This window comes from Tauraco erythrolophus, chromosome 3, assembly GCF_009769465.1.
Source record: "Tauraco erythrolophus isolate bTauEry1 chromosome 3, bTauEry1.pri, whole genome shotgun sequence".
NCBI lineage: Eukaryota > Metazoa > Chordata > Aves > Musophagiformes > Musophagidae > Tauraco > Tauraco erythrolophus.
Window position 1 is genome coordinate 97,067,792 of NC_141467.1, and position 144,179 is coordinate 97,211,970.

The 144,179-nt window shown below is 44.0% G+C and overlaps 1 protein-coding gene across 1 annotated transcript; it reads right to left on the reverse strand.

The window, feature by feature from the left end:
- Positions 1 to 7,689: 7,689 nt before the first annotated feature.
- On the reverse strand, positions 7,690 to 88,537 carry ST3GAL1 (ST3 beta-galactoside alpha-2,3-sialyltransferase 1). The gene is made up of 7 exons (XM_086608865.1): positions 88,504 to 88,537; positions 35,617 to 36,448; positions 24,672 to 24,868; positions 19,030 to 19,209; positions 14,525 to 14,570; positions 11,856 to 11,975; positions 7,690 to 10,160 (listed from the first exon to the last, which is right to left on the reverse strand). Exons 2-7 carry the CDS (start codon positions 35,926 to 35,928, stop codon positions 9,987 to 9,989), a joined length of 1,029 nt encoding a protein of 342 aa, XP_086464991.1. The 5' UTR covers positions 35,929 to 36,448; positions 88,504 to 88,537; the 3' UTR covers positions 7,690 to 9,986.
- Between the last annotated feature and the right edge of the window lie 55,642 nt (positions 88,538 to 144,179).

Sequence of the window (144,179 nt, forward strand, 5' to 3'; positions counted from 1 at the left end):
ATCCACTTTCAAAGCAGGAAAGGAAAACTGCATGGATAACAGCACTGATGCAAACCCTCAGGGTGCGAAGCTTTGCAGGATTTTTCCTATCTCGTGCTCCCCTGTCCCTTTCAGCTCTCATCCAGAGGCCAAAATACATACATTTAGCAAATAAATCCCAAGTGTTACAGCTGTGAAGATAGTGGCATCAGGAAGGAATGAGCTCTGAGCCCACGATGTGACACACAGTGGTATGAGAGAGTTGTGTGCCCCAGAAGCCATGGAATAACTCATGGGAACAGGAAAACAGCACGCTCTAGTGGGGAAACTATTAAAATCTATTAGAAAACAAATTACTGCACTGAGTGCTCTGTGTGAAAGCAGCTGTTGCTTAGTATCTCTGTCCAGTGTTTCTTCTCTCTTCTCTTTGCATCTCCAGTCACTTGTTGCCCCTCATACCCACTATCCCAGGGATGGGGATGGTACCTCCAAGGCTGTCCCACCTACAGTCACCCAGCTTGGGCTGAGTTCTTTTTCAGGAGTCAGAACTGGGTCCTCTCCCTCTGGCTTGCTGAGTGCGCTTGGCACATCACACATGTGCCCATGCCAACGTGGTAGGGCCAGTTACAAGGGTGCAGGGAGGAGAGTTGGGTCAGTGACAGTGATGGCAAGGTGCCCCGTTAGCACAGTAATTAGAAGGCTCCTTTCCTCCCTTTCTTTCACTGTCATCTAGTGGAAAACTCTGTCTCCATTAAGAAGAACTCATTACTGGCAAAACAGAGACACTAATCAGATATTAGTTGTAACCATTAATGAAAAAGCTAATGAGGTGCTGAGACCCTCAGCGCTGACTGAAATGAGTTAATCACATCTCACTGCTCGGAGACCCATTAATCTGCATGCCTGCTGATGTTTCCCATTCCTTTGCTTATTATGGGAAATAAAAACATTCTTCCAGCTTCATTTACTCACGTCTGCTGGATCTCTGTGCTAAGCTGTAAAGCCATGCAGCTGCCGGCCAGATTTGCAACTGGTGACAAGCAGCAAAGTTCCCTTGGCCCCTCAAGAAGCCACCACAGAGAGGACCATTACTGGTGGAATGGCACGTACCTTCGGGGAAGGAAGCATTGTGACGACCCGGGGAGGGAAGTAAACACTGTGCACACAGCCACATAAAACAGTGATTTCTCATTGCCCCTGGCTGTTGGTTTAAAATATTATTCCAGCTCCCGCAGTAACAAGAATTGAGCTGCCACCAGTGCCCCTGGCTGCGCTCTTCAAGAAGCAGCTAGCTCCTAGTTTTTTCAGTTTGGATCATGTCATTCCTGCTAGTGGTGAGTAGTCTTCCCTGATTCCAGTGGGTTATCTGTGGGATGGGTGAGTAATTGGGAACAACTTGTAACTGAGGTAGTTTGGTGTAAATTTGACCTAAAGTTTTATCTGAGATGTTGTTGGCATTACCTGCTCTCAGAGTTCAGGAAAGGTCTTAGCACTCCTTGAATCCAGGGACTTTTTAAAATATCTGGTTTATTTTAGTCTGGCTGGAATGGAGTTAACTTTCTTCACAGCAGCCCATACAGTGCTGTGTTTGGATTGGTGGCTAAAACACTGTTGATAACACACCAGAGTTTTGGCTGTCGCTCAGCAGTGTTTGCACAGTGTCAAGGCCACCTCTGTTTTTCACTCTGCGTGCCCCCAGCAACTCAGCTGGGGTGAGCAAGAGGTTGGGAGGGGACACAGCCAGGACAGCTCACCCAAAATGCCCAGAGGGTTATTCCATCCCATGTAATGTCAACCTTGGCAATAAACTGGGATGGAGGGAGAAGGAGATAGGGGGTTGTCTTCCAAGGTGGCAGTTGCTCAAATCCTGGCTGGGCATTGGTCTGCTGGTGGGAGTTGCTGAGTGATTGATTGCCTTTACATAGCTCGGTTTTTCTTCTTGCTTTACTGATTAAACTGTATCTCAACTCACCAGTTTTCTTGCTTTTGCTCTTCCTCTTCTCTTCCCATCCCACGGCGGGGTGGTGGGGGCTGGAAGTGAGCGAGCTGTTGTGTGGGTGCTTGGCTGCTGGCTGAGATCAAGTCACAACAGTGTGTGTTGTCCGAAAACATCACCAGCCTAATTCACTCCTGGCCCACTTCCTTTGACAGACTAAACAAATGGTTAAACCACTACTTTGTTTCCAAAGATTTTCTAGGTTATTTAGCCTGTCTTGACCTTTACTTCTGTTTATTTCTATTTCATTACCTACCTATTCAAATCAAACCTTCAAATGACAGAGCCTGTCAGCTTGCAGAACTTCCCAAAGCCAACTCTTTGATGTCCCCAGTGATGAACCAATGGTCATCAGTTGCTTCCATGACTCTGCCTGTGACTCACGACTCCACCTCTACAGGCAGAAGCTCTGGGCCTCATCAGCGTCTTGGGGAACTTGCTCACACACACACCTACCCTCTGATAATCTGAACATGAGGATACGTTGTACAAAATCCTCCAACACTCAAAGGAGAAATAGGAGTGGAAATTGCTCTTTCCATTATTTTCTACCATATGAAATCCACTCAGGCATGTTCTGAGGCCGAATGCATGATGTGGCTGCAAACTGGACATGCCTCAACACACAGCTCAAGTACAGCCAGTCCGTTCAAACATCCAGCCCTACAGTGCGGGTTTCCGCTGGGGCTGGGGAGCAATGTGCAGGTCCCCGGGATGGTGACAGCTCTTGGGGACCAGCCCCAGGAAAGCAGAGAGGGGAATACAAAAATCCACATAGGGAGAAACTTCTGTAAGGGGCTCCTTGATGTAACACTTGGTTTGAAGACTTGATTGGGGCATCCTTGGAAGAACATCATGTTGCCGCAGGATGCAGCATTAGTGGAATGGGCCAGGGTGCTTTTCTTACTGATTGAGTGTCTGGGTGGACAGGGAGGCAGCTGGTAGTTGCTGCGTAACTCTGGAATCTCTGATTATGTGGAAAAAGTAACTATTCTGGGAAATGTCCTATCTTAGTAGGAGCCTTAATGTCCCAGGTCTGGATAAATTCCCATATGAATATATTTATATTCTGCCAGCCAAAGTTTACCTCAGAAACTAAGGAGTAAAGCAAGATGGTGAATATCCTGCAGGAGAAAATTAAACTGAAAACACAGAGATTTACCTCTGCATAAAAGTACCTAACTTTGGAGAGTTTTTCACTGTGAACCACGTTTTATTTCACATTGCTTGAAGATAACACAATGTAATAAGATCCGCTACCTGAAAGTCTGTAGGAAAGACAAGTGAAAAGGGAGATTTTTAAAGGTGGCAAGGGACTCCCTTGCCTTTTCATTTGTTTGGTTTAATTGCTATGCTGAATGTGAGCCATCAAAGGAACCCATGCCATGAACTGAAGCCATATCGTTCCCCTGAGGGTACTTTCTTTCTTCATTTGATGGTATAAGCAAAGTCCTTTGTCCAATTCCTGTGGTCAGTCCATCTGTCTGGATGTTGCTGTTGTCGCTGCTGCATGTCTTACTGGTCTCAGGGGCTCTTCAGATTGTAATTTTATGCAAATTACTTTCCTGACAAAATCATTTCAGACCTGGAAGCTGCATTTCACTGCCTTTCTTGTGAGTGGACGTGAAGCGAAATGTAAAATGATTTTCAAGAGCAAGCTGTTCCTCAGTGTTATTTGGGTTTGCTGAGGATGACAGAGGAGCAAATGCTTTGCATCTCCTCTGCACAGTGGCAAGTATGAAGATACAGAGCCACTGTGAAGGACAGTCCAGTTTAATAGCTATCCCAGGCTAAGACTCCTACTTTCTCTGTTTGGAATAACAGTATGACCAGACTGGTTATAGAAACTCTGGGCAGAAATCAGACTTCAGGACCTGAAGTGACTCAGACTTCTGTGCCTCTACTTCCCTCTCATTTTCAACAAGCATGAAGCTGGCTGCGCTCTATCCATTAATGGTGGTTAATAACTCTCTGATGCAGCATGTCTAGAGCCTGGATTGAAAAGCAAAGTGTAAAGCAGCTCCTAAGGATTTGGTCCTCTGAGAGTCCCACTGGAAAGCAGTTCTTACTGTGACCATGAGACCATTGCCTATATCTGAATAGGAGCTTCCGGAGCTGCCCTGTGATGACTTCTTGAGCTTCTACCACTAAGTAACCAGGTTGGTTGCATTTCAATGGGCAACTTGCATCACTGCTAGGCTGTCTACCCTTCTCACTCCCTTGAACAATGAATGGAAATGGCACACAAGGAAACTGAGCAGCTTATGAGGTCCACAAGACATAGTTAAGGTGGAGTCTCCCCATGCAAAGTAATGATCATGAAGATGACGTCATATGGCATGCTGAAGTGATACCTGATCAAAGATGTCCATCTCCTAGATTAGATTCTTCTAATGGACTACCCTGGACTTCAGGAGAGCAGACTTCAGCCTGTTCAGAGATCTGCTTGGTAGAGTACCATGGGATCAAGCTCTGGAGTGAAGAGGGCCCCAAGAAAGCTGGTTAATATTCAAGGATCACCTCCTCCAGGCTCAGGAGTGATGCATCCCAACAAAGAAGTCAAGCAAAAACACCAGGAGGCCTACATGGATGAACAAGGCGCTCCTGGACAAACTAAGACAGAAAAAGGAAGCCTACAGAGGGTGGAAACAAGGACAGGCAGCCTGGGAAAAATATAGAAAAATTGTCTGAGCAGCCAGAGATCAGGAAAGCTAAACTCTGATAGAATTCAATGTGGCCATCAACAAGAAAAACTTCTGTAAGTACATCAATGATAAAAGGAGGACTAAGGAAAATGTGGGCCCTCTCCGGAAGGAAACGGGAAACCTGTTTACCCAGGATATGGAGAAGGCTGAGGTACTCAATGACTTTTTTTGCTTCAGTCTTCACTGGCAAGTGCTCTAGCCATACCGCCTCAGTCACAGAAGGCAAAGGCAGGGACTGGGAGAATGAAGAACCGCCCACTGTAGGAGAAGATCAGGTCTGAGACTATTCAAGGAACCTGAAAGTGCGTAAGTCCATGGGACTTGATGAGATGCATCTACTGGTCCTGAGGGAACTGATGGATGAAGTTGCTAAACCATTATCCATCATATTTGAGAAGTTGTGGCAGTGCGGTGAAGATCCCACCAACTGGAAAAGGAGAAACATAGCCCCCATCTTTAAAAAGGGAAAAAAGGAAGACCCAGGGAACTACAGGCCAGTCAGTCTCAACTCTGTGTCTGGCAAGATCATGGAGCAGATCCTCCTGGTGACTATGCTAAGGCACATGGAATAAAAAGAGGTGATTGGTGACAGCCAACATGGCTTCACTAAGGGCAAATCCTGCCTGACAAATCTGGTGGCCTTCTATGATGAGGTTACAGCATTGGTGGATAAGGGAAGAGCAACTGACATCATCTACCTGGTCTTGTCCAAAGCATTTGACTCTGTCCCACGTGACATCCTTGTCTCTAAACTGGAGAGACACGGATTTGATGGATGGACCACTCGGTGGATAAGGAATTGGCTGGATTGTCACACTCAGAGTTGCGGTCAATGGTTCGATGTCCAAGAGTAGGCCAGTGACAAGTGGTGTTCCTCAGGGGTCAGTACTGGGGCCAGTGCTATGTAACATCTTTGTTGGTGACATGGACAGCGGGATGATGAGAAGCTCAACACAATCTGGCAATGTGCACTTGCAGTGCAGAAAGCCAACTGCATCCTGGGCTGCATCCAAAGAAGCATAGCCAGCAGGTCGAGGGAGGTGGTTCTGCCCCTCTACTCCGCTCTCATGAGACCCCACCTGGAATACTGCATTCAGCTCTGGAGTCCCCAACATAAGAAGGACATGGAGCTGCTGGAATGAGGCCAGAGGAGGGCCATGAAGATGATCCGAGGACTGGAGCACCTCTCCTATGAAGACAGGCTGTGAGAGTTGGGGCTGTTCAGCCTGGAGAAGAGAAGGCTCCGGGGTGATCTTATAGCAGCCTTCCAGTACTTAAAGGGGGCCTACAGGAAAGCTGAAGAGGGACTATTTACAAGGGTGTGTAGTGATAGGACAAGGGGCAATGGCTTTAAAATGAAAGAGGGCAGATTTCAATTGGATATAAGGAAGAAATCGTTTACATTGAGGGTGGTGAGGCACTGGAACAGGTTGTCCAGAGAAGTTGTGGCTTCCCCATCCCCGGAAGTGTTCAAGGCCAGGTTGCATGAGGCTTTGGGCAACCTTGTCTAGTGGAAAATGTCCCTACCTTTGGCAGGGGGTTTAAATTTTTAAGGTCCCTTCCAACTCAAACCATTCCTGACTAAAGTGCTTGTGTGACCATAGCAGCTAAATTAGGCACTTAAAATAGGGGCCTGGGGTGGATCCTCAGCATCTCTCCTACGGAGGGAACCAAGTCTGTCAGTCTCAGAGAATAGGTGAGTTGAATTTCTTTTCGAGTCACTGATTTCTGAGTCTACCTTTTTTTCCCTTATATAGAACCTAAATACAGCATAGATTCACTGGAAGACAACAGTTTGAGTTTTTTCTCCAGAGACGTCTAGAGTTGCCATAAGCTGAGCAGTGTGATGTGTACAACCGCAAGCTTTCTGGCAGCTTGAAGAATGCATTCCTCTGCCAATGTCATCCAAGGGATGGGTGGGAGGGAAGTGGAATAAGGTTTCATTAAACTGCTATGCAACAGAGGAGATTCTAGGAACTAATGGAAATCTTATGAGAAGAAGTGTGCACAGAGAGAAACACCTTTAATTTGATTACAATAAAAAATTTATTTTCATTCATATCATACTGAAAAATTAAATAAATAAAATGTTAAAGAATGATTGAGTGAGACTCCCCACCATCAGAGCAAAAAAAAAAAAAAAAAAGTAACATAATTGATTGTGTATCCAAAGGAAAACAGGAAGAAAATCTGGTCATGGGAGAAAAAAGTGCTCAAGAGATTTGGCTTTGGTAAAAAAACATAACACACATTTAAGGAGGGCTTCAGAGACTTTACAGTGGTGGCAAAAAAATCCAAAAGTTTGAAGCCTTGATATGTTGCTAAATGTTTTCCTTTGTTGTTCTTTTAAACAAAATAAACCCAGAAAATTTCTAGCAGGAACACAGTCTTCAACATTGGCAGTGGAAATTAATTCTTCCGGCATCATCACCTGTTGATATCTCCTTATTCTGAAGGCATCCGAAAGAGCAGCAAAATTGTGGAGAAACTGAGATGAAGATCTAACACAACAGTCAGTCAGATGCCAGAAAAAGTTCCTCTGGAATAGAAATGCGATGGCACAAACTATCTCTCATCCTACAGCTAGAAAGGTCCACTCTCTGCTCTCCTCACACTCTGAAAAATGGACATCAGTGGTACACAGTTACTGCTTGCTGTCGGCAAGAAAATTAAATGGGAATTGCAGCTTGTTCCATGATGAAGACACTAAATCTATCCATGATAGTATGACCCATGATGTTTCATATGTGCTACCAGAGGCACAATATTCAGGGGAAAATTGGAAATTTAATTTGGACAGCAAAAGGAAACTTTGAGAACAACACAGACTGGAAGATAGCTGATTTTTTTTTACCACTTTCTTTGATCTCAGACTGCCATCTGTGTTAAAAAGAAACCAAACCACCATGAGTTTTCTTCCAAGTCCCTCTAAAAATGACTGAAACGGCGATGAAGTGTTTCTGAGTTGCTGACATCTGTCCATGAGAGAAAAAAGTAAAAATATTCTAAGTTCATAATGAAAAAAGAGACTCCAAAATCCCGCCGCGGAGTAAAGATATCATTGGGGTCTTCCATGGGAGTCTTTTTCCTCTGAAAGTTGCTTTGCTTGTATTACTGTGACACCTCACCAGAAGCATGTTGTTTAACAACAATTTAAACAGCGGGAACACTTAAAACAAACAAACAGGGTTCATGTAGAAATGTTTCATACTTTTACAAAGCACATGGAGTAAGCCCATTGAATGTGCTGCACCTGTGACATGCAGGTGAGTTCTACTGGCCACCATGCTAGGAAAGGACTTCTTGACATAAGGATCACGAACAGGTCTCAGCATGAGGATTTGAAAATCCTGCCTTTTCCATATTGCTGAACTGAAGGGTCACATGTACAGCAAAGGGAGCTCAGTTCCCTGCACAGACTTGTGGCATCCTCATCTCTTTATACGCTGTGAGTCCAGTAATACTCATGAGGGTAAAGCAGTTCCTGTTGACGCGTGGTGCTGTGGCCCAAAATACATATATTCCAGCTGACTGTGCCACTGTGCTGTGAATTGCTGCCTTGGAGGTGAGATCACTGATAACAACTGGCACAGAAAGACAAGGGGATAAATCTTGGACTAAAGCACATCACTAGTCAAAGGGCTAGGCCTTCACCGAGCTCAAACACTCATCCGCTCGGACCCCAACCTTCGTAATCCATTAAAAATGAAATATGCCACTTTTTCTCAGCCTGACCGAAAGTCCCTTGAAGTCTGTGGCAAGAACTCCATTGGCTTCACCAGACCTGAAAACAGGTCAATAATCCGCGAATCTTATTTTCATGATATCAGGAAGAAAAAACCACTGTTCCCCACTCTTCACTAGGTGAACTTTGTTCTTGGATTCATACTTTATCTGTCCTTGAGGATTAAACGCATTGATTCCAGCAAAACTCTGTGGATATAGAATCTCCACGGTCACTCCTCTCCTCTCACTGCCTCAAGGTACTGACATTAATACACTTATTCCTCCAGAGATGCACATCATTTTGAAGTCTGGCTTACACCATAGGATCAACTTGAGTAGATTGTGTCCTTGTAGATGCTTCTACAGGGCAAAAGATTCCTCTTGTACTACTACCTGACATCCCAATCCACAATATTTCTTCCATTTCAAATAGAGACCTTGCAAAGAGATTTGTAAAAAAATAAGAGGAAAAGTTTTCTTGGAGCTTTTGAATATTTTCCCATAAAAAAAGGTAAAAGCTACCTTTAAAAATTAGCCTTGCTTCTCTTTGCTGAAATACAATATAGGAGCTGTTATTATTGTTTCTGACTACAAAAGTATACCACATGGAGGCTAGACTTTGGTTAATTTTTCCCCCTTTTATAAAAAAGTTTAATTTAGGGTTTGTCATCTTAAAAAAAAAAAATCACATCTGCACAATTATAAAAGGCACATATAAAAGACTGAAAGAAAAAAGTCCACTTTCCAACGTTAAACTGATTAAATAAAAATGAGCATTCCAGAGTATTTTCCACCAAAAAAATAAGGAAATAAAGATTATATATAACCAAAGAAGACAAACATACAAATGACTAAAAAGGCCTTTTTTTTTTTTTTTTGCTGGAGTTTTCAGTATTGTTTTCTCTCTCATTATGGCTGTATAGGAAGCAATATTAAATAATATATGATCAGAGATGATTCGATCCATATTTTCTAGATGCTATCAATGCAGAATGAGGCAATGGCTGAAAAATTTACTACTCCAGGCAACTTCATCATGTTTCTGCTTAATACAGCATGAAACCAGAAGTAACAAAGGAAACTGAAGAGACAGTTCAAAAGAAGATCAACAGCAGAAGTGAATTCATTTCTTTGAGGTAATCCTTACTATGATGTTCACAGCTGCCCTAGTGGGTCTCAAGTCCCAGAAGTAATTTTCAACTCTTCTTCAAGGATCTCCTGCCTTCCTCGAGGAAAGAATGGACACACAAACAGCAGTCCCTGTGCCCAGGTTTCCCCTAATTGCAACAGGCAGATCTTTCATCAGTAATTCAAGAATCAAGCTGTAGAGCCTAAGCAAAGATTCATTTATTCCCACAACTGATTGGTAGTTCCCAGCTATCTGTAGATAAGAAATCATGTGCAGCGTGGAAGCTGGTCCTTGGCCGAGCTCCCTGCGATGAGCATTGCAGCAGTGAGACACTCCGAATCCACCGCAGATTCGCGCATTCAAACCTGGCTGGCGCCCAGGCCGTCTTCACTGAGCTTTGTTCTGCTGCATGTTGGAAATCGCAGCCTCCAACTTCTCCCCGTGGCCAGGGTCATCTGCCCTTGAAAAAATTTATTTTTTCAATGGAGGCAAGAGTCAAAGTTACATTGAACTCAAAATCCCCATCGTGGACACCTGTCTTCCGGAAAGCCCCAGCTGAAGCGTTGTTTTCCCAGTAGTGGTGCCAGTGTCCTTTGCTGTCTGCTCCAAAACCGTACACGTTCACCTAGGAAGTAAGAGAGAACTAGTGTTATGGCCTGGGAAGCACTGAAATGTTGAAGAAACTCTGATTCTCAGCTTATCTATAGGCAGCAGCACCTGAGGACCTTAGTGGTGTGCCAAGCTATTCTACTGCATGAGATGATGCAATCACAGAAAAACAGCTCAAGGCCCGTTCAAGGGACATTACATCCTAAGCTATGCTGAGACTACCACCATACCTGAACCCAGACAGAAGGGAAATTTGATACTGACCCCCACTTATATGCTTAATTATATGACATTTCCAGTCACTTTAGAGGCAATGGACATCACGTTCCTGGTGTGTGTATCCGCCTATGGCCTCTCCTCTCCCAACAGCTCATTCATTGATGGCTATACCTGTCTCCTGTGGTGATGAAAGTCTAAACAACACAGTTGAATTTTATTTAAACTGAGAACAGCTAAATGGCCGAGTTTGAATGGGTCATAGCCCATAAAACAAGTGCCCTAACCCACCCACAACTGGACCACCCAAATACAAGCTGATTTTAAGTTATTTTTGGTAATTTCAGAGCCTTGCTCATTGCCTGCTTACTAGAAAACAGGCTCCACCCAAGCCACCCATCCTATCTGTTTTGACTATGGTACAGTTTCTGTCAGCATCATGAGGAGCATTTCCATCACCTCTCCAAGAAACACAGGCCTAGGTGACAAAAGCTCTCTTTCATCAGCAGGTTTGTGTCCAGGTCAGGGATATTGCCAGCATAGTGATTTTTATCTCCCATGCTGACAAGCTCATGCTTGCAGGATTCTACAAGCTGACCTGGCCTTACACTAGCTAGTTAAGTCTCCAGTCACCTCGGAGTACCTCACATCACTCAAGCCAGGGAATTTCCTCAAGTAACTGCTGGAGCACAGGCATTTACCATAACCCACTGTGTAAACCCACAAGCTTGGGTTTGAAAATAGACCATCTGCATTCCCCATATCGGCTTATGTAAGAGCTGGTCATCGAAGATCTTCAGGTGGGATTATGTTTAAGATTTAGACATCCAAATGGAGGTGCCTGAGCATCCATCACAGTCAGTGATGATTCAGGCAGTACAGTCACTGGAAAACAGGGAGTGATCCTGCTCCCCTAATGTCTTACCAAGGGGTTGGTTTGCTGAATCAGCCTCTTGGCTCCACTGATTAGACAGATGAGACCTCAATGCAGTTGCCCAAACATAGGTGCCATTTGAGATGCCCTTGGGTACTAAATACATCTGCTTGAGGCAGGCAGATGTCACATAAGGCCAAGAGACTTGTAATTTTCTGGCCTGGCAGCTGGAGGCAGAAGGCATGCCCAAGGCAGCATGAATGGCTCTCCGTGTCTAAACAGCGAGACAAAATATGATTTGGGCTCCCACTAACAAAATGGGCACAGACACCATCCATATTTAGATGTCTTTTAATACCCAATGGAATCCCACTATTTATGTTTAATTATATTCCCCTGGAATGCATCTTAAATCCTACCACTTGCTGACATTAAAAAAATCAGTCACTGTCAGTTGAGCATATCTGTATGTTACTGAGGACTTTGCATCTGCTTGAAGAAGCAAATGGCACAGAAGATGGAGAGAGGGAAATAAAGGCTGAGTGAGTGGCCAGGGCATATTCCTAGCATTTCGGTGTGAAATGTCCTGATTTTTATCCATATATCCAAACATAGCCAGACCTCATCGCATACGTGGAGTGCAAATATCAAAGACAGAAGGCCTGTGGAGGGGTATCTCCCATGATGCTGGAGCCAGTTTTCATAGACGTATTTCATGAAATCAGGATTATAAACCAGGATCTAGGCAAAATTGGAAAGAAAGACTCATTAGTAAAATACCCTGGGAAAAAAAAAACAGTAGCACGTCATTCCTACAGGACACTGGGGTAGGGGAGTGGAGGAGAAAGGAATAATAGTTACTCCATGAGGGCAGGTGAAAGGGAAAAATAAAGTCCCACAGTTAAGTGCATTCAAGAATATTTCCCATGTGCAAATACACAGGAATATGCCTTTCTTGTTTTGATACCCCGCTTGCTTACAGTAATGTAAATCCTGGGTGATTCCTACTGAACCCAACGGGTACGAAGTGGCTCAAGTGAGAAGAAAATTAGGCATTTAACTCTCCCTGCAGTGTCCTGCTGTAACGCATGTGAACTGGGGAGTTGGAGTCCTGAGCAAGGCAAGGGTAAGATGCCATGCCAGATTTCATAGAATCGTAGAATTAATTAGGTTGGAAAAGACCCTTAAGATCATTCAATCATAATTTGGGTGGGAATGTAGGAGCAATTGCATCTTCTGCACAATATGCCAACCATGTCTTGGTATCTCTACAGGTACAGATCTAAGGAAACCAGGAGTCAGGTGTAAACTGTCATGAAGCCTATCAGGTTGTGTCAGCTGCATTTCTCCTATTTCCCAAACATGCTATTTTTGTACGCTTTTGTTGATTTTTGTTTTTGTTTTTGTTTTTTTTTTTAAAGACATAACTTGCACTTGGTTATCTCCTGGGACAATTATGAGGCCATCTAATGGAGACAGAGAACTTCAGATCAGACCTGAGTGGTGTACAGTAAATCCAAGGACTGGTGGAAGCCTTTGGTTTCAACCCCCTTCCCTGAATCAGGGAAAGTGAGGCTTTTCCCTCCATGCTGTGTCTGTAATTAGGATGACAGTGTTTCAGTGCTATCTGGTGAGCTGCAGGGCTTTTCCTTTTACAAAGTCAGAAGTTAATTGCTGATATTGTATCTGTGTGTAATCGCTTCTCACAGGGTGTTTTGCATTGCACGGTGTGGGAAGAAATACAAGGTTCTCATCTCCCTGCTCCTTGGGAAGCTGCTGCATATCGCCAGCTGTACCCTGGTGCTACTCAGCTGTGATATGAGTTTAACGACCTGCTGCAGTGCATCTCCCAAGGGTTTTGCAGAGGTTATTGTGTTCCTCACAACAGGTAGGGATGAGCTAAGTGATTATTTAATACCCTCAGAGGTCCACGGTTTGAAGCACAGGGATATAAACTCATTTTGGTTAAAAGTCTCATCTGAAGCCTTTGGCAAAACCTGGCCTCTTGAATGAAGGATATGTGTTTTAATCTGTAATTTTAGTGCTCTGGGGCTAACGTCATACTTTACCAGCCCTTGAGACATTAGGAGCCTGAGCTCCTCTGAAAATCAGCCTCTCTGCAGTCTGAGATATGAGACTTTCATTTTGCTGGAAGGTCTGTGGAAGAGGGAACATCTTTTACCTCTCCCTACATAGCCTGTCTTGGCTATTTCCTCAAACCATGCAGCTACAACAAACGTTTTTGCACGGTGGCTAAAGGTGCACCATGGGAATGACCATCTTGCCCCATGGGAAATTCTGTCTCCAGCAGCAGGAGATGTCTATTAAACCACAGCACACTTGGGCAATGAGTCAGTAGGGCATAGGATAGACTCTCTTCTGACTGCTGTAGAGTGGGCACCAAGTTCGTCTATCTTTCTTCAACCTTCTCAGAGAAGTGAGGTCCCCTGACTGATTGCCTTCTACACATCCATACTACGAAATAAAATGGATCAGAGGTATTTTGTTAGCCTTGAGGGAAGTGGCATGGCACAGATCACATCCACATTGCTCAATTCTGTCCCTGTGCAAAACAAGGAATGTTCCCTGGTCTGTGCTATCTTCCAAACCTTGCTTGAACGTTGCCTGGGAGAGTATTAATACACTTGGGACAAAAACAGCACAGACTTGGCCTGAGCCCAGTCTCATTTAACTGGGTACAGGCAGTTATTACAGCTGTGGGCTAAGAGCCTTCCCCAAGAGCCATTGATACCATCTTGAATTCTCCACTGACTTGAAAACACACAGCTTTATTTGTGAAGAGTTCACTGAGCTCTTTATTACAAGGAACTGACCCGGAAGCAAGAAACATCCTTGGCATTCAAATAGTCAAATTGTTTTCAAAAAACTCCAAAGGCTCTTCACAGCTCAAAGTGCCATTACAGCTAAATGACTGCAATGGGTGGGAACAGAGAAACTGCTGTGGAGGGTGAGCACCGTTGGCCAACAGTGCACCTTAAATCTCCCTGAGCAGGACCAGAGGAAGCAACGCAACCTTTGGAACTGCGGTAATGCAATGGCATAGTCACAACAGCAGTTTCTTTCCAACCTCAGTTATTTCGTGGTTGATCTATGGCCTGAATGGCACACAGGAGCTAAACCTTTAGTTTAGCTGAGCCTTGAAAGTTTGTATATTCTCATTGCGGTTTTTAGGATTGTTAAGGGGCTCCTTGGGTTCTTGCACTCTCCCAAAGAGGCAAAAGACCTATGAGTAGATTAGCAGGACAAATTCACAAATCAACATTGCTCACCTTTTCTTTTTTGACTTTGATTTTCCGTGGAACTGGAACATATGTGCTGTTAGAAGGAAAAAAATAACACTAAGATTAGTAAAAGCTCAACATATTAATATTTTCCTGTATTTCCAAAGAAAGAAAGCATATTCTTCATGTACAGCAATAAATTGAAAATATTTGAAAGCACTAAATTCAAGAAATTTTTGGAAAATGAGTCTGCAACTAAGTAATACAGCATGAAAAGAACTGAGGTGTCACTGAAGCAAGTTTATAGGAAGCCATTACATTTTTAAATTTTCCAGTTAATCATTGACAGTAGGACACCAAGATTTAGTTGTCATATCGTGAAGTCAATATTATGTGGAGCCCACGACTTCTAATTCTTGGCTCATGACTGTCGCAGTCTTTGCACTCTGATGGTGGGAAGGGCTTTCCATTTAATTTCATGGCAGAAAAACCTCTTACCACCAGGGGGAGACTTTTCCCCTCCTAATACTTGTAGCTACTGTACGATTTTCAGAGAAGGTGGCAGTAGAGTTCATAATTTCTGTGGTTCTGTGCAACTCCGGCATTCTCAGTACAGTCCCTGACCAGCAAGCTATTCCTCTCCTCCCTAGGCGGATGCTGAAGGCTTCCTGCAGTTCCCAGCATAAAATTTCCAAGTTACACCTTATGACTGGGTTGAAATCATGAGTCACGTCTTGAAAACAACAAAAAAATCTTTTCTTCCCCATATCTCATGCACAGTGCCTGCACAGCTCATCATGGGTGCTGTAAAAAAAAAATCTCCCTGAGTTTGTTTCAAGTGAGAAAATTCTGAATTGGCTTTGTAACTGGAATATATCCCAAAATATACCCTACAGACTTTTTATATGGGTTGTGATGAATGACCGAAGCTTTCCATTAGTTCAATCTAAATGTTTTTGCTTCATTTCTGGTAAGAACAAGGTTCCTGTGATTAATGTTTTATTCTCTTTGAACCATGGATCATAAGCACTTTGAGACACTAGACTAAGTCTTCCCAAACCCGTGGTGACCTGGCAACATCCTCATCTCCTCAGACCCCCCTGACCTTAGATCCCTGTCCCAGGCTGGATGCAGTAGAAGATGTGACAGGTGGGTTCCAGCCCCCTAGGATGTGACACAAGATGCTAATGGGGAAAGGGACACCCATGCAGACTTCTTAATCTGCCCTCAGCAAATCCACCCTTTCATCTGCTTTCCACGCCTGACCTTGGTTAGCAAAGTCCTTAGAAGTAGACTTGGTGATCCCACGTCCTTTTTGTGATTATGAAGACATAAAGGGCTTCTTTGCTGGCAAAATCTCATCGTTATATAAACAAACAGCCAGCCTTTTCTGAAAAGGTGATATGAAGGAAACAAGAGGACCGTATTTCATGGACATCTGCCCAGGTACAGTAGAAGATCAAAGTGAAAGGTATGCAATGTTCAAGACATTATTTGCAGATAGCTCTAATCCAATCAGGAGACTACTGTAGCTCGTCAGATGATATGTTAGTCATTTTAATCATGGGATATTTTGGTTTTTCAGAAGCAATACCCAAGTCTTGCTGTCACTTGGCCATGGAATTTCATACAACTGCACGGGAAGTACTGGCAGGCTGATTAAGATCAAATGGAGACCTATACCATTATGATCATGTGGAAACTAGGCTGCATAGCAGCCAGGGAGTTAGTGACTCAGTAAGTACCACACAGGAGTGGGACAAAGAGTGAAGCCTATGATCATAGAATCATAGAATCATGGAATGGTTAGGGCTGGAAGGGACCTTCAAAGGTCATCTAGTCCAACCCCCCTGCAAGGAACAGGGATATGATGAACGTGACTACAAGTGAAATTTATACAATCTGAAAAACATCTTCTATAAACCAGTCTGCAGGGCTCTAGTGATGTCTGCCAGCATCACTGGCCACCTCGCATAGGACATTTACTGTACCCTTGACCCAAGTGGAAGATGTGGAACATTTTAAGGAATACAAAAATTGCTCTTTGTCAAACCAAGTGGAGACACATGGAACTTTTTTCATTGTGGTGATTCCTAGAAGGCTTGCAGAAAGTCAATTAAAGCAACTAGGATAAATACATGATTGCTGAGGGCCTGAAGGTTTTCTGTCCCAGAAGGCTTTTCTTGGTCTTTCCTGGGATTGTGCTCAGTCTTAGAGAGCCACTTTGAAATGAGACATCCATCAGTAAATTGGACATGTCTGAGAGAATCATTCAGTTATCAATTCAATCTAATTAATATTAAGGCCACCTGCAGTTTGGCTTTTCTTTTGAATCATTAAAAAACCTTTTATAAATGTACATTCGACAATTTCCTTCTACACTGCATCTAATGATGTGTGCTTGCTAAAGGTTTATACATTATGCTAAATATATTGTTATTATTTGTATGCTTATGATGTTCTGGTTTTATTACTCCAACATGTGCCAGCTTATTAATTATGCAATTTCCCTGCTTTGAGTATCACAAAAATCTTAAAATACTGGTATTTCTTCCATGTGGTTAAATACTCACACACTAATTTATAACAGATGCTTACCAAGTCCATGTATACAATCTAAGTATAAATATATAATATATCCTGTCATTTATTAAGCAAAGATGTTTTTCCCTTCATGTGCTGTGACTGCCTTGTAGTCAACCAGTTATATCTTCCCGACAGGCTAAGGACTCCCTCAACTCTACAGCTGCAACCTGCTTGCTGCCACTTCTGAAGGTAAATGCTCCACAAAAAACAGTGAATGGCTTTGCAATCTGGGCACAGAGCAGTGACAGTGATGGAAACACGGGTGGGTGATGGTGGCAGCAACTGGCCCTCCGCGGACCCTCTTCCTAGCACAGGCATGGATTTGACAGAGATGCAGCCAGAGGTTTCATTCAAAGGCCGCTGAAGGCAGCTGGGAGCTTGCCATCCTTGTGATAGGATTTGGATCCAGGCTTAAGGGCAGAGGTTCTCAACCTTTTTTATCAATATAGCTTCCAAAAAAATCCACAAACCTAAGCCTTGCAAAAAAAGCTCACTGGTATTTTTTAGCCGATTCTCTAAGTGGGCTGATTTTTCTGAGTTACGAGTGTGTTCTGAAGATGGACTTTTCAAGACAGCTTATCATTATATATACTAAGCTCTGGTGGGGAAAAAAGGTAAAAAGAGACTAAACCACATTTGTTGCAAGTTAAGAGAATCTTAATAAAAAGTGAAATGAACCTAAAACGCATTTGCAAAGAGATAAAAGAAAAAAAATAAAAAACAGAGAAAACTCCATTTATTGTCCCATGAAAAAGTTTTCCTTGAAAATGTGAAGCAGGTCTTATCCCAGTCAACAGGGACATACTTTTCCCAGTTTTTAATCTTCTGAGACTCTGAAATTGGGGAAAAAAAATGAAATGTCTTGAAATACTTCTCTCTGGAATAAAGTAATCTGATCTGCTCTTGCTGTCTATATGTAGCAGGGTAGCGCTGAGTAATCTCACCAGGCTGTGGCTTTACATCCAGCAGATAACCTCACATACAGAACAAATGTCACGTATTTCATTCCTCTGGATTAGGAAAAGCCAGCTTATAGGAAGGGAGAGAATCTGCTAGCAGGCGTCTGGAAGAAACCTGCATTTTGCTCACACGTCTAATTCTAGCGCTGCCATCAATGTATTAAGCAGGACAACATGTACTTCTGAAAGCACTCTTAAAGAAAAAATGGAGAATAAATACCAGCGTGGCAGATTATTGCCAGGTGGAACATGTCAATTTAAAGCTAAGGCACGCAGGCGACACATAAAACAATGGTGTCTCCTCTGCATGGCTCTCAATCACCTTCCACCAGGAAAGACGTCTGAGCTCCTGATTGACCTGTCCAGGGCAGGATGCTGTGGATGGAGAACTAGGCGCCCTGGTCTGCTTCTGCTCTCACTGCCTGTGTGAGCAACCTGCACATGCCTGTCTCCTTGTCCTCGTCTGAAAGTGGGATAATATATGTTGGAGGACCACTTGGTCACCTAAGTGTCACAGGTGGGGTAATGCAGGTGTCTAGGACCACCGATGAATGAATAACTCACCAAATCCTTGATTCTGCAGATGGCTTTCTGATGGGTACGTCTGGGTACTGGCATGCTAGCTGCACTTGCTGTAAGCCCAAGGGACCGGAGAGGAGGAAGGATGAGCAGAAGCCCAAAATGAGAAACCGAATCTCAAAGCCCAAGAAGCATTTGCTCAAACTGTTCACCTCCAGCAGCAAAAAATGCCCCTTTCATTTCTCTGAGACCACTGTGTGGAGCTGTGAAGAGCTGAGGCTGGGTCTTTGCCTCAAAGACAACATCATAGCATTAAGCTTTTCCTAGAAAGCAGGTGTTCAGGACTGATCTCTGACCTGAGAGAGTCTGTAAAGCTCTCCCCATTAGAAGTGGGGATTTTCCCAGCATGGACTTTTCTGTCCTACAGCAACATGAAGTTTAGGTGCTCCCACCCCTTCAGCCTGCCCATGCAGAGCTGCCCGTACTCACAAGTTGATGGTGCCTGTGGTGAGAGCGGTGACAATCCAGCGCAGGTCCAGGGTTTTGAAGGGGATCAGGATCATGCTCACGTTTTCTGCCAGCTCTTTGTAGCTCTCAGGGTAAACAAACTGGTGAGTGGTCTTGCTCCCAACATCTGATTCATAGCCAGCAGTGGGGGCACGGTTCATTCTGCAGCCCAAAAGTAAGAAGTGAGAGAGTAAGGAAGGAAGAGAGGAATTAGGTGGGTACAAATATGTGTGATTCTTCCCCAGATAATTTGCTTGAGGTGTCAGTAAAACCCTCCCACGGCTAAGGAGAGTGCTGTATGCAGGCTTTTCAGACAACCTTGACAGGGTGCAGGGGTCCTCAAGCAGGCTGAAATGACCATCACTTATGTGGCTAAATTAAAAATAAATGAAAGCTCAGCTTCAGTGTGTGATTCCTTGGACTAAATGGGAATGCCTACTAAGCAGGCATATCTCTGAGCACATCCCTGCATTTCCCTTACATTGAGCAGAGAGCTGGTCAAGAATGATGAGTCCATGAGGATAAATCTCCTTTCATTCTAAAGCTGCAGGCTCCAGTGGGTGAGAAAATCATTGCTTGAAGTCCATCAGCTTGACTTCTTGCAATTTCATTTCCCTCCATCTACACAGGTGTATTTGGATGTCTAGGGTCAAGGTAACAAACCGTGTTACGTGTGATGAGAAGCAGCAAATATTTCTTATGGTCCTCCCATGAAAAGGCACCAAATCCAGTGACAAATCCAGGACCCACTGCTGACACTTCATTTACTCAAACCTTACTTTGTAGTATGTCCCCCAACATTGATACATCTACTTGGGGTCACTCCACATACACATGGTGAGCTTTCAGCAAACCTGGGGTCATCGCGTGGAGATCTGCCCAGGGTCCACCAGGTCTCAGTCAAAACGTGTTGGTCAGACGGGGCTACCTTGTGTTGGATGTATCAGGGAACAGGGAACAGAGGGGGTTCTGGACTCAGGACTGCAGAAACACCTCTATGCATGTGTTCACTTCTGAAAGCAAATCTGGGGACCCGTCAGCAGTTCCCTGCTTGATGCATGAGCTCACTGCTGACAGAGACTTGCCTGTTTCTGTGGAGCAGTGTAGCGCACATCAGAGATTCCCAAAGTGGCCCTGGCTGACCTTACATGAATCCATGGTGCTGTGCAACACCGTGGAGGAACTTCCAAGCTGGCTCTGAGCAGAATGGGGTTTCTCTGCAGCCCAGTGGAGCCTTCTGAAGGGACATTAGCTCAGCTCCTGGCAGAAGTGCAGGGAGGACAGGAAGGATGTAGCTGATGAGGTGCATTGTACATTGCCAGACAACACACTGCCCTGGTCACTGATGGACCACTTGGTGGATAAGGAATTGGCTGGATGGTTGCTCTCAAAGAGTTGTGATCAACGGTTCAATGTCCACGTGGAGGCCAGTGACGAGTGGTGTTCCCCAGGGATCGGTACTGGGACCAGTGCTATTTAACATCTTTGTTGGAGACATGGACAGTGGGATTGAGTGCACCCTCAGCAAGTTTGCAGATGACACCAAGTTGTGTGGTGTTGTGGACACAATGGAGGGAAGGGATGCCATCCAGAGGGACCTTGACAGGCTGGAGAGGTGGGCCTGTGAGAACCTCATGAAGTTCAACAAGGCCAAGTGCAAGGTCCTGCACGTGGGTCGGGGCAATCCCATGCACAAGTACAGGCTGGGCGGAGAATGGATCGAGAGCAGCCCTGAGGAAAAGGACTTGGGAGTGCTGGTGGATGAGAAGCTCAACATGAGCCAGCAATGTGCGCTGGCAGCCCAGAAAGCCAACCGTGTCCTGGGCTGTATCAAAAGAGGTGTGGCCAGCAGGTCGAGGGAAGTGATTCTGCCCCTCTACTCAGCTCTCATGAGACCCCACCTGGAATACTGTGTTCAGCTCTGGAGTCCCCAGCACAAGAAGGACATGGAACTACTAGAGCGAGTCCAGAGGAGGCCACGAAGATGATCAGAGGGCTGGAGCACCTCTGCTATCAAGATAGGCTGAGAGAGTTGGGGCTGTTCAGCCTGGAGAAGAGGAGGCTCCGGGGTGATCTTATAGCAGCTTTCCAGTACTTAAAGGGGGCCTACAGGAAAGCTGGAGAGGGACTTTTTACAAGGGCGTGTAGTGATAGGACAAGGGGCAATGGATTTAAACTGAAAGAGGGGAGATTTAGGTTAGATATAAGGAAGAAATTTTTTACATTGAGGGTGGTGAGGCACTGGAACAGGTTGCCCAGAGAAGTTGTGGATGCCCCATCCCTGGAAGTGTTCAAGGTCAGGTTGGATGAGGCTTTGGGCAACCTGGTGTAGCGGAGGATTTCTCTGCCCATGGCAGGGGGGTTGGAACTAGATGATCTTTGAGGTCCCTTCCAACCCAAACCATTCTATGATTCTACGATTCTGCGATAACGGGGGAGGTAAAATCTGTTTATCAAGTCTATGCCAGGCTGTGTTATTGCAGTGCTCCCCGAGGTGAATTAGTTAAGTTTAACTCCCTCAAAGAGAGATATTAGCGTAGGCAGACTGTCCTGCCACCCTGTGAGGACTTGTTATTGAGTTAGCCCCTTCCCTGCCCATGGCTCATATTGTGCTGTGTAGAAATACTCAGTAAAGCATGAGACTTACTATGTTTCATCTTTACATTAGTCAGTCTGAGGTATAAAATATGGGATTTTCTTCCCATCAGAACAAAGCCAAGGGGGCATTTTAGTTGTCTTACTCACACCCTGCCCTCGGATCTATGCACCTTCCCCACCATTCGTCTTAGGGCTGCCTGTGTGGCAGGGCAGAGGACAGCATTCACACTCAGTCTCAGCAGGAAGAACCAAGCATGAAAGTAGATAGTTAAACAAATAAAAGTGGGCTGGAACATGGTGTTTGGAAGGAAAGGTGTCCCCTCAGACTTCCTGGCTCTTGGCTGTATTGACAGAGCATGTACAAGTGAACATCAAGTCACCAGAGATTTTTTTTGTTGGATTAGCACACAGAGGGACCACCTTCTCTGCACAAATTTCCATAGTGAATCCTAAAACCTTGTTGCCATCCCTTCAGATCTGGCTTGAGATTGCTAAAGTATAAATCCGAGACTGGAAGGTTCAATCCCAAGTCACAGAGTGTGATGCCAGGGATGCACAGCTCAGGAAGAGCAAGGTCTCAGAGCAGAAATATGCATCTGAGTGCGTTACTTTTTAGTTACTACTCCATAAAATAGCTTTTTCTGCATGAATCTGTAAACATAGGCCATGTAAGATAAGAAAGTCCACACGGGAATGGGGATATCTCCATAGCAAGGGATACGGAGTTAAGCATAAATACACCTCAGCTGCGTCACGTTTGCATCCTGCAGGATGAATCTTGAGGGCTCTTCACTTCCCTTTGTGGATCTGAAGACCAGGTTGACTGCTGCTGGCTTTGGGGAGTTACTTTGGCAGAGGGCAAGGCATGCAACCAAAGCAAGCAACTCCTGAAATGATTTGTCGTAAATATTTAGATGTCATCTGAAGGCTCTACAGCATGCCCAAGCCACATCGGAAGCCAAGTGGCCTAAGGTGGATTAACAGTCCAAACAGTGTTGATGTTCTGCTGATTCACTCGCCTTCAGTGCACAGCTTCCTGCTAAACTTCATGTTATTTCTGAGAGTGTAATCCTGCTTATGGTATTTTCGATAGCAATCCCTCCTTTCCAGGCCCTCCAACCTGCCCTGCATTGCTCCCCAAATTGTGCGGTGCTGTGCTGTACTGGCAGCTGTGGTGTGAAAGCCGGACAATGCGCTGGAGATGAACTTAGTCAGCCCAGTGTGCTGGGTTTATGTGATGGGGTTTTGGTAGCACAGGAGGGGCTGCAGAGGTAGCCCCTGTAAGAAGCTGCAAGAAGTTTCCCTGGCTCCAAAATCGGTCAGATCAGCCTTTGGCCAGGTCAGACCTCCCCTCCCCTCTGGCCAGGGCTGAGATAATCAGCGTCTCTGTGAATGCCATATTTAAGAAGGGGACAAAGGAGCTCGAACCAGGCTGGACCGATAGTGAAGAGCAGAGAGAGGCAGGGGACCGACCCCCCCCAGCCTCCCAGGCGAGCGGCTGCCCATGCTGGGCAGTGCCACCCGACTGGAGATGGCTGCAGTGGTACAGCTTGGAGAGCTCCAAAGCTCCCTGCTCCCAGGGCACCTGCTGGGCAGAGCTCATTCTGTCGGGGCTACTGCAGTTCGTCAGGTCTGGCATGGCTGCAGCAGAGAAAGGATCGAGATCTGAGAGAAATGGCTACACAGACACCAGGTCAGTGAAAATGGAGCAGGAGGAGGTGTGCCGGAGCTGAGATTCCCCTGCAGCCTGTGGAGATTAATGGTGGAGCAGAGATCCACCCGCAGCCTGTGGAGAACCCCATGCTGGAGCAGAAATGCCTGTGCCTAAGGGAGGTCTTCAACAGTCTCTGTGGGATAGACCCTCTACGCTGTTGGAGACTGATGACAAGGCAGAGATGAATCTGAAGTCCGTGGAGGACCCCACACCAGAGCGAGTGGCTGCGTCCTGAGAAGCCGTGACTGTGGGAAAAGCCCACACTGGAGCAATTTGATGGGTAAGGATTGCATCCTGCGGGAAGGGCCTACGTTGGAGAAGTCTGTGGACTGTCCCATGAGTAGAGGATCCATTGGAGCAGGAGAAAAGAGTGTAAGGAGTCCTTTAAGAAAGGAGCAGCAGAAACAACGTGTGATGAATTGACCTGCAACCTCCCATTCCCCATACCCCCACGCTGCTGGAGGAGGAGGTAGAGCCAGGAAGAAGGGAGGGGTGGGGGGAAGGTATTTTTAAGATCTGGCTTTGTTTCTCATTGTCCTCTCTGAATGAATTAACGAATTAAATTGATTTATCCCCAAAAGAAGTCTGTTTTTCCTGGGACTATGTTTGGTGGGTGATCCCTCCTGGTGCTTATCTCAACCCTCAGCCCTTTTGTTACATTTTTCTTCTCTTCACCCTGAGGAGTGGGAAGAGTGAGCAAGCGACCATGTAGTGGCTTAGCTGCCAGCTGGGCTGAACCATGACATCCAGCTATCTTGGCTGCCCTCTGGGTGATTAGCTCTGCTTCCCTAGTTCCCACTTGCATTTCAGTGGGACAAAATAGCCAACCTTCATGGCCTCAAAGAGAAGAGGCAATGAGACCCTTTTCAAAACAGCTGCAGCCAACCAGTTGTCTCCTGTCCATTGCAAAGTGACACTGGCTTCCCCACCCCACCGCTGCTTAAAAACAAACCAGTGCAAGAAAGTCGAATCTGATACAGTTGAGTGTGTATAAGATCACTTGCGAGTTCTAGCTGCAGAAATAACTTTTACTCAAAACTGAAGCTTTTTTCAGCTATATTTTTTAACACAGGCAATTACGGATAGTGCAGAATAAGCTAGAGTATCAACACCTATTTATGGTTGTTTTCCAAGCTAAAACATGAGGTCATATCTCCAACGCACATAGTTTACATCCCTGGAACTTAGATTTGACCTAAGTATCAGATTTCACTAGATAGCCCTTGAAATCTCATTTGCTTACTTGTCCCCGAAAAATACCAGTGAATCATAAGCAACACAGACAACTGAAGTTGAGGTGGTGCCTACTCACCTGAGCACAAAGTCATGGGAGTCAATATCTTGGCCATACCGAGACTGCCGAAGGTTCCCGGAGTTGCCCACGACAGCACATCGTCTGCACGTGGAAGTGCCTCGCTCCTGCAGCGGATCTCCATCCCCAGGAATGATCTCAAACAATTCCTTGAGAGTAGCATTAATATTCTTCGGAGTTTTCTCCCCTTGCAATTTCTGGTAGAGAGAAAAATCACTCCAGGTTACCAATATAGCTAGCTTTTCTGTGACCAAGACATAGCTTCAAATGTCTTCTCAAAGATCATTCTTGCATCTGTCTACCTGCAGACACTGTCTCCAGCAGTATGTGTTACAAGGCTTTGAGAAGTGTGAAATAAAAAAGTGGAAAACCTTGGGCTTCTATTAGGCCATGTATAAGATTTCTTTTAACCCTCCAAGGAAGGATGGAAGATTCTTAGGGAACCTGATGGATCACAGAAGTGGCTGACACCCCTTCCACAAATTTCGGCATATGCCAGAAGTGGGAGTGGGAGATTTTATTGCTGCTGTTATGGACTGTGGAAGAACCAGCTGCTAGTGCAATCGAAAACTATGATGAAATGCAGTTAGCCCTGAGGGTTGGAGATGTAAAATTATCTAAAAAATTCTCCAGGATGAAGAAAACCACCCGGAACTTGGTCATTGTGTCTGTTGCCATGGAGGGAAACTCTTTTGTAGCAGCTCTATGGTGCATGGCGGAAACAATGGCTGGATCAGGAAGGTACAGGCAAGGTGCAGGGCAGGTGATGGTCGGACACTCCCTTTCTGGGGCTCTGCTCTCTGAGGGCTCCTAAAGAGCTTGGAAGTGTTGGCAGGCTCACAACAAGCATTGCCCACCCTCGTGGTGCCGCTTGCTTGCAAGTTCACAAAGGGAGACCAGCTCCTAAAACAAAATCTGCCAAAAGGGCTCTGCCCTTGTTCTGCCAGCCCAGGGCAAGGAGACACAAGGAGGCAGAGAGGAATAACACCTTTTCCCACGGCTTTCAGCAATGGCCTGGGATAATTTGGCTTTTGCCAAACCCCAATTCCGATGCGTTTCCCTCACCTGCACCAGGAACTGTTAATTTGTCCTGCTCTCTCTCACACACACAAACACAAACAGATGTATCACTGCAATTTTTGTTTAAATTTCGTGCTGTCGCTTTGCAGACCTATGGAAAGCAACATTATTTGTGCTGAATTGAACAAGAGGTCTGCGGAGCTCAGAGCTACAAGACAACATTGGGGCCAAGAACTTGAAGCAAAAAGACAAAGAAATGTTGCATACACAGATTTAATCTTCCTGCTAATCCTTGCTAGCCTATATACTCATATATGAAGTGCACAAGGTGATCAGGATGCAAGGTAATTAGGATGTCCAGACAAGCACTGTCACTATTACCACGTATGTCACTATTCAGTGGATAGCTCAATTATTTAAGCGAAAAAAGTTATCTTCTTCTAAATTTGTGTGTGGTGCTACAAACACATGTCACATAGCTAAACTCTTGTGTATTCTTTATGAATCCAATCTAACCTGCTTTTACTCTGAATATATGAAAAACACTTAACATTAGAAAGCCTGCAGCCTTCAAAACAAAGAGAGACTTCGTAGATGTCTTAGAGTGTAGTATCAGGTCCACAATGTAGAAAAATCCAACCTTTTTTAAAAAAGGAACTTATTTTGAGCTATCTGGACATGTATGTGCATACACCCATGTATACTCTCTCTATAAAGAGGAGCTGACTTTAACTGTCTTTAAGAAATGAAAGGGAAAACCACTAAACATACACTGAAACATTTCTAAGAACAGTTATTCTGGGGAAAAAAAAAAAACAACCAAACTTATTCTTGAACTGATTCTTCCTGAGAAAATTCAGACGAGGAAGGTAATTTTTAGAAAATTCTAAGTACCTGGGCCCCTTTTTTAAGTTAAATTGCCTTTTCAGCCAGAATGATAGCATCAGGAAAGGAAAGGACCTGGAGTATTGACTTCTGTTTGATGCATTAAAATGGTTAAGAAACGTTATCATGGATAGGCACCTCCACTTACAGAGAACACCTTTTCTTTCTGTCATGCTGCTGTTGATCTAGAGTAACTATTGAAACCAAGTTAAAACCTGGGCACCAACACCCGCCTGAAAGCAGGACACCATCATCCTACAATCCCTCAGTTGTACATAACTTCCACAGCAGAGATTATTCCTTATGTTAGAGATTCCCTCAAAGACCCTAAATAGGATGATGACCTTATTGCACTGTGTGCTAAGCATCCATACAATAAGATACCTGTTCTTAACTCATTAAAAGTGCTCTGTTTAATTTCCTCAGTGATTATCTGATTGGACTACACCTTTCAGGCCTAATCTTCAATCAGCACTGGCTGGTCTTTGACATTTCTGCAAAACAGAGCAGAGCAGGCAATGAAGCTGGTTAAGTCCAAGGCAGATAGAGCTTTTAAAAGTTCAAACTTAATGTGCAGCCAGTTCTTTATTGTGCAATGTTTACTTGACTTCTTGAAAAAGACCATTTTAATAGCATAACAATTACAAGCCAATTACAGTTCATGTCCCCACATCATATTTTTGTCTTTTTTTTGAGTAATGTTGTCTCTCCTTTTTTTTTTTTTCTAACAAGCTCCCACCAGTCTGGCCTTTCCCATAAATTAACAAAAGCACTGGGTGAAAGTCTATCCACGCCGTGCAAGGCAGAACCATGGCAGTGCCATGTGGCTCTGCCAGGACAGCATCACCCCTCCAGGTGCCGTAAATGTGTACCAGGAATATGTGCATGGATATAGCTGCTAGAAGTGGGCTTAAATACACTGAAATACCTGACCCTTGTGTCCTAAGTGAAGTGTCTGCTTTTCTCAGAAGTCTGTGCAAGCAATAGCCGTGTCTAATGATGCAGCTTAACCTCTTGCCCAACTCCAAAAAGCATTTTAACCCACCTTGTGTCCACATATAAAATATCCCTAGATCACTTAACGCTCCAGTTCCCCTCCATAAAATATTTGTCCGGCACTCGAGAGTCAACTCTTCACCTTAGGTTGTTAAAAACTATAACTGGGAGTCCAGATTTGAGAAATTTCCTAATCATCTTCACAGGGAAGACAAACTACCCTGTCCTCCCAGCCTTAGAAACTCCCTACTTCGCATACAGAAGTTTTGCTAGCTGTTTTTACATCTTATTTAAAAAAGAAAAAAAAAAAAGGAAAAAAAAGGCAAGGAAAAAAACCCTTGAAGTTTATGCAGTTCCTCTCTAGCCACGAACAGCTTTCTGAGGAAGAGCCTGTTATTCCTTCTTGCACCACAGAACCTTCATTAAGAATGACAAGGGACTTTGCTGCTTTTCTAAACTTCTTGGAAGACTTCCCTTGGTTCTCCGGTACCATCACATCACCACTGATAGCCAGGAAGCAATACTCAAAACTCATCTAAGGGGATGCAAGGTGAGAATATGAATTCAGGCAAAACCACTCAGAGCTAATAGCTTGGAGTGGTAAGAATGTAGCTACGGTCAGGAGAACCTCAGAGGAAAGCTAACCTAGTGCCTCTGCATGTCGCATCCACCAGCAAGTTTGGCACGGTACTAAATACACCTCCAAAATCCCAACTTCTTAGCAGGCAGAAAATATCCTGCTTAACCTGTAATCATCAGTGTGATGTGGATGCAGATGCAGCATGGATTGAGACACAACCCTCATGGTGGACAGACAAGTATAGGTGTAGGTCTGGCAGCAGCCAGCACTGCTGGGGCAGCCCTCCTGCAAGCACACGGCCACAGAGCCTGGGGAAGCTGGTGTAGCAATACTCTTTTTCACAGCTTTTCTATTTTTTTAACTGTTTTTAAAAGATAAAGAGGTAATAAAGTCCCATGAGTATCTCTTTTGCACAGCTACTAATTGCATCGCTGCAGCAGTTCGGAGGCATTAATACGCAGCGCTTCCCAGCTACAACACATTGTACAAAGGTTAATCCTAGCAACAGCCTGGTGGGGCAAATCCAGGTAATCTCCATTTTGCAGACTGAAGGGGAGGTTAAAAGGAAACCATCAATTTTAAAAATGCCTCCTTGGTCTGGAAAATATGGCAGTATTATTGTTATATTTAATGTCCTGCAATTGCTATGCATCAAAGAGATTAAGGGGAAGAATATAAGGTCTTTTAAGAGTTCAGGCTTTGTTTAATGATTTGTGTCTGTCAAAAAATATGCAGTCTTGAATATTAATGTAATGTGCATATATTATATAAATTACACACAATAATATGCATATGCCAAATTGTAAGATTTCTGACTTCCATGGCTAGAACCGGTCACCTCCATGCCACCCTGAGGAGTAAAGACCCTGCCTGCACCAGCTCTGCGTGCCCTCGTTTCTGGCTGCAGGATGCTTGCAGCTTGGCAGAGCGCACCACAGTGCTTAGAGGGACTCATGAGCTTGGGCCACCTTCAGATCTGTCCTCGCTGTAGGACACCCTGGAGCTGCAGCCCATGTGGACGTACACAGGGGCTGCCAGCAGGGATAAGAGGTAGCCCAGGGTCTGGTTCTCTCTCCCAGGTATGTCCAAGGCAGGTCCAAATGTCATGCTTGCTCCCAAGCAGTAGGACACCAGCTGGGACCAGGAAGGTAGTAGGCACTACAATTAGAGCCTGAGACCTGGGCTGGATCTGGTACCACCTTTTGCAGCTATCTGATAGCTACACGCTACCTTCAGAGCGCTGAGCCTTTCGTATTGCTTTCAAAGTATCACAGTGTCCCACTTCTAAAGATGACTTCTTGTGATCAAAGTATTCGAGTAAATTTTCTACAAAGAGCATTCAAAATGCGTGACTCAGGTGCCAAGTAGCTCTGCTGCTGTCTTAAAAATAAGTGCAGCTTCCATGACTTCCCCAGTACATGTTTTGGGGATGCCCTTTTGTTTGCCATCTGGTTAGCAAAACTTTAAGCCATATATTACATTTTTTCCTACAAACATAAGGACTAAAAGTTAACATTTTCTTTTAGATACACTAATTACATGGCCTGACGAGCTGAGCTTTCTTCAAAAAAAAAAAAAAAAAAAAGAAAGCAAAACCCTCATCGGATTTAGATGAGATATAAGGAAGAAATTTTTCACTGTGTGAGGGTGGTGAGGCAGAGGAACAGGTTGCCCAGAGAAGTCATGGCTTCCCCATCCCTGGAAGTGTTCAAGGCCAGGTTGGATGAGGCTTTGGGCAACCTGGTGTAGGGGGGTTGGAACTATATGATCTTTGAGGTCCCTTCCAACCCTAACCATGCTATGATTCTATGAAATACCATAAGACTCAGAATAAAAATTGTTATAACGTAGTAGTTATGAACAATGTGCTACAGATAAGATTGCCAAGGAACTCTTGAGCCTGGTTTTACTTATCACTGCTTTAAACCATCAACCTCAACAGGGTTATTTTGGATTTACAACAGCAGGTTCTGATCTTGTATTTTTTATACTTTCTGACCACCAAAACCAATGCCAAAAAACCCTGAGAATAAACAAGAAAGCTATAAATAAATGCTATCCTGCATCACAGCATGTAATTCTTGCCCTGTTTCCTTCTATACAGGATACTGAATTTAATGGAAATACCCACAGCATTTGTGTCATGGAACAAGAATGAAAAACTTGCAGGTGAACCACTTCAGGGAGATGGGAAAGAAAATATAAACAGAAAGAAATGCATCAGGTCACACAGAGTGCCAACTTCCGAAACACTGAGACTCTCAGTCCCTGAGCTTAAGATGCGGGAAGGCAGAAGGACGGACAGAGAGAGACACACGGGTAAAGGAGGAGAGAAAGAGAGAGAGATGAGGGAGGAGGAGGAGAGGAGGGAAGGAAGGAAGGAAGGAAGGAAGGAAGGAAGGAAGGAAGGAAGGAAGGAAGGAAGGAAGGAAGGAAGGAAGGAAGGAAGGAAGGAAGGAAGGAAGGAAGGAAGGAAGGAAGGAAGGAAGGAAGGAAGGAAGGAAGGAAGGAAGGAATTTCTAACAAGCTGGTTACAGGGTATTATTAATGCCCAGATCATCTCCAGGAGGAGGACCCCAATCCACCCTGAAGCCCCACAAAGCACAGGGGTGTACCCAGGAGGATAATTTGGGCCATTGTTTGTTACCCCACTAAAGTAACCATGGGTAGATTTAAGCACATGAAAAGCAAGTAACAGCCCTTACAAGAGCCCTCTTGCTCCTGTGAACATAGAAAGAGTCAGGTACATGTTCAGATGCCTTCTCCTGAAGCAGCCCTGCTGTGTGCAGCAGGACAAGCTGCCGCAGGGATGGTGGAACTGCTCTTCTCTTCCTTGCTCCTTCTCATCCCCACAGCCAGTACCACTAACTCCAGTATGGACAACATGGTTTTATTTACAGCAGCCAGGAATATTTCCTTCCAAAAGGCCACATCCTATCAAGCTGGAAGAGTTTAAACCATATATTCTCCAAATAAACCACGAAGCAGCCTGGCAGCTATGTGAAGAGCTGTGTACTGGTTTTGGCTGGGATAGAGTTAATTTTCTTCACATCAGCTAGTACGGGGCTATGTTTTGGATTTGTGCTGAAAACAGTGTTGATAACACAGGGATGTTTTTGTTACTGCTGAGCAGTGCTGACACAGAGTCAAGGCCTTTTCTGCTTCTCACCCCACCCCACCAGCGAGTAGGCTGGGGGTGCACAAGGAGTTGGGAGGGGACACAGCTGGGACAGCTGACCCCAACTGACCAAAGGGATGCTCCATACCATACAATGTCATGCTCAGTATATAAAGCTGGGGGAAGAAGAAAGAAGGAGGGGACATTCAGAGTGATGGTGTTTGTTTTCCCAAGTAACCGTTATGCATGATGGAGCCCTGCTTTCCTGGGGATGGCTGAACACCTGCCTGCCTGTGGGAAGTGGTGAATGAATTCCTTGTCTTGCTTTGCTTGTGTGTGTTGTTTTTGCTTTACCTATTAAATTGTCTTTTGTCTCAGCTTACGAGTTGTCTCACTTCTGCTCTTCTGATTCTCTCCCCATTGCACTGTGGGGGAGTGAGCAGGCGGCTGCGTGGGGCTGAGTTGCTGGCTGATGTTAAACCACGACAAGCTGTAAGCAAGTGAAACCACTCCATCCTTTGGCCCCCAAATGTCACTTCATCTCAAATACTTGTCATTAGGCTCTGAAATCAGTCCTCGCTCTCCTAGAAGTAGAGGGATACAAACACTACAGGACTATTTGGATGAATAATCCTTATTCACATATCCAGCAATAGGTTAATGGGAAGAGAGGGCAAACTGAGCTTGGTAGTCAGACAGCTCTCCGGCAAGGGCTATGCCTGTGTTTAGTCCAAGCACATCACATGGGTCTCCCCGTGACAGGAAAGTCACAACCTATTAATAAATAGCTCCAGTGCAGTCATCATCTCGGTTACAGCATAATGAAACCACCACGCTGTCTGAAGCCAGCTCCTGAGAGCAAACATACAGTCATTTCTCCCCTGAAATGAAGTTTAAGCAACCTCAGGTCTCCTCATGCCTCATCTTTTAACTACAATTTTAATAAAAAGTCACAAATCATTGAGTTGGCAAAGCAGCGAGAGTAAAACATGGCCACGAGCAATGTTTCCTTTAAGACTGGCAGAAATCTCAGAATCGCTTTAAAGATGAGCCTAAAAATGAATAGCGAAAAGGGAGTGGAGTCAGGATGCACCTGGAATTGCTTACTGTAGAAATGACGTCGACTGTCTCGGAAAGGCTTACCCAAAGCAACATGTATATAGGAGATAGGTTGCAATGAGGATCTGAGGCCACATCATACCTGAGTTTACCCAGAAGCACCTCTCAGACCAGTCAGGGCACCTTCTCCATCTGCTATAGATTAGGGTAAATATTTTTGGTAAACAACTGATTTCCAATAAACAATGCCGTTTTGATGGACATCAAAATATATCACATGTTTTAGCTGAAGATAAGTTCCGGCTGAAAAACAATATGGTGGAAAAAGTGTAGACATCTTAGAAGATTTATTTTTACCATCTAAGAAAAAAATGCTTTGATTTTGTGTTCTGAAGTGGTGTATTCCCTTTGAACTTGACCTGAATTCAAAAAAATGAATGAAAACACTAAAAACAGGGTTAGACAGCCCTGAAAATTAATGGACAGCTTTTATTTGGGCTGGGGAGGGGGGGAGTGGCAGAGAAAAAAAAGACTTTTGGCTGTCCTGAAAGTCACTGGTTTTTAATTTAGCTGAAACAACCTTCCTCCGAAAAAATCTGTTTCAGGTTGAGTTGAAGTGATATATTAGTATGTTGGTTGGTTTTATTTTCAGTTTCACTACAAGGAGAGTCAGATATTCAGACTTTAGTCCTGACAGTCACAAGCTTTTTCTTTTAAAAAATTTCTTAAAAGAAGAACACATTCGAACCGCATGTTTGAATCAGAGTGGGGGCTGAGTGCGGAACGCAGCACGACTTTGCTCCAGGTGATGTGCAAGCCCTTGGGGGCAGAGCCCCCTTAGCAGAGGCACCCTGTCCATCCAGCCCTGTCTCACAGGACTCCTCCTCAGCCCCAGTGCTGCAGGAGCACAGCCCCTGCACCAATGACAGCATACAGGCTGGGCAGAGAATGGATTGAGAGCAGCCTTGAGGAGAAGGACTTGAGGGTGTTGGTTGATGAGAAGCTCAACATGAGCCAGCAATGTGTGCATGCAGCCCAGAAAGCCAACCATGTCCTGGGCTGCATAAAAAAAAGCGTGGCCAGCAGGTCGAGGGAGGTGATTCTGCCTCTCTACTCTGCTCTCATGAGACCCTACCTGGAACATTGCATTCAGCTCTGGAGTCCCCCAACATAAGACGGAGGACATGGAGCTGTTGGAGTGGGTCCAGAGGAGGGCCATGAAGATGATGAGAGGGCTGGAGCACCTCTCCTATGAAGACAGGCTGAGAGAGTTGAGGTCGTTCAGCCTGGAGAAGAGAAGGCTCTGGGGAGACCTTCTAGCAGCCTTACAGTACTTAAAGGGGGCCTATAAGAAACACGGGGACAAACTTTTTAGCAGAACCTGTTGTGATAGGACAAGGGGCAATGGCTTTAAACTGAAAGAGGGTAGATTTAGAGTAGATAGAAGGAAGAAATTTTTTACATTGAGGGTGGTGAGGCACTGGAACAGGTTGCCCAGAGAAGTTGTGGATGCCCTATCCCTGGAAGTGTTCAAGACCAGGTTGGATGAAGCTTTGAGCAACCTGATCTAGAGGAAGGTGTCTCTGCCCACGACAAGGGGGCTGGAACTAGACGATCTTCAAGGTCCCTTCCAACCAAACCATCCTATGATGCTGTGATTTCATGATTCTATGATTTAGGATTGATCATCCCACTTGCCCCTTGGGAGGTGCGGAGTGCTCCTGGTTTTTGTATTCAGAGGCAATTGGGATGTGGGAGGCACATCACAACCAATCTCATCACTCATGATGTCCATGAAAACTTCATTCTCCTATCTACTGAGCTTGATTTGGGGTATCCCTCATCCTCTGAAAGTTGCCGGTTGTTACATCAGCTCATCTCCCTGGGGAAGCCTTGCCTTGAGACAAGGGGAGCAAGGACGGGAGCTCATCATCTTCTTTTCTCATGGCTCCAGCAAGGCCCAGTTAGGAAATGTGGGCACCAGAAGGAAATGTGTCTAGGGGCTGGAAGAAGAAACACAGTGATGGGAAATCTGAGTCATGGCCAAGGGGCAGGGGAAAGGATTCAACACCTGCAGGATGTGAGACTCGTAGCAAAAAGGAGGGTTTCATCCTAAAATGAGGATATCATTTATGCAACAGTTAAAGACACTGGAGCTCAGTGGCATCTATTTTTCACCAGTAAATGCAACAGCCAGCGCCGTGAGAAGTGATAAATCTGATACAGCCTCATTCCCACAGCACTCAACACCTCCTCTGAAACCTGAATGTCCCCACTGCAAAAGTGGGTGCCCATTGGAAGGGCCTTCCCAGGGCATCAGGGAAGGGCTGAAAGCCCCAAATTCAACATCAAGGGTTGTGCTCGCTGCAGGACACTGAGTTACAGGCAGTTACAGGCAGTTACAGGCAGTTGTGTGTTCAAAGAAAGGCACAGGGAGACTATTTTTTCTGAAGAGGAGGAAAGCAAGTCATAATGAAACTGCAATTTGACCAGCGTCACTGCAGCTGGAACCGGCACTTTGGCACCTTGGCAGCATGGGCCATGAGCAATTCATTTAATTGTTTCAAGAGAACATAATATCTTGTTTCAAGAGAACATAAAAGGGACTTTGATTAGGCAAAACGTCAGTACACAACTTCTTCCTTTCTGTCCTTTTCGAACGAGGTACCTGCTAGCTTTCATAACACTTGGATCGGGCTCTTTGGACCACCCTGCTCAAGGGTACACAGGGACTGCTCCTTCCCAGTGACCTGTGGCTGCCCATGCACTTTATAGATCCGTTTTACATCACTGGCCACAACGGAAGCTGTTCTCATACACATGGAATTAATCATTCTCCATTTAATCCTGCTAATTATTTACATGTCTTACAGTAGGGAGAGCCCTGGGGGAATTACACACTTCACGAGTTTGCTTTGCTGCCTCAATGGACAGCAAAAGCCCTTTATACCATCTGAGGTGAAACAATCTGGTTTACAAAGTCTAGTCTTTCGAAAAGAAGGGGAAAAAAGGCAATATTGACATTTGCAAATTCTGGATTCGCTGCCTAACTCTGCCAGGAACTTTTCTAGCTCAGAGTAAGTCAATGTGCTCTCCGAGTGCCTGTGAGCTAAAACAGCAGCACGAACGCCCACTTTCTTCCACCTCTGCCTGCCTTGGCAGCTGAGGTGGCAAATGCTGCTGTTGGCAGGAGCCATCTCTTGGTATCTGCTCGGCACTGCTCAACGCCTGACACTGCAACCTTCACCCGAACACCAGGCCATATCCAATCCACACCTCCCACTTACCAGCCACCACCTGTAGCTGTCTTCTGGGATCAAGGCATTTTGTGAGGTCAGGAAAGGTTGCATAGTTGAATTAAACCTCTGATCGAACCAGAGGGAATGTCCCAGCTCAGAAATGCATGTCTGACAGCTGCACGGTCTCCTGGGGTACTTGAAGAGTTTTTGAACTTGCTCGGAAAACTGCATGATGAGATGTCTCGGATCCAAGGTGGTCGTGGTCACCTGGTGCGTGTAGTTCAGCAGAAATGACGTTACTGTGATGAGCAAAAAGGCAAAGGTAAACATTTTCACGTTCCTCCTTCTTACGACAACCATCTTTTCCACTCAGGCTCTGCCGTCGCTGCTGACCTAGTACGATGTAGGGTTCAAAGTAAGGCAAAAAGGAAAGGGTGCTGCAGGTGCCTGCCAGTTACCACCTTGGGCTTAGGATGAACATATCAACTCCACTACCTCCATCCATAAGGGAAGCTTTGTTTCCATCAAATGGGCTTACAAAGGCAAAGCTGGGTATTTCCTTTCACCTTCTCGCAGTGCTTCCAAGTCTCTTCCACCCTTCTGTGACCTGCTGCTAAGCTCTCCCACCAAGGATTCAAGGATGGACCCTTGCCCTTCTGTGTGCTGGAAGATTTAGAGGGAAGCAATATCAGCATTAAAATTTAGGTTTTCTGTGAGGGAGCAAGCCATAAATCCAAGCAAGCAAATTGTAGAAAGAAAGAGGGTGGATTTTTTTTATTTTCTTGAAAGTTAGTTCAAGAAGGATCAGATCATCCAGGGATGTACATTTCAGCAGAGATGTTCTTGATGTCCATTTAAGCCGTGGAGAGCAGTTTGCAGCCTGGAGACACAAACATGCAAAAAAAGAAAGATAAATTAGTGTCAGAAAGTTTTTTGCATTCCTCCCAACCTCATTTCTCTGCTTTTCTCTACCCATCCCAAAACTTCTGACCAGCTCAGGCTCCAATTTCTGCTGCCTTATTTGCGTATCGAGAAGTTTCAGGGTGAAATTTCTGAAAAGGGCAGAGCATCGACCTGTGGACATTGAGTCCCTTTGTATTGAAAAAGCCTCGTCACTCTGGCCTGATTTGAATGACAGTTTGTAGCCATTTGAATGGCAATGACTCACCTCCTTCCCTTAGGCTGACCTTGATAACTGCAAGATGCGCAGCAAAGTATTCATAACTCAAAGCAGCTGAACGAAAAGCACCCGGCAACAGAGGGAGGAGCAGGACAGGGAGGAAGAGGAATCGGTTATTTTCTCTTCCTCCCCCCAAACTGGCTTAATTTCTTAAGAATCGGAGTTGGACTCGTGATTCAGAGAAAGCCAAGCAAGAATAGCTCATACGTCCTGCGACAGACAGGGGAAATCGAAGTATAAACAGCCTTTGTTTCACGTGGATTATTGCTATTTTCCTGCCAAGGAAGGGTAGGTGAGGGCAGCCCGTGATCTCCGAGAGCTCCTGCGAGATCCTGAGCCAGGCAGAGAGGCAGGGAGCTGCTTCGTCTCAGTGAGTCCAGGGATATAGAGGGACCTGGAGCCGCTCTCCGCTCCCCTCCTGGTATCCCCTGCCTGGCAGCAGTGATTTAAATGAGTTTTTAAAAGCCAGAAAAATGGATCCCTTCCTCCCACTATGCCATTGTTTTGTGGAAGGAAAAAAGTTGTGGTTTTTAAAGCTTTGGATGTTTGCAAAAAGCCCCAAAAGCGTCATTGCTTAAATAACACTCTTTTAATTAAAAAAAAAAAGAAAAAAAGAAAAAAAGAAAAAAAGAAAAAAGAAAAAAGAAAAAATCAGAGAAGCATCTATGGCAGAATATGTGCAATTTATGAACACGCGAAAGCCCAGCAAGAGAAGTCTCGCTCGCTACTCAGCTGCAGGCTTCAGGCCAGCAAATAAAGAGCAAAACTGCAACTTTTACCTGTCAAAACCCCTTGATTTAACCTATTCTGTGCACCACATGCAGGACCCCCCCATTTCATCCCCCAAAGCCAAGAAGAACACGGGGGAAATGCATCTGGCGGCCACAGGTCTGAGCTGGGTGCAGCGTCCCCAGCTTTGCTGCTGGCTTTTCTCCTGGGGATCCATGAGGAGCTGCCCAAGGCCAAACCGTTTTTCCAATGGATTTGACACGATGTCTTGGAGCCGACACAGGTCTGGTTTTTAGACGCAGCATGTAAATATTTACTGAGTCCCACAAAGCCAAATCCGAAGCTTCAAATCTGGAGCCTCAGACTGTGGTCTTAAGCCTTTACTCTGCTTCAGGTTTCTCATCTGCGGCACGCGATGGGTGGCCACGTGATGGGTGGCCACGTGATGGGTAGCGTGTGCCATTCAATTAGCTGCTGTTTGCCAAATGCCTCGAGATTTATTTAGTCCCTACACATACATCTATAAGAGCTCAAGGGCTGACAAGTGGGTCAGGCTGGATAACAAAAGGCTTTATTAACCCCGGCTGCTTGGGCTCACCTGCACTGGTGGATTAAATGGCACCAGGGAACAACCCTGTGCTCACTTTAACTTTTTAGAGGGAAGTTTTGGAGCTAGTCGGAAATCTTCCAAACTATTCCCAGGTATGATTCAGGAATTGCAACCCAAAAGACAGCGGGGACATTCCCGCTGTGCCTTGGAGAGTTAGAAAGGGAACTGAAGAGCACGGCCCCGTCCACGCCAGCTGGCCTCTGCGCCGGAGAGCGGCACCAAACATATTTGCCTTAGTAGCCTGGATGTAGTTGTTAGTCTAAACAAAAACCCATCCTCCAACCCCCCAAAAATATGCCAAATCCCAGAAGCAGATTGATTCTCCATTTATGGAGCGAATAATTCAAGAGCTGCGATGCTGGCAGGTCGAACCCCTACCACTGTTAACGCTGGGCCAATTCAGTATTTGTAAACACAGCTCTTACTCTTCTGTTATTTTTTTAAGTGGAGGAGGGAAGAGGATTATCCAGCCTTTCTTGGAAAAAGAAGCCTATTAAACGGAGTATTGTTCATAAAAGAAATAGTTCTGGCATCCAAAACAAACACTCATTTCATCAGCTGTTTTGGGTTTTTTTGTGCTGTGTTTTTTTTTTTTTTTTGTAACTGAGCTAAGGTTAAACTTATATTTAGAATTTGGAAAAAAAACAACAATCTCGAACCAGTGTTTATGCAGTGAACTGCAGTGTCTCCAAACTCCTAATCATCCGGTCTTTTATAGCATGTGATAGGAAGGTGAGAAACCAGAAGAACTTCCGAGACCCTTTTCCTGTGTGGAAATAAATACCAGATACTGCATTTTAATTCTTGCTACTTACAGTTTCCTATGAATGCTCATGTTTCCTACGGATACTCAGGATAGAAAAAAAATATGTATATAACCTAACAGAAAGGCTCTGGGGACTATAAATGTGATTTAGGACCTGAGGAAAAGGAAGGTTGAAAAGAAAGGAAAATCCTTTCAGTAAGTTCACTGTGACTTGCATCGGGACCATTTTTTTCCTTTCTTGAAACATTCATTAGATCCAACCCAGACATCAGTATTTTCACTCTTCCCACCACCTTGCACTGCATCTCAGACCGTCCTTGCATCTCCCTCTGCTCACATATATTCATAAATCTTTGCAAAAGGGTTTCTGTAGGATTTGCCAAGGTGCCAGGAAGCGGGAAGAACAGGGACGATGCCGAAGCAGCAGCTGGTGTGAGAAACCACGTAGGGCTGCCAACCCCAGCTGTTGGGAATGTTCTACCTCCTGATACTATTTGCCATAGTTAATTTAAGCCATTACAAGTAAATAACACGATACCAGCCATGGTCCTTATCAAGGTACCTCAATGCGTGACCTTGGCATGAGTACGTCTGTGAACAGGCTGTTTTGGCCTCAGACCCAGAAACAATTTCTGGAGACTTGAGGTACGGAGATTTGAATTACGTGCCCAGCCCTCGTTCCAGCTACGGTCCCCCAAGAGTTAAACAGGGTTTAAGGACAGGGTGCCAGTGGCTGGGTTTGTGGGCAGCGATCCCAGCTCAGCTCAAGCAAGCAGCAGGTTAAGCTACCTTAAGTGATTGGGTGCTTAAGGTCTTATTTGTGGTCTGTATTTCTCCTGCTACCTTCCCACCTCCTCCTCCTCCTTCCTACATACACCCATGTAAGACACTCCTGTGCACCCCGGGATAACTTATTTATCCTGCCAACACCCAGTGATACACAACGCAGGGAGAATGTGAAATGATGTGTCCCAGGCACGAGCAGAGAGGGGCAGCTTCCGAAGAAGGAGCAGGTTCCTCCAAGCTCTGTCTGAGCGTTGGAGTGGGTCCAGTGTGATTAAATGGTCATGAAAGAGAGCACAGCTTAATCTTTTGTCTACATTTTATATTATAAAATATACTAGGCTCAATTCATTGCAATTGTTTGCCTTCACAGTCTTCTCACATTTTAGAAGGAAGGAACAGAAAGAGCCTTTTCTTTCTTCTTTTTTTTTCTTTCTTCTTTTTTTTTTCTTTCTTCTTTTTTTTTTCTTTCTTCTTTTTTTTTTTTTTTTTTTTTTCCTCCCAGGGTAGATCTTTTTTGTATTGTAAACTCACAATCTGAAGAATGTCCCTTGCCAATTTGGCAATTAACAGACACGGATAAAACCACTTCAGTTCAGTAAACTAATAAAAAGCAGCTCTTAACACCTTCAGGAAATATTTTTTTGACAAATCCACCCACAAATGAAATGTATTCTCACTGCACTTGTTAGGTTATGCAATAAAAGCTCATCTGCACACCCACAAAGAAGCACAGAGAGACAATGGCAGGAGAGAGAGCTCAAATAATACCTTGTCCCAGCTGCTCCCAGGCCCATGCCAGGAGCCATCAGCCCATCAAAGGTGGGTCTACACCAGCCCCAAAAAAGTGCAGGGGCACAAAGGCAGGTGAGAACCTGAAATAAAGACTCAGAAGAAGAGACATCCTCTCTGGGTCCCTCCCAGGGCTGGCCCAGGACAGCCTCAGCCACAGGCATGAAACTCATCCAGATGAGTCAACATCAGGGCATCTTTGGGACTGAGGTGGATAGTTGCCTGGGGGCTTGGGACAAGTTATGCGGTGCAGGGGAAGAGAATTTGGGGATTGCACAAGGCCTGTGTGGTCAGACACAAAATATTAGCAGAATCCTTTGTTTCCTGATTTATTTTTTTAAAGATGAGTCTTAAACAAAAAGCATGTAGAAAATAATAATGAAAAAACATTGAGAAAAATAAAAATCACTCCACTTCTTCTCATTGCCTCAAGTTGTAAATGTCCCACTACGCTAAGGTAGAGTTTGATCCCGTTTTGATATCTGCTCTGCTAGCGAAGAAGTACTTAGTACCAGCACCACCGTGTTAGCTCACGTTAGATGCTGATGGTTCAGGATCCAGCTTTTGCCTTCTGCTCTGTAAGTCCTATTAAAGCCCTTCACACTTCTCTAGTTTGAAGTTGCCAGCATGTTCCAAACACACTGTGTCAGGCAGAACAGCACAAAGGCAACAGGGAACAGTATTCCCGTACAGAGATATTTCCAAATTTCCATTCCCTGCCTGAATAGCTCAGAGGTCCCAAAGTCCTTTAGACTTGAAATCCATATACCCACCTACCCCAGCTGAAGCTTAAGGAGGACACCGACCTGTTGGAGCAGGTCCAGAGGAGACCCATTAAGATGATGAGAGAGCTGGAGCGCCTCTCCTATGAAGACAGGCTGAGAGAGTTGAGATTGTTAGGCCGGAGAAAAGAAGGCTCCAGGGACACCTTCTAGCAGTCTTCCAGTACCCAAAGGGTGCCTACCAGAAAGCTGGAGAGGGACTTTCTGCAAGAGCGTGTAGGACAAGGAGTAACAACTTTGAACTGAAAAAGGGTAGATTTTAATTAGATCTAAGGAAGCCATTTTTTACAATGAGGGTGGTGAAACACTGGAACAAGTTGACCAGAGAAGTTGTAGACGCCCCATCCCTGGAAGTGTTCAAGGCCAGGTTGGACGACGCTTTGAGCAACCTGGTGTAGTGGAAGGTGTCCCTGCCCATGGCAGGGAGGTTGGAACTACGTCATCTTCAAAGTCCCTTCCAACCCAAACCATTCTATGATTCTATAAGCTGGGGAAGAACAAAACAACCTGCTGCAGCTCTCTCATGACTGATGGTGGCCATCGTACAACGCTTCTATGACTCACAGTATTTTACAGCTGGAAACTGTATATTTCAAGGAGTAGAGACTTGCTGTAATTTGACTTCAAGAGACTGTGCTGTGCTAGAAAGGTCTCGGCAGAACTGAAAATGCCCATTTTCAGAAGCACAGGTCAGCTCTTCCCCTGCAAAACCTCCAAAAATGAATTAGTTTCCCAGCTAAGCCAGTGACAGCTATATTGTTATAAAGACTTTTGGCAACACGAACAGTATGTCCTCAAGCATCTTCCTGCTGTTTTGGGACTTTCTTCCCATCCACCCTCCCCATGAGTAACTACTGGAGCAACCCTTGGTCTCAAAGCCCTGGCCTGGGAGAGGAATGGAAGGTTAAATCTTGCTTTACTGCACTCACAAAGGCCCAGAGCAGTCTCAGAAGGAGTCATCCTGGGGCAGCAAAAAGTCTGTCGCTGGAAAAATACACATAAATTTCCACCCCAGGTCTATGCTGAGGCCTGGAGAGGAACAACGGAGGTGACTGTTTCACTCCAAACTACAGGCTTGTCTGCCCTGCCCAGGCTCATCGCTGGCTACCTCCCACTGCCTGGAGCTGGCTGACATTTAGAAAGAAACTCTTCATGGGTCTGACACCTTGCCAGAGACCTCAGAGCATGAGGCTTTTGCTACATGAGATAGATTGTGCAATTATGAGACAGCCTGGACGTCTGTCAGAGTTAAACGCAGGGCAGAAACCTGAATCTCCTTTAACCAGTTGATGCTGGCAGCCTACGCAAGACCCATAGTCCATCTCCTCCAGCTCCAGGAGATCAGCCTCACCAAGCATTGAAGGCCACAGGAGGGCTGGAGACACAAGGGCGTGCTGCCCATGCCCCAGCACAGCCTCTGCGACTTCAGCCCATCTGTGGTGTGACCTCCCGCATGCCGCTGGCCCCATGGCACTGGCAGGCAAAGGTGACCTCTGTGTTTCTCAGACACCAAAAGCCACCACAGGATACAATTTTGAAAAAGCACCAGCTGCCACATGACTTTCCCCTTTTCCATTCATAACTGAACTAAAATCAGACTGTTTTGTTTCTCAGAGCTAGCTGGCTCCTCTCTCCTGCCCATCGTTATGTCCTCACAAGGATGACATAGATGCTGCTCTCCTGTGTGCCCACAGCCAAGGGAAAAGCAGCCTCAAGTCCCACCTGTCATTTAATCAGGGAGAAAATGATCTGTAACTCTTCTGCCCTATCCCTGACCATGCTGTGAAGTGTAAATCGGTTTGACTGTCACCATCAAACGGGGTCACAGCATCGAAGTTGGGAGGGCTGCTGGTATATCAGTCTCAGATTTATTGAAATGCACATCCCAAGCAACTTCAACTAATCATATCAACGCTGCCTAGAAAACAAAACCATTCTGGAACATTTAAGCCCTAAGAAAAAGCAGCTTTCGACAAATTTGAAGGCAGCAAGTCCTCCATACTTCTTGAATTTTGAGCCAGCTATTGGGCAGCGTTTCGTCCATCACAGTGAACAGAAGAAAAACTAGAGGTGGTTTATGGAGCATAACGAACCGCATGGCATTTCAGGTGCCAGCAATCTGAAAAAAAAATCATTACTTACTCACGTTGTATCAGTGAGCAGGTCTGCTGGCAGGCTTGGTCTGGCCAGGTTGATAGGAGATCTCCCTGGTACTCTAACACAGCCTGCCCTGCCTATGTGCATAACAGGTATGTGCAGTCAGGGTAAGCAAACAGCTTTTTGTGCGAGATGTACGTCAGATTAACAGAAAGTGGGGCGGGGAATTTGCATTCTGTTGCCTCAAAATAAATCTTTATCTTGGCAGACTTTATCAGGCATGTCGCTGAGTGGTCTGGAAAACTCGCTTGCAATGCTTGAGGAAAGAGCTGGAGGCTATGGCTCGGAAAAGGTCACAATCCTGCCCTGCCCGTACCCTTGGGTGCAGAGAGCTGCCATCCCTGCCTCCTCCCACCTGGGTGAAGATGTTTTCTCCTACACTGCTACAGAGGGATTTGCAGCAGCAAAAGCTTCCTCCTCCCTCACATACCAAGAGCCGAATCCTGCAAGGGGTGTTTGATCTAGAGAAATTGCAGTGTTAATATCCAGGATTAACCGTGCTGTCCTCCATGGACTACAGTTCTTACTCATGTCTTCAGGTCAAGTGGGAACTCTTGCTTTCAATGGGGCTGGAATTGCCATGAAAGATGGTCTGGCTCCAAAATCTCTGTCCTCACCTTGCCACCTTGTCTATGGCAGAAGTCATCTTAGGAGCTGAGCATGGAAAAGGATGGATGCTCCAAACACCTTTCCTGTGCGGCTATAGGTCAACATCACTCCATTCCTGGGGAGCTGATGCAGCCAGAAATGGGTCTGAAACAAAGTTTGCTCTGACCAACGGAGCTTGCATCACACTCTAAATGAAGAACCGGCTAGGAAAAAGTGACAATCTGGGCATAAGTCTTTGCATTCCTGGTTGATCCCAAAGACCTCCTTGATGGAGATCAGTGACAAGTGGTGACCCTCAGGGGTCCGTACTGGGACCAGTACTGTTTAGTACCTTCATCAATGACATAGCAGGATCGAGTACACCCTCAGGAAGTCTGCAGATGCCGCCAAGCTCAGTAGTGCATTTGACATTCCTGAGGGATGGGATTCCATCCAGAGGGACCTTGACAGGCTTGAAAAGTGGACCCATGTGAACCTCATGAAGTTCAACAAGGCCAAGTGCAAGGTCCTCCACGTGGGTCAGGGCAACCCTCGGTATCATTACAGGCTGAGGGATGAAATGATTGAGAGCAGCCCTGTGGAGAAGGACTTGGGGGTACTGGTGGATGAAAAGCTGGACATGAGCTGACAATGTGCACTGGAAGCCCAGAAAGCCAACCATATCCTGGGCTGCATAAAAAGAAGTGTGGCCAGCAGGTTGAGGGAGGTGATTCTGCCCCTCTACTCTGCTCTTGTGAGACCCCACCTGGAATACTGCATTCAGCTCTGGAGTCCCCAACACAAGGACATGGAGCTGTTGGAACGGGTCAGGAGGGCCACAAAAATGATGAGAAGGCTGGAGCACCTCTCCTGTGAAGACAGGCTGAGAGAGTTGGGGTTGTTCAGCCTGGAGAAGAGAAGGCTCTGGAGAGACCTTCTAGCAGTCTTCCAGAGCCTGAAGGGTGCCTATAAGAAACCTGGGGACAAACTTTTTAGCAGGACCTGTTGTGACAGGACAAGGGGTAATGGTTTTAAACTGAAAGAGGATAGATTTCGATTAGATCTAAGATAGAAATTTTTTATAATGAGCATGGTGAAACACTGGAACAAGTTGCCCAGAGAAGTTATGAATGCCCCATCCTTGGAAATATTCAGTCAGGTTGGACAGGGGTCTGAGCAACCTGATTGAGTTGAATATGTTCCTGCTTATTGCAGGGGAGTTGGACTAGATGGCTTTTAAAGGTCTCTTCCAACTCAAACTCTTCTATGAATAAAAAATGCTGATATTGCAAATTCATTCCAGGATCTCAATCAAACTTCTACCTTTTTGATAAATGCTGTGTCCCCTCCTGCCATCTCTTCATACAGCATTTGAGAGTGGAGAGAAACTGGGTTTGGGGTGGAGGGCAAGGCCATGGGAGCCCGGTTCCCTCCCCTGGTGGCACCAGGTATCCAAAGACATTCACCTGGATACCACTTCTCACTGGGAAACACATGGATGATTGTGACTGTGGAGATAAACCCATGGTTAATTTATTTCTGGTGGGAGCTGTAACATAAGTAAATGACTGTTTATATAATATTCCTTTGTTACTGTGGCCAGGCTCAGTATCTCGCCAGGTTCAGTGAAAAAGTCCACTGATAATGTATCAAAATTTGCCAATTTATGCCTCATCTTAACTTTTCCAGGTTTTTACGGTGTCAAGGGAGCACTCAGTCACATCTGCAGATCATGAACCAGCCACCCTTTGCAAACAGGCCCCTGGTTGTCTTCTTCATGGGATGAACTGGGAGAGACTAGTGAAAAGTGCAATTAATTCAAATTTAACAGGAAGCTTCACTGCTGACCTGTTTATGGTCTATTGCTTTGGCTCAACACTCAGCTCAAGTATTTTCAGGACAAAATAGAAGCGCCAGAAAAAGAGCACTGTCTAGCCAAGCCGTGAACTATAGTGATTACGGCCGAGAGGCTGGAGACTGCCAGGTCTCACCAGGGATGTGCTGAAAACCAACAGCAGAAAAATAAACAGCTGGTAGTAATGTCTTCTCCAGCCTCTGACTTGCTAGAAAGTGATTTTTGGAGGAGCCCTACCCCTTTGCACACATTCTATTAATCAAGAAATGGCACCTCTGCTTCCCTGGTGGTACTTCATTTTCTTTCATATATTCCAAATCCCCTTCCCCATAGACACCTTGATGTTTTAAATATCAAACATATCACTACAAGCTCTTAAAAAGTAGTCTTTTCCTTCCTCATCCTGGACAGACACACAGATTCAATGTGCTGGATATGAGAGCTTTCCTGTGGTGAGTCAATACCCACCAATGGGCTGGGATGGGACTTTTGTGTTGTCTTTATATAAGCCAGCATGTCAAGAACCCAAAGGTGGTGCAATGAAAACAGTAACTCTATGGTGAAAATCCTAACTTAAAATTCACTTACTCACATCAAAAGAAGCGTGGCCAGCAGGTCGAGGGAGGGGTTTCTGCCCCTCTACTCTGCTCTCATGAGACCCCACCTGGAGTACTGCATTCAGCTCTGGAGTCCCCAACACAAGAAGGACATGGAGCTGTCAGAGCGGGTCCAGAGGAGGGCCACGAAGATGATCCGAGGGCTGGAGCACCTCTCCTGTGAAGACAGGCTGAGAGAGTTGGGGCTGTTCAGCCTGGAGAAGAGAAGGCTCCGGGGTGATCTTATTGCAGCCTTCCAGTACCTAAAGGGGGCCTACAGGAAAGCTGGGGACGGACTTTTTACAAGGGCATGTAGTGATAGGACAAGGGGCAATGGATTTAAATTGAAAGAGGGCAGATTTAGATTAGAGATAAGGAAGAAATTTTTCACTCAGAGGGTGGTGAGGCACTGGAACAGATTGCCCAGAGAAGTTGTGGCTGCCCCATCCCTGGAAGTGTTGAAGCCAGGTTGGATGAGGGCAACCTGGTGTAGTGGAGGGTTTCCCTGCCCATGGCAGGGGGGTTGGAACTCGATGATTTTTGAGGTCCCTTCCAACCCAAACCATTCTATGATTCTATGATTCATTCTATTTCTGTCAATTGCTCTGCTTTGAAGAGTTCTTTAAAAACATTCAAGCAGACAACTGGACACATAAAAATTGCTATTTGATTCCTGTTGACAGCCTTTGCTAGCAGATGGTGGACAGAGTGGACAGAGTGCCCTTGTACTCTCAAATCCTTTCTGTGCTAGTAGGTGATTTGTAGGCTGGGATCAAAACTTTGTTCTCCTTTGCTTGGGAAAAAGGAGCTGTCAAAGGGATTTCCAGGACATCCGCATGTGTTTGCACCTAATATAATTCTTTCATGGTTCATCATAGGACAACTGTAGAGCTGGAAAGGAGTTTTTCAAGTACAGCTTCAGTTTTTGGTTTTTGTTTTTTTGATCAGTTTGTCAAAATTGAATCTTTCTGTGGATAAAATTATTTTCCATCTTGATTTTCTGTTTCAAGAAACCTTAAAAAAAGAAGAATCTTTGACATTTTAAATGGAAAATTCTAGTTTTCATTTTGAAAAAAAAAATTTTTAGAAAATGTGTAAGTTATGGTAATTAAAGGAAAGTAAAACATTTAGGATTTCAAAATGAAAAAAAAAAAACCCAGCTCTATTTTCACTCTTGCTAGGAGAAGGGTGAAAAAAATTATCACCTTTTCTTTTTTCTTTTTGGTTTTACTTCATATTGGGCTGACTAGGTATTTTTTTTAGAGTCTAGCTAATTCCCAGTAAGAATGTAACTTTCAGGTAATCCAAAACCAGAAAGACAAATTAATGGTGGCAATAGCAGTAGTAGAAATAGAGGTAAGTTAAAAGTATTGCAGAAGCGAGTTCCTGTACATGCATTAGTTTCAGTTTTATAGGATTACAGGTGAGGATATAGGATTATTTCAGATTACAGGACACTCTAAGCTAAAGGTGGAGCTCAACCACCTTAACAGCAGGTGATTTGCTAGCCTGTCTATGAGTATCCAGCTCAAAAATATTCACCAGTCTATTTCTTGGTTAAAATTGTAGGGAAATGTGATTTTGTTCACATGAATACAGTTGTTCACATGGAACAGATTTCAAAGAATACATTGTGAGGAACCCTGATTTCTGATGTCAAGAGAACGATTAACAGACCGCAGGGATCCTCATGGCATTATAATTCTAAATGCAGGGAAAGCTTAGGTGATAATGATAATATTGATGGTATTGCAAACAATCCCCAAAATCTAGGAAATATGTGTCTGTGCCCATCTCTGCCTCTTTTTGCCGGGATTCCTGCCTTGAAGCAATATCAAGCAGTTGTTGGCGCTGCGAGGTTGTTAACTTGCGTTCACACTGATGGGCTTCTCGTTAAACCAACAGCGTTTCTCATACAATAGATGACACCAACTGATCCGACTCTGCATTAAACATTCATTCATCAGACAGGCTGAATTCACTGGAGAAGGTTTAATGACACCACAGGGAATTTCTCCTTCATTAACCTGGGATTTACGTTTAGTCTGTCTTGTGCTAGGAAGGCATAGGTGTCAAGCTGCCCACAATTAAATTCACAGGTCTTTTAGCATCTGTGCCTACTCTGGGCCTGGCAGTCAGTGCAAACTATGGCAAGTACAAAATAAATACTTGGAGTTTTCCACTTACTGTGCGTGCTTCTGAGAGTTTGGCAGCCACAGTAAGTTTATAAAGAGTCAATAAATAATACATTAAAATATATCACAGATATAAGTAACACATTTGATAATTTATATACTGTGTTACAAGCCAGAATTACAAAGCCATTAGGCAGCTACGTTAATTGATTGATCATTTATACATCCCTAATAGGAGTACTTGACCTATTTGGATCCAAATGCACTGTGTGCTCTTGCTCCCAGCCCGGGCATCATCCAGCCTCTGTGCATATGGTGTCATTCCTATTCCAGCTTTTGTCCTACATCTACAACGGTGTTGACAGTCAAGAAAGAAATGAATGATTCAGACTGCCTTTTATCCAGAGGGCTGCTGGATTTTAGGTTGTCTCTAATATCTGATGGATAGAAATAGCTGCCCAGAGCAGACGATATGAATATGGCCCTTTGGTGCTCCATCAGTGGAAGCTTTGTTTTGGACTATGTGGTAGGCTGGGTACAGAAAACCCACAGGATTTCAGTGAAGAAGAAATTTTGTCTTTTTGTCTGGACTTTTAAAGTGTTTTTAGAGAAACAAAGATTAGCATACATCAGAGTGGCACAGAAAAGGATTCCCATAATCCTGAATATGAAAACATGTCAAGAGCTGCATGCAAAATGGATTTGCATACATCAGAGCTGCACACACAGCCGCTCAACTGGGCATCTTGAAGTGCGTTAAAAATGTTAATACTGAATTACGTGGATGTTGATAATTGAATGCTGGAGAAACATACACAGATATGCACAAAACTATGGCATCTTTTCCACTTGTCTTGTCTTACTTAGATGGTTAAAACATAAAAAGGGAGACTGCTAAGGTAGCCAGTAATCTTTGAATACTTAAGGGCTTTCTGGTTCAAAGAGAAATTCAAAGTATCACTTATCCATACAAAAATAATTAGCAGAGGAAGATTTAATTTATTTAGTATTAAAATTTTCAATTCTAAAAAGGCATCATATTATCATCCATCAATTTTGTAAAACCGGAAATCTTAACACAAGAAAGTGGTGATCAATTCAATATGGCTTTGTTCTTGCCCTCTGTAGTGCTGCCAACCACATCCAACCTTGAAATCAAGCCATAGCAGGCCAGATGCTAGAAACATCAACCTGGATTTACTCTTTTACCTATGACAAAGAGTAAAGGAGGCAAAATCTCTGCCCTTGGGCTGTGATTATGGAACCACGATGGGAAAGCCCCTGCTGCTTACTTTTCCCCAACAATAATTTCCAACATCTGCCCAGTTGATGGTGCATTAGATAACCGAAAACTTTTTCTCCTACATCAATGAAAGATAAACACCAGTCCTACATGGGCTGGTTTGGTGCTGGTCAGAAACGTCAACTTCAGCCTTGGGGTCACTATCCTCAAATGACCATAACTGTATCAGCACTATGTCAGCACAAATCCCACAAAGGAGCAACATATAAAGCTAAATCCTGTCTTCAGGTTCAAGATCATGTCTTCCAGTCAAGCATCGAGAACGGGAATCCACGTTCATTGCCATATCCTTACCCCAACTAAAACATCCCACCATTTTCAGTGGAACATGGAAGATATTTCTTTCTGTTACAAGCTTTTGCAATGAATGTGGGATCCCGTTCTCTCTCCGATTATAAGTTTAATGGTAACTTTTAATATGGGGCTTATAAAAATGTCACCGCTTCCTCAAGCAATAAAGCTCCTGGCAAGTTTTAATGGGCACAGTGTTAAAACTACCAGTCCCCAATGACCATAGGTACCAGAGCCCTGGGGCTTTGGGTTTTCTTCTAAATAAGCCACCAATTTGTGTCAAAAAGTTTGCTTTGCAAGTGGGAGCTACAGGATTTTTATTTGTGTTTTGCCTTATTAAGCAAAGGAAAAAGAAAAGTCACCTCACCTTTAATTAAATCCTCTCAAGGATTTGCTGAGAAATACCAAGAAACTTGAAAACATGCTGTCCTGCTTGGCTTGGTTTTAAATAGAGTAAGATGAGTTTTTTATCTCTTTTATTACATCTCTTTGCTCAAAAAAAAAAAAAAAAGAATACTGAAAAATAATGACTGCATCCAAAAGGAAGTCATTACAAATAGAGCTTAAATGTACCCAGACGAGAACTGACCTATGACTTCTTATGGAGGAGACGTAGCATGGGCGGAACGGCACCATTTTAAGTTGCTTTAAAAGGGGACAAGAGTCTCCAGCCCCAGAAGCGTTGTCACACTCAGCTACAAGGGCTTGATCCATATAGTTGTTGTTGTTGGAGTGTTCCCAACCTTAGGAAAGGACAGTGGATACCAGGTGATCCTGTGCCTCAACAGATTGCTGGATCGCTCCTAGATCTTTTGTTTACAAGATGAAGCTTCCAGTGACCAGCATCGCTGCTGCAGAGATTTCCAAACCTGCAGCTGGAGGAAATTGCTCTCATTTTACAGCCTCCTGTATTTCTTACTTCTGAATTTCACTGACCTCGCTCTGATTTACATGCACAGCAGATTTGGTGCATCGCTAATTGGTACGAGAATCAGCAAGGAAATTGTGGGAGACAGACGGCAACTGGGCTCACATGGCATATGGAGGCAAAAAGATCTTCCTTGAGTTTTACAAATATACACAGTCATTTCTGTTCGCGGAGCTATCAGCCAGAAAGGCAGCCAAGGAGAGGACTGCTTACCCCTCGCAGCCACTCAGCGAGGTGCAGCTCCTGTCTGACACCCGAAACTGAGACGGTTTGGCTTTAATTCTGGACATTCGTTCATAGACTCATAGGAGGCTCAGCTGGGTGAGGTGCTCAGAGGTTTCCTCCTGTGCAAGGGTGGCACCAACCAGTTACACATAACTATTTTAATAGAAGTTTGTCTAACTCCTTCTGAAAACAGCCAGTAGAGGAAAGTTTCCTGTCTCTGGAAAGTCTCCTGCCTCTCCAAGCACTTTGTTATCAGTACAAGACCATCCCTGGCTCAGACAAGAGCAAAAAAAGTCTTTCCCCAAACTCTCATTTGAGTTAACAGTCTGGAAGAAAGAAATTGAAACAAGTCCAGCCTTCAGACGAAATGCTGTGCTGCGAACCTTTCAGCCCTGAATCAAACCCAAATTCTTTGGGAACACCTCAGAACATTGCTCTGTCACATCTGCGAGCATCTGCTTTCTGATGAAGGTGCACCCTGGCTTGCACAGCGGAGCAGCGAGGCAAGAGCCATAGGATTGTTTAGGTTGGAAAAGACCATTAACATCATTGAGTTCGACTGTAAACATAACATTGCCAAGTCCACCACTACACCATGTCCCTAAGCGCCACGTCTACACATCTTTTAAATACCTCCAGGGATGGTGATTCAATCACTTCCCTGGGCAGCCTGTTCCAGTGCTTGACAACACTTTCAGTGAAGAAATTTTTCCTCATATCCAATCTAACCTCCCCTGGCTCAACTTGAGGCCATTTCCTCTTGTCCTATTTCTTGTTACTTGGGAGAAGAGACTAATACCCACCTCCCTACAACATCCTCTCAGGTAGGTTTAGAGGGCAACAAGATCTCCCCTCAGCCTCCTTCTTTCCAGGCTGAACAGCCCCAGGAGGAATGTCCCCCTACTTCCAGACACAGCTGTTCTGGGAAACGACTTCAGCCTGTGATCCCATCCCTCATTTACAGGACATGATGCTATGCTGGGAATGACAGGAAACATCCCGGGATATCATGGGCCAGGTGGCCAAGTGGGGAGGAGCACGTAGGCTGAGCAGGCTGCGTACAGCCGTATGCATATAGCCCATAGGGACAGCGGATGCTATATGGTACCTGGGAGAGAATAATTTTGCTTCCATGCACATATCAAAATCGTTAAAGTGTGCTTCCACAATTTTCCTTTGTCTCCACCTTTGTAGCGGAAGGAAGAGGAGAAGGTAGGAGGAAAGAGGATTTGCCCAGATTAGCTGAGAGCAGGAAGGGTCTGGGAGCAGGTTTACTGCCCGGCTGACAGTGCTTACAGCTGGAATTAACCCTTATATGGGTCACGCTGCTGCGTGCAAGAAGGGTGGGGGGCACGCAAGGATCTGGTCATTGACCAAATTTCTCCTAGTTTGACCCAAACCAATGACAAAAATCCTCTTCTACAACAAAGGCTGAAACGAATGAGATGGACATTGCCCCTCTTTTTTCCCATGGCTTGTATTATGGGTACCCTCTCTCTAACTCATCCTCTGCAAATAGGACTGGGGCTGCAAAGCATCCATGGGGTGAGACATGATTCACAGCTCAACGTGCTCAACACAGGCAGGATAAAAACAGGATTTACTTTCAAAAACAGCTTTATGAAAACTGTGGAGGTGAGCTGCACATATGGTGGGTGGACTCCATGGCATCGTCACAGCAGATGGAGGGAATGAAGTTTTTGCAGCCCCCCCCCCAGTGCTACTGGGGAGGAATAAAGCCCCTTTGCTGCCCAGATGCCCATCAGCAACGTTCCCCCACATGCAGGTGAGTTCCCTGCGGGTGATACCTGCTCCAAGCCCGGACAATATGGCTTTGTGAGAGCACAAGTGGCGTTCACTTGTTCTCCCAACTCCAGGCTATCTAGCTCTGATGTGTAAAGCCCTTGGCTTGACAGGTGTTGCACGTTACTTCAAGTTGGCCAGACATGTTTAAATGACTGTAGAAATACCGAGCTAATTAAGAAAGGAAAATAGAGCTGTCTTCCTGATGAGCAAGTGAAAAAAAGAAAAACCCTAATTGTTTAGACCAAAAAACGAAAATAAATCTCTGGTAATGCCATAACTGAAGTGACAAAATCTGAGTGGCATTTGTGGCAACATATTGACAAACAAGTCACAATCAAAGAACTCACTGATTTCATTTGGGTTACTCTACTTGAGATGTTTGGGGGCTGAGTTTCCAGAGATGCTGAGCATCCACCCCTCACTGGTTTCCATAATTTTAGCCCCTCAACACCCCCAAAAAGAGCAGAATCCCTCAGGATTGATGTTCCTCTAGCTAAGAAACCCCCAGTTTCCCCCTGTTCTCCGCAATATCCAGCTTTGGTCTGCCAGCACCTCTGCCCATGCTCATACGCAGACATCACACACAGCCTCAGCTGAGACAGGGCTTCGCTCCTGCTTTTGAAGCATCTTGGAACAATGTCATAAACAAGGACTTGTCATCTCTGTTTTCATTTCCTGACCCACCCAGGCTGCTTTGCTACAGTAGGATTAACCTGGGGCCAAACCCTCAGAGGGGCAGGTGGCATATGACGAACTGGTTATTCAGCCCCCAAGACAGCGCTTCACCACAAGCATTTTTTTTCTGCAATTCATTCAACTTCTTTATATATGGGGAAGGGGTGAGCGAGCCTGCAGGCATCTGTCTTATTCTCACCCTTACACAGCTCAAGGCAGAAATGTAACATCCATTCCCGGCTCCCAACTCTGCTCCTGACTCCACGGCTCCACGAACCTGCTCCTATCCTTTCCCACCACTGCTCAGCATTTCAAAGGTAAATCACTAGGAGTGGGAAGTCGGAGCAGTAACATAAATACTACTTTTTCCTCGGCAGCTGCCTTCAAATCTCCAGCCCGCAGCTCTTTCAGGGCTGTGTTTCAGCCTGGGTCCTCCGAGCACTTGTTACACAGCTGTCCCTGGCAGGGGGAAAAATTAGTTTAAGATGGAGTTGGCTGCTGTTCCCGTCACTCTTTGCCAAGTCCGATGCCACCCTCAGCAAACTTTCTGGCGTAACAGGCCACAGTCAGACTGAAAACGAAGCACAAGCCACGCAAGGGCTGCTGATAGGGCAATTTAGTTTGCAAATGCATGGCTAGCTTTCTCAACACCAAGAAGGTAATCGGAGGTTCGAAGTATAAAAATGTATTCTAAGGCTTCTTGGGTCCAATTCACATCCTTGTGCATGTGTTTGTGGCAACTCAAGCTGAGTTTCTTTTACGTTCATCGCACAGGGAACGCTGCATCCCGTCGGCACTGCCGGCAGTGCACAGCCTGCAGTCACAGTGGTCGCTCCTCCGTCATTAAGGATGGGACTCTGGGGATCCACTGGAGAGCCTGTGTCCTGCCCTGTCCCCAGCTGTGTTGGGACATTAAGCCCTATCGCCATTTCCAAAGATACTCATTTTGCAGTGGCTACAAGGGCTCCTGCTGCAGAGCTTTCCCATTCCCACCCACCTTCGCTGACACCAACAGAGCTGCTAATTTGAGTTACTGGTTACTGTCCCCCCTACGATAATCCCCATCTATACGAGCTGGAGAGTTAAGGGGTCATATGCCGCTTTTTATAACTTTCCCACCAACTCAGTTTTTAAGAGCCTTTGCTTCCACTGCTCCGGACAAGATTAGCCACCGCAACTGGGTTGCGTTGCTATGGCAGTAATAAGAAAATGAAATCATTTCTTTTTCTTAAAAAAAATAAAAATCAATAATCAGTATTACTATGTAAGGTCCCTGACATTAATTATAAATAAATATTAGACCTACTAAAATAAGAGAGTGAATTTACAGCAGTAGGCTGCGTGCTGCTGCTGAAGCCTGTGCAGCTGCCACGATACAGATACGAAATATAAAAAGTATCGAGGTTTGCAGTTTGCATTTTATTTCCTAGGAAAATGAATGTGTAAATAGCAATAAAACGCACAATTATTTAGCACAAAGCCAAAATACTCTGCGGCGTTTATAGGCTGATGGATGGCTTGCCTGCCTGCTCTAATTTACCATAAAACAAGGAAGACAAGGACGGAGGAAAATAAACAATGGCCCCTGTCAATACGATTAGCTGTGAGACGCCAGGTGAGAGCAGCTGGTCTCTGAAGAGGGTAACACTGCGCCGCTTCAGCTCCTTCCATAATTCAGCCCGGCTCGCCGTCGCGCTCGGCAAAGGCGGCATGGCGGGAGCTGAGCAGGGAGGCAGGGACCGCTGCTCCCGGGGTCTTCACGTGCCCCATCCCTGATGCCTCTGGCAGAAGGATGGAGGTGCCACTTGAGGGGGTTGAGGGCTTCGTGCCTGCAGCAGGAGGAGGGGGTTATTAGGCAGCCTGGTAACAGATTGGTTTCTGGACAAGAAAAGAAGCTTGCTGGAGCAGAAGTCAGTGGTCAGCTGTCAGGGACATCACCCGTGACATGATGAGAGGCAGGGAGAGCCTAAAAAAGACTGGGGGGGGGGAAAAGGTAGAAGTCCTTCAACACCATCTGTTAAAAAGCAAGGAATGGGGGGGGTGGGGGAAGAATTTGAAACACTTTATGGGATAAAGTAAACTGTGGACAGGGAGAGCGTTACCAGCTGGCTTACTGGCTGCGATTCAGACACCCGCGGCGATGCTTGCGAAGGAGCTGCAGGGTCCCAGGCTGGGTTTGCCCAGCACAGCCACCACAGTTATCTGCCACCTCCACCTGCATCTAGGAGACGCTGTGCTTTTGTCATCCACCCTATTCGAGAGCATTTTTGAGTGTGATGTGGGTACATATTACCAACTCAAGGTTTTTATTTGTTTGTTTTCTAGCTATGTATCTCCATATAGGCGTAAGAGTCCAAATTTTGCATACTGCCTTTCTCTGGGGCCGGGAACTCATGTGCATCTCCTCACATTTACACAACCCTTCCTAGGTCACTGAGGTTGCAGAGATGTGGATATGGTGCTTAGTGTGATATTACCCGCAGGTTCCTTACACAGACAGCAGTGCTCTTGCAGAGGGTAATATAAGTCACCAGGGGATGATGGAGCAGGTGGGTGGAGGAGGATGAGCTCTTGGGTCGCCTTCCATGAGAGCCAGGAGGTGCAGCTCCAGCCTGGCGCTGGGATGCACACCTCGATCTCACACTTTCAACTCACACTTGTAATTTCAAAGTTAAATTCCTCCGCTGACTGACTTGCCGCAGGGGCTTGTTCCCTCCATCGGCAATGTGGGGAGCCTTGTCTTCTCATTGACTGGACTCCTAATTTAGACATAAAAATTAAGTGCCTAAGGAGAGACAGTGTGAATAACCTAGAGTGCAGAGGAAGGATACATCAGCTGACAACAAACATAGAGATTTTTTTCACTGCTGGACTTGTCAGTGTATTTTGAGCCTGCTCCAAGTTCATGTAAAGCCAGCTGAGTCTTCCAAATGATTTCCCACAGGTGTTTTATCCAAAATCGCTTTTTAAAAAAATCAGGATGAATTTTAAGATTGCTCCTGTTTACAACAGTGGACATTATGTGCACGGCTACTCCTATATTCAATAGAATTAGGACAAAAAAATACAAAGCAAGAGAATGAGTATGGATGCTTTCTATCCAGATCTACTCCATTCACTTCCATGAGAACTCCAGAAGCATGTCCTGCAAGAAGGATATTACTCTAACTAGAGCTCAGGTCCTGATGTGTCTTGTCAGACCGTGTTCAAAGCACAGAGCCAACAGAAAAGCTCCCAGTGACATGCGCCAAGATCTTTCATCAATTATCAAGCTGCAATGTAGAATCAAAAGTAGAATGCTAAATACAGAGTCCTGCCCTTCCCCGCACATTTCCCTTTATAAGACAAAAAAAAGATCAGTAATCATCAGTATTACTGCTTACTTGGACTTGAAAGCAGATAATAAATAGTACATCTGTCTTTCAGTTATTAACATAACTAAGCTTATTGCATAATATCTGCTTATTTTTGGAAAGCAGTTCTTTCTACCTGTCCCAACAGCACATTACTGAGTTGGCAAGATGCAGGAGCTTTCGAAAGGATAAGGGAATTCTTCAGATCAAACTTACTTGTCAAAAATCTCATCTCAAAAGTCTGGGTCACTACTTACTTACATAACTTTTTGAAAGAGAAAGTCCCTTTGACTTAAGAGTCCCCTTGATCAGCTTTGCCATAGCTTCCATTTCATTTGGCTGCATGTGATTCTTGCAGTTTATTTATTTCAGAAATAATTACAATGAAAAATTTGGTAGAGAGGACTCCTCTGCCAGGTCACACACTCAGAGTGCTGAGATGACACATCTCCTCCCACGTTTCTTTGCTCAGAACAAAACCTATTGCTCCGAACCTGGGGTTAGACTCTCAGAAACTGGACCACGATGGCTATCATCCTGCACCCTGTGCCGGTTCTGCTCCCTGGGACTGGAGGCTTGATCCTGGACCGTGCAGAGGATGAACCTCTCAGAATACCCCAATGGGGTTTGGGCCTCAGGACATCTCATCTCTGCACCACCAACAGATCTGCAACAGCTGAGGACTTCCTGCAATGTTTTGATGGCTTCCCTCTGCTGTTCTGTGCAATAACTTGATAGACTGGTGGTATTGTCTGAATAGCCAGTCTCACTGCGCCTGTCATACAGTGTTTATATTCCTTAGTACAAGTCTCATAAAAAGCCCAATTGCTGGTCTTGGGATGATAAATCAGCATTTCAGAATTTACTCTTGCTTCCATGCAGTGCTATCAATCACATCCAATATATATTTTATAGTGCTTCAAGCACAGTGTTGGAAGGGGGAGAACAACATCAGCATGTCTCTGAATATGAACAATCACGACATTTTAGAGCTTAGGTTGTTGTGCTGGATCTGTATCTCTGGGTGGAGTTCTCAAGTTTTTATGAAGATGACAAAGCCCCTGCTCCATGCCTTGGGATGCCTTAGCCCTCTTGAGCTCATAACCCTGGTAGAAAGAAAAAGACCAAATCCATTAACATTTCTGCCCCTGCTTAGTCTAGTTTTGTCCTAGCAAGGGAGAGACAAGACTGCAGGAATACATTAGCACAACAAATAAGGCACTATTGGCACTTTATATGGCTCCTGGTCTCTCCACAGAAGTGGAATGTGCTGTCATCATGACAAGCCAGGCACCAGATGCCTTTATTTTTAATTGCTCTGAGGAGATACTGGTCTCATCAAAAGCAAGACTGGTCACAGCCCCTCCCCAGGCAAGTGCTGCTTGGAGATGCTCTTTTCCTGCGCACTGAAAAACGTTTCTAGTCCATAAATTTATGGCATGGGTTCAAATGTCTCCCAGAAGTTCTTTCAGCCACAGCCACAAATATGGTTTCACTCTTCAAATGGTGCATTGGCAGCGAAATCAAAGCTTCGCCACTGCTCGGCCGTTCCAGTTTGGAAACCAATCTTTTGGCTAAGATTCCTCCAGTCAAGCTAATTCCCACTAGCCATCAATTGCCACAGTCTGCCTGGATGAAGGCAATAGTCTGAATGCTTTGTCTGCGGAGAAGTAAGCCCTTGATTTTGGTGCTCTTGTGAGCTTTTCCTCAAAGGTGAATTTCTCCGCGTGAATCATTTAGACAGAACCCTTCTCTCTCCTGGCTTGCAATCGAACTGTCTAGGAGACAGCATTTAAATGCAAGAAGGCAAAACAATAGTATTGACTGTCCTTTGTCCGGGTTTATTTAATTCTGTAAAGCAAACAGTTTGTGTGAAACGCACTCCTGGTAATAAAACCGTATTGCACATTTGCTTATAGAGGGTCACCAGGGAGAGCAAATGCGCCTGTACTCAGCAATAAATGTTTGATTCCGTGTTGCACAGCAATTATTCAAAATGAGAGAGACTATTGGATCCAAGACTGCTGCCCTTTAGGACTCCACCTGTCAAGTTGCATTGCTCTGGATTTTTTATCCAAGTGAATTTCATCTCCATGCTCTTACTGCTGGGCGATATTCTAGTCCTTAAGTTGCACTGAGCTTGAAAAACAACATTGGACTACCAGACTGCCCTTTCTTTGTTAAAAGGAGCATTGCTTTTTTATTATTATTTATCAATATGCCATAGCATATTAAAGGAATAAAATTTAAAATGCATGGATGGTTTATTCTGAAAGGACAGGGAAAGGCAGAGATTTTGATTTAATCACCCTTAAAATTGCTTCTTCCCTAGCTTTAAAAATGCAGTAGCTTTAGTTCTCAAGGGGAAGCTATGTTGCTACCATATATTTATTTTCTCTGGTTTTTGTACACACTTTGGAAATTTATCAGGAATCTGGTATTTTTCTGTCTTTGGAAATTAAACAAGTAGTCATTAATATATTTTACACATACATCCCTCTATAGATACTTTCTTGACATTTATTACTTATCTAGCTTTGCACTTGATAGACTTTCACATGTTGCTCAGCGAAGGGAAATATAACGAAATTCCACAGAGCTTTAAGTGCACGCCGAGCTGTGTGCCATTTCTCCTTAAAGTAAGATTTAATCCACGCAGCGCCACCTCAACCCTGACCAGATGATCAGTCAACGCAGCTCTGAGTAATATCTCGGAAAGGCTGAGCCTACAGACAATTACAGACTACTTAATCACAAAATTTAATCAAGATAATAATTAGATGCTGCATCCTGTTTAATGCACAAGGATGTGAGCCTTCCAGCTCCTGCTGCCAGATCGGAACTGAACACAGGAACAGGGGAAAGAATCAGCAAAATCAACAGACTATATCCTTGATGACAGAAGAAAAACTAAACTCAAATGGCTTGCCAAATCCTTAAGAACTTCAGCGCTTTCTGCCAGTTGAAAACTCAACTCTACAAGATTCTTTCAAAGATCTATTTCTTCAGAAGACCAACTTATTATTTTTTATTTGACCAGGCTGGAGAGATAAAGCTCAGAGTCCTGGCACAGAAGATGCTCTTCTGATGCTGAGTAAGTACTTTTTGCTCAGATAAACCTTCCCTTGCAGAATGGACAAGGGTGGCAAGGAAAAGCTCTATTAAGTGACTTTTTCAAGGTCAAAATGAAGAATATAAATCCTTCAGTCATCTTAGCCACCGTACTACACTGTCTCTATGAGGTCAGCTTGGTAGGTCTACTCAAAGAGTTACAAGACTGTAGTTGATAAATTTTTTGAAGTACCTCATATTTACTGTGAACTAAGTAAGCTCACTTTCTAGGATAGATGCTATTATGAGGATTTTTCCATATTTTCCTCTGACTTCAAAGTGCCGCATGAGACTCTTTATTAGAGCCGAGTGACATCCACACATTGCTGAGCTGGAGAAACAGCAGCAGCAACAATGCATCTGTCAATATTTAAAAGCCCAGAAACACAGAGGCTTGGAAAAAAGAGTGGAAGGGTGTAGAAAATGGACTAGACAACCCAGTAGGTCACTTCCATTTTTAAATTCTACAGTTTAGAAGTCTGAGTCAAAAATAGGATGAAAAGTAGGTGGGGTTTTTTTCTGTAAACTAAGACAGTTATAGGTTGAGAGGGTCACGAGTAATTAGAGAGTCACAAGTAACTATAAATGCTCTATCTCTGCAGAGAGAACCGAGTCAGGGTGCTAAGCACTGCCTTGTCCTCAGGGCAAGGATGGGCATGTTTTAAAGATCTGTTGGACAATTTTATTTATATTAAAGATGACATTAGCCACAGTGATTGGAAATCAGGAGCCAAGTCATTTGCAACAACATTCCAATGTTACCTACATGCTGTTTGTTCTTCTGTCTACACACGGTTTGCTGTGAAAGGAAGAGAAGCAGAAAAACCTACGAAAGGAGCACACCTTCATCGCACTGAGACGTCGCCTCTCCCACTGCGGCCAGTTTGCACCAGCTGAGGATACTGGGTAATATTTTAGATTCAAAAAGTGAGTAGCTTCTCACAGGGGCACAGCAGAAAACAAACTCTCCAGACTGACGGGGAAGTGAAATCCCTTCTTTACACATGAGACTTAAAAAATAAAAAGAAGATAAAAAGTAGAGCCGAACAATGGTAACATTTCAATCTTCAGAGTTACTGTTAGCTGTGATGAATCCCTTTTGTAAATTCAGTGTCTTGAGCTGCAAATACTTATCAAGAGTGTTATTATCAGCCATTGTGAGCCTGCGAACAAGAATTCCCACTGTATTTTAATGGCTGCTGGCCATATCCATCAAAAAGGGGTCTCTAACAGACATACAGTTATCATTGTTCAAATTTTAATGAATATATGGCATTCTTATTCATTATTTAAGTGACATTCAGAGGCAGTTTCAGTCAAAGCTCCCTCTTCATAAATGTTATTAGCTACAAATGTGCCTTTAATAAAATATTACTCTGTGCAAAAATAAAGTGTTGTACTGATAATCAAAGGAAAATGAATGGAAGGAACTAAAATCTACAGCAACACAGACTGAACTCCTTATTCACTCAAAAACTTCTTTGATTTTAATGGTTGATTTCTCAGAGCCCAGCACAGGAAGGCAGAGTCAGGCCCACCAGGCACACACAAAGACACAAAAAACACCTTCTCCAGACTCTCATGGCTCACACGCAGGCTGCTGCCCCGTTACTTGAGTCAGAACACGTCTATCTGTGGTCAGTTTGACCACAACTCAATAACACTGTCTGCAAATCCAATATACAAGGCCCTCTGGACAGCTTTACATTCATTATCCAACGGTTTGGACTGCACACTTTGGAAAACACTGGGTAAATTAGTGCTCGAGATGCTGAGTGTGGTTCAATGAGGTCAAGACTCTGCTTTTCTCACAGGTGCCTGTATTTTTGGATGAACTTACATGCTGAGATATCTCAGGTTAGGCACTCAGAAAATCTAATCAGGTTGCAAACGCTGGCCCCAAACTGCTTTCTCTCCAAGCCAGGAAGCAGCTATTTATTTTCTCTAAATTAATCCCAGCTCAGCAAGACACTTAAGCGCACATCTAACTTTATAAAGACAGAGCGGGTTTCCCACTCACTTAAATAATGCAGATGCAAATGCTCTGCTGAATCAGGTCTATAAAAATCCAATAGCAGTCAGTGATAAATACTGTGACATACCAGAGCAATCTCTACTCGGCAGCCAGCAGGTTGGGGAACGCTGCTGGGATCCGTAACGCAGTGTCCTCGCTAGTGCCGTGGGATTGCCTCCGCTCCCCCGCATCCCGCTCTATTCCCCGGGCTGAGAGCCACACACCCTCGTCCTCCTCTCTCTGTCTGGGAATAAGATGTGTCTCTATATAGAAGGCATCTATTATGCAGGATTTATCTAGGGTTTCCCTGCCCTGCTCTTCTAACGGCACATTTGAGATGAAAATACTGTCAGCACCTAGTCTGGGTGTCTGAAGCAGGAGGGGCAGAAGCAGAGGTGGTGCATTTGCCAGAGCAGAAGGCTTTTCTTCTGCAGCAATTTGGTATTAAACTGATTTTATTTCTACCAGAATAAAAGAGCAGACTGATGCTTCACTGGAGTTGGATTCCTGCCCCCACTAACAGTATATACTAAGCATGTCAAAGATGAAGGCAAAACTGGTCCCTGCTAAACCTGATCACTTTTGATAGACTCTGCTCCAGGAAGGGGTCAGAAAGACCACAACAAGAGACTAAAAAGGATGCCTGAATGCAAAACTGCACGTCTAACCCTTTCTGGTTAGCAGTCCTTTTCCCACACTGGCACGTAAACTCTGCAGGGGCTTTGGCTCATAGGAAAAAAAAAATAGTAATAATAACAACAATAATAATAGTAGTAGTAGTAGCAGTAGTAGCAGCGATAGCAATAATAATGTTTCCAGAGGTACCTGGGGTGATGTCCCTGCACAGTGTATCTTGGCAGGAGAGAATATTTGCTATCTATCTCATGGCTGCGCACAACAGGCACCCAAAAATCAGGCTTTCCTCTGCCTGCGCTTCTTTGGAATCTCCACGTTGTATGCGTTGTGCCCAACGCACATGGACAAGAGGAGCTTTTGGAGAAAAGTCAACCACAAGTATCAGTTTTGTTGAGAAGGAGACTGAGGGACACCATCCCTTCCCACTGCTGAGAGGTCTGCTCAGGATCTCACCTGCAGGATCAATAATCCATGCCCTGAAAGAAGACAGCCGGTACTGCTTGTTGGGGTTTTTATTTGGGAGGATAGGAAGAGCTTGAGGGGTACTTTTAGGCAAAGGTTCAAGGTGAAAGATATGGAGCCTACATAGAAAGGCAGCGTCCTTCCAGCCTGACCTTGTGCACGCACAGCCCCTGTGGAGGACTGGGTCTTGACTGATGTAAGACAGATAAAAAATACCAGCTGAATGCAAAAAACCCAAAAACAAGCCCCTGGCATTGGCCGATTTAATAGCTGTAGGATCAGTACTTGATATCTTGTCAGTACTTGTCAATATCTTGACCGTCAGCATCAAGAAAGATGGGGCCATGAAGAGTGCAGTTTTATGAGTAATTCTGAATTAATTCAGCCATTTTTGGTGCATATTCATCCCAGAGAAACACAAAAGTTTCTCTATGCATGGATAATGGGTTTTCTCCCACACTTTGGGTAAGCCCTTCACAGATACCCACCATTTGATCCTGAAGTTTTGACTTGGGAAAGAAGTTGCAGTGGGAGGTGGTTATCCTCCAGCCTGAGTGGAATCTGTCACTGTTGTCATTTTAAAAGGTGACTGTGAGAAGGCATCTCACCCAGGTTGCAGGAAACAGCATCTTATTCTCTAAACTCTTTCTGTTCTGCAAGATTATTTCCATGGAGCCGGAGGTAAGAAGCATCCTCTCCACTGCTGCTCCTTGGACAGAGTTAAAATGCTCTCCAAACCATACATTTCTAAGCCAAGTAATTTCTCAGTGCCTTTGTTAGACGTAAAAATGAAAATTAAAGCATTATTAGAGGCTAAGGGTCAGGCAGATACCCAGCCAACTGGCTGGCAATGACTCCACCTGGAACAAAGAGATCCCAAAATAAACTTTTTTAATGAGGAGGATGGCGAAACGCCAAGCAGAAGTTGCAGAGGATACCTCATTAAAGAAATTGATAAGCCTAAGTCAGGTCAATCTGTTTAAGTAACTCAATGGCTTCACTCAGATAGGAATAGATCTGTTTAATTTGCCTTCAGAAAAGCAGCAGCACAGTGGGAGCGGAGGAGGAGACCTCGGAGGGAGCCATAAGCTTTCCATAAAAGTTGGTAATCATGCGGGAAGTCGCATCTGCGGTTTACTCACTTGGAAGAGAGACATCACGCACAAAGTGTGCTGAAGCAGTTGCAGCCGCACACGAGGAGTGGATCCACTTTCGGCAGCGTGTGCCAATACCGTGGGATCTCCCTGCACAGCTCCAGCCTGTACTGGGGAACGCAGGGCCGACTGAAAGAGCCCTTTTTTTTGTGGCAAATGCCAAAAAACTAAATTTCAAGCATGAGCCAAAACCTGACTTCTTTCTACACCTTTGCAGCACTCGGAGAGCTTCAGCAGGAACGAGCGAGCTGATTTTCTGCTGGAACAAAAGGCTCAGAACACAATTCTTGTCTTGAAAGTCAAGCCCGGGGGCCCCAAAGGGGAAAAGAAATTCTTGCCGTTCGAAAACATTGCGTCGCAAACTGAACGACAGCGCCTGGCCTCCGCCAGGACGCCCGCTCCGCACCCGCGCTGACGGCAGAGCTTCAGGGTTTCCGCAAGGCCGAGAGCAGCACGGCCGCCAGCGCGCTCCGCATCCGGGCAGGAAACTGTCGGCAGCCGAACGGCATCTCACTAATGTCGGCTGCTTACAGGGCGCCGTATCAGCAGTAATTAGCAAACGGCCGCTAAGCTCAGAGACCTCAATTGCAGGTAGCCCGGTGACCCCACTGATACAACTTTGAGGCTTGTTTCATCACTGAGCAGAAAAACACCACCTTTAAGTAATTGCATGGTTTGGTAATAGGTAAATAAGAACTTTGCTTCAAAAAAATTGTAATAAACTTAACGCTGGTTTTATTGGGCAGATCTCAGCAGCAACCCAATAGGAGGTTTTGTCATACTTGGACTTAATCTACCTTTTAGAGATGATGTATAATAAATTATCATAATGATTAAGAGCCAACCACAGCGTAAATGGAGTCCCTGTCACCCAGGCTTCAAGCAAACATTAAGCTTTATAATGTATGAGTGTACACAGTAAAGAATAAGTATGCCTCTCACGGGCTTTTGTTCCTTGCAGGCATCCTTGGAGGGGTCTGGGGCATGTCAGCAGCCCCAGCCATTAACCACCCTTCTGTCAGGCCTCAGAAATCATGACATTTTGAATTCTTTGAACAGACTTTCTGGTCTCAGCATTGGGAATCACACCTCAAAGCTTCTCCTGCTAATAGAAAAGTTAGAAACCTACTTAAAATATGAAGAGAGAGATTCCCACATTCCTAGCCAAACTGAGAAGGGGGCATTTTGGTGAAACACCATTAAGATAACCACGACAACATCATTAATCTTATCAACATGGTAACAATCCACAGGACTAAAAACCTGCAGCTCCAATGTCAAAGTGAAACCCATTTCTCTAGAACCAAGTAGATTATTTTTTACCCTGAGAAAAGGTACTACATCCTGGTTGAAGGCTCTCCTGATTTTCCTAAAGGGGTCATGTTAAGCAGGTACTTCACCAGGGATGTGGGGATCCCAGGGGTCCCAGCCACTTCTTGCTCCACCAACATCACCTGCCCTACTCATGGCGTAGAATCACAGAATCATAGAATGGTTTAAGTGGAAAGGGATCTTAAAGATCACTTAGCAATTCACAGTTCCTCTTCTGGGGTATATGAATGGTCAAACAATGAGAAGGGGGAAAAGCAAACCTGACACATGTCCACAGCCCCGAAACAGACGGCTCCGAGCAGGACACAGTGGGAATCACTTGTGTCTCAAGAACGACGAGAGATGAGTGATCTGGATCTGCAGAGAGCCTGGGTTAGTCAAATGACTTTTTCAGGGCGTTGTGCCAGATCAAAGCAGAAGGAAACAGAGATAATTCACTGAAAGAATGTCCTATACAGGAAGGGAACAGCCAGATGCTTCCTGCGCATGAGATTTCAGAGTAGCATAAGATACACATCGGGACAGAGGTTCAACACGATCAGAAGCAGCAGGCTGGGGGTGGGAAAGTAGAATATTGCAATGAAAAAACAGACCTACAGGGCAAGTGCTTTGTGCTGGGAAGTTGTCACTCTTTGAGATCTGGGATTGGGAAATGACAGCGGCCAGAGCACCGCAGAGCCATCCTACTGCAAAGGCACAAGTGAGCAGATGGTAATTTGGGAGACTGCAAAAACAGATAGTTGTGAAAGGTTCAGCATAAATAAGGAAAGCAACACTATGAAGCAGGCTTAGCATTCCCAGCAACCTGAAATGCCACTGAAATTGATTAAAAAGCTACCAAAATTAAAAAAAAAAAAATCAGCCTGCTAATATGGCACATAGTAGAAGTTTGTTTATTTGTTTGTTTCTGGAAGCATCTGTATTTTGGAAGTCTAAGGATCATCCATCACAGTCATTTTAGATCTCAAAAAAACTTCCCATAACTTAGGTTTTTTTTGTTTTAATACAGTTCCTTAAATGTCCAAAATTAAGTAATTAAGCAAATAGTGCCTCTAGCAGACATTTGGGCTTTCTGTGGTCACATCATGTGCTCTTTAGCAACCTCTTTCCTTGCCTTCAAGTATTTCAGTGTCTCAGAGGATTTTAGATCACATCATATCTAGAGCTATAGCTGTCCAGCTAGTCACAAATATTCAAAATATTATGAGCTGAACACAGAGAGACACACAGAATGGAGTGCCAGGCGGCAGAGGTGAGATGCAGAATTACAGTCCAAAATCTTCTCAACAAGAATCATGTTTTCACATCCCACAGCTGCATTTGCAAGATAGTGGCCCTTTTACTTCTCTACAGGATGATCAATATTTTTAGCTTTATTCTTTTACATATTTAGTTATTAGCTGAGAGCAGAAATGATGGTTCTCTACCAAAGAAATTTCACTTCTGCATCCTTCATCCCTTCCTGAGAAAAGCCAATAAAAGCGCTTTCTGCAATGACAGTGAACAGGCATAAGAGAAACAGAGCTACCAAATCCTACTGAAAAAAGAGCTCATGAATCCTCTGCTACAAAACATCAGACAAAAGCACCTGAATAGTGAGAACAGAGGGAAATTGCCACAGAAATTACAACTTTGTCATCACAAATTACAACAATTTGTGCAGGACAAATTCCTTTCCCAGATTATCAACAGCAATTAGTGCTTCATAAGACGATCACCAGAAAGTTGTGAAAGGCTCTTTAAGATAGCAAAAGCCATCTCCTCCTCAACCTTTCAGGGACAATACAGCCCAAAACATGGGATTCGATGTCTGGCATATCAGAAATCCCGCTTTCCTGGCTTACTCAGAACTGTAGTGTGGTGGCAAGTTTCAGGGTCAACAAGACTTTGCCAAAGCAGCAACGTCTCACTGGAACTTAAATGCTGCTATTCTTTCATTTCAGAAAAAAAAAATGGTCACATTCGCCCTGTGGCAGAGGGCTCACAGCACCCTTTCAAGCAGGGGATAAGGACAAGTCTTAAATATTTGAGGAAGTTGTTTTCTCATGTGGAAAACAAACACTTTGCAACAGGCTTCGCTCATTGCACGTGTGGGCACCTGGGATCGGGTCAGTCTGGAGCTTTCATCTACAAGAGGGTACAAGGAGGGTCACACAGTAGGAAGACACCAGTTGGGTAACTAACTTTTCAGCTAAATCATGCATTTTAGCAGAACTGATTATTTGGGGTTTGACACATTGTTTGCATGTAGTAAGCTTTTATGAAAAAGAGTCTGGGTTCTGGGGTCTGCAGGGCAGCTCTGAGTCTGTCAGGCCAGCAATATTTTTTACCTTCCTACAGAAAAAGGAGCAGATTCTGTTAATTTTGGACCATAAAGAAGCTTCTCCATCTCTTTCATGCTCATCTACAAGGGATAACACCTCTGTGCTGGATGTTTTTCCAATAGATAACACCAAAATATATATATTTTTTTTCCTAAACAGCACAAAAGAAGCAGGCAGGCACAGCTCTCACTGACTTTCAATAAGTGCAGACAATTCAGTGCTGTTGGGCTTTGAAAGCCTCCCATTAGCTTGCTTCACTGACACACCGTCGGGGCTTCAATTCTGCATAGAACAAGAAAACCACAAAACCAGCGTTAGCTCCCTCGGTTGAGATGCCTCAGCCTCTACCCTACGGCACTTGCAACCCTTCCCATTAATCTCTTTGGTTAATGGGATCTAACTCCTAGTTGTGCCAGAGCAGGACCCATCTGATCTAACTTTACACCTCAACACCTGAGCAAGTCATCAAGGCTTCCTTAACTGTCAACAGAGATGAAGTCCCACCTCCAGAGCCTGTTTTTAAGATGTTTCCTCTAGAATGAGACGAATCACATGTTAAAGTACCTATTTCTCTTTGTGACCTAGGAAAGGAGGAGAGATAATCAGCTCTGACAACAGCACACGCATTGCAGATGCTTGCACTTGGTCCAATGCATCCCACACTAATCTCCTGCACTCTCAGCAAAGTCCAAGACAGGAAAACACTCTCTTCTCCAGAAGGAGCATGAACTGCTTCCTCCCTCCCCATGCGTGTCCTCCATGCACTCCCTTTCATTTTCATAAGGTGAGCAGTTTTCTCCCAATTAAACAAAACTGAAGTATTCTTAAAGAAAGTGAAGCTCCAATTCCCTTGGTGACGCTGGAGAATGTACTTCCTTCTGCAAGGTTGTTTCTAAATTACGAGGTTGCAGCAGCATATTATTCCCAGTATCGATTCTGCCAATAGCGCTGTCAGCAAGCAGCTCTGAGAGGGGGCAGATGGTGCAGGAGTCTTGCCCATGAGAGAGCCACGCGTGTGCTACACCTGGACAGAGAGGTAGAAACCAAGCCCTACCCTTGGCCTTGAAGGGTAGGACTTGTTGCCAAACACAAGCATGGTTTCTTCATATCCTAAGTCATCCCACATGTTTTTGCTCCCTGTTGTACTTTCTAAGGAAATGAGTCCCAGAGTCAGGCTTTTTTTTTTAGCTGTTTGTTTTCTCAGCTCCTCTGAGAATGGACTCCACCTGACCGCTTCCCCTTTTTGTTCTCACCACCAGCCCAAGGCATCCAGAAAGACAGTGCCTTCAGTGCTTCCTTGAGTGAAAAGCCATAGAAATGAAGGATAAAGACATGCCTGGGAACAAAATGTACTAGAGCTGCCACAGATGGGAAGCCCTGCGAACCCAAAACCACCTTCCATGACACGCGTACCATCACCACATCTTCATCCCCCTTCCCAGTGCTGTGACCAAGAGGAGACAGAGATAATGCTGTTCCAGGTTTCATTCTGCCAGAGAAGAAAAGACGAGTGCTGCGGTAGCTGCTCCCTCCACTCTCCATCACTGCACGTCAAGTGAAGAATGAGAGTTACATCTCTGAGCAGGTACCATAGATGCATAGATTCATAGAATATCAGGTACCAGAGTAACTGCAGTCCATACAGCACCTTGGATTACGGAGTTGCCTGGGCAGCAGTAATTCCTCCTCCCACCAAGGTTTTCTGCTTGAAAGGTTGATGTCTTTGCAGCTACTTTGGGCCTGGCAACCCTCCAAACTACAATCCCACGGGGCACTACTGTGCACCTGGACTGATCCACTCCTGTACCCATGCACCCTTTACAGCTCAAGGGTCATCATGGCAGGATTTCACCTCTGTTTTCATGAGCAGGCAGCCAGCAGCATCCCACTTTGACACCCTCTCCAAGAATGTTCCACCTCTTTGCCAAGCAGGGCCACCAAATCCTGCTGAGGGACATCTACTTTCAACACACTGCCAACCACATGCTGTCATTGGCAACCATGTCTACTACCTATCAAGAGCTATTAACGAGCCACGTTCATTCTTCTCATCTTTTACATTAAGGATTACAAGGTTGTAGCTCCCAAATCCAAAACCTTTACTTAATACTCACATACATTGAGGGCTCAGGTACCATAAAATACCTGTCCAGAAAAAGGAAGCACGCTTTTATTTTATAAATAGGGGTATTCAGTATCAAGTAAGCATTAAATTCTCCTTTCCCCATCCACAACAGTGGAGCCTCTAGGAATATTACTCTGGCACATTTTGACATCTCATCAGTCATGTTTGCACAACATGGGATATGGAGAACTCTTACAGAGAGAAAAAAAAAAGAGTCCATAGTGTTATTTATGCTACCAGAGTCTCCTTATACCGCAAATTCAAAGGTTCCCCATATGTCTTCATTACTTTAAACTTCTGGCATCTGTGACTACCCCATGTAATCAGCCATCTGCATTTCAACTCTTCAACAGTTGATGCCTAAGGATTGTCAATAATTCAGTATACTGTGCAGTCTCATCCAGCTCTGTTCCAAAAATTTTTAGTGTGATAGCACATTTAAAAAAGGGATAGAAAAGAAATATTAGCTAAAATCAGACAAGCTCTGAAAGAGGTGCAAAGTAGCAGTTACAGTCTACAGCTCGCAAAACCATACCAGTCAAAGTGGAGTTCCCAGCTCTTGTACAACAGAGATAGATAGGAAACCCTGTCTTCAATCCAGTGTCCCATCCAAAGTCTATCCCCTTTCACTCACTTTAAAAGTAAACAGAATCTCTGTTTACCCAATCTCTACAAAGAGGACCCCTTCAAAGGGTGGAATCGGAGATTGTATCACAGGCTTTTGTTGGAACAAAGACAAAGAAAATGTTATCTTGTTTCCCTGAAACTGTAGGTCACCAGTGCTCAGTCTGTGATTATACAGTAGTTAAGAATAAGCTCAGATCAATACCGTCACTGAAACCCATCTTTTCAAAGCAGTGGTTGTAGTAGCACTGCAAGTAGAGGGGCCAGGTGTAACCAGATGTTGCTGGAAAGTGCAGTTGGGAGGATAGTGATTTAGGCTCGTATCAGCAGAACGTGTTACAGTCATGGTTTGGATATTTCATAAATAACACACTTCGGTCAGCCAGAAGTGGTTTCCCTCGATCAAGGATGGGTAGTTGTATATGTATATCTCCTCACCTGCTCCAAGAGGCAAGGAAAACCCTGTGCTCAGCTTGCCCAAATGCTCCATCTAAACCTCCCTCTATTTTTCTTTCCCATACAATAGAAGGCAAGAGAAGTGCTCCCATTTTTCTTGTGGTATTTTGGGACCTCACAGTGTAGACCTTGCTAGCTTTTATTATTCCCACATGTGGCATAGTTTCTCTTCCCGTTGTTATCCGTTGACACATTGTCACTGCAGGGGAAAAAGGAAGGAGAAGGTGGTAATGACACAAAACACAAGGTTTTAACCTGAAGTTTATTCCTTTTTGGCTGTCTGAGGCTGCTTGAAGCATGAATCCAGTTCTGCTGTTTAAAAAAGGAATTACTCAAGTGATGCCTCTTGCTGAGAGAGAGAGACCGCTGGCTTGTTCATCACGAGCCAGCGTCCAGAGCACGCCACTTCTCCGTGCTTACAGCAAGAACCTGATTCCTGCAATTTATTCCTGGGTCTGCCGCAGATTGCATGGCTTTGGGGAAATGGCAATAAAAACGGGAAAGCTTGGTAATTTTCAATGGATGCTTCCCTTCCCAACAGACTCTTTCTGTGTGGACTTGTGTAAGTTCAAATGCTGAAGTTGAGATTTTAAACTTGTGGTTACATTTTAAGTCTCGTTCACGTAGTCATTAGCAGCATTAAATTGGGGGAGAATCTGCTACGAAATTAGTCATCTGGTACCACGATAAAGTGCTGGCAAGGTTGTTTGATGTTCTGAGAGGGGCTGGTACTCCAAACCAGGAGATATCAGAGCTTTTCAAGTCCTGCTCATTATTTGCTTTGCAATGACACAGGAAACAGAAAGGCCTTTAATCTGTAAGTAATCTTTCCTTCAGGGATCTGGGAACAATCTACAGGACACAGCAGTTGCATTTTTTTTTTCCTCCATTAAATGCTTCATTAAAGTATCGCTCACTTAATAACAAGTTCGGGGAGGAAAAAAAAAAAGAAAAACAAGTGATGCATTTTTATAGAAAGCCAAAACTCCTGCACCTCTTTGCTCTTGTTGTGCTACAAGCAGCTTGCTTGAGTTGCAGGAGATTTGGCTTTGCATAACAATGTTTCACAGAACAAGAGGGAAAAATGATTCTTAAACACAAGGGAAAAATTAAGAGGGAAATGCAAGGTAAGACAGCCAGATGAGCAGTTAAAGGCGTCAACACCTTGATCTTGGCACATCAAATAGAATACATCTACTTACATACAGACTGTGCCCTTCTCCTAAAAGTACACTCCCCCTTCGGTGCACAGATATTCAACTTCAGATCAAAGCATTCTCAAGGATTTTTTTTCTTCCAGCCACTTCCAGTCACTCCCTCCAGTCACCATCGCTCCTTCCTACACCCCTTGATAGATCGGATACAGGGCAGCACTTTGGATGCGAGTTTTAACGCTGTACGTCACCGTGATTGATCGGACTTCAGCAAAAAGTCTGTGTAATGATAATTCAGAAAGAGGGAGGATTAATTTTGGTGTGATACTGCAAATCAATCTCCATTTTAGAGTAATTAATTCCAGCAGCTACCAGACTGGCAACACAAGACACTCCTGCTGCAGGGACTCAGTAACAGTACGGCCCAGCTACGCTGCAGCAATGCAAGTGATGGGCTTTGTAACTAAGACAGATTTATGATGGGACTCTTCTGCCCATTAACCCCCTCTAGTGAGGCAGTATTACTGCAATAGGTTGCCCAAAGCGGTTATAGATGCCCCATCCTTGGAAACATTCAAGGCCAGGTTGGATGAGGCTTTGAGCAACCTGATCTAGTTGGAGGTGTCCTTGCTCATTGCAAGGGGGTTGGACTAGAGGACCTTTAAAGGTCTCTTCTGACTCAAACTGTTCTGTGATTCTCTGATTCTTCTTCCCTGCCAGCCTACACCCAAGATCAGAAGCAGGAGGCTACGAAAATTTGGTAAAAGCTGCAGACAGAGGAAGATACTCAACAGTCTGATTTGTGGTCGCTGGGTATATTAAGGATACTGGAAGATGCGTTGATGATCCTGGTTTAATAATTAAAAGCATAAAACTAAAACTTGGGGCCAAATTATGTTCCCATTTTAGTTCATTTAGCTCTGTGAGAATGAATTGAATTACTCAAGATCTTCATCTATGTAATAAAGCTGGTCATTTCAGCATCACAGTCTGTGGGTACTCATTACAGAAGCTAAACCATAGACTCGCTCCAGATGGCTTGTCTCTACCACACAGCATACATCCAAGGCACTTCACAAACTAATCACCTACTGATCATATCCCTTCAATTAAAAATTACTCAATATTTCCAAGTGTTGGCATTCATTTTAGAAATACCAGAAAATTATGTAGTGCTTGGCCAATAATATGCAGCTTTTCCTATGTTACAGAATTGTCAGTCAAACAACATTAACCAGTTCGGTAAGGCAGTATAGTTTATATCTGGCACATGGTGTATTTGGAAGTTTCTCCACCTCTACATCTGCTGTGGAAACAGCCTTAGTGGGACCAGCTGAGAGCAGAGACGAATAGGGAAAAAATGCCTCTTAGCCTATAGTGGGAATACAGATGGAGAAAATTTTTACAGCAATTTGATTCAATCAAATGGCAAAAGCTCCAAAGGCAGCTCTAGAATCGCTCCTTTTCAACGAAGCGGACCCAGGTTGATGCACACGTTGCCGCAGAGGAGAGGACGCAGGAGGGGAGAGCTTTGCTGGGCAGTGCAGAGTTAACCAGGAGGTTTCATTACCCCACTAAATCGCACATTTGCTTACGTGGCTGTACCACTTATTCTGGTTTATATCAAGTGAATATAGAAAAGTAGAGAGACACGGACCTGAGAAGATGACAATGGTTGTTTTTTTTTGTGGAAAACAGAAAAATACAGAGAGCTCACTACACTGTTTTCTGGGTTCCTTGTACAGACTATAGGCACAAAGCCAATTAGGTTTTCTGTTCTTAATGCAAACTCCTCAGAGCATTGCTCACCAGATATTTTGGTTTGAATCAATGAAGTCTCTTCTCCAGGAATACAGTCATTAGCTCCTCCAGTCTCTGCTGATAGACAGGCAGGGCTTACATTAGTCATGGCTAACAACTTGGAGCAACTAGGTATGAAGCTAAATTACGCCTTTGATGAAATAGCAGACTACCTTACCCATTGTAAAGAAAACTAAGAGTATTCTCCAGTCAAACAGCTGTGCATGTCAAATTTGGTTCAATATATTTAACGTCACAGCCACGCTTTCAGCCAGGAAAAGGTGGCTCAGCTCCACAGCAGGAGCAGATGTTTGTATGGGATAACTGAAACAGTGTGAGGAAAATCTTCCCCTACTGCGTCTTTTTGACAAGTGTCCCAGAATTCAGTGTTTTTTCACTACGCTGGATAAATTATGGGCTGTAGTTATCTTACGGTCCATAAACACAGAACCCTCTGCAGTCATCTAAACAATGTTGTATGTTCCTTGTCATTTCCCCTTGCATTGCCCATACATCCTGCTAGTCTGCTGAGTCAGCCATTTACCATCTCTTCCCAAAGACATTTGGTTCAGTCACTCACATCCCCCATGCTCTTAGCGTTCAGAAATATTAACGATTCTGATTGCTATATAACACTACTGTAGTTCAAAGCTTGGAGCATCTCAAATAGTCACAGCAAAGAGACAGTTATTGGGAAATCAAAGATGACAACAGAATTCAAGAATAACATTTTTGAAGGGAACAAGGTAAGCCATTGCACGAGGTCACCCATCTGGCTCCCTGACATTATATGGCTGCATTTGAGTAGTTCACTGTGGAAGTGTGTCACTACATCAAAATTGTGCTTTGCAGCAATGACAAATGTGACTTATTATGCACAGGTATATACCAACATACCAGTTTCCTTTAGCGCAGCTCTATGAAAAGGTGTATTCCATTTTCCTTTTATCACCATACAGACAAGTATGATAGAAACACAGCCTTAAAAATGAGCACGTAGACAAACTTGGGGCTGTAAAGGAGTTGGCCATGATGATCTAAAGGCAACCTGTGCTTTCCCACCCCGAAACTGTATGTTTGCCTTCAGCACTTGTCTCAGTGAACACAGCTGAACTCGTGCTAATGAAGATCAATTTTCTTCACAGAGGATAGGTATGCCGTAGCCTTTATGTCAGAAACCCCAGTATTTTCAGCTAACAGCTTCACCTTATTCCAGGTTGCGGACCTTTTCTTACAGATGCCAGTCATGACCAGAGACCTAGTGTACCGGCTTATTTTTACTTCGCTGCTAGCAACTACAGTCACTGCAGGTCATTAAAGAGACTTGTGTGGCTGAACAGCTTCCAGAATTGCAATGAAGCAGTTATTTAATATCCTCAGACGGAAGGTACTACGCAAATAAAGAGCACTGTGTTGTACCAAAGAGGGTCCTCTGATTACCATCTCTTATTAGCCCAATAGAGGTAAATGGATTCTAGCCTGAGTTTTTGCAATACGGTTTCCTGGATAAAGAGTCTTTAATTTAAAATAAACCCTGCTAAACAAGCTATAGGCCACTTAGCTTGACAAATTTAAACAATTAACCTGCGGGAAGCCAAGATGCTTTTTCATATTTGCAGGTCAGCTGCCTTGAGACAATGTCAGAGTCAGATTCTGATTTCTTTCAGCATGATGTAAATCTGGAATAATCCCTTTAGAGATTAGTAGGCGGAAGATCAGATTCAGGCTCTTGGAATTAAGCACAAACCATGTGCTTGCTGGGCTTATTCTAATTCTGTTAAGTACAAAGCAATTCTCCTTCAGCATGTCCCTCTCCCATTCTGTCTAAAGCACTCTGAGCTGAGGAGCAAAGGTAGTGCTGTTGATAACACCCAACAGAAGATGTTTGTCACTGCAAAATACTTTTGCCTACAAAATTATTAAATAAGCCTTGCAATTAAAAAACAAATAAATAAACAAAAAAATAATATTAAAAAACCTTCAAATTACACAGGCAGAGCAAAGTTATGTTTAAGGATCCCTCCTGACCCCCGGAACCATGAAATGAACTACAATAACCATCTTTTACAAGAAACCAAGACATTTAATTACTTTGATTTACAGCATCTGTCTCTGATTCTGAGTATGTATCGAAGGAAAACATAAGCCGAGCTTTTGCCAGATGCATGTAACATCCTTAGGAAGCATCTCAGCAGGAATTCCAGCACTGTTACGAATGAATGCAAAGTCGTCTGAAAGTCACTTGTGTCCTTCCCCTGCCACTGTCTCCTTTGAAGGGTCAGGCAATAAAAAGACAAGTGAGTACCTTACTTAATTTTAGGTAAGATCAAAAACCAAGTCACCACCTCGATGAATCTGTGCATCACTGTGCAACTCTACCAAAAGGATATAACTTTTACCATTCATCGTGCTAGTGGTACATCCCTGCTAATACACCCGTTTGAGCATGCACCTAGACAATCCTGGTGAAAGAGGTTAAGATATGTCTCCATCTTATTTAGACCAAGATACAAATCTCACAAGTGATGGGGAACTATGAAGTTACCCACTGAGAAGGATTGCGTGAGCCTGCATAAATACTATTCTCATTTGATGTGGAGCAGTTTAGTCTTTCTGCCATGATACTTACATAGTTCCTGCCTCCTAAAATAGCCTCCTGAGCAGACTGAAAGACATCTTTAATTCTAGATGCCAGCTGTGTTGCTTTGTTTTGCATCTCCTGAAAAAAGACTAACTTTAACTCGTCCCAATACCCAAATCACTCTGCAGGTTCCCACCGCATGCCTGAAAGATCACTCGTCAGGTTTGAAATCTTTTACCAGGTACTGTTGACAAGGATCCCTTACCCCGTGGCCTTTGAGGAAGAAAAAAGTCTTGTAACAATCTCACGTCCCAACAACTCTGGACAGGAAGCTGAAATTCAATAGGAGCTATAAATGGACAGTTAAGAGTTGTCAGACCTATTTTTGTGATTTGTTTGTCATTTGTTACTGATGGAAGAGAAGATTAAAACCAAAACACAGCACTTGATTCGAGATGAGGAAACACCTTAATTTCCTTGGAAGTCAATGTTGTTGGTGCCAGCCAAGGCGATGCTGCCACATAGCTGCTCAGCAGTAGCAATCAGCTCAGAAAAGAGTGCGGCAGCTGGAAGGGGAGATCTGAAAGATTGATTCTGACAGCTATAAAAGCGAGAGGGTTTTTAATATTCTGAAAAGTGTCAGTGCCCTAATAACAAAACTTCCGTCTCTAAGAGCTACACTTGTCAAATGAAACCTGATTAGATACAAAAGTAAAAAAGGCATCTGGCCTTTGACAAATTTGGAATGGTTCCCTTTGCAGAGGTCAGGGACTGTGAAGGATATGCTTTTCAAAACGAGCAAGCCTTGCCTGGTTTTACCCTCAACTTGACCCTCAGGCACCAATGGCAGAACGCCCCATTTCCCAGTTTAAGCCAGGAGGATGCCAGAGGCGCAGGAGCAGGCGGCACCAAGTTTCACCCTGCGGAAGAGCTATCTTTCAAAGCCACCTGGTTTCTTCCAAGAGCAGGAAGGATGACATGCCACGCTGGTAATCCCACCCTTGGTGTGGGCACCTCTGCCAAGCAAGCCTCAGACTCCCATAGGAAGCACAGCAGGTTGCCTGGAGGTCTCTTGTTCCACCCCCCGATCTGTTCCATGAGAAGCTCCTCGCTGAGGAAACACTTCTGCGTCTGCATATCGCAGCCAGTAAATTTCCAAGCAAGGCAGTAAGGGCGTAAAATTTTTACTGGCCGACAACAGTCAGACTCATAATATTATTTTCCAAATTCAGAGGCATGTTAGAAGTGTGATTAGTGGCTCTGAGAACAACCTCAGGGGAGTTACACCTTGATGAAATGTCATTTTCCAAAATGAACATGTGCTGGAGTTTTTTCATAAAATACAAAGAACCTCTAACTTTGCGTGTGGTAAAGATAAATCAGGGAAACAACATTTTGAGAAAAATTTCTTTAAGAAATTCACACACACATGAAAGAAGAAAAGTTGGATGTATGGGTCCCTGACAGCTCGCCTGAGGAGGATCTACAGATTGCTTTCTGCTGCACTAACATCTAGCTCTTGGTCAGGCTTGTTCCCACAGGACAACTGTCCTTTTTCCAAAATAATAACTTTAAATGGGGCAAACTTCTTAGGATTGTTTGTCAGTTAGGGTGATGACAGTCCTCACTGACAGTACATGGGTATTTTAAGCCACAGGGACAAAGGGCTACTGTCTAAACTGGGGTAAGGGAAGTTCTTCTCCAAGAAACAATAGAGGCAGTAGCCTCACTGAGCACTTCTGGCTTCATCTGGTAAAATTTGAGTTTAACACATCGTTCTTCATCCGGAGCTTTTACAGCTAAAGGAAGAGTGCGTGTCCTCCTTTTAAGCTGGCAGAAACAAAGCACAAGACACGAATGCATCTCCTACACCAGCAGTGGGTCAGATGGCAGCAGAGGAAGAAACGAGTGGCCTCTTCTCCGGGTGCTCTGTGAAACAGAGACAACCCCCTCCGAACGAGCGGGAATGGTAATTCTAACCTATCGATTCTTTTTCCATCCAAACCTTCAGTTTTTCCCCTATTAAAAAAAAAAAAAAATCCCAAAATGAATTGCAATTACATAGCAACATCCTCTGCTAATATTTAACTCAGTATCGACAGGAGACTCTCGCCTCGCAGAGAGGCAACTTATTCTAAACTCCTTTGTTTCATTGCTACTAGCAAATGATTTAGCCACTTCTGCAATTACTGTATCACCTTGTGTTTTTCAACAACCTTGTATTTTTTCAACAGCCAACATCCATCTCCTCTGCTCCTTCACTCCTTGGCCTCCCGACCACTTATGCAGCTGCTCGAGGCTCATTTCTGTCTGAAGCGTTGGCTGTCTTACACGCCAGAGTTACAGTGCTTTAGGAGAAGCCCAGGTAGGGCACAAATCAGTGTCTTAATTGGGCATTTACACCCAACTCTTGGTGCAATTTATCTGTCTGAATTGTATTATGTCAAATCTCAGCAACACTTGGAGATACACTATACACAGAGATCAATATATTATCTCTTTTTCTGAAAACTGCCATGATTTTAAAGGACCAGTAAAAAAAATTGAAGTGTCTCAATTTCTACCACATTTATTTCCTGTAACTTGAGCAAAATTCCCACTTGTAAGAGATGTAAATCACCTCATTCTTCCTCAGTCTGGAATATGCATCACAGTTCTCCAGTGTCCTCAAATATTTTACAGCGCACACATCCTGCAGGTGAATTAGATACTTTGTTTCTCAAAGGGGCCAAAAAGGACCTGAATATTGCACACAACTATGTATATAGAATCATAAAATAACTTAGGTTGGAAGAGATCTTGAAGATCATTGAGTCCAACCATTAACTTAACACTGCCAAGTCCCACTAAACCATGTCCCTAATCACCACGTCTACACGTCTTTTAAATACCTCCAGGGATGGCGACTCAATCACTTCCCTGGGCAGCCTGTTCCAATGCTGGACAACCCTTTCCATTAAGAATTTTTTTCTGAATATCTAATCTAAACCTCCCCTGGTGCAACTTGAGGCCATTTCCTCTTGTCCTATTGCTTGTTACATGGGAAAAGAGACCAACACCCATCTTTCTATAACGTCCTTGCAAGTGGTTGTAGAGAGCGATACGGTTTCCCCTCAGCCTCCTTTTCTCCAGGATAAACAACCCCAGTTCCCTCAGCCATTCCTCACAGGACTTGTTCTCTAGACCCTAATATATGTAGTTAAACAAGTCCTATCAAACCTAATCTGGTGGCCTGGGGCAGTTTGTCTGTAATCAGTATGCTTTTTAATGGGTTTGCTTTATTAGGTTGTCTCCCACACCACACACACATCTCACTGCCCTAGTGAGCTAATGAAGCGGCCATTTGAGATGGCAGGACGGCTATGCTCCAGCGTCCCCGCAGTTTTATCAGAGTTGTGCAGCTGCTGCTGTTTCACACATCCTGGTATCATGATATAGGCTTTTCCTCCATCACTTCTGGTCCGAAGTAGGTTTTAATTTTGCATATCTATTTTTGCATATTTTTGTAATAGTGACAGAAAATCTGCTGTGACAGTCACGCTGAGTCAATGACACTTTATGTTCCTCTGTAAGGTCTCGGGAACCAGGCGAGTGAAAGCAGTGCACCAACAGGCACGTGGAAAACGTACCAAAGTGCACGATCCTTGCAGCGGCACAGTAATAACCTCATTGTAATAGATAAAGCAGAAATATAGGTCATTTTTGTTGCATCAGCTGTGCTTTTGCCTGTCTCTGATGACTGCACTACTCAATGGAGTGGCAGACAGTGAATGGCTAAAGCCAACATCCCATCTCTAAAGCTCTTCTATCCATGCACTTGAACGTTTTCTTCTACTTTCCTGATTCAAGATCAAGCTGTTGGTCAAAAGGACAACATTTATATCTTTACTGGAGTCTCCATGCATTTTATAGGCTGAAGTCAACCTCCAGCAAACCAAAACACTGTCATTTACAGCTGGCAAGGCTGGAACAAAGAGCTGAGACAGGATGGGGCTTGGGTCTCCAAGCTGACTCCAGGTTCTCAGCCACAAGTGTGTCTTCCCACCACCACGTGTTTGACCTCAGATGTAAAGTTTAAGTGCCCTCAGCTCTTCCAATGTCTTGGTTCAGTCTGACCTTGGCACGCAGAAAACAAAGGGCAGAGAAAGGCAGAGAAAGGGGAGTGGTGGGAGCTGCGGAAATAGTCTGTTCTCCTCTAGCAAGGAGCACTTGTGGAAAGGGGATTGATGAGAGGAAGAACACATGCAAAAGAGAAAAGCCTCCCACCCAGGCGCTTCCCGTGAATCCACTACAGAGTCCCCAGTTACTGGGGTAAGCCACACCACAGGGATTTCTGGCAGTCCAAAAGAAAGGAGTTGCCTTTTGCCAAATGTATAAAGCATCCCCACACTGCCCTTCCAAACTGTTTTCCTCCTCTTAGCGCCATAAAAAGAGGACTTTGATTTCCATACGATATTTTATAAGAGTTAGTTTACACTTGAATGTTGCCTTCCTAAGTAAGACAAGTTTTTGCAAGGGTCTGTTTAACTACCAACCTTTCAGAAAGGCTTATGCAATTTTTCCTTGCATTTCTGTGCTGCCATTACAGCGTAAGTTCCACAGCAAATGGGATAACTTCATAATAACTTCATTGCAAAGGTTATGACGTTCTCAGCTGCTGAGCTGTACATGCCTCCATCTCCTGCCTGCAAACTTAGTATCTACCTGCTTTGTGTTTCCACCGGTCCTACTGCTTGATCACCTGGAGATATGAGGGAGCCCTCAGCATTTGAAGTTTGATGCTGAACTTTGTTAATGGGATACAGGGCAAGCAGAAGTTCATTTTTACTTTTCAGGGAGAATTTTTAGGCTAGAATTAAGCCAACTGTTTGGGAAGAGCAGCAGGTCTGTTTGGAAGACGCAGATGGAAGCCACAGGAGACCTGATCAGACAGTCATTGCTTCTCAACAAGACCAAATTTTATCTCATGGGGAAAAGCAGAGGAGGTGGGAGGGGGAAAGAGAAGAGAGGGATCAAGAAGGAAGATTTCTAATTCTTCTAATAAGCATTAGACCGAGAAGCAGGAGAGATCTTTTCTTTATTTGAAATACACAGAATTGCCACTGAAGAGAAGAGCTGGGTGAACCTTCTGAAGAATAATAACTTCAACACAAAAATAGTTTCAAAGACACAAGAAACAAAAACTCAAATTCAGGTATGATATCAGTATTGCCATCGGCCAACACAAACTGTGTCGATGCAGGTCACATCAAATTCAGAGGAATCATTCTGACATTTCTGAAGGCAAACTTTCTTCTTGACTCTTTCAAAATGAATAATTTTGACTAGCTGAGAGTTTCAAATGAACCTGGAATTAAGATTAAGTAAACCAAAAAGAAAAGAATGCCTCACTTGATCAAAACCATAATTATCTTGTCCCGCCTTTGTTTAATTAAGGTTTGCTTCGATTCGGTGTAAACCAATATTTTTCTCAGTTTTGCCATGAAAAAATCTAAGTCCGATTATTTGCACAAACTGATTTAAATCGAGATCTCGTAGGAGAAAGCATGAGGTGCATGCTGTGTTGGCAGCTCAAGTCTTGCACTAATGCAGGCTGCAGCCTGCATACCTGCCCAAGGGCAGGTCATGTAAAAGGCATGACCATATCCCATCAGACTAAAGGAATTTAAGATACAGGCATGGATGCCCTTATCACACCCTGACTGACAGCTTTGGATGCACTGTAGGGTGTTATAAAAGAGACACAGACTGTAAGGTCAACTCCGATTCAAGTTGCAGGTAGTCCTATACCATTCTTTACATATCGCTTTGTAGAAGTCTCAGGATGAAGCAACACAGGTCTCTGCTTCCAGGCTAATCCCAAAGAAGGACTTTCCGTAGGACTCAAACTGGTATATTTCGACCCAAATATTCAGATGACATCTCTCATTTGGATCTATGGTTTTGCATGCCAGCATGTAAGCAGGTACCTTAAAAAACCCAAAACTCCAAATTTGCCCACATGCAGCATGCATTGAATTTGAGCTGGAGATAGAGAACCTGATTCCTACCTATAAAAAAAATGGAGGTAACACCTTATGCTTCCCTGGCAGGGTCATATTAACTGAGCTGGCAGATTTGATAGAATTAGATCTCTTTGTCGAGCTGGTGCAGCACTGTGATGTGTCAGCACACACAGCATTTCAGATATGTAAGATTAAGTCATTGATTGAAGATCCAGACTCCAGAAATAACATAGTGTCCTTTAAAAAGAACTTTTGTTTTGTGTTGGTGTACTACAGCTTAAAAAATTAAATTAAAAATTAAAAAAATGTACGAGTTCTGGGAAAATGTCAGTAGCAATTATCTAGTCCAGAGACATTTTAAAATTGCATCCAATTTAATACTTTGGCTTCACTGTGCTGGTTTTTGCTCTGCAGAACAATCCTCCAAAGGGATGGATAAGGACTGATCCAGCTCGGGGGAGTTTTAGGGATACACAGAGTGTACGTGGTCACCTCCATGCCAGCAGTAGTCCTACATCAGGCACCAGCAAGGTGGGGAAGGTCATGTTTGGACCCTGTGGCTCCGACCACAGCCACTCCGTCCTCCGTCACTCAAATTTTTTGGGGTGAAAAGCTCCGGAGAGCTGACCCTGCATCGAAAACTCTTGCTAGGAGAAAGGACTTCCAAAGAAATGTAAAAACTACTGCAAAAAACAAAGGCTCTGTTCAGATGATGTCCTCAGAGTAAGAAAGCTACACTTCAAACATTTGTTGCTGGACGCAACCATTTACACTGTGCTTCTGTTGCACTCCGCGATACCCAGCGATCGGCCGACAGAAACAGCTGTCATTTTGTGACGTTTGCAGATTTCTTGTCTGCCACTGGAAATAATACGCCGTCTCTCTGCCCAAAGGTCTTTGTCGTCTCATACACAAGGCACAAGTCTTCTTCTCCCAGAGGAAGGACGCACACGTCGGTCAGATGAAGCAACTTAACTGAGAGCACTTTGAAACACAGCAGAGACAGGAATGAATTGCTTTCCGCCCTCCTTTCCCCTCAGAATTGCATTTTAACAATTACTACACTCTTTACAATTGACGACGTCCCTAATCTTGACTCACGCTTCAGAGCAAGCTTCTACCAACAATATTGGGAGTTTCTTTTAAAAAGAGCTCCCTGTCCCCCAAGGGCCCCCCATTTTCCCCGCCCCATGGCTATTTCACAGTTGTGGATGTTGTGCAGCCCTCACTTACAGGAGCTTTTCAAAGCTTTGTAGGACGTTTTCTGTGAAGTGACTTGAGTTTGCTACTTACAAGTCACAGCATGGGGTGCTCAGCACCAGCGGAAAGAGGATGTTGAGGTACGAGTGGGAAGGGTGACCAGAAGGGTAGCAACAGTTCCTCTGTGGCTGCTGTTAACAAGTGCCAGGGTAGCCCAGAGCCCTTATCAGAACCAGAGAAGTCACACGAGATAGGTGACAACTCGTCTCTAACAAACTTGCCTCCTAAACAGAGGCCACTCATGTTGGTAACGTTATCTATTTCATAAGTTGAAAGTTAGCACCCAGAAAGTATATCTAGCTCCCACAGTTCTTGGGTGGGCCAATTCAGTTGCCAAACAAACACAGGTTTCAGATGACACTGGAGATGCCCTAGACATCAAAACCACCTTCCAAGGGTCTTAAATATGAGACAAGGAGTCACAGACTCACATCTTTCTGGATCAGCTCCAGAAGGCCAGGAGAAATAGCTCAGGGCAGTTCAAACGGCATTGACTATAGTTAAGAAGCAAAGATCCCTGAAGCCTGGTACATGATTCATAGCTCCCTGGAGCAGATACCTCCTGGGCAATACGGAGCAGATACCTTCTGGGCAATGAGTTTGACTGATCTTCGGACACCAGGCTAGTGCAGAGAGGTATGCAGACCTGCTCTGAATAGGCATTAAAAAAAAAAGGTATTTATCCATCTCATCAGTGGGACCAGGCGTACGGCACCAGCCAGGACTCGAGAGGCAGATGGGAGCTACCATCTCCCTAGGCTGGTCGAAGCCTCCATTAGTCTGTTGTCTGCTGACACAGGCACTATAGCAATAAGAGCAAAACAAACATTTACAACAGCAATTTGCTTGCATCTCTTGCATTAGTCGTGGTGCTCAGGAAACATCTGCATGGGACAAGGAAGCCTCTCACTGCTGTAAATAATTTCACTCTGAGGTGTGAGCTGACAGATAGTCCTGAAGTAATTTTTAACTTGCATACTTCTGACTTACTCAGGTTTTCATTTAGCAGCTAATAGGCATAACATAAACGTGGCAGACAGGCTTTGATGCAGTTAGGCGAGACTACACACTTCAGAGAGGGGCGAAGGTATCTCTGCCACACTTTGCCGTATTCAGTGGAATTTATGCCCATCTTTTAACCTATAACAATAATCTCAGCTCAGTCAAAAATGCGGCTGCTTCTCTTCTCCTTGCAAGCTTGATTGTATTCAGGCCGTTTAGCAAATATTTTATAGCAATATTTATATCAAAATTATTAGTACAAAGCTAACTGAGCTTGCACTGAAAGGTTTCGTCACAGTATCTTGGAAGAGGGGCTGGCTATTAAAAATAATTCTTCCACTGAAGAAGTGCTCCTAGGTGAAAACAAATATGCCCAGGTTACAGTGATGCTCTATGTCAGCATCACATCGCCTGTGCAAAAAAAACAGAAAAAAAGCATGTTGCAAGGGAAAGACAAGGACAGGAAGGAAGGAATTTCTCTCCTACTTCACCAATTCACCTATCTATAGATGAGTGCTGTTTCAGATGCGACAGATAGCCCTATGCTGCCTTCTGCAAAGCACAGAAAATACAGGATATAGAAAATTGATTAAGTCTGCTATGAGAAAGAAAAGAAGTTAAAGAAGCTCTACAGGTAGCGTCTGACAGTGCTGAACCAAGACAAAAAAAAAGCATCTTTATTCAGAGTTCCCTCGGCCAGTGCCATGAAAAGCTCCACCAGGTGGTGGGATTAACAGCACTTGAAATATGCCACAGAGCTGGATTTGCTGTTACTCCTTTGCTTTTAAAAGTACATTTCTGCTTCGCCATGCTTTTGAAAATAGTTCTAAAAGAAGCTCCTAATAAAAACGTATCACTCCCGTCACTGAACAGCAGCATTTGCAACGCGCTTGGCATAAAAGACGCTGTTATAGCCTAAAAGATGGAACCACCATCTGCGTGACCCTCATTTCCTCTCATATTACTCCCAGTTTTACCAAAAACAGAAAAGCAAATCAATAACCCGACACCAAGTCTTATACAAAATGATGTTTAGTTTTAAAAGCTACCTTCCTCAACTGAGATGCTGTCACCATTATTAATATCATCAAGTTTGGAAGAAAAACTGCAAGCAAGGCTGCAAGTTCCTTTCTCACCAGGATGTGTGAAAAATTCATACAAAACAGGGTAACTCGCTGTCTCTGCTGTACGATCAGACTGTGCACCGAGTGAGCAAGCCAAAAGAATAAGGAAATGGATTTTTCTCTTCTTTTGCTCTTTCAGAGACTATGCTCTTACGCGCTACCAGCAGAAAGGTAAAATAAATGTATATTAGACAGAAGCGTACTTTAAAAATCTAGTGGTAGCTTTAAAGTTGGTTTGGCAGGACCGTGGAGTGGGACTTTGTTGAGGCACAGGGTTTAAACTTGCTGCCGCTGAAACGTTATCCTACAGCAACACCAAAATAGAGTAAATGAAGTGAGAAATTGGCAGAGGAACAGAATGCCAAGTTCACCGTAGACCTACGCAGGGGTTTTGTTGTTTCTAGGATAATCACGAAAACAAGTGCCTTTAACTAATAAACAAATCCACCTTTTTTATTCGTATCCAACTATTCCCTCCACCACCCCCCGGCCAACGCCTGAAGATGTGTTCAAACAGATGAAAAACTGTCAGGTTCTCAGATGAGCCCCGAAACGACCTCAAGCACAGCTGTGCCGTGCACAGAACCATCATGCCGTTGCCAAGAGCTGGAAAGAAGACTTGGGGCCAACACCAACTTCTTCTAACATGAGAGCAGCTCTGTCAAGACATTACAAACAGTGGGCAGAGCACTGTCAGCTTTGGATTGAGCTGTAAAAATTGAGGAGGGGTGAACGTACCGGCTGCAGAAGGTGCTGGCTGGCAGGGAGTGCATGGGACACTACAGATGTAGTGATCCAAATATTTCAAAGCAGATGCTTCAAGCAGAGCCACCCCTCCAGCTAAAACCCTGTAAATAATATACAGGAGTGTGCTGCTAACTGAGTATCTTCTGAACTGCCAAGAGGCAGGAAGACTCCAGTTAAAGGCAACTCTTTGTTTTAACTTCTGTCACCAAAGAGCACCAACGTAAATGTACTCCTGAGGACAGGATCAAAGTAGAATAGGGACTTTCTTTTTTCTATCCTTGAATTTCCTGTCTCTTTTCCACGCTGAAATTTAATTTCCTTTCAAAGAGAGCTTTTGGAGCTTATGAAAATTGACCCAAAAGATTACAAGGGCTTTGCCACCCTTCCAATCTCTCTGAAAGATCCATAATTAGGGAGGTTTTTCCTTTAACATGTGTGCACAGCAGGCAAATATATAATTCAGACTTACAATTATATCTACAATGAGTTATTTCAGTGTATTGGATACATACAAGCCCAACTGTTACAAAGAGTTGAAAAATCTTAACGTGTCTCAAATTAATAAATATCCATCAAGGCATTTTTTTACCCATTTGTTTTCATTTATGCCAAGACTAAAATCAAGCACTGTAAGGACCTGGGGTTTATACTTGTTTTAGAGACAAATATATCAAGCACAATAAAAACACACTTAACAACCGAACTGCTGACCTCGAAGATTAGTTATTCATACGCCACTGGAAATTAATTCTTCAAGCAGAGATGTGCGAGCGGGTACCTAAGACAGCCAGTCTGCTTTTTTTCCCCTCTAACTAATAACCGCCTTTCCTCTCTCGACGGGCAGCCTACCCAAGGGGAAGAAAATAAGTACAATAAAATCAATCAGGGTACAGGACTCCGTCAGGCCGGTCCCTCCCGCTGCTGCCCCCCTGCCAGCGCCCACCCTGCAGCGCAGCGGTTCCGCCACGCAGGACACGGGGCAGGACCGGTCCCCCGCGGACCGGAGGATGCCGTGGGGCAGCCTGCGGGGCGCATCCCCCCGCCGCCGCCGCTGCCGCTGCCACCCCGCCCCGAGCGCTCGGTGCTACACGGGCATCGCCCGAAGGTGCGCTTTGCTCCGGAGCCCACCTCGGCACCCGCAGCCTCTCCCTCTGCCCCTCTCCACCGGGGAAATCCCGGCTGGATGAGGCGAAGCCTCCCCCGCTCCGGAGTGCCGGGGCACCCGCCGGAAGATGCTGCGAGCTCCGCCAGCGCCGGGGCCACCCCCTGCTTCTCAATAATAATAATAATAATAATTTTTAAAAAACCAACTTAACAGCCGAATGAGGCGCTGGAAGGGAGGAGGAGGCTCCCGCCGTGCCTTTTGCAGCAGCAGGGAGCGGGAGGATTTGCAGGTAAGCGGGGAGGAAGGCGGAGGAGGAGGAGAAGGAAGTGGCGGGGGGGGGGGGGGGCGAGTCCCGCGGTACTCACGGCGGGGCGCGGGGGGCCGGCGGGCCGCCGAGCCCCATGGCCAGGAAACGGCGGGCGGTCGCTTCTGCTGTTCTTGCTGCTGCTGCTGCTGCTGCTGCTGCCTCGCTGTCTGCCTGCGCTACCCGCGGAGCCTCTCCGGGCGCCCCGTCCCTCCCCTTCCCTCCGGCAGGACCTCCTACCCGCTTTCGGAGCGCCCCCAGCCACGTGGACGGTGCCCGGGGCCCCCTCGCCGGCTCCTCCTCGGAACCGGGCAGGGCGGTGCTGAGGCGGCCCCCGCCGCTTCCCTCCATCCGCCCTCTCCCTCCCTCCCTCCCTCCCTCCTTCTCCGGGATGCGCGGCCGCGGGGGCTGCGCGGCGGAGCGGGGCGCGCCGCGCCCGTCGGGGCTGCGGCCGTCCGCGGGGGTGAGGGGCGGGCGGGGGGGAGGGGGGCTGGCGGTCGCCAACTTTTAACTTCCCCGGGATGAAATCCCTGCTTCCCGGCACGACCTCCCGAGAGGATCACCGCCCAGAAATACCTGTGTTCTCCCTCCCCCCGCCCCCCCGCCCCGAAACTCCTGTATCTGAAATTGGGCTGTGTGGACCCCGGAGGCGATGGCAGCAGGGAAAGTGAGAAGGAATTCGGTGCTTCTCGGAGAAGACATACTTTGCGTCATTGATAATAATAAAAAATAGCACATATCTTCTTTCGGTCCAGCATCAGACATTTTTAAGGTGATTATAAAACGTTGTAGAATTAAAAAGAATACAGCAGCATTAAAGAATCCCCCAGACAGACACATTCATCTGATGAAGCGTCTGCTAAAACAATTTAACAACATAATGCTGGCTTTTTTAGTGTTGATGTGTAGAGGCTGGAGCCAAGAGAAGTGGGGAGGTTATGGCACCTCTGAAGAGGATGGTCTTCTCTCCTATCCCCCATCCTGTGGGCAGTGTAACATGCACAGTGAACACCCACAGCACATGTCAGGGGAGTTAACATATTCCTGAGCTCTGTTGCTTAACGCTGGACAGCCAGTGCATAACTCCCTTGTGAAGCAGCTGAGTTTATAGGTTATTAATCCACTTACTGAAACTGCCCACGTTGTTGGTTTACTACATCCAGCACGACATAACTTCCACTGGAAACTGTAACGTGCTACGTAGGAGCTGTAAGTCATCAATCACCACCGAGCTTGTTTCCACAGAGTTATATTAGTAAAGGCTTAAGTGTGAATTTAGACCGGTGCCACGTTGTGTACCGCATTGTGCAGATACTTACATTTGGGTGTGAGTTACCTGTGACAGGCTGAGCTTCCTGCTCAGGAGCATAAGCCCATACAAAACCTTTGAGGACTCACCCCATCACTAAATCCTGCCCCTAGCTACGCAGAGCAACAAAGTATTATATCCTTCATAAACAGGGCTTGGAAGGGATTTAATCTAAAGTAATGAGGGTTAAAAAAAAAAAAAAAAAAAAAAGCTAGGATTCTTTTACCAGGAATGTATCAACAGGAGGAATTGCTATGTGAGGGAAACAGTGTATTAAATAGCTTTTCACTGCTTTTTCCCAGGAGCTGCTTACCACTTCGCTGGAGGTGGGATAGGGCCCTTGAGAAGCTCAGATTTGATCACCTGTGACAGTTTCTGTAACCCACTCGACTTGATACTCTCGTACCTTCAGGCTAATTGGTTGAATTTGCTGCTTCATTTCCTTCCTGATGATCGTGGGTGAGTGGGTCTGTTTATGAAAAAAATCACTGGGGAACAGCTCATCGGCAAAAAAAAGGCTGTGCATCAGGTTTGGAGATCTCTCTCAAGAATTTTTGAGGTGATGGAGGGAGTGAGAGGGTGATAAGGGCTCCGAAGCAGCAGTGCCTGGGGAAGGAAGAGTCTGAGCACTCTGTGTTTCACTACCTGTTATATCACACCTGCTCTGTCCATGAGATTAACAGAGAAAAAAGATGATTCTAAGAACACAAGTGATTTCTTATCGTACAGTATATAAAGTTTTATTAGTATGTCTACAGATTGTATCAAGGAAAGCACTCTGCAGTCAAGTGTCCTAAAATTAATGATAGTTAATCAAGATGATACTGGAATAGGTTGCCCAGAGAAGTTGTGGATGCCCCATCCCTGGAAGTGTTCAAGGCCAGGTTGGATGAGGCTTTGAGCAACCTGATGTAGTGGAAGGTGTCCCTGCCTGTGGCAGGGGGTTTGGAACTAGATGATCTTTAAAGTCCCTTCCAACTCTAACCATTCTATGATTCTATGACTGAAGAAAGGGAGCAGGGGATAACAAGAAGTTTTCTCTACATTCTCAGTCCTATCTCTGCATCATTTCTCTGGCATACACAAGCGGTAAGATGTGATGCACTCCTCTGAGCAGCTGCACCAGCTTTGGTTACAGGTTACAAGGAGGAGATAGGGAAGAGAGTTCTGCAGTGACTGGTTTTGGTCAGAAAATCTCCTTTCTGTAAAGCAAGGCAGGACAGGAGGGTGCTTGCCCAGGGGAGGTGTGACACAGAGATACAGGTGGAGCACGGAGAAATGCCTCAGGTCTCTGCCGGTGCCACCTCAAGCACTGGGAGGCTGAGCCTGGAGCAGAGAACAAGATGAAATCCTCCTGAAACAGCAAGTGCGGAATCTATTTCTCTTTGTTATGCCAGTGTCACACTCAGTTAACTCCTTTGGATGCTCTCAGCATCAGTGATGCACCCCAATGAGCGGGCAGGTAGCAAGTGCTCTCCGATAATGCCATAGTAATTACAGCAGGGTCCAACCCGGAGGATTGGATCCACTCCCCCTTATGCTGTAGCATTTCCCTAGCAAGTGTCATTTAGATGTTTTTGGGAAAGAATCCAGGATTTGTTTCACAGACAGTATTTCCTCAACAGCTCAGTGAATATGAAATAGTTTGAACTAACCATGCAAATCTCTCTTGTCTGCTCATGTAGAGAAGCGATATCTATTCTAAACTCCGGGCCAGGACTTTCAGCTGCTGGTGGGGGATTGCTATGTAGACATCAAAGGAGCTGTATCAGCTTTCACCAAGTAGGGATCCAGCCCTCTATTCATATTGTAAAATTCAGTAATTATGTCCAGGTAAAACATTTTTCTCTATATTTTTAAGTAGCCAGTATTTTATTTTATAGCTATTCCCTCTGTGGCAGGATTGTTTCTCAGTAGTCAGTGTTTAAAGGCTCTTCAAGGCTGAAGGAATTAAAAATGAATAGTTTAAAGCTGGTCTATGATGCAGAATTTTTAACATATGTTTTACAGGCCATGTAGAACAATTTATTTTTTTTTTTGTCTTGTCAATAGATATTTTACAAACATGCTGTGCTGGAAACAAAACTCTTTTTTATTTAAGACTCAGATTTGAGCCCTCCTGTGCATTGACACAGCAGTGTGCTTGAATCTACAAGCCATAACAAGGATTTCATTATCACCAGCACTGATCACAAAAGAGCAGAAATGAAGCAATTTCACCACTTTCTCCTCTTGCACACACTGGTAAACCAGGTGTGGGCAGAACTAAGGCTCTCCCATCTCAGAAAACCTCATTCCAAGGTAGACGCAGAGGAGCTGTAATTTGTTTAACCTAAACCTACAAAAGGACTGGACCGAGATGGTGTTGGAGAAGGAGGTGTGAGACTGTGATGCTCACAACATGTTGACTTTTGGCTATTTTTTGAAGGTTGGCTGGAGTATTTTTTTGCCAACCTCCTGTTAACTTCCTAAACAATGTAGTGCTAGGAATTCTGGCTTAGTCACTCTTGGCAGTTTTAATAGGCAATACTAATTGCTGGAAAATAACCAATGATTCAACTTTTATGGATTTAATTTCTCTTCCCTTCCTAACTCCTTGCAACAGCCAAGGGAGGAAGCACCGACTCTGTGGATGCTCAGAATCAGCCCAGGTTTCACCCTCACGGACTTGTTTCTGCACTCTCCCTCGTTTTCCTGAATTGTCCAACTTTTCATTTCCATTTTATACTTACCTCAGATTTGCAATTAAAAAGAAATCATTTTGATTATTTTAAAAGCTCTTTGGGCCCAAAACCAATTTCAAGTGTTTCAGCAAGACATAAGGTTAGACACAGCACTGGGAGAGTGCAGATTCGGGCTTGCGTTTACTCTCCCCTTGTTTGCCCTCCCTTCAGTAGGTAATCGGCTGTCTTTCAAACAAGCCAGTTGCCATTGTGTCTAGGCCAAGAAGAAGAAGTTAAAATAGAAAATCAGCATTTGGTGTGTACGCGGTTGCCAAGAAGCTCTTTCTCCTCGCCTGTGTAAATAAATTGTCATTCAGAAATGGTTGGCTTGCTCTAAGGGATGTGCTAAGTGCTACCACTGCACCATGCCCCCAGTGTGAGGAATGAGGAGAGGATCCAGGAGTGCGGCCAGGTAACGCGCCATCCTCAGCTCCCCCCACTGGTTCTGTGGAAGGGGACCATTCTCCGCATAGGCCAAAATGTCGTTGGATAATTGCTGTCACAATTAACACAATGGGAGTTGATTCCTGACCTTGACAGTTATGTTCCTAATCCAGGACCAAGCTCCATGCAGGCGGATCCCCTTACAAGGCAACGTGATTTACTGATAAGCCTGTATATTTTTATTTAGCTAATTATTAATGTTTATTATATATTGTACAAAGACACAACTATTGATTGGCACGACTAGCTGTGAAAGAGATTGAATACTTCCAACCAAAATTTATGAATGTGAAACTAAGAATATTGACCACAAATGGACTCTACACAATTTGCTTATTCTGGTTGGTAAGAGAGACAGATGGTCTACACATATCTTATCTCGTCTGAAAATGAAGGTGTTCTCTGTTTGAACGTGTAAGAGACACTGCCCTGATTTTTCATGAGTTGCTACAGGAACGCAAACTTTATAATGCTATCTGATGGCAATTGGCTTTGCCATAATCGATAGACAGTTTTATCTTGTCTGGTTTAGTCTTCTTGGTTTGTTTGTTGTTTTTTTTTTTTTGCAAACACTGCACTTCTGACAGATGTCGCAGAACTGTGCTAGTCTCCCCTGATCCAAAGCCTTCTAAAGGCAACTGGTAAGAGCTCAGAGGTTCAAACTGGGCTTTTAGATCGCATCCTCAGCCTCCGTACTTCACAGAATCAGACTCTGGCACTGAGGTGCATTGAAAGGAAAGAGAAAAGAAACAAAAAAACATACAAAATCCTTCCCTGGTTGCTCTAGGAGTTCAAATGGCGAGGAGATACAAGAGCTCGGTGGTACTGACACACAGCCAGTGTTCCCAGCATCTACTTCGCAGCGCTGAGGTGCAGAACAGCATCTGAGATAGCTTTGACATCAGAACAGGATTTCCTTTGAGGCCAAGCTGTTACACAGAGACAAGTTTTTACCTTCTAGGACTCATTAGTGCTGTATACAGGAGCATCTGCTGTGGGTGAAGGTTGTGATATGGCACGACCTGCTCTCAGTAAATACCTGAGAAAGTCAGAAAAACCTTTCATTATTGCGGCACATAAAAACACACAGTAAACACCAAAAGCTGCATTTGCAGACACATTCAGCGAATCTGGAGCTCGAGCAAACTCACATAAAGAACAATCCTAGCTATGAAATATTTCTTTGCTTTTGTACTCTTAGATAAATTCAATTTTTTGCTATAAGGACCATATAAATCCTGAGAGGAATAATAAACACTAAATAAGAATAAAAAATTGTAAGAATCTTAAAACGGATAAAAGCATAGTACCTTTGTCAGGATACAGGAAGTTAAATTCATGTAAGAACATTCATGGGTCAACAATAATTTACTGCAGAATAAGCAAATAGCATAAGCACATAAAATGAGGATAAAGGTAAGTAGCTATATGGCAAAGAGAGATAGATATGGTATTCTTTTTAGGTGTTTCATACACATGTAACATGTTTAATATCCCCAGCTTAAATGACCCTTTTTAGCAGTTCAGGCATCACCTATGGAAAGTCACAACAGTAAAATTCACTTGATTTACCTTTGTGCATCTTGATCCTGTGGTGCTTTAAGTACCATCTATTTCCAGCCACTTCAGCTGAAAATCCTCAGCTTTTCCCAAGAAAAGACGTGAAAATGTGTGCATTAACTGATTGTGAAGTTATTAGCATCATTTCATTTAATTTTATTTCAGCTCTCCCCTAGGATAGTCAGGAATAAACTGGGAGGTGAATTAGATGTAGACTCAGAAAATGAACATTGTTGATTAAGTTGAAGTGTCTATTAGGCTTTTGTTTGAGTTTTCAGCCCACAAGAAGAATGGCAAGCAAAGCCTGTTAAAGAAACATTTTGACAAGAATGCATTTTTCTGTGGCTCAAACAAAATAAATATAGTAACGCAGAAGAACCTTTTCAAAGTCAGGCTTATGTGCTTGTCTCATCTGCACCAGCTAACCGTTTTATCTCTCTTGAATGTCACAGAAGCATGCAAGCTGTGCCATCGTGCAGTTGTCAAGATAAATGTTTTTCCTCAAAGGACATCGCACACATACCAAGGGCTGTACATGCTGCATTAAGTTAAACACACTAACAAAACAAAACAGTAATTGCATGTGGAAGTCATGCCCTGGGAAAATTATGAGTAAAACAATGAACCACACCTGTCAGATGTTAGTCACATAGCTTCATTTAATACGGAAAGATATTCATATTGAATGGTAGAAAAACAATATAATAAGCTAGATAGGATAGAAAAGTTTTTTTCTTGCCAGATATAAAGGCTAAAATAACATTTTGCAGTCCCTTACATCTAGTGGGACAGGTTGGGCAGGGATAAATGATATGGGCAGAATCCCTCCAGGAAGGGGCGATGAGCAGTTGTGCTTGGGTAGTGTTGAAGATCTGCTGCTAACACACAGCTTGGAGCTTGGTGTAGGACAGAGTATCTGAGATGTTATTAGAGAAAAAAAAAAAATAGGTCTAGAAATAAATTTCCCAGATGTAGACTGGAAAATACTTAGGTCACATTATTTCTCTGTGCAAAAGCTAGCAGAATTCTTCACTGAAGCAGCGCTAAGTCAGCTGTAATGCTGTTTTAGATCTGGTACTAACAAATCAGTGATTAGAGAAGTGCTTGTCATCAAAGATGGCTTTGGAGTAGCTGATCATGACTATTTCCACTTAGGTTGCGTGGTAAGATAAACAAAATGAAGACTACAACTACAGTTCCTTGATTGCAGAAGAGCTAAGTTGGGTAAACTAAGGAATTGCTTTAATGACTAGAGACCAGAGCTAGACAAAAGATTTTAAAGACTCAAAAATGGTCTTTCTGTAAACAAGACAGGTGCTACACTCAGCACATAATCTACATCTAAAAAATCAGAGAAAAAGTTATTTAGAAAACCAGAGGACAATTAATCTAAGCTTAATACAGTGTGCTTTCTTAGAGTAAATTCAGAAGAAAAAATTAATTTAAGATCTGGAGATAAATACAAAATAGGATAAAAGGTAAACCTGTGTTTACCAGAGAGAGATTAAACAAGATTAATTTTTAAATTTATTTGAGACAAGAGGTGATTCTGAGGGAAAGATTAATGTAGTACATTGTATTTACCTGGTCTTTGATGAAGCAGATTAAATGGTGCTACTCTTGCTACTCAGACAATTGACTGTTTTCTTGGATGCTAAGGGTGGAAGAAGGCTGGTGGTCCGAAGTCCACGTGTACTGAGAGTGAACTATTAGAAGTTACAGACAGAGCTTTTGGTGCTTTATGTCAAAGTGGATTCAAAATAGCTTCTTAAGAAGATATGAGAACCTTTGCACTACTCCCAGTCTCCTACCATCCCTCTGGGCATACCGGTTTTGCCTGGTGTTGATGTGCTCACCTTCACCCTTGTAGCAGCTCAGCAAATCTACGAGGCTTTGCATGCAGCCAATGTGCAGAAATTGGAAGCAAGAGCTCTTATCTCAAGGCAGATGTTTTTTTTTTAACTCCTAAGGGTGAAACTCACCTTACTTTCCTTGGTCTAAAGTGCATCTCGACAACTCCCTCAATTTTTCTGACTGCTTTCCAGCCATGGAGCAGGGTGCGTGTCCAGTGTACTTTAAAATGCTGCATAGCACATCTCCATGCTATCAGAGTCAGAAGGGTGCCTTGTCATCCAAGTCAAACTAAAAGATAAGCCCATCACTAAGGACGAGGAGGTAGTCAGCTAAGGCACAGCTCTTGGGTGTGTAGGAAGAGTCACATGGGCCAAGGGATTTCCTGCTTCATGACTGCAAAGCAGTCAGAAAATTGGAAGGAGTTGTCAAGGTGCACTTTAGACCAAGGAAAGTGAGGTGAACTCCACCCTTAAGAGTTAATAAAACCATCTGCTTTGAGATAGAGCTCTTTACTTGCTTCCAATTAAGGAGTGGTAAACAAGATGACTCTTAAGTTGCTAGCAGGATGAAGCCTTGAAACGGGCAAGTGAGATTTGCTCAGCCTTGCAAAAAGAAAGCTGAGGAGGAATCCGATTGCTGCCGATTGTTTGGGAAGTAAATGTCAGGGAAGGGGGGAATGTATAGCAGCTAAAACAGGAACAAATATCAGCCATGGGTGGATGTATTCAGGCTGTAAATTAAAATGACGTTACTAACCATCATACAAAAAGACAAAAAGATGCAAGAAAGCATCCAGTGAAGAAAGGAGAACAGATTCTCTGAAGTTTACACCTGGGGCTTGATGCATTCCTGGAGAATATTTCATATGTATGAGAAAACAACCTACCTTAGTGAATTAGACCTACACCTCCTTACATAAGGAAAGGTAGCTTGATGTTGCATACGCTCAAAGACATACATCACTAGCAAGTGGCACCAGTTATATTGTGCTAAAAGGAGTAAAAAACAAAGATGTTAAACATCCTGACAGAGATTCTGCTGGCCCTAGCAAAGGCCACCATCCAGGACCCATTCCTCACCTCTCTGATGGGTAAAAGGATGCCTGGTTTGCTCCTACAAGAGCACTGACTTTACAACCAGCCCAAAGAAGGCTGAAAATAACGGAGATATTTGTCACGGGAAGTGCTGTTGAGATCTGGTATTATTAGTATGTTCACGTAATCAGTCACATACTGTACAAAGTTAAAGCTTCCCACAGATACATTGTTCAAAAATGTAGTTTCCAAAAGTTTACATTTAGGCAGAGGAAGGATTTTTCATTAGAAGCTAGTCTGCACAGCACAATAGTGTTTCCACAATGTTTCATGAGCTGCAGTTCAGTTTCTTCTATTACTGCTACCTTGTATCATCAAATGTACTTTTTCTCTTGTTCCTTACTTACACTGGGCTTTGAGCAGTTTGAGAAGTCAAAATAAGTTTTGACCAAGATATGAGGAGTGGGGAAAACCTCCTGTGGTACAGGCTGACATTCCACATTCATCACTGTAAATTAAAAAAGGATGCATTTCAAAGTAATCTTCCTGAATTCATACAAGGTTGTAATGCTTTTGCAATTGTCCCAGTCTTCTACTATTTCTCCAAGAGGACATTTTGCCTGGTTTGAGAACTCTCCCACATGGTGTGTCTGAGCACTGAAACTTGATCTATCAATAACTTCAGACACAAGGGCTCCATCTCCAGCTAATATAAATGAGCTTTTTGGTGATTTCCGTAGATCTATGATGATTTGTATCATCCAGAGATCTACCTTCACCTTTTATTTTGTGGAATGCTCATTATGTCTTTCCCTTCTTCTACCATTCACATCATGAAAAGTTCCATCCAAGTACTAACCTTGTGTAAAGCACACATCATAAGAATCATAGATCATAGACTAGGAGCTGAAAATACACAGTAGTTGAAGAAATAAAACACTGAGCTGTTACATTCCCTTTTTTCCCATGGTGCCTTCAGAGATCTCTTCAGTGACATACCCTGCCTCTCTTCACTTCAGAAATACACCCATCCTAATGCATACAAAATGCTGTTTCCCAGTTGTTTCACTTCCCTTCTCTATGCTGTATTAAAGCCTAGGTATTGTCAACATTGGCTGATATCTGCATTGTTTACACTGCCATCATTCCTAGCAGTCTCCATCAAGGGTCAATGGTCTATTTAGTACAAACACACAACATTTCCTACTGCAACTGGCTTATACTCCAGCTACTCCTCTCCGAAGAGTAGTTGCATTAGGAGCTGTGACACCATCCTTATGGGACGCTCTTATGTCTCCGAGCACTGAGAAGAGAGATGCAGCTTTGTGCAAAACCATTTCTGGTTTTGCATCAAGGAAAACGAGCAAAGCAGGAAACAATATGTATAAAGACATCGAGACAGAGTGCAGGACATTCATCACCTCGCAGTTGCCCCGTAACGTATTAAGTCTTCTCCACAAAGGAGTCCTGGAATACTGAGTTCAGCTCTGGAGTCCCCAACGCAAGAAGGACATGGAGCTGCTGGAGCGAGTCCAGAGGAGGGCCATGAAGACGATCAGAGGGCTGGAGCACCTCTGCCATGAAGACAGGCTGAGAGAGTTGGGGCTGTTCAGCCTGGAGAAGAGAAGGCTCCAAGGTGATCTTATTGCAGCCTTCCAGTATTTAAAAGAGGCCTACAGGAAAGCTGGAGAGGGACTTTTTACAAGGGTATGTAGTGATAGGACAAGGGGCAATGGCTTTAAACTGAAAGAGGGGAGATTTAGAGTAGACATAAGGAAGAAATTTTTTACATTGAGGGCAGGGAAGCACTGGAACAGATTGCCCAGAGAAGTTGTGGCTGCCCCATCCCTGGAAGTGTTCAAGGCCAGGTTGGATGAGGCTTTGAGCAGCCTAGTGTAGTGGAGAGTGTCCCTGCCCATGGCAGGGGAGTTGGAACTAGATGATCTTTGAGGTTCCTTTCAACCCTAACCGTTCTATGATTCTATGAGTCAGAAGATCTGGTTGGCAGTAGAACATGTTCTACTGAATTCCCTAAGATCTGAATTGAGCCTGAAATGCAGAGCTCAGGGCATTTTTTTTTTTCTTTATCTCAGAAACTAGAAGGTTACCGATACTGGTACCACCTGAAAAGGGCTGAGCAAACTCAATCCTTCTAATCTCCATTTGTCACTTGAAGCCGGTGAAAGACTGAAGAACTGTTTCTTCCAAAGGCAGCAGCTCAGAAGGCTTGTTCTATTTTGCTTACAAAATTGTTCCTATCTGTGCAGACCAAATCTTTGTGATCATTCCCATGACTATGTGGAACGTAGTTATGTTCAAAAAGAATTAGCTCTCTTTTTAGCAAACAAAATAACCTTCCGTATTTTTATTTATTTCCCCTGGAGGACACAGGAGCATGTGAACTTCTAGGTATAGAAAAGTATACAAGCTTTAAAATAAGTTTAAGACAGAGATCAGCCTGAAGATCTGAACAAGTCACCTGATCTGATTTCTGGAGCAATGCAATCTACAGGAGGTTATTCAGTTAACCTTTATTAAGTGGAGCAAGAAGCATTGGTTCAAACAGGTGTTTCAGAAAGGCATCAGAGGCTTCTAGAGACCAAGTAGCCACCTCTTCTCTTGCTACAGTTTGACAACGGTTTGTCTCACTCGTTGTACAAAAAACCTCACTTTGTATTTTCTTTGTATACATCTGGCTCCAGCCTACAGTTGTTAATTCTCGTATCTCTCTGCTGGCAATGTCCGTTGGAAACAGAATTGTCTTCTTTTGAAGGTCCTCCATGCTATAATCAAGTTAGCACTGTGATCTACTTCTGATGAATTAAGTAGATTGAGCATTTTCAATCTCTCATGTGAGATTTCATAGATTTCATAGATTTTCTGGTTTGGAAATATATCTGATCAGATATGAACTTCCACCCAACAGCACTAGTCACCATCCCTGTGGAGTCAGCACAGAGAAATGAGCCCTGCTAGTGTGAAGTTCATCTCATCTTAAAGTGGATGTATAAAACAGACCAGATAAACGTCCCTTGCAGCATTCCTATTTCTCTCTCGCAACAATCAAGGAAGCCTGTGCTGACTACCTCTCATGTCACTGCCTGCATAATAGACCTCTGTACTTAGGAAAGATGAATCTGACTCTTCAACAAAGTCATTTTCATGGCTTTGTATCATTTCCTGGGCTTTCTCCTCTGCACATCACACTGATGAGTCTTTGCAGCATCTCCAGCAGATGTGTGACATTAATTCCTATGGATGAGGACTTCTCACTCGTAGGTGCTGGGAGTTGCACACTGGGGCAGTTCACTGAAAATCTGGTTAGGGATATATAGCTGGATTTCAATATGTATGTTGTCCACAGTCTGTACTTTCTATTGATTGTACTTTTTTAACGAGATACATGTGGCACTGATGAGAAACACCTTAATAATTACCTGGAAAAAAGCAGGTTGTGTAACTATTAATCTTGATATTTTTGTTCCATATCTGTTTTCCATTTTTCTGACACTAACAACCCCTGCAGCATCATACACTTCAGCTTCTTCCATCCAGTTTGGTTTCCAGCATTAGCCATTCAGCTGTGTCTAATCCTACCAGGCTCAGCCACTAGCCCAGCCAGACAGTTGCCAGATGTTTTATTTTTGAATAAATACTTACATCTGTTGAGTTATAAAGCAGAGAGCAATGAATCCATTCTTTACTGCTTTTTTTTTTTCTCTGCCACTTGAAGAAGACGAGCTAAGAGTTACACAATCTCTGCAACAAAAGACAAAGGATTCATGTGTCTGGGCAGGTTCCCTTTAATTTGCACAAAGCATGTTTAAGTGTTGGTGTGTTAACCATCACGCCATAGTGGTTTATTAGCTCTGAAGGAAAGAAGTGTAACGAAATTCCTTTCCCTTGCCCAACACCTTATCCCTACTTTAAGCATGGATGGTTGTAACACTCTCATATGATAAGTAAGATTGCTATAATATATTTATATTATTGCTTACTCTCCTGGGCAGCAGACATGGATGAGTAGGAAGTAGCATGTGTTTTTTAGCTGGGAGAAATGAAATGGAGTTTTCCCATCAGAGTCCTGCTTTTCCTTTTGGGAATCTTTTCCCATAAACTGTAGGAACAGCTCAGGCATGCTCTGTCCCCATCTGTCCCTCTCTCCCCTCTGTCTTGCCCACTGTCTCTCCATCCCTATCTTCTTCACTCCATCACATTTACTAGATCTGATTGCAGATGCTTTCAAGAACATGGACAACACTTTTAGACAAGTGTTGCCATTTTTTCTTACCTGTGGCTGTATCCCCACAGATGTACAGGCCATGTTAGAGAACTAAGTTTCAGCCTACACTTGCTGTATCATCTCACATCAACCTCATCTATACCTATAAACCTGTCCAACACAGATAATGAGGGCAGATTATAGTGGCTGTTTATGATATTACCTTCTCACATTCTTATACCATGTCTTTGCTTTTGGGAAAGCAAGAAGGAATCACGATAGAGAACAGATTCCTTCAAAGAATTTATTTTTCTTGCTAAATTTTGCTGCACACTATTGCAGTCAGTGAGATAAGATGATTCAGGTGAGATCACAAAACCCCCTCTGCAGCTCCCTCTGTGTTTCTCTAAAAGTGATTTGCATCCATTTAGTTTTAGTGGACAGAAATCAGCTTAAGTTAAATCAATATAATGTAAACTTCCATTGATTTGAGAAGGTTCATACAGTGAGTTGTGCTGGTTTGAATAATCATTTTCAAAATGTTTGGTACCTTTAATTAAAAAAAGGCACATAAGCCAGTTTAAGTGTATTGTATAACAAGTATTTCTAGTGACGGTTCATCACAGGGGTAGTAATGGCTAGGCAAAAGTGAAAATCTTGTGGGATAAATGTGAAAGTGTTAGAAGCATGAAATAATTCAGTAAGAATTCAAACCATGTCTGGTATTTTGAAACTAATCTTTACTTAGCTAATATAATCCTGCATTTAAAAAAAAAAAAAAAAAAAAGTAGGGTGTTCATTTCTTCCCTTGTTTTTCTGCTATTTATATCAGAAGATTTTTATAATCATCTGTTGACAACATCACACAAACAACCCTGTGACAGTTGGAATAATGTTTCCTAGAGGATTAGGGAAATTTGTAGAAAGAATCATTGCTTCATGTGGGAACAATCAAATACCCATTGCAGACATCTTTGTTCCTTAATTTCTTTGTGCTGATACCTTGATCTGTTTCTCAAATTTAACAAAGAAGGGTACGCAGCCACTAAAAATCTAAAATTACAATGTAACCATATGGAAATATTAAGTTTAGGAAGTCTAAGCACTTAAACTAACTGTTCAGGGTATTTTCCCCTTAATGTTCTTACATAAATCACATTAGCTTTTATGAGAGATATTTTTCAAATTTATAGACTTTTTCAGATGGATCTTCATCTCCCAAGGTAGCATATGCAGAGGCTGAGTGTGTTTTTCCAAAATAAAGACTATGGAGTTCAAATTTTAACCTGACACTGGATTTGTGGATGTCGTTGCATACACCAGTTACACCTGGACTTTTGGAAATAGCTTTTACTTTTTAATGCTCAGCTTTAGAAAGCGGAATTGTCATTTCTGAATACCCAACATTCAAATTATTGAGGTAACATGCACTATTTATGTGGCAGTTTTAGAACTGATCTGTGCTGTGACTTCATCTGTAACAAAATCTGAAGAGGAGAAACATCACTGTCGCTATTTGAGCACAGTGCAGAGAACTGCTGTCTGTCTTGGGCTTCTCATCAATGTTGCACTGAAATCCCCCATTTCTGGAAATAGCTGATTTGGGGGTGTTGTGGTTTAACCCCGGTATGCAGCTCAGCCTCTCACAGTGGGATGGGGTGAGAATCAGAAGGGTAAAAGTGAGAAAACTCGTGGGTTGAGATAAAGACAGTTTAATAGGTAAAGAAAAGCTGCATACCCAAGCAAAGAAAAACAAGGAATTCATTCACCACTTCCCATGGGCAGGCAGGTGTTCAGCCATCTCCAGGAAAGCAGGGCTCCATCACGTCACGGTTACTTGGGAAGACAAACATCATCACTCTGAATATACTCCCCTTCCTTCTTCGTCCCCCAGCTTTATATGCTGAGCAATGATGTCATATGGTATAGAATATCCCTATATCTGTGTCAGCACTGCTCAGCAGTAACAAAAACATCCCTGTGTTATCAACACTGTTTTCAACACAAATTCAAAACATAACCTCATACTAGCTACTAAGAAGAAAATTAACTCTAGCACAACCAAAAAAAGTGTGGAGAAATATCTCATAATTTAGAAAAATCATATTTCTTGCTTTGATGAGTTATAATAATATTTATCTATTTCAAATTTTATATTTATATAATGTCACATATATTATGTAAATGTATATTAATTGTGTTTTTATTCATATGTACTATTTCTAGTTTTGATAAGAACATGTACTGAAAATGCCCTGAAGGTTCAGAAAGCAGAAGGCAAATCAAAACTTTCCAATATTTATTAGAATATTGAATGCAGAGTTTTTCTAACATTGTTTCGGAGATTTTGGGATGGCTTAGTTCGCTTGTTTTGAATTTGACATTGTTGTGAAAATCAGTGAGAATCTCTTGAGTACATTCAGCTTCACTAAACCCAAGAGAAAAAACAACACATAGCAAATCTTCCTCCCCATCCTGCAGCAAGACTGCCCCAGTGCAGGTTGATTCCTAGCCCTGGCTACCGCCTTGAGGCCGTGTGGGCTGGCTGGTAGCCCAGTGCAGCACTGCAGGGAGTTCATGTGCCTCTGCAGATCTCCGTGCATGCAGATCACAGCACGTCGAGGGTCTAAGGAGAGAATTCAGATGCTCAGCTTGCAGTCAAGAAGCAGAAACCACATCAGACAAAGTGCAGGGCTCTGAGTACCCCACACATCTGACCAGTCAAACCAGATTTTGCCCTGGAGCTCTTGAATTTACCTTAACCCCCTCCTTTTTGTACCACTCCTTATGCAGGTATGGGTGCAGATTTTGGACACACAGCTCGCCTTATGCTCCCTATGTACAACCTCAATTTCACCATACCCAGTGAGGGCCAGCGTCTGGAAAGTGAATCTAAACATATTTGCAACATAAATAAGGTAAGAGTTTGTCACGACAAGGCTGAGGAATAAGTAAGACAAATCAGGGAGGTACGCTGCCAGCTAGAGCTACCTGTGGGACAGAGGCTGGATCCTGACTCATATGTTACTCAGTGCTTAAGTGTCTTCGAACGTGGGTTATAGCCCTTCATCTTGCCCTGGTGACACTTGGAAATTCTTCAGAAAAAGGAGAACAAAGGTTTACTGAAAGGTCACAGTAGTCACCAAGAAGATTTTGTTCCACCTTTGATAAGGACAGTGACTCACACAAACACTCAGCAACTAGGAGCCATGATAGGATGCCATTAGCTGCCGTCCCTTAGCAAGGCTGATGGATGGAGACAACACTCCCTTTGCTCTTCTGCTCTGGAACATCCTCCTCAAGGAGGATTAACTCTGTAGGGCTGGAGTACATTACGTACTCGAAGTCTTTTCTCTTGGCTAAGAGATATCGACCAACAGTGTGACTTCTGAACAAGCTCAAGGCCTACCATCTTCCCACTAAGACAGGAACCAGGTCGATTTTGGTGCCAAGAGATGATTAGTCTTAGCTAAGACATGAAAGCGGTAGGTTGAGAGGTTTTCCAGGCCAAAGACAAACCCACCCTCTAATATCTTCTTCCTGCGGGCAGTGGGGTATTATCCATCACTCAACATCTTTACCCAAAGCTTAGAGATTAGGCTGGCTCTGTGCCATCCTAAGGAGATTCATGCTCAGCCATGAGCCATGGGCTGTATTTGGGAAGCACTGATGAAACAATAGCGTATGTTATGCAGGAGTTCAGCAGAGATGACCACGATGACTCCTTTTAGCCTCCCTGCCACTAATACTCTTATTTTTGACCTATACAATGTTTGCTACCAGCTAAGCTTTCACTGACTCAGGGCTCCTCAGACCTAGTTTTCTCAAGCATCACAGTCCTATCAGCCTTGAGAAACCTTTAGGACTGCGTGGATCTTGGTTTTGAGTACTTTGCCTTCTAGCTGTGGCTTAGCTCCTGCACCTCAAAAATGAGCATTTCCATTTAAGTGCAGGCTTTCATGTCTATGAAGTGTTTTGAATAACCAAACCTTCACTTTGATTCTTCTCTGATGTGGGTGGTCCGTGTACATGAAGAGTCATAGCTACATAATTCACAGTATTAGTGACGTGAACAGGCAATTGTGCAACTCACATTGAGACAATGTCGACATACAGAGATAAAGGGAGAGGCATTGTGTGGTTACACAGGGTGTTTTTTACCTGAAGGTTCAGTCTTCTGCTTCTTATTTATTTTGGGGAGCGTTTTTTTCTCTTTCTTTGCCTAAGCAGCTAAAAACAGGCGTAACTCCTGCTCTGCAGCATTGGGAGCAGGCAAGTATGCTCTGAACTGTGCAGTTATAGAATCATAGAATGGTTTTGGTTGGATGGGATCTTAAAGTTTATCTGGTTCCAACCCCCCTGCCATGGGCAGGGACGCTTTCCACTAGACCAGCTTTCTCAAAGCCTCATCCAACCTGGCCTTGAACACTTCCACGGATGGGAAGTTCAAAGTTTAAAGCCATTTTTCAGTTTAAAGCCATTGCCCCTTGTCTTATCACTACATGCTCTTGTAAAATGTCCCTCTCCAGCTTTCCTTAGGCCCCCTTTAAGTACTGGAAGGCTGCAATAACAGCACCCTGGAGCCTTCTCTTCTGCAGGCTGAACAACCCCAACTCTCTCAGCCTGTCTTCATATAAGAGGTGCTCCAGCTCTCAGATCGTCTTTGTGGCCCTCCTCTGGACTTGCTCCAGCAGCTCCATGTCCTTCTTGTGTTGGGGACTCCAGAGCTGAATAAAGTACTGCAGGTGAGGTCTCATGAGAGCAGAGTAGAAGGGCAGAATCGCCTCCTCGACCTGCTGGCCACGCTTCTTTGGATGCAGCCCAGGATACGGTTGGCTCTCTGGGCTGCCAGCGCAGTTCCCTGTATTAACATTTCACTGAGACAAATATCACTACTGTGTGCTAGAGAAAAGAACAAATGCCTTTCCTGTTTTAATGGCAGGTGACACCTGTACTGCCAAATGGACTGTCCAATGAGCTTTTTAAAATAGTCATCTCTCAGCATAGCTCAGATCTCATTCCCGTCTCCTTCTCAGTTTCTTTTGCTGCCATGGGTGGGGGAGGGCTGTTCTGCCTAGGGAGGGCAGCAGATTTACAGTACACAGGAACAGCAGCCAGATTCCTTCAGCTAAAATGGCATTAAAATAAATTCTTTCATTGAAGGAAAAACAATGCAAATGAGGATAAGAGGAAAGCCTGTGTGAGGGAGCACAGCTTGATCCTTCACAGGCTTTCCACTTTCTCACCTCTGTCCCATCTCCAGGAAACACCTTTGAAACAGTTCAATCCATTCATTCCTCTTCCTCCCCATAACCGAGCATTTTGTCAGTCTCACAGGTCCCACAGAGAACTGTCCCTGCAACTCACAGCCCCCTCCGCTCTCTGCACCGAATTTCGGAGAGCACCTGAAGAGCTTCAGATTCATTGGGAATGGGAAGAACATCCAAAGATATAATCCTCCTCAAATACATCCATAAATCTCAGCTATGGTTTGCAAAGTTACTTAATACCTACAAATGCAGATTAAGATCCCCAACAGCTTAGGCATCCAACTTCCATTATCCTCCTAGTTTCCTTTTTTTTCTCTTTCCTTTTTTTTTTCCTTTTTTGTTTTTTTTTTTTTCTAATTTTGGCGAAATTTCTGCATCTACAGGCACTTTTCAAAATCTACCCATAAATATCTTTCCAAACTGGTAATCTGTACTGGTCCGACACTGATTAGTGCTCCAAGCAGCAGGTAAGTCAGAAGCAGATCTGCTAGGAAGATTTCACATCTCCCCATCACCACTGCCATTACCCAGAGCGATGCTTATGCTTTTTTGCTTTTTTGCTACAGCAACCATGCTATGGGCCCTACCTCTCTCTCCTTCTCTGGGCACCATGCAGCTGCAGACAGAGCAGTTTCAGCGGTAATAGGGTGCTTCTGCAAACAGTCTGCTGTGAAGCGACACATTCCTATCAGTGGACAGCTCTTGCAGATGTTCTCTAGTCTCTGAAGAGAATAAACCTTTTTGTGCCACTCAAGCAGGGAGACCGTCCTTGTTAAATTTCAGAGCAACTTTGTTCTTTTTCATAATATGCTACAGCACAAGTTTGTGTGCCACAGTGAGCTGCACCAGGCAAGCAAATCTGCTGACTGAGTCATCAGTGGACACAAAGATTTATATTTCGGAAGAAAAAGATGAGAGAGATAAAATCGTCATGGCAATATTCAGGTGTCTGAGGCTCCAGAGATTATGAACAAGCAGCAGAGTAAAGCCAGACACCATCAACAGCTGAGTGGGTAACTCACAGTAAATCATGGTTTTGATTAAGTTCACCCTTTTCCCAGCCACAGACAAATCATTAAAGCTCCTGGAAGTCCTCTACTTGCTTATGGTAATGACAAATTGAGCCCTTTATGCAGAAGACCAATGCAAGTACTGTGTATCTGTTAAATCCCCTGAAGCCCTGGAGACAGAAGGTGTTCCAGCATCCAAGGTAAATCAGAGACTTTGAGAATCTTGTCACTGGGTGAATTCCACCTACTCTGAAGTCCTTCTGTCATGGAATGACACAGTATCCGACCAATAGAGGTCAGTTCAATAAAAGTTAGGAGCAATTCGACTAGTCTACCAGTTTCCCAAGAAAGATAAGACCCTTGTATCCGACCCGCCTGCCCACCCTGGACAGCTCGCTAAGTTGGAGGGTGTTTGCCTAACCTATTCAGGGACCTCGCCGGCAGCACAATGAGTCATCCTCCCTTATATTAAAGTTTCCAGAAACTTACATTAAAACAACAAATTTTAATACTGATGCTCGTGACAGGATACAGATTCAAAGATAGCCGGTGATAGGGACTGACTGCAAAAATAGATTTGATTTAGAACCATATAAAGTAGAACTGATCAGTGATAATACTAAACAGCTAGTGAAATGTTAGTAAGTAAATGTGCATAACACAGAGCTCTTACCCAATAGGCGTCCCAGTTAGGGGGGGAGGGGAAGAGAGGTTCAGCCCGTCGACTGATCCCAGACATTGCGATGGAAGTCTTCGCCCCTAACATCCCCTTTCTCTTTAGCCATTTTATACTATTTCTTTACTTTTAGGTGGAGCTTTGAGTGACTCTAGTCATACATATTACAATGACATTATAATGAGCAAAGTTCAGCTTCAAGGCACAATCCAACCATTGTGGTTGAGGAGGCAGTTGCAGTCTGTCTTTCTTGACAGCAGCTGTGCTGTTATCTTCTGACAACAGGGACGAGCCGTGGTACCTCCGCACCACTCTACTCCCCGTTTCAGGGATATTGCACATTCCATCCGGCCAGATGCAGGCCTTAACTGTTTCCCGGCACTCCGTTTCTTGGAACAGCAACTGTGTATCACCTCAAAGCTGTTCTAATATTACAGCTCATTGTTTAAGATGTAAGCTGAAATTTGGTGGACAATATTCTCTCATTCCCCCAATTATTTCTGCTATTTTTCCACACCTGCATTTTGCAGCCAAAAGAATAACTCAGAAGTACCCTCATCTCCTGTGTTTAAGGCAGGAGCCTGGCAAGGTGAAAGCAGCATACACTGGTACACGAGCAGCAAGGCTGGGAGAAACGGGTTGTGTCACTGAGGTCTTAATAAAGATCACAGGTCCTTTGCGCTTGTCCCCTATACATATCTGGAGCATATAGGTACATAGAGACACTCCAACAAGTCCATAGCTACTGCAGAGCAAATGTCTCTGTTAAAGCTATATTCACATTCGATTCTTACAGGTTGCCTTGCAGTCTGGCTGTAGTCGGGAGCCAGCAAACTTCAGGCACAGCAAGAACCTGCTCACACATGAGTATGGATGTAGCCTAAGATAGTTAGGTAGCCCACATCACCATAGTAACTGCATGCTGTTGCATTAATTTCGGCGAAATAAATGAAGCTTGTAAGTCAAAGTGTATCTACACAGAGCAGTGCAATAGCACATAAAGAAACTGTAACAGTTCTGAATGAGACAACCAGGCTTTTTTGTCTGGTTTATCCTACTTTTCAGGAGGGCTAATTGCCTGGTTGGAAGATTGGCATGGTTAGCCTGCTTTCAATATCTGAGCTGGTGTCTTCAGATACGGCTTGGGTGTATCTGCACAGCACTGCACTGAGATATATAGAACCAATCAGAAGTATAAAAAAGCCTCTACAGTACTAGAAAGACTTTCAAAAACTGTGGTTATGATAGAAGAATTTAGCAGGTTTTAGCACTCCCCTTCTTGCTGGTGAGGGAGGGAAGGAATGCCATCCAGAGGGACTTTGAGAGATGGGCCTGTGTGAACCTCATGAAGTTCAACAAGACCAAGTCCTGCACATGGGTCAGGGCAACCCCAAGCACAAGTACAGGCTGGGCGAAGAATGAATTGAGAGCAGCCCTGAGGAAAAGGACTTGGGAGTGCTGGTGGATGAGAAGCTCAACATGAGCCGGCAATGTGCGCTGGCAGCCCAGAAAGCCAACCGTGTCCTGGTCTGTATCAAAAGAAGCGTGGCCAGCAGGTCCAGGAAGGTGATTCTGTCCCTCTACTCTGCTCTTGTGAGACTCCACCTGCAGTACTGCATTCAGCTCTGGAGTCCCCAACACAAGAAGGACATGGAGCTGTTGGAGCAAGTTCAGAGGAGGGCCACGAAGACGATCCGAGGGCTGGAGCACCTCTGCTATGAAGACGGGCTAAGAGAGTTGAGGTTGTTCAGCCTGGAGAAGAGAAGGCTCCAGGATGCTGTTATAGCAGCCTTCCAGTACCTAAAGGAGGCCTCCAAGAAGACTGGAAAGGGACTTTTTGCAATGGCATCTGGTGATATGACGAGGGGTAGTGGCTTTAAACTGAAACAGGGTAGATTTATAAGGAAGAAATTTTTTTACAATAAGGGTGGTGAGGCACTGGAACAGATTACCTAGAGCAGTTGTGGCTGCCCCATCCATGGAAGTGTTCAAGGCCAGGTTGGATGAGACTTTGAGCAACCTGATCTAGTGGAAAGCGCCCCTGCCCATGGCAGTGGGGTTGGAAATAGATGAGCTTTAAGGTTCCTTCCAACCCAAACCATTCTATGATTCTATGATCTTTTACATATTGATAAAGAGAGGATGAGCTGTTCTTCATGGGGTAAACAAGAAGCTAGCTGAGACAGGGGAAGAATTGGCATCAGCAATAATTATGCTGCTGATTGCGAAGGTGCTTTCCAGGTCAGATTTGAATGGCTTTTATACCATGGGACTGGCAGGTCACCCAAGTTTGCCCTCCAGACAACCCAAGGGATTGTGTGATTTAGCCTGTTCGTTGTTCTCCTGGCAATGCATCCATCCAGAAGTGGGACAGGACAGAGGCTGTCATGCTCACAGCTGCTCCAGAAGCTCCCACATCCTTGATATTTTGACTCAGGAACATCATCTGAGTGAGAACTGCCAGTAGCCTTAAACCTCCACAGAACTCCTTTGGGAGGACGGTCATGAAAAATGAGAGATGGTCTGAGGACAATCGTCAGCCATTACACTTTTTTGGTTGATTATGTTTCCAGCTTATTGGAAACTAGAGCTGCATCCAGAGAACTGCAGGTTGGGAAATGCATTTTGGGGGGCTTTAGCTGAGGAGGGCATGAAAGCAGTTTTCAGCATCCTTGACCTGCGGTTCCCATGGACCAGTGACACTCTGTAGCCTGATCCACATTAAGGGTGTTCTGATCATGTCCTCTTTGCTCATGTGTAGTATAAAGAAGTGGATTTTTTCCCTTTTATTTTAATAAATGCTCTGCCCACCAGTGTGATTTCTTTTCCCTGCAAAGCTATTCATTCTCCAATAATCCCTCTGGCAGCACAAGCAGTGATAATTCAAGTCACAGGTTTTGACAGAGAAACCACATCATCAGCAAGTCACTACTAATGAATATGAGATTTTTTTCTTGCTTCGCATGGATTTCTTCCCATGTCCAGCACTCCACTGCTTGGAGTGGGAGTGAAAGATTTGTTGCAGCAGCAGCTTAGGAACCCTCTAAATCCTTGCATGGAGCTGCCCCTTTGGTGAACTTTTAATTCCATGAAGGAGGGTGAATCCGGGACATGAACAAGGTGAGCAGCAAAGTCACACCCTGCACTGGGAAGTCTGGAGGAGACATCGTGCAACGGAGAGAACATCTGAGGGCATCACCAGTATCAGCAGAGACCAAATGGGGGTGTGGGATGGTGGGAACCACACGGCATGCCACAGGGCAAGTTTTGGTTTTCATATGGAAATACAGTGCCGTTTTGGCTGATCCTCAGCTGGGAAGGTAAAGTGGAGGAGGACACTTTCTTCCTGCTGCTGGCCACTTGCACAGGGATAGGCAAGCATATGGCAATAACTTTTGCAAGCAAACATGACACTTTTCAATTACATCATGATGTTCCACCCCAGAATCAGTCCATCCAATAGATGTTTTGTTAGAAAATTAAACCAAAAAGAACTCAAACGGCAGAGTCAGAAGGTAACTAGACAACAGGTTCTGTTGTGCATTGGTTTCAGCACCTGTGTGAGTATCCCAGGAGCTCTGGGCTGATTTGAGGCCACAGACAGATTCTTGCAGTGAGTTGATTGCTGCTGCCAGTGTCATCTCTACAAATCAGCTATATCTCAATTGATTTCAGTGACAGTCTGCTGGATTTATACCTGAGAGCAGACACTGACCTTAAGCACATGGGCTGAACAGGACCCAGTCCTACTCAGTCAAAGCCATTTGGAGCTTTTCCAATACCATTTGACTGGCATTAAGACTAGATCTGTAATGAAAGAGTATATAATAACCTAGGAATTGGATCAAATATATCTAACCTAGGTCAGATCCTCAGACAGGAATGTTGATGGATCTTAAGCCAGCTCAGTGCAGGTTTTAAGGAAAAATAAGGACATGGTTCTTTAAATGTCACTGTGAAAGGCCCATGTTTGATTACATAATAATAATATTTTAATTTGAGCTCATTCCTCAACAGCACACATCTTGCTTGCTCATTAAAATTAATAAGCTACTTTCTCTGGGAAAGAAAATGCCCACACCTTCAGGAAGGAAGTGACAAGAAAACAAGGACAACATGACAGTTCAGGAATGCCCAAAGCCCTTCCTGGCTTTAATGCAATGCAGGGAACAATTTTGCACAGCTTCTTAGCTGGAGCAACTCTCTCCCCGGGGCTTTCCAATCTCTAATTTCTATGACCCTGTGAATCTAGTATACACACAATGCGTGACTGATGCTTCTACATGGAACAAGCCGCATTAATTTTTTATTCTCACCAACCACAGAACTAGAAAATTGCTTCCAAGATTGTGTGAAAGTTCATCCCTGGAAAGACATCTGACTTTGGTGGGTGGATTTGACCACAGATTAGGTTTGAGAAGGCAGGGAGGAGGGAGGGAGTAAAGCGTTGGCTAGATTTGAGGAGTAATTACACATTTTACTTTATGAAGAAAGGAGCTTTCTAGGATGCGGATGGAGGAGAAAGGAAGGGAAGAGGGGCAATGAAACCCACAGATCAGATGGGCTCATGGCTGATGGATGCAGCTGTTATCGCAGCCTGGACTTTATAGCTGTGCTTTCCCTTTCCTTCTTTCCTTGGTCTTTTCTGCTGAGTCAGTGATGGGGGGCGCTGCCAGAGACGCTTCAAGTAGCTCTCATCTGTAGCTAGAGGTGTTGTCATGTCAGTGGTGATGGCTGCTCTTAGGGTAGGCTAGATCCAGAGAAGAAGGATGGGGAGGAGGTGTGCTGGAGCTGAGATTCCCCTGCAGCCCATGGTGAGGTGGCAGGCGGCCCCCCTGCAGCCTGTGGAAATTAACAGTGGAGCAAAGATCCATCAGCCCATGGAGAACCCCATGCTGGAGCAGGTGGCTGTGCCCAAAGAAGGCCATGACTCTGTGGGGAAGTCTGTGCTGGAGCAGTCTTTTGGTGAAGGACTGCAAGGTGGAACAGTTTGTGAAGAGCTACAGTCCGCGGGAAGGACTCAAGTCAGAGAAGTTCGTGGAGGACTGTCTCCCATAGGAAGATACCTTATGCTGGAGTGGAGGATGAGGAGTCCTCATCCTGAGGAAGAAGGAGCAGCAGAAACAACCTGTGATGAACTGACCGCAACCCCCCATTCTTCGTCCCCCTACACCACTTTAGGGGAAGGAGGTAGAGAAATCAGGAGTGAAGTTGAGCCTGGGAAGAAGGGAGGGATGGGGGAAGGTGTTTTTAAGATCTGGCTTTGTTTCTCATTGTCCTCTCTGATGTGATTGGTGATGAATTAAATTGATTTTTTTCACCAAGTCCACCTGCAGACATGGAGGACCCCACACTGGAGCGTGTGGCTGCATCTGAAGAAGGCCATAACTCCATGGGAAATCCTGCTCTGGAGCAGTCTGTTGGTGAAGGACTGCACCCCAAGTCGAGTCTGTTTTGCCCGTGACTATAATTAGCGAGTGATCCCTCCCTGTCCTTGTCTCACTGTTGAGTCTTTTGTTATGTTTTCTCCTCTCCATTCCACAGGGGAGGAGGAGTGAGCGAGTGGCTGCGCAGTGCTTAGCTGCTGGTTGAGCTGAACCATGACACATATGAACACAGAAAGCACCGATGGCCTCATCCTGCTCCCCTCTCTATCTGAGCAGGACAGCAGTCTGTTAGTGGGAATATATATATACACACACAGACATATATGTAAAGTTTGGATGCCTCCAGCAGCTGGGCTCAGGTGCTCCATCTACCCAGTAGCTGTCCCTGGCTCCCAGTCTCCCCAGTTGCTGACACTTGGAGATACAAACCCCCGAGTTCTGTTGCTACTGCAGACAATTTCACTCACACCGAAAGCCGAAAGCTGTCTGGGACTCCCCTGGTCTCTCCAAATCTCCTTTGATCCTGCCCTCAGCGACCCACTCACTGCCTTGCCCCCAGGCCATGTCCCCTACTTGATGACTGGTCCAGTTGATCTTCACTCCCACACCCACACTCACTCCAGTTGCTGCACCATGACATGTGGGCCCCATGACTCCTGGTCCCACTCCAGTTGCTGCCCCCAGAGCCCCACTCCCCACCCCCAATATGCACAGAGATAGTCTCTTATCCAGGAAAAGAGGGTTTAAATGAGGTTTAATGAGAAGACAGAACAGATAACACTCATGGGGCACAGGGCATGACCAGGCAAAAGTACTGTCCAGCAACATGTTTATGCTTGACCTGCCACTTTATCCCATTATCCTTCTCTTTTCCTACGCTTGTTCCTCCCTAGCTCTTGCTAATGCGTTCCTTTCTCTGCCTTTGGTTACTCCCCTAACCATCTAGTTATCCCATAGGGTGGGTGCCACCCCCAGACCAAAACTCCCCAAACTCCTCTTGGACAACCCTGGCAGGTGTTGGGGCAGAGGCTCATGCCTCTGACTGGGTCATTTGGGCTCCCCCACATCTCATGTGATTTGGGCTCCTTTGTGCCTGTGCAGATGAACTTTATGTCATGTAACAGTCACGAGGAGAGAGTGGAAGAAGGAGTGGATGGGGTCACCCTGCATGGTGGTTCTACATAGCTCAGAGGTCACTGTAGTGGTAAAGCCAGGCCCTTCCCTGAAGCCCTAATGCTTCATGTAAAAATTCAAAAAGTGTGCAAGTGTGATTTTTTTTTTTTTTTTTGGATCCGAGTTCAGGATAAAGTACTTCAGCTCGTTTCATGACAAAAAGCTCTTCTCTCTATGGAGAGAAAAGCCTGACTGTCCAAATCCATTCAGCCTCCACACTTTTGTTTGATCTTAAATGACAACAGCTTTCAAGTCCACCTTTACAGTGTCATGTTGCCTCTGTTGCAAACGGGCTTCCTCCCCTCTTGTTTGCAAGTGTTGCTGCTGCAAAGTGAAAGGAGAAAATAATTCATGAAAACGAGCGGAATGGGAAACCCAGGAGTAATGAGGACACTGTGAGCAGAGCTGAGTTTTGGGGACTGGAGTATTGTTTCTTTTAGAATTATTTTGGCATTTAGAGACTACACTATTCCCCTGTATGCTGCAACAAGCCAAAGTTAACACTTGGGTTCACTGAGACTCATTTTTCACACTAGCTTGAATAATACTTAGGGCAAATTTTTTCAGTATGTTTAGATATTAAACTCACACTGAAAAAAAATGGCTTTAAAAAGGTGTCTCTGAGTCCTTTTCATTTCATAAGAAGAGATCTGGCCATCAATAAAATTCTGCTTCATCCTGTCCATGTGAGACTCCTGTGCTGAGCTGTGAGACACGGGCAAGATAACAATGAGCGGAAAAAGGGATCAGCAGCCTGCTGGGTCACATCTGTTGCTTTGTTCTCCACAACCAGACTTATACTGTCCAGCATCTCCTTCCATAAAGTGGTACAAGAAAAATTGTAAAGATACGATTACTAAATTTTAATGAAAATGAACTGTTTCAGGTATCTCTGAAACCATTCTATGATCTCCAATCTATGCACAGGATGGATTTAGCAATCCAGTATAAGGGTTCAGCAATGTTATGCTACATAATAAATATAATTATCAGGGTAATGCTCAGCTTAATCAACTCCAGCCTAACTGGATTTTGCTGCTGATCATTTCCCAATCCTGATGTCAGGAATGACTCTCTCTCTCAAAGTAAGTAAAACAGATGTAAGGGAGGTCAAAAATTCTGCTGACTGAAATTGAATTTCCAATTGCTTTAATATTACCAAATTTAAATTTCAAAGGCTCTGGTAGGTGGTGTACTGGAAAGAGAGGATCTTCAGTGTTCAGCTGGTCAGATCTGACCAGCATATGAGTTTCAGTCAGGTTCGTTTGTGACCCTCCGGAGGTTTATCCTCCCAGACTGCCTGAGGACGTTGGGCTTTTGTGCTTCTGAAGGGCTCAGCCTGAAGTCAGGCAACATGGGAAGAATTAACATCTCTTACACAAGGACACCTATTGGTTTGTGTTTTTTTTTTTTTTTTTTCTGGAGCTCCTAGCATTTGAAATCTTGTCTCTTAAGCTTCAGATTCCTCCATCCACCTCAGATAACATAGAAGGTATGAAAATCCTATGTGAACCTGGAGCTCTCAAGTTTTCTGTACTTTTAGAATAGACTTGGGAGTGATACCAGATTTCAAGACGCAGTTTCTAAGAATTTGAAACTGCTTGGGAATGCTTGATTAAATCAGCTACTACCTAGCAGTACAGTAGAAAGCCCTGGGACCTCCGATGGTTTCCAAACTCAAAGGTACCATTCGAGTTTACAGCTTAATGAAAGATTGCTGCAACAAATACATTTCCATTGATATTATAAATAGGCTTTTTCTAGCAAAATTCAACTCTATAGATTGCATCATCTTTTTTGCTGTCCTAATTGTACTCAATTTACAACACTAAGCCCTATCCCTCTGAAGTCTACATTATGATATGCAGACTGAGGTGACCAACAACAAGGGAAATTAGGAAGTCTTCTAGGAATTTATGAATCTCCTAGGAACAGAAGAAGTGTCTTCAAGTGTCTAATTTGAGATCCTCTAGTCTTGTTTCCAATCTAGAGCTATCAGACAGTCTTAGATTGCTATTCTGGGACTAGTTTTATTTCCAAACCACTACACTCCACACACTCCATCAAATTGCTCAAAGTCTGCCTTCACAGTAGTGTTTTGTCATCATCTCATGACTGTAAGGCACCGATAGACCAAGATCCTCCATCCCTCCCTTATATATGTTACTAGCTGTACTTGGGCTTTATCTTCCATTCCTTTAGCTTGCCTGGCTTATACATGTTTATGGATTACAGAAAACATGAATATAGGGTGGGACCAGATTTATTGCCAAAAGTTGAAAATTAACTACTGTGGGAAAAACGCAACCAGTTGTTAGAATTCAGCTCTTTTTTTTTTTTTTTTTTTCATATTTTGAGGGAAAAACAAAGAATCCCAATGAAACTGCTGCTGTGGTGGCTGGCTTCGTGCAGAGCAAAATATCCATTCTGAACCATGAGAAAGAGCAAATACTCTGCCCTTTGACAAGGACCTGACGGGCTTCCTTTTCCTGCTAGCTGAGCAACAGAGTAAATAGACACAGGAAAGTTATATAGATTTGCTGTCACACAAATATAGTTTGCACACGGTGATGAATTCAGCAAATGTAGTAGTACTTTCTCTTGGCCTCAAGGGAGGAGATGAAAGAACCATCAATACCTGGGTTTAATGCCCAAGCTGAGGAAGACAGACAGACTACAGTCCCCCAGGGCAGCAGGGCTGGTATGGAAAGTTGTGCGGTATGGGATAAAGGGTGTCTGATAGCACATGATAGCATGGGTCTGGGATTCTGACCTTATCCTGTCCCATGCCCTGCAGAGGCTTATTCCATGATGCAGAGACCACAGATCATTTCCATATGGTCAAGATTTCCAAGTACTCTTTGACTGAACCCAGATGTTCTAAGTCCCCAGACAGTGTCCTTCTCCCAGGACAGTCTAGTCTCTCTCTTTCCTTCTCATTTCTCACATAGTCTGGAAGAACAAAACCCTCTGTGTTCCCTTCTTTAAGCCTTTTCTCAATCAGGTCTGTGGAAATATCTCACAACCATTAAAAAAGTTCATTTCATTAATGAATTTTGCAAGGATAGGAAGTAGAACATCACCATCCTTCTCCGCTCATCCAGCGTATCATGCCCTGTGGTATACAGAGTAAGTGTCTTACTCAAAGCTGTACAGCAAGGCTGCAACACACAGCTGCAGAGCCCAGCAAGCAGCAGGACAGCTCCAGGGCTTTATTCTTGGGATCTTCCTTCATCTGACTGAAATATTCTGGAAGAATAGGTTGTGTGATTAAGGGCTCATTTTCACCCACACAGGGATCCCGGAGGCACAACTGCAAGCGGAGGAATCACGATGACCCAGTCAGAGACACAAGCCCCTAATCCGGGTCCAGGCTGTCCCAGGAGGGCCTCAGCCATTCTCCCCAGGGGAAACAGGAGCAACTCCCCAGCTCATCTCACAGATCAGAGAGGGATTACTGTCGGGGGTATGGGACACATTACGGGATGCAGGGGAAGAGCATCTGGAGATTGCACAAAACCTAGAATGAGATGCGTTAGGGGAGGAACCAAAGTCAGGAAAAGAGAGGGATCTAACTAGTTTAAGGAGGAGCAAGTGTGGAAAAATAGAGGGAAAAGGGGATCAAGTGGCCAGTCCCATGTAAACATGTTGCCAGCCAGTATGTTTGTGTGTGTGCAGGTCATGGTCCTGAGCAGTAAGCCCAGGAGAAGAGATTTGTGGGGAACTGTTAGCAAGGAGATGGCCCTACTTTACAGGAAGACCTTTCTTTTGGTAATTAATTGCTTCAGCTCACACTTTCCTCTAGCACAGCACAACAAGTGAGATGGTATTCCCACCTCAAAGCCACACAAATGAGTGGTGAAGACAGGAATGCATCTTACTAGTCTGTTCTAGGTTTCTTTTGTGTGTTTCTAGAGGCACTGACAACTGCCTAACAGACTGAGGAGTTCACCTGATTTCTTAGAGTCAGTTGCATTTCTGGGGCAAAAAGCTTCCTTGAAAGCTGCAAAACAAAGGGAATCATTTGTATTAAACCAGGCAGATATAGATTCTAAAACAATTCCATCATGTAAGGAACCTCTGCCTTGAATAAACTTAAATCCAGTTCTAAATTTGCTAGTTTAGAAGTCTGAGATCTCTCAAAAGGACCTAATCCTTTACACAAAATACAAGTCCCTATAAACAAATAAAACACAAATCTTGCCTGTGCTAATGATTTGACAGATGACAACTGGTATTGTCACATTACATGCAAAAGTTTGGGTTATGATCCTGAGGAGTTGATAAATATAGTGTCATGGTTTTGACTCAGCAGGCAGTCAAACACCATGCAGGTGCTTGCTCACCCTTCCCCACCCTGGTGGAATAGGGGAGAGAATCGGGGTGGTAAAGGTAAGGAGACCTGTGGGTTGAGATGAGAACAATTTAATAATTGAAATAAAATAAAAAATGACAATAATAATGTTCATAATAATAGTAATAATGGAGGAATATGAAAACAAATGACTCGCAGCGCAATTGCACACCACCTGCTGACCAACACCCAGTCCGTCCCTGGCTAACAATCCCAGAGGAGGGAAATCCTGAAACCACTACCCTGGTCGAGAGAGAGTGCTTCCCAGCCAACCCTATGTACTAATCGTGATGTTGCATGATATGGAATATCCTACAGCCTTTTTGGGTCCACTGCTCTGGCTATGCTCCCTCCCAGCTTCTTGTGCACCTGCACACTACCAAAGCATAGGAAGTTAAAAAGTCCTTGATTTCTTAGTAACAGCTAAAAACATTGGTGTATTATCAACATTCTTTTCATACCAAATCTCATACTAAATCCAAAACACAGTGCTATTCTAGCTACTAAGAAGAAAATTAACTCTACCCCAGCCAAAGCCAGGACATATAGCCAACGGATGGTCAGAATTTCCTGTTGGCTATAATATCTTTTGTTTTGCTTTTAATGTGTTTGGCTCCACCTTGGATTAAAATAATGATTTCTGAACCTGGAAGCCTTCCAATCTTTTACTCCCCACCAAACTGATATTCTTGTCAGGTTCACAGCAAGGATCAGCTCAGTGAAAGGGAGCTTCATGTGTGCAGGGTCACAGGGCTACAGAGCAGACCCACTCGTCTCAGAGCCCTGCCTTGGGTTACTGCAGGTCTCTTCTCAAATGCCAGATGTTTTCAGTAAAGTAGTCTGAGCTCTGTGGACTGAAACTGCACAGAAAGACTTCCAATAAGTTTTGCTGCTATATAGCAAAACTGTGTGGATGTTTTGACTTACCCATGTACAATATCTCCTTTGGATGTTTGTAAGTATTTGCAAGTGCTTTGGGACTTTCTCAAAATCTCATCTCTTCTATTGCCCAGATCTCAAACATCATTTCACATCAAACCTACTCCTGAAACAGTCTGATTTATACTACCATACTTTCATGCATGGTGGAATGACCTCTAGTGAATCGTACAGTTTAAGACAAAATATAGTGCAATGAAAAAGAAGTATATTAGAGGTCTGTAGGCAGTTCTATACCACTCAAAATATCACCCTTGTCCCTACAGTAATGTGTGCAAACCACACTGAAAGACAGTGCTTCCCAGTTTATCTCACTAGCATTTGCTTTCTGAGTTTCAGATCGTGATGAGGACAAATCCTACTTATGTACGAAAAGATCTTCGGCATCTGAAAAATAAAATTGGGTTATTTGATGACCAAAGTCCCCACAATGAGCACATGTCGATCTTCTCACTGGTGAATTTACTTCTTTACTTCAAAGCAGTTGAGACCCTCAGCTTCCACTGGAGTCCACAGAGAATGAAAATGATACAGCATTTACTTAGAGTATTGTAGGATGGGGCCTTATTTCACGCTGATGTATTAAAAAGCCTTAAAGCATTTATTTTTGCATTAAGTTATTCTTTCCTCAAACAACAGGGAACAATATGCCTCCCTTAGGGTGGAAATTTGTTCTGATAATATATTTAACATTTTTCTGTAGCAGGTCTTCTCAAAATATCACATTAAATTGATAACCTTCAAGGAAGCATTGTAACTCACGTGATGACTGCTTAGTATTTTACCACGACAGTGAGAATTATTTTAAGATCTCCTACTCTTCCATCTCCTATTGGACCTGCAAGGATGTAGGTGGCACTTGCATGACACCTGTGCTGGTGGCTCAGGCAGGTCTTCTATCAAATCCTATGTCATTTGTGCCTTTGGCAACAGCCTCAGGCTCAGAGGGAGGCAAGTTAGATGAGTAGGCATGTGAAATGGAGACATCTGTACGGTCACTCTGTGCATGCACGAGGAAAATGAAGCTTGCTAGCCGAAGCATCTTTGTAAATATTTCTCTCAGAAAAAGAGCTGCTTTAACTCTGTGAGCTCTGAGTTCTTTCATAGTCATTACCAGCTACAGAGAAACCTGTGCTCCCGAGTCAATTTTTTAGAAGGGCTTACCTCCTCTGTTCAGATTAATTGAAATTGAGGTAGATATGGGGATGTGTATTTTCCTTTGAGCGTGGAAGACTAAGTTCTTTCATTATCCAAAATCTTATCTATCAGAGACTTTAATCAAATAAAATAAAAAAATCATACATAAGCTAACAAGGGTTTTTCCCGAGCCCTGTGAAGTCAACAGACAAGGCCCTAATCCTTACGAGTTTCAGTGATTTGATCACATGCACCCAGTGTTCTGAGGGTACAGACATTGCTGTTACTCTGGTGCCGAGAGGTCTTAAATCAGGGGCAATGAAATCATTGTCCTAGTTAATAGATTGATTCGGGACAGCAATGTGGTTTCTATCTTGTAGAATTAAGAGTCTTCTTGCCCATGTTTTTAATCATTATGTAAATTCCCTGTTTCCTTGGTTATGTACATGTATCCCACATGGCTCATGCATAAGCATTGCAAAGTAATCAAAATGCCTTCAGTCCTAAGTCCAATTTTATTACATTCGTAACAGTTTATTTTTAGAGTTATTGGAATGGACAAATTTCATGTCTGCCTAAGCAGTGCATGGCCTTTAACTTTCCTTAAAAACAGGTCTCTCCATCTGTGTGATCTTTACAAAGCAAAATGTCGTTCAATTAAATCTAATCTTCCTCTTACAACTCTTGCCAGGGTTACTTCTACTGCTGCTTTGGGCACAGCTGACTCTGGATGGATCAGGTTCCTATGTGAAAAAAAGCACATGGACTGAGGAGGAACTTACTTGTTATTTAGGTTGGTGTGCTACACTGCTCATACTTGCCATCACTGAATTAGGACAGGATTAAGTTGCCTCAACCACAGTGTAATTTTACTAATATAAACTGCAAACTATATTAGTTTCACGATCAAGATGATCCTTCTGTTGCCATGGTATGAGAAGTAAGTGATTGCTACTGACTCTCTCCATATCCTCCAGTAAGTCACCTAAATCTCCACTCTTCTTCCCTGTTTCCTTCTCCAGGTCTTTGTCTCTCACCTTACCCTATAACACAGGGCAATTAATGCTAACCAAATTCATGCTTTGATACTAAAGCAGTGAGCACTGTGGAAAAGAAATATCTGTATGTATAGATATGTGTATACATATATGCGTAGCTCATTTCTCTGTATCTCTCTTCAGAATTCGGAATATCTCTAGCCACTTTCTCTATAACTTTTGGCTTATTTCAATACTACTAGACCTCATTTTAGGTATCAACAGAGCCCAAACTGCATTAACAAGTATTTCCCTTCTTTCAAAAGACACAGATCAACTATTTGAAAATAACACAGTGACTTCTGTTCCCAGGGATGTAGATAAGTCTTGGAATAAGAACTTGAACACCTGTGTGACAAACTTTCATACTGAAGCTCCTCAAATCAAGTTTACTCTGTATTATGCTCTCTTTGAATTCAAGTTCAGTGACCTGTTTCTTGTGCTGATGTTGTTTTATAGGAAAGGGAAGGAACAAGATAGATTTTAAGACATCATATATGTCCAGACCACTAGAAACAATGCCTGAACTAGCTTAGATGTTGTTCTTCCTGGACACCTTAAAATAGACCCCAGAAATGTGTCCACATTTGTTGCCAAGAGAATTGTCTGCAGTACAGTCCCTTGCCTTAATTGCTATAGCAATTGTAGCAAAGCCTCTCGGAGACAGTTCTTGGCAGACGTAAACCAGTGTCATTCTTTGGAGGAGAAGATCCTGGATGACTCTTCACATCCTAGTGATATATTGTGTCATGCAGAGGGAGGGTATAAAAATAGGAATGTATGTGTTGTATTTTAAGTAATTGATTGGTGCCCAGTGCAAATTCAGTACAACGGCAGTAGATAAGCTCCAGGATCCACAGCAATCTGATGTCACTATCTGCACTATAATAGCTGGTGCACAACACAACCCTAGAAAACAAAATAACCTTGTCAGTTGTGAGCACTGACTCACTTCACCTTTAATCTCACATATCCGGGGTGTTTCAGAGGCTCTTAGCCAACATGTAAACAAAGTTCTCCTAACTATCTTGAGTAAAACTAGATGAAGTAACTTCCTGAATTCTGTTGAATGAGGAGCCAGAGTTCATTTTAGTCATTTATGATCAAGTCCTTTTCCTGATAACAAAATTAAAAGGGTAGCTGGGAAATAGGTAACAGTGGCAACACAGTGAAGGGGGAATATAAATGTATATTAAAGGACAGCAGCAGTGACAAAGAGTCATTCTCTGCATGCAGCCAACAGCTAGAGCAATACATGGACGAGGACTTATTTAGGGAGCAATAGGTTGCTTCATTCAATAAGGCGATAATCTCTCTTCCTCTTGATGGATAAAGTTCCTGTCTGAAGGCAGAGTGGATTATTCTCTATGTGGAAATTGGATTATGGCTGAAGAAAATGGAGCACTCTGCTGTTACGGCTCATTAGACAGAGGCTTAAACGTCACCTTCCCACAGATCTGCTTGGTTTAGGTGCTGGAGGCATGTGTTGCAAGCGATGCCTATCGATGTGGTTCAGGGTGCAGGTGACAGCACTTGGCAATTCCTTTGCAACTGTGGATGTGGAAAAGGACTAGGATTTGACAACTGTCCAGAGAAAATCCCTCTACTTTGGGCTTGACTAAACCCTCGGGTTTGTTGGTTTTTTTAACATTCAATTTCTTTACCAAAACAAGACTTATTTTAACCTCTTCCTCTCCCCTCTTTCCACCAGATAAAGAGGTGGCTTAGGTTTTGTCCAAACAAGTCGGTTGATATAGCCGAACAACATGACCACTGGATCTAGTTTGGGCCCTTTTCACCCTTTGCATTAGCAGTGGCTAATGCACATGCAGTATGCTGAAGGCAGGGATGCAGCAACTGTGCTGTTACCAGCTCAGGGACCAGGTTACTCAGGCCTTCCTTAGGGGTCTCCTCTCTGAGCTGAAGGTGGATCCTATCAGGACCTTTCTGGCTCATCTCCAGCTCACCTCTGAACATATTGCACAGCCGCACTACAAGGAATGGTATAAGAGCCTTGTATGGAAGCTGCATGTTCTTCCTCCTTCGCCTGTCCTTTGACATTGGTGTGCTTGAAGGCTGTCTTTCCAGTCAAATTCACACTTGAAGTGGCAGATGATATTTAGGTAATTTCAGTCACATATGGCAAGCAAATCCAAACTACATGCCTCAAAGACCAAAGGAAAAACAACATTTGATACTGAAGGAGAATATGTGACTGCTGCCATATGGCTCTTCTAAAAAGTAATGCTGAATTGGCAGCAAAGGAGACTGAGGGACCACACACAGCTGGGCAACAAGAGAGGACATGTCCTTCACATTATGCCAATAAGGTTTCTCAGCTCTTATTTAGAGAGAATACTTCCCTAATATACATTCCCTTAAGATAAAATTTCCTCTAGTTCCCTTCCCTTCCCTTCCCTTCCCTTCCCTTCCCTTCCCTTCCCTTCCCTTCCCTTCCCTTCCCTTCCCTTCCCTTCCCTTCCCTTCCCTTCCCTTCCCTTCCCTTCCCTTCCCTTCCCTTCCCTTCCCTTCCCTTCCCTTCCCTTCCCTTCCCTTCCCTTCCCTTCCCTTCCCTTCCCTTCCCTTCCCTTCCCTTCCCTTCCCTTCCCTTCCCTTCCCTTCCCTTCCCTTCCAAGATGTGTCTACCAGCACAGAAAGATGTCAATTTCTTTCCTTTCCAGCATAAGTTAAACAAAAGATTCGCTAGTGAAAGAGCACCACTGGCAGCCGTAAATGAGATTTCTGAAAAGTAAAATTCTTGCTTTTTTATCTCTGAGGGTGGTTCTTACTGGACGTAGCATTCAAAGGTGGTGGCAGGGAAAGATGTGAAGGCAGTGAGACCCTTTCCCAAAGCTGGGTCACAGTGATCAATGGGCAGTGGTAGGCATGTATCATCCATTTATCTTCTGGTATTTTTTAAACCATCCAAGGCTGTAACTCACTGTAAGCTCCAAAATCCAATTTTTGCCTGCCCTGTCATAACTTTTTATAAAATACAAGCCACCTTCTAGTCTAAATTTGGCAAATGTGTGCTATAGGCATAGCAGAAGGTTACAAACAAGATGTGATTTAGTAACACAGGATACTCAAAGCCTTTGTGGAATCAGTTTTGAGGAAACATTCTTGAATGTAACCTTCACGTTTCATTGCACTTTTTTTAAAACCAACCCTTGACTAAACTACTGTTTGGGTAAAGGATTTCCTTGTTGACTAATTCTTCACTGCTCATGTCTGATCCCTGAGAGGATTTCCTACTGATGTAAAAATGGTGTGAACTGTTCATCACAGAGAAAGGGCTAAGCACATAGCAAAGCCATGCTTTCTTCACCTGAAGGTGATTACTCATGATAGCTATGGTTTTGTTCTGTGATAGTGGCTCTGCCTAACCCTTACGGAAAGAGCAGATGGAGCATGACTTGTGTTCTGTTCATCCCACTTGGGAAGCCCTGTGGCATGTAAAGATTGTTGTTTGTTCACCTGGGATTTGGCATGTCCTTGGGAGGGATCTGGGTATGCTTTCAGGCCTTCCAGAACACCTGAGCCTTGACAACAAGGTCCCTTGCCATCCAGAGGGACCTTGACAGGCTGGAGAGGTGGGCCCGTACCAACCTCATGAAGTTTAACCAGGCCAAATGCAAGGTCCTACATCTGGGTCGTGGCAATCCCAGGCATAAATACAGACTGGGTGGTGATTGGATCGAGAGCAGCCCTGAGGAGAAGGACTTGGGAGTACTGGTGGACGAGAAGCTCAATATGAGCCGGCAATGTGCTCTTGCGGCCCAGAAGGCCAACCGCATCCTGGGCTGCATCAAGAGGAGCGTGGCCAGCAGGTCGAGGGAGGTGATTCTCCCCCTCTACTCTGCCCTTGTGAGACCTCACTTGGAGTACTGCGTCCAGTTCTGGAGTCCCCAACACAAGAAGGACATGGACCAGTTGGAGAGGGTCCAGAGGAGGGCCACGAAGATGATAAGAGGGCTGGAGCACCTTTCCTATGAGGACAGGCTGAAAGAGTTGGGGCTGTTCAGCCTGGAGAAGAGGAGGCTCCGGGGTGACCTGATAGCGGTCTTCCAGTACCTCAAGGGGGCCTACAGGAAAGATGGGGAGAGGCTGTTCAGGAGGGCCAGTTATGATAGGACAAGGGGTAATGGTTTTAAAATAGAGGGAGGTAGGTTCAGGTTGGATATTAGGAAAAACTTTTTTACTATGAGAGTGGTAGAACACTGGAACAGGTTGCCCAGAGAGGTGGTGGATGCTCCATCCCTGGAGACGTTCAAGGCCAGGTTGGACAAGGCCCTGAGCAACCTGATCTAGTTGGAGATATCCCTGTTTGTTGCAGGGGGGTTGGACTAGATGACCTTTGAAGGTCCCTTCCAGCCCTAACCATTCTATGATTCTATGATTCTATGACAAGAGGACACAGACCTGGGGCTTGGGCTTGCAACCATTGTCTGTGAAAAACTAAGGGATTTATGGGCCAAAACAGTGCACAGTGTCCTGTGGACTCCCTACGACTTCACACTGTAAGTTAGAAACCTGACAGGTCTTCTATTCCTTCCTTCCTTCCTTCCTTCCTTCCTTCCTTCCTTCCTTCCTTCCTTCCTTCCCTCAGCCATTCTCCAACAGCTAGTGTCAACGTGCATATGACAGGCATCCCCTTTGGAACAGATTCAAGGGAATGGAATTTGTTGTCACAGCTCCATGGGTTTTCACTCTCTATCCAGATGCAGATGATGTGACTCAATAACCCTGTGATGAGGTTGAAACTAACGCATTTTTTGATCAATGGATGGCAGTAGCAGGGGTGCAGAAGAAAACATCAAGTGTGAGACATGCTGAATCCAGGTGCTTTCATTCATGTCCTGAAAATGTATATAAGGACAATGATTTTCCTATTGAGACAGACTATCCTCACAGTGTGTTAACAAAACTTCTTTCAGAAGCTCATCTGAACTGTAGTGCTCAGCACCATCATTTGCTGCCCAAATTAAACGTCCTAATAGTTCTGCAACTGGAGCCCAAAGCTGACTAGACTTTGTTTGTGTATAATATATGATGAGGGATAGGTTGTTTTCCTGAGGGATAGATTGTTTTCCTGAGTGTGGTACCCATGGGCAAGCCTCTGTTCAAAACCTAGGCCATTAAAAGTCCCATGACTGAGATCCTTCACAGTATACAGCAATGCATGGAGATTTTCTGTATGGAAATGATTAAAAATGAATGGTGGGAGAAAAAGACAAGAGACACAAATGTAAATTGCTTTGCTCTGATAGCCAGTAGAAATACTAGCAAATCAGAACAACTAGCCTTTCCTCCTCTGCCTGGATGTTTCTAACACTGCCTACTCACATGCTTTCCCAAAATAAGAAACACCATAGCCTTTATCTCACCTTCTGTACAGCCCACAGCACAGAAGCAAGGCTCAGGGATTTTTCTGACCTCCCCTGTCTAGTGTCTTCTGGCCTCAGTATCAGGCATTACTCTTTTCGTACCTACGTTTGCAGGGCTCCAATGCCCCGACAGTCCGACACACAAAACTTGGACTTTCATTGTGACAACACACAGAGAAGGCACTGGAGGCACTGCAAAGTATTATAAACAGAAGTGTTAGTGAACTAGTACCCAAGCAGAAGGATTTATTGCATGTAATTTCTGAAATCAATTATATCTCCTTCGGGGCCTGGGTAATGAAAAGTCTCCTGTGTATGTTTCCAAAGTGCTATAAATCTCACGTGTTCTTCAATGTCCTCACCTAGAAAATGGCTCTAGTGTTGTGGGGGCTGCAGCAAGCTGGGCTCACTGATTCCTGCAACCCATCGGGTCTGGACTGGCAGGAAGACAAAGATGTATGTTTAAGATCTGCATCCTTTTTAATAAAATAGGTGGGGGTTTTTGAGTTTTGGTGTGGCAGTTGATTGCGTTTTTTTTTTTTTGGGGGGGGTGGCAGGCAGGTGTTGGGTGGGGTTTTTTTTGTTTGTTGGTTTGTTTTCCAAATAAAATGATGACCAGTTCCTGAGTTATTTATTTTGAGATTTAATTTAATTTCTATTGTCATTATATGTCCAGGATGCTACAGATTACACTCCATATGTAAACACTTATAGCTGTAGTTGCAGAGAGATGGCAGGACAGAATTTGCAATGTAATTCAGACATATTTTTCCAGTTCCTTGAGACTTTCTGTCTTGAAGCACCTGAACCTAAACTAATTGTAAATTTAAATCTAAAAATGTTTTGTGTGTCAATCCCTTCACAGAAAGAAAGATAGGAATAGTGAAGAGAATATGTTTAATTATTATAATAAGTACAACACTAGGTAAATTTATTCCAGATGCACCTGGTAGTCTGAATAATTATAATGGATGGTGGGGAATAAAATGTCTGAGAAATTTTCAGTGTCTGCAACTAGATTTAGCAAATAAAAGAGGAGGGTCAAGGAACTGAAATTTAATGGCTGAAGTGTTCATGCAGGTAGGCAGTTCTGCTTTGCTATTTTAACTGATCAGGGGTCATGACTTGGAAAGCAGCAGCTCTCTGTTTTCCCACTCTTCTTCCTTTCTACTTACATCTTATTTCTTTGGATACATCTGCTCTTCTGAAAGTCCAGTTTGTTTTTCTCTCTGGTCCATTGTGCCCTACTCCTTTCTCCTTCTCCTTTTTATGCAGCACTATATCATACTACTTCCTTCAAATTCTTCTTCCATTTCCTTTCCCTATCTCTCTCTGCTTCCTCAGTTTCTGCTTTCTCTCAGTCTCCTCTCATTTTCTCTCAGTCTGCCTGTTGTCTCTTACCGTGATTTGTTGTCCTTCTCCCTCCCTCCCCTCATTTAGTCTTTGATTTTCCATCACTTTTTATCAACTTTGTCTTCTGCACAATCCCCATTACTGCTTCTTTTCTTATTTAATGTTCCCAACCTGCCCTGATGTGGCCTCTCCAGTGGCTTGAAACACAGCTGACATATCTATGCAGGAACCAAAGATCAGAGTTTGATGTAAAAGATGTCTTAAATGCTTCCACTTGTGACAGCAGACACTTCAATTGCCTCTAGAGACTTGACTTTCCAGGTCATTTAAGCTGTCACCAGAGGTATCTGTTTAACTATGACAGTTCTCCTTGTCTGATCTATAGTTTCAGAGTTTCTTAGCCTGTTGCCTCCTGGATCATTCCCCAGTGAGCTGTGGGTGGGATTAGCCTGCCTCCTTCCACCTCTGCATCATCAGGAGCCAAAGAGAACATTTGAAGGGAGTTTCAGTCTGCTTGGATCTCAGGGAAGGCACTTACCTGAAAGGGGCATATTAAAGAAGTCTTGGACCATGGGCATGGCAAAGAGGCTCCCTAAGCAACAGGTGTCCTAAGAAATAGGTATTTTTGTAGTGAGGCCTTTTCTGGGAGGGCACGCAGAAGCAGGGAGCTTTGGAGAAAAGTCTTTGAAGGAGGCCAAGTGGTACAACATACACAGAAAGTCAATGGGGAGATGCATTTATTAGATTGGGAGGTAACTGATGAAATTACAATTGCTTCATGTCTCTCAGACCATCCCTGGGCCCTCTGCTTTTGCAGTTGAGCCACATCTGCCTACTCAGCAAGAGATTTAGATCTTTTTAGTCCTTCAGATCTATGGACCAAGACAAAGGATGTTCTCCCAAAGCCTCATCAGTCTTCAGCTTTCAACTTCTCCGTAGCATAGCTTGACACTGAAAAACTCTTATCCTCATTTTTCAGTGCGCCTCTACAAGTAAAGACACACGTGGTAGCAGGGTCTCTGGGGATGCCCGACTACTGGAAAGCAAGAGCAACCCTCACTCTTCTCAAAAGGTTATGTCAAGACAGCAGCCAATTAAGCATAGTTATAAGTGGATTTATTTTAGTCTTAATAAAAGCAGAGGAATTCCCTGTGGAAAACTCTCTCAGAGTTCCTCTTACTGACGGTATATGTGCCCAATATAAACCAAACCAGACTTAGAAGACATCATTTATTGTGTAAAAGTTCAGTTAAAAAAAACCCGAACATCCTATACTTATACCTGGCTCTGTGCGCTTTTTCCTCTGTCTCTCTTGACCTCATTTAACATTCCCAAAGGATGTACTGAGACTAACTGGAAATGTTCTGGACTGGACTAAAATGATAGCTCTACTCTCTGAAGATGCAGAACTTTACATTAGACAAAGCAAAAGATCGGTAGCCCAGATTACTGTAATATTGCTATAACACATACACAGCAAAATAAAATAGAAATAAACTCATCTAATCTGTCAAACAAAGTGAATAAGGGCTGGAAAGTTGAAACTTGTTTCAATTTTTCTCCCATTAAAAATATTTTCAAAATTGGTAATTTGTTAAACTAATGTCTGCTTGTGAAATATTTTAATTGGAAAAGCACTGCCTTTTCTGGCAGGAAAGTTGTATTGTCATAACTCATCGGGGATCAGCTCCAAGGGGGACTCTTCTGAGCAGAAATAGCCATGACAGAAATCGCGGCTCTCTCTGGTTTTTTCCACCCTCTCATGCCTCCCGCACACAGAGGCACACACGCTCTGCGCTTCCCAAGGTTCAGTGTGCTGGCTGCATGCCTGGCATCAGCTCTCCCCCTGCAAATCCCAGCATGCATTGGAAGGGAGCTCAACAACCTTTGTTATGTTTGAGTCTTTTGGCATGGAGCAAACCTCATGTCATTCATTATGAGTGTGCGGTCTGGCTGCAGCCGTAACCCAGCTGATTGGACAGGACACAGGCAGGACAGTGACAGGGAAATAGCCCCTCTTCCTCTATGCTCCTCACTCAGCCACTAAGTGGTTCTCAAATAAGGATGTCCTCAATAATGTCCCATTTTTTCCTGTATTTCGGCATTTTGCTTTGCCTCTGGAAAAAGGTGAAGACTTCACCTCATGGAAAGGTGAAGACTTTCCATCCCACACCCATGCCTTTGAGGGACACCTCTATCTGCTTCAGGTATGATGGAGCAATTCAATTTTCATGACCAGTTGGGCCCTCGGCTTCTCTGCTGAGTTGCTCCGTTGGCAGCAACAGTTGCTGCAATGTGTCCAACTCCGTCTGCTCAGCAGATCTGGGCTGACAGCAGGGAGCTGCCTGCTGGAAACAGAAGAATGAAAATTGATTGCACATGTAGTGAAGATAGTAGCAAGTTTCTTCAACAGGAATCACAAATGTCTGTGAGATAAAGCACCCCCCAACCCACTCAGAGGTGTTGCTACAAGGTCAAATCAAGCCTCTCTCTACCCCACCTGTCTTACTCCTTTTGATGTGAGGGAGACAACGGAGTGTAGAATACTGATGAAGGAATATACAGCCCAGCTGTGGTGGTGACGGGCACCGATGTGGGACCTTCACATCTGCCGGAGTAGATATCACATGTTAGACTAACTCAGGGGGCTCTCCCTGCAGTGATGAGTCGAGGCAGCTGGTTTCAACAAAAGAGGCTTTTACAGCTCAATTTTCCAGGAAGGAACAACACAAAGCAAAAATGTCGTTAAACTCTCATGGTGCTTCAAGAAAAGCTTGCGGATTGGTAATGCTGTGAGTGAGCATTATGAACAGCTGCTCTGAACAAGCCAGCATCCCCCAGCAGCTTTTGCACTTAGCCTGGCTTCTTTCAGAGAAAGGCGTTTCCTTGTGCAGGAAACATCCGTAAATCACTCGAATTTCTAGGCTAATGCTCAAGCTGAAGCAACAGAGCATCACAGGATTCCCAGGATTTACAGCCCGGAGTCGATCGCCTCCAGCAAGTCCTCCTGGTTTTCTTGGGAAGTGCATTTCCCTACTCCCCGAGGCTCCTGGGGTGAAGGTGAAGCCGTCTGGGCTTCAGCACAGGCTCTCAGGTGAAACATTCATGGGAGTCTCCTCTGCCACCACTACATCTCCATCATCACCTGGATGGATGCTCAGGCTCCTTCTCGCACCCTCGCAGGCCCTGCTCGGCAGAACCAGGCTGTGTCAGCATCCCTTAGTGCACAGCCCACCCCATCCCACATGGAGATCTTTTCTTTTCTGTAGCATGATTACATCCTATAAATAACATTTCCTTATCAGCAAAGCAACACGCATTCGTTCTTTGTCTGGATCAAGTTACACTAAACAATATATTGGGCTATATCTGACTCTGGGATGTGACCTTTTGAGCTAATTAAATTTTGTCTAAGTGTCAGTTTGCCCTGAATTTTCCACAACTGTTAATCCGTTATCACTTTGTAGGCAGATGCAGCCTTTAAGAAATACACTAAAAGAGTATATATATATATATTTTTTTTTACCAAGCGATTCATGAAAAATGTGAAAAAATCCCAGCAGCTGTCTTCGGGTTTCAGGATTTAAAACAAATTCCTTTCTTTTAACTGCCATCTGAGATATTTGTGGAAAGTATTAGCAAACCTGAGTGACCACAGATGTTTGTGGTTTTGTGAAAATTGACTTTTGGTTCAGTAAAAAATACTAACCATTGAAAGAAATATTTTAAAATCATTACATGTCTGCAAAGTCCACAGAGGTCTCCAGATAAAGGAAATGTTTTGTAAAATGCCATATTTCAGCTGGGGGATGGGGGATTTAAAGCCGTCATAAACTTGAATATTTCTGGATCAGGAAGCTTCTTTATGAGATATGGAGAAATGATCTCCAACTGGCATAAATACAAAGCAGAGCCAGCTGAGATCTCCAAAATTTATATACTTGCTGCTTGCCATGAGAGAAGGCTGGACTTCACCTGGGATTTATTGTGAGGCTGGAGGGAAGCTTGCAGTCTCCCTCCTGATGTTGAGATGCTCGGTGAGAGCAGGAACGACTGAGCGGACCGGGTGGACTTTGCTTGTGCCCTGGGGCTGGCAGCCATGCCAGTGCGGAGCTGCTGCTTCATGCTCTTGGGGAAGTGAAAAACAACATCTCTGCCTTCCTGGAGATGGTTCTCCAGCCTCCTTGCAGGCTAAGCGGAGTGTTGCTCTTTTGCTCCATTTTGAAAGGTTTAGGGTGTGGATGTTTTTGTGTTATTATTTTAAAGAAACTCTAAAAGTTTTTGCTTAAAAGTGGGAGGAAATAGTGTTTCTGTGTTCCCTTCTCTCACTTCCGCTGCTACCTCTCTCCTATGCCTCAATTTCCAATGCACCAACTTAATGGTGCTTTTTGCCCTTAGTACACACTGTCCATGGTGGCACTATCTCCAGTGAGACTGAATCTGTCACAGGGAAAGGTGGAATTTCACCTAAAAGCTTCCTCTTCCCCACCTCTAAGAAGGGAATTATTTTTTTCCCTCTCTTTTTTCTTTTTCTTTTTTCCTTTTCCTTTTCCTTTTCCTTTTCCTTTTCCTTTTCCTTTTCCTTTTCCTTTTCCTTTTCCTTTTCCTTTTCCTTTTCCTTTTCCTTTTCCCTTTCTTCTCTCTTTCTCTTTCTCTTTCTCTTTCTCTTTCTCTTTCTCTTTCTCTTTCTCTTTTTCTTTCTTTTTTTTTTTTTGTCTTATATTTTCATCTTAGCCAGTACATGGGTGAAATTCTTTTGTCCTCCTGACATCAATGAATCAGGATGTTCCTTCAGGCTGATTGCAACCCATAGTTACATGCCACAAGCTGGTGTATATATATGTCTACTTCTGTCTCACTCCCACAACTTATCATTTCGATAACTCATGATTTTGATTTTAGATTAAATGCCAAATGGGTCACCTTCAACACAGGAGAATCTAAAATTGTTACAAAACCTGTACTTGAAGTTATCCTTAAGTTATGGCTTCACTTGGATATGTTATTAACATTTTAAGGAGAAGGAGAATATACCTGAAAGGAAAAGGAAGCTCCACAAATGTAGGCAAGTATTCCTAAGAATTACGGATTCTCCTCTTGGATTGCCAGTTTTTAACTAGATTGTGACACTGCTGGATAAAACTGTGTGGGCAGTAAAAATAAGACAGCTGGTTGTGGTACAGCCAGAGAGAGGAAACAAAATGTTTAAGCCCCTTCTTGTTCTCCTTCTTTGCCTAGGAATGCGCAACTCTGTCTGAGAAGCCAGACCATTACCGTATTGAGTGTGATACCAGTAAGTCACCCACAGCCAGTACATAACTCTGAAATCTTGGCATCTTGGCCAGGTTTTAAAAATATTTTTCTTCCCCTGTGGTAAGGTCTAGTTTGTGTATCCTTTCCTTGTACTGGGCAGCTGGGTTTCATGGAAGGAATCCCTCTAGAACTCAATGGGGCTATTCATTCCTGCCAATGGCTAAGAGAGTTTGGGTTGTTCAGCCTGGAGAAGAGAAAGCTCTGGGAAGATCTTATAGCAGTCTTCCAGTACCTAAAGAAGACCTACAGGAAAGCTGGAGAGGGGCTTTTGACAAGGGCGTGTAGCAATAGGACAAGGGGCAATGGCTTTAAATGGAAAGAGGGCAGATTTTGATTAGATATAAGGAGGAATTTGTTCATTATGAGAGTGGTGAAGCACTGGAACGGGTTTCCCAGAGAAGTTGTGGATGCCCCACAAGTGGAAGTGTTCAAGGCCGTGTTTGATGAGGCTTTGAGCTACCTGGTGTAGTGGAAGGTGTCCCTGCCCATGGCAGTGGGGTTGGAACTAGGTGATCTTTAGGGTCCCTTCCAGCACAAACCATTCTATGATTCTATGATTCTATGTTAATTGTTTCCCAGATTGCACAGGCTAATCCAGGATCCAAATTTGTAAAGGATGCCTTAAAAGAAACCTAGTTCTTCTCAATGACATTAGAAACTAAGTGCTTAATTTACTTTTTCAAAGAACAAGAATTATTAGTTTTCTACCTGACATGATTTTCATGATAAGAATTGGATGTTTCTCTAGAAGGAGCCAACCATGGTAGACTTCAAAACAGAGCCCTTTTAAGCACTAATGAGCACATTTCTATCCCAAATCTTCAAAGCATCATTAGTAATTCTGGGTACAAAACTTCTTGTATCAGAAGCACTTGAGAGAGTGCTGAGTACGGTGAATCCTTAAAATCAGGTCTCTCCAAGGTCTCTCAAGACATCCATCGAAAAATGTAGACGATTTGGATGACAAGTCACTCTGCAGCTCTTTTATTGCTCTTATGTAGCTTCTGTCATTCTGTACCAAACAGGCACAGAAACTCCATACCTGCTATCTCAAAAAGCTGCCTTTTGGGTGGAACTCTTTAGTAGCAAGCAACACCATACGCCCTACAAAACCCATAAAGTATAGTAATGGAAGCACTAAATTATTTGTGAACTGTCATTTTTGATCTATATCAAATGACATATTTTCTTTCCTTCCTTTCAGTCTTCCTAATTACAAGTACTGGTTTGTGGGTTTTGTGGTTTTTTTTTGTGGTGGGGGAGGGGTGGGGTTTTTGTGTGAAACAATATCTGGGAATATTTACTGCATGTCAAATGCCTTATTTGTGTCATTTCACATAATTATCAATTTGGGAGATTAGATCATTGCTATTTCTGGAGACGTTGCTTTGAATTATTTGGAAGGTATAAATCTGTAAAATTTAACGAATTTCAGGAGTATTTTTCATTAAAAATGTATCACAGAGATTCAGTGTGTGATTTCTAGAGGTGCACCAGGCATTTTTAATTAATTTTTGAATCTGGCAAAGTGCCTTTTCTCCAGGGTGAATAAGTTGTCTACTAAAGGGAGTTTTGTGATGCTCTGAGATGTATGTTAGACTCTCTGGCTTGTGCTTTGACTTATAAAACCAAAAAAAAATAAGAGAAGGGACACAAGTGCAGCCTATTCTCTGTGAGACTCTAGTCCACAGTATTACCCGTTATGCAAATTCTCTTTTCTTACATTTTCCACTTCCTGTTTCCTAAAGTCTTAAAATAAATCTCAGATGAGCTATGGCACCAACCTCAGTTTTTGCAGGACATCACACATTCTGTAAGTTAAGAGGACTGAAATCTTGTTTTAAAAAGTGTAAGGAATGTTGTAACTGAAATAACTGACTCTGGCTTCTTGGTCAGTAGAGCTGTTTAAGAAACTTCTGATGGAAACGATCAAAGGAATTTTTTTCCATTGAAAAATATCAGTTTTTCCAAGCCATGATGATGTTTCAACAGGAAAAGCTGTTTTACAGTCCCACAGCTGTCATTAAGAGAACAAAACTGTCATGAACATTTCTGCTAAGGGAACTGCAGGCAGACTAGGATTAAAAAAGGCATGGTGAATCTCCTTCCTTTGCCCTCCGTCCCTTCCAGCAGCAGGATAATTTATGAGGAAGCCTCAAAATTGAGGCCCTCTGGACAACCTGAAAGATTTGGTGGGCTTCATTTTCATCAGTAAGGCCAGGGACCCACAGAACTGCCATTTCACCTCTCCTAGAATTGAATTCTGGAGAAGCACTGTCCCGTAAAAAATGTTGAGTGTTTGTTGTTGTTACTGTTGCTGTTGACTTTTTTTTTTTTTTCCTCCTGTCCAGAACAGCTTCTACTGCACAGAAATGCCATTTTCAGCCTTCATCTGCTGCTTGGTGCTATATGGGACACAGACCAAGATGTTGGGTGAGGATGGCTGGGGAGTAGAGCAAGAGTACTATTGTCACTGGCTTGAAATAATCTGCAGGTATTGAGCATCACCATTCAGCCATTCCACCACACTGGGATCCTTATGTGACCAAGCCAGATGGGGAGGGTAACAAGCTCCCATTTCCCAAAGCTCTGTTCTGGATATAGGGAAGAGGATCCATCCTCCCCGCTAAACCCTGCACAAGCTGCTGACAAACATTTTGATTCATCAGAAAACAGTTCACACAAGTTTTCAGTTAAAAAGGATGGCATACATATCTCTTCACACTGCTACTTGCAACCCCTGGAAGACGTCAAAATCTTGTGGAGGAAGTATTTGCTGATTTCTGTCAGCAGTGTAATGAGATGGGTGACTCAGTGTTGCTTTAATTAATGCATGCAAAGACCTTTTGTAAAATACATTTGGTATGTTTCCCCCCAGAGACAGGAGATATCTGCAGCAAGCACATCCTCCCACACCTCTCCTGGGCACTAGAACTTATTAGCAAATTCCCTATTGATGCTCTTTTACTAGGGCAGATACTGCTGTAGAGCCATGATGGGAAATGCAGGTCAAGTAAAGCTCAGGAATTTTGACAATTGTTTTAAATATGATCCTGTATCATTTAATCATGCATCCTAATGGCATATGCTAAAGGGCTGTGATCCCACCTAGTCTGTAAATAAAATACTTCTGTGTGAAAGAGGATATATATAAGTCTCTGCCTCTCTGACATCTCTTCTGAAGAGAATGGGGTATCTTTGGGGTATCCTTCCTCCAGGAAGTCTCCATCAAGGAAATTTCTTAATGTTTTCACAGAGTTACTTACACAATCAAGTCCTTAGCTCACTGGAAAAAAACAAACAGACAAACCCAACACCCGATCACCCTGCAAACAGAGAAAGAGATGGCTTGAGTGGAACAAAAACCCAGCCGTTCCCTAGCAAAGCATTTTGAAGCATTTACGCATGAGAAGTTAGCCTCGTGCCAATTTTTTCTCACTGGAAGGATTGACAGGGTTATTTTGTTTTCATAAAGCGGCAGAACTTCACAGCTTTGACATCTGTCAATACCTTTGGCCAGCATGTTCAGAGGTTATTAGTATGGATCACACGGACACGCACAGAGCTTAGTCAGACAAATCCAATTGCGTTGGTGAAAGCAGGCTTTAAATAAAGAGAGAGACAGGCAAGAAAGTGTTTATCTAGAGACTGGGACTGAAAGAGAAAATTGGTATTACTCAGGGAGTGAGAGATAATTTCTGTTGTCTTCCCATCATCCCCCAAAGTTTTTGCAATTATTGCTGGGACCCTTTGGCAAGAGCTGCTAGCATGGGGCAGAGCAGAGAAATCTGATCTGGGACCACCTTCCGAATGCCAGGCAGAGGGAGGCCGGCCAGACCACCCAGTAGGCAGAGAAGGGCTCTCATCCCTGTGAGGAGAAGACAACAATGTGATGTGTCTATTAGCACGCCTGTTCGCAACACCCCAATCAGCGATGACCCAGGGAGAACACAAAGTCTGCAATAGTGACTCTTACTGGGTCTTCCCTTCTTCCTATGTAGTGATTTTTGGATTCTTTGCTGGATTCTGGGTTCATTTACCACTGACCATCCCACTCTGGGTTTTACAGCCCTTTTTCATGTGTAGCGTTGGCACCAGCGTTTGGCAATATCTCCTGTGTCAGCCATTGTGATGGGCTGACTTTGGCTGGCTGTTAGGTGCCCTCCCAGCCACTCTCTCACTCACTTCAGCAGGATAGGGGAGAAAAACGGATGAAAAACTCATGGGTCAACATAAAGGCAGTTTAATGAAAGAAAGCAAAGGCTGCGCATTGAAGCAAAGTAAAAGAAGTAGACCTTAATATGTGTAGTGGTTGCTTTGCCAGACAAATACCTTAATAACAAATGACTCTCCCCCTGCCTTCCCCCCACCCCTCCCCAGCTTTTATTGCTGATCACGACGTCGTATGGCATGGAATATCCTTTTGGTCAACATGGGTCAGCAGTCCTGTCTGTGTCCCTGCCCAACCTCTTTCCCATTCCAGCCTACTGGTCTTTGAGGGGGCATTTGAAAGAAAGCCTTAATGCTGTGTGAGCACTGCTCAGCAACAGCCAAAACACTGCCGTGTTGACAACACTGTGCTAGGTACAAATACAGAGCACAGCACGTGGAAGGCTTCCATGGGGAAAATTAACTCCACTCCAGGCAGACCGAGAACAGCCATGCAGAGAAGATAGGTCGAGTGGGGACTGCAGGCGACATCACGCTGAACTGGCCTGGGGAAATCAACCTTTTCCTTAGACTTAAACTAGCTGCAGTCTTTATCAAGGGGTTGAGAAGCACCAGGTCCCTGTTGCGACATTCAAGACAGGGCTTGGTGTGAAGCCCGCCTTGGATTTTTGCAGGAGTGTGTGCTCAAGACAGCCTGGCTGCATGGAAAACATTAGTATCCCAGAGAGAGCTCTGAAGAGTGCTCTTCAGGTTCAGTCTGTGACGTATCACAAAATACTTGTATCTGCATGATCTGAAAGATAATAGTACTGCACCTGAAGTGGAAACCTGTTTGTCTTGTCTCTCCAGGACCAGATTCCTGTGTGACTCTCCTGTGCGTTTCCCCATACCTCTGTGAAAACATAAGCCATACACTCACTCAGGCTGGTGTCTTTCTAGGGAAAGTGACTGTCAGGTCTCAGATCTTTGTGGAGACACCAAAACTATTGGAGTTCATTGCTCCTCATTTCCTTCATAGCTAATAAGAAGGAACTAGTCACAGGAGGGATGTTGTTGTTATCAGAACAGGTTTTTACATATTGCAGGATTAGATGTCGTATCCTGCACTCCCTTGTCTCTATCAACTACACATCCATTGAATAAAGGGTGCTGAGGATGGCTTCGTCAGATGTAGCTTTCTATATAGTAGAGAGCTGCAGATTGTACCAGTGCTATTTAACATGTTTGTTGGTGACATGGACAGTGGGATTGAGTGCAAGTTTGCAGATGACACCAAGTTGCGTGGTGTTGTGGACACACTGGAGGGAAGGGATGCCATCCAGAGGGACCTGGACAGGCTGGAGAGATGGGCCTGTGAGAACCTCATGAAGTTCAACAAGGCAAAGTGCAAGGTCCTGCACGTGGGTCAGGGCAATCCCATGCACAAGTACAGGCTGGGTGGAGAATGGATCGAGAGCAGCCCTGAGGAAAAGGACTTGGGAGTGCTGGTGGATGAGAAGCTCAACACGAGCTGGCAATGTGCACTGGCAGCCCAGAAAGCCAACCGTATCCTGGGCTGCATCAGAAGAAGTGTGGCCAACAGGTCAAGGGAGGTGATTCTGCCACTCTGCTCAGCACTCGTGAGACCCCACCTGGAATACTGTGTTCAGCTCTGGAGTCCCCAACACAAGAAGGACATGGAGCTACTGGAATGAGTCTAGAGGAGGGCCACGAAGATGATTCGAGGGCTGGAGCACCTCTGCTATGAAGACAGGCTGAGAGAGTTGGGGTTGTTCAGCCTGGAGAAGAGAAGGCTCCGGGGTGATCTTATTGCAGCTTTCCAGTACCTAAAGGGGGCCTACAGGAAAGCTGGAGAGGGACTTTTTACAAGGGCGTGTAGTGATAGGACAAGGGGCAATGGATTTAAACTGGAAGAGGGCAGATTTAGGTTAGATATAAGAAAGAAATTCTTTACATTGAGGGTGGTGAGGTACTGGAACAGGTTTCCCAGAGAAGTTGTGGATGCCCCATCCCTGAAGGTGTTCAAGGCCAGGTTGGATGAGGCTTTGGGCAACCTGGTGTAGTGGAGGATTTCCCTGCCCATGGCAGGGGGGTTGGAACTAGATGATCTTTGAGGTCCCTTCCAACCCTAACCATTCTATGATTCTATGATTCTATGATTGTCTTAGGACAGACCTGGCAACATACAGAGGTAGCTTCGTGGCTTCCTGGCCACTTTGTACCAGATGAATTGCAGTTACTTGAAGCTGACAAATTCTGCCAGACTCTGCCTGGATCCACCTGTGCCATTCAAGCGTGTCTACACAAAACCACAGGTGTTTCTTTTACTCCTTAGTGAGGTACTTATGCTCCCTGAGTTATCTCACACCCAGCATTCAGGAAGAAGAGTTGAGTGAATAAATGAGAAAACCTTTTTCAAGTCATCACACAACAAATCCAAGTTTCCTTGCTGACTTAGCAATATCTTCTGTTGTGTCAACAGAGGGCCAGCCAGGTCATTTCTGTGAGATATTTGTGGTCATTGACAAACACTTTGATCCAGCAAAATTATAGATGTCTGGTAAAAGTCCTCAGCTGGTGTTTAACACACTGATTTACACTGGACGAATACTTGCCCTGCTGTGTCTCTCAAATCAATACAGGTTTTTTTGTGTGTGGTTCCTTTCTTCTTCTTAGCAACAAAAAAAAACCCACAACAACCCACCCTATCAAATAAAAATAAGCACAGTACCCACAAAATAAGCTCCCAAAAGGGAGACATTGTCTCTTGGAAGAAAATTGAAACTCTTCTGGGTGAGAACATTATAGCCTATGCCACTGTCATGTAGCTGCACTTTTATAATGGACACAATATAATGAGAGCTGTTGATGAAAGCTGGTTATTATATCCTAGCTGGAGGTCATACTCTGGCATATATAGAGCCGGTAATTTGTACACAGTGGGAGTTCTGCTGCTCTTCTGATTTTCTTAGGTTATGTCTATATCATAAGGTATCTGCATATTCAAACTCACATTGGTCCCTAAACTATCCTATCACTCACAATTGAGAGATGAGTATTTGAAGCTCAGTTTCAGTCCAAGCCCTTAAGCTCTACTGATGTCAAAGCTCTTTCCTTGATCTGTTTGTAGAGCGGTTTCAGTGTGGCTCTGAAGGTGTTGTTACTGAGCTTGAAAGCAAGCAGTCCCTCCTCCGATCTCAGGCCTTTTGGTCTTTTCTGCCTCTGCTCTGTGTGATGTTGGACATTAGGTTTTCCTTATGCACATTTTTCCCATGGTTTGGAGTTTAAGAAAAAGCTTTCATCAAGGTCTTCAGTTCTTCCAGTGAGTGGCAGGGTTTGGTCTATCCTAATATGGGTGTTGGCACAAAGGTTGTGAGGCGAACAGCAGGAGGAAACATTTTTGGCTGATACTATCATATATGGTCTCATCCAGGTAATCATCAGTCCACCTGCAGGGGCAAGGTGCAAGACATTCCTTTCTTCTTCCATCTCTCCTATGGTACTTCTTGAAGGAGACAGAGACAGTCCCTGGGTCAATTGACACCTACATCAGTGGCTTAGCAATATTTCGCTGGCATATGCCTTGGTCCTGGGAGATACTGCTTTGGAATTTGTCATGCAGCAAGAATTCTAGCTGGTGCGGTGATCATTGAAACAAAACAACTTCTGCTGGCAGGTCTGACTGTGCTCATTTCTTTTCTATGTCTTTGGGAGCTCAGCAAAACCTCCGGGGTTTTTGTTTTAAAACTTTACATTGTTGTCTGTTCAACTACGAGAGAAAGGGAAACAGCAACTACGTCAGCGGTTTTATTGAAGAATAAAAAAATCCAACAAACAATCTAAAATGGCTAATAAAATAATGCCCTGTGCCCCAAACTACAAGCAAGAAATGTTACATTGGAACTGATACTTAATCTAGTGGATAAAGCAGCTCTTGTCCGTACATAAAATTAATTAGGCACAAAATACTCTGTACAGGCAAGCAATCCCCGTTATCCCCGAGGTTTTAGTCTTTTAAGTAAACAGAAATGGAACCAACATATTAAAAGTGTGGTCTTTTTCAGTAAATCATATTCCACAGCATTTTGCTCTCCATCACATAAAAGGTACCTTAGGTTACTTACTAAAATGACTGTGTGCTATGGATAAAAGGGCATCTTGCACCTAGGTTGTCCCTAGTGTCTCCTGATTTAGACCTTGGAAGGGAAATAGAGACATTTTCTGGCTGTGCCCTTTAGTGTGTTGGGTCTGCTCCTGAAGAAACTGCTGACTGCTACCCTTCCCACTTGTCTCAGAGAAGCTGCACATCTGCACACAGCAGTAGGAATATCAGCACCCAAAGTTGTAGCATCTATCTTCCTTCATATTATCATCATATGGCAAAGTTAAGAGTAGAGTCTCAAGGGTAGAGCAGGGAATGGACCATTAAAGCTTCAATTCGTCAGAATTGTGCTACAATTATCTTTCCTCCTATGTGCTGCTGCTTCTTCAAGCATGGTCTCTATCTCTTCTTCACAGAAATAGTCTTTGTTGCCTGTGTGTCTCTTCTCCTCCCTTCTCCACATCAGTGTTACTGCCTTCCCTCTCTACCTCATCTAAGCCACTAGGGTGGTCAAACAGTATGTGCTGCATCTCTCCATGGTTGGTGGGCTCATCATGCTACTTTACCTGTCATGAATCACATGGACCTCAAAATGAGGGAAAACACATTTGCAGCTGCCTACTCTCTGACTATGGTTTCATACGCTGGAACAAGGTAGGGTATCCATGGATCCTTTGAAGCAGAGAGGGCAGCCAGAAGTAATTTGCAGTCAAATTTTTTCATAGAAATAACGTCACACTGTACATAAAAATGTAATGGCATCTCTGCATGACTGGATACTCTATACAATTGTGTTTACAGATACCTCCACCAGGACTACAACAGGCTTAGCTACTGAAGTTTTGTTCTCAGCAATTTTCTTTGCTAATAAGACCTACCAAACCCACGGGAGCAGAATCTTTGGCAGTACTTTCATTGTGCATTTTGCACACAGTATTTTATCATCTGCTTCTGGGAGGAAAGCTATGGTCAGGCAAATGTCATCCAAAGCCTGCACACAGTTTGAACATTGCATTGTAGGTATCCAAAACGCACATCACTTTAAAGCTAGTAGTTACTTCTGACATACTTTTCATGCTGGCATATCTTGGGAAAACTTTCAAAGTATATGGAGAGACACAAGGTAAGCAGGAGATGGACCATTCATAGGAGCCAAGAAGTCATGAAACAAAGATGGTTTCAATTCACCTTCAGCCCTCAATGTTTCATGGCAGGGAAAATTTGTGCTGGTACTTTTTGGCTTCTGTGGGCATGTATGGACATGGACAACAGCATGGCCAGCA

Coding starts and splice junctions, on each gene's coding strand:
- ST3GAL1 (XM_086608865.1), bottom strand. CDS start 35,928: ATGGTTGTCGTAAGAAGGAGGAACGTGAAAATGTTTACCTTTGCCTTT. Junction 19,210..24,671: donor TCCCATGACTTTGTGCTCAG/GTGAGTAGGCAC, acceptor TTTGGGCTGCAG/AATGAACCGTGCCCCCACTG. Junction 14,571..19,029: donor ACCACAGGCACCATCAACTT/GTGAGTACGGGC, acceptor TCCTTCTAACAG/CACATATGTTCCAGTTCCAC.